This window comes from Choloepus didactylus, chromosome 2 (genome assembly GCF_015220235.1).
Source record: "Choloepus didactylus isolate mChoDid1 chromosome 2, mChoDid1.pri, whole genome shotgun sequence".
Lineage (NCBI taxonomy): Eukaryota > Metazoa > Chordata > Mammalia > Pilosa > Megalonychidae > Choloepus > Choloepus didactylus.
The window spans coordinates 55,208,968-55,353,146 of record NC_051308.1 but is presented as its reverse complement, the minus strand read 5'-3'; the positions used below and the strand labels follow the sequence as shown (position 1 = coordinate 55,353,146).

The following is a 144,179-nucleotide window of genomic DNA, read 5'->3' as shown; positions in this document are numbered from 1 at the left end:
AAATGTATGACAATACAATTAGAAGTCAATAATAGAGGGGCATATAGGGAAGAAGTATATACCTATTGCAAACTATATACTACAGTTAGTAGTATTTCAACATGCCTTCATAAATAGTAACAAATGTACTATACCAACATTACGAGTCAACAACTGAGGGGGGTTGGTTAGGGATATGGGAGGATTTGAGTTTTCTTTTTTTTTTTCTTTCTACATCTTTCACTTTATTTCTTGTTTGGAGTAATGAAAAGGTTCTAAAAATTGAACAAAAATTAAGTGCAGTGATGGATGCACAGCTGTATGAGGGTACCAGAGGCAACTGATTGTACACTTTGGATCTTTGGATGATTGTATAGTATCTGAACAATCCCAATAAAAATTAAAAAAAAAAAAAAGATCATGGAAGTAGTTTTAAATAAGCAATCTCTGGGATGTGGGTTCACAGGTCTGAACTCAACCAAGTGAACTTGCTGCAATGACAGTTGCTTCTGTTGGGGAGGGAGGGGTTAGGGGGTTAGAATTCTAAACTGACAGTTAACACTGATGTCAGCAGCAGTGAGTCAAGAGTAAGCAATAAGGAAGATTGGTCCTAAAGTGGTAGATGAGAGAAGGGCACCCCATGGGCTTGATGGATGGCACACCATCAGGGCTTAGTGTCCTTCAGAGAGGTTGATGAAGAGGGCTAGAACAAGGAAGTCAGTTAAGATTTGCTAGTGTGGAGGGAATTAGTTAAAAGGGATATGTGAATAGAAAATAAGAAAGCCTGGAGATAACTAGAAAGCTGGGAAGATATTGTAAGGAAGGAAATGGCTCTGTAGTCTGTGACGTTGGGGAAGAGAAATCTGAATTGGCAGCTAACATGTAAATACCTGCACTAATCAGCTGTGTTTCCCAGGCATGGGTTGGGGTTTCCAGATGAGGGGGAAAGGATCCAGGGTCATCTTAGGGTGGGAAGGAGACATTGTGACATAATTTTAAGGGCATGAGCTTTGAAAGTCAGGTAGACCTGGGTTCAAATTGTGTCTCTATTTCTTAATATCTGTGTGATCTTAAGCAAGTTCCCTAATCTACACCTGTAAAATGGAAATAATCCACATAGCAGAAGATTGTAGCAAGGATTAATTGAAATAATTACTGAGCACTGGGACTGATACATAGTGCAAAATAAATGGAAATCGTTGTCATTGTTATTACTGACTCTTATTTTGAGAAAAATCCCAGTGAAACGGGGCCTAAAGATATGTTATTTCTTGTGAGAAGGATGGTATGAGTAAATAGGAACTGTCAAAGCTGTCCCTAGCCAACAGCTTAATGTTCCTAGTTTCTTCCTTCCTTATAGTCTTTCATCTCTCCTGTTTTCAGGAATGGTACTTTCCAATGTGTTTCGTCTCCCCGGTATAACACTTTGTATAGGAAAATCTAGCTGAAACGCTTTCCAAAACCATAGTTCTAATTCTGTTAATCTTTCAGATGCACATCCCTACTTTCTTGACTTAATTAAACATAGTAAATGTAAAACTGTAGATGTGCTGATTTAGGATTTTGCAGAGGCATTAGGTTATTTGTCATTGGAAATATTGGTAATCACTGCACCATTCTACATTTTAAGTCAAAACTGCATCTCTGATAGCAACTTATTTTGCTGCCATAACTTTCATAAAATTGAGTGTAGCTTCAACTCCAGTTTGCTGAGGGTTCTGGCTAGTGAAGCTTTACTGTAAAGATTACCCCCATTTTAGCAAAGGTAACTTCTAAGGAAGAGCTTAAGTACAATCCCTTTATTTTATCCTTAAATCTCTCAGGAGAGGCCATGAGGCCATGAGGTATCATTGTACACGGACAGACTATTTAAAATGAAAACACTTCTTCTAGCAACCAATCTTAACTATGCACAGCAAAAGCAGAGGTTCTGAAATTCCTGTTTTTTTTAAAAAAAGTGAAGACTAGCCAATTCCTCTGTGACTAGAAGCTGACCAATGCCAGTGACTGGGGCAGGGGCAGCTTAGGACAGGGAAGGACACTGCTGATGATTTTCAGGCCCTCCTTGCCCAGATGCCAGACTAGCAGACCTTCCCCAGGGACTCTCTCTGCAGGGTCCTGGGCTCTTGTTCTGTGGGTGTTCCTCCCTGGGCCCATGTGTTTCTTCTGCCAAACAAATGAAGGGGTGATTTCTTTCCCTCCATACTCCCCTTCTGAGGAAAAAAAGAAAAGGAAAATAAAGGAAGAAAAATCACTAACTCAGAAGAAACCTCATCAGCTGACAGTGTAATTTGCCAGCCTCTCGGTGGCCAGAGCCCGTGCCTGTCCCTTATCCACGTGGCCTGCTGCTGTGGCTGCTGTGGCTGCAGCGACTTGAGTTGGAGCTGTAAGAGCAGCTGCAGCTCTGTGCACAGAGCCAGGAAATCAGGAGCCCACCCCATCTTTCTCTCCAAGCTCAGATCTTTTCATCTCCTCTTATTTGAGGCCGCCTCTTGTAATAATAGTAACATCTTTTGAGTGCTTCCTCTCTGCCACTGTTCTAAAAATTCTTTTGGGGATTCGTGAGTTCAACTCTTTCTCCACTATTCTATGAAGTAGCTATTACTACTCCCGTTTTAAAGATGAGGAAACTGCGGCACACAGGAGGTAAAATGACTTACCCAGGCCCCACAGGTGGAGCCATGTCACAATCCTAAAGGATCCCACCCTGGAGCCTGCACCCCTGACCCCACTGGGGGCTGGCTCTGTGGAACGCATGGCCTTGAAGGCATCTGGCCTTACACCTTGACAAGTGGTCAGTTGGCAGCCAGTGGTCAACAAATTCCACGGCTCCCATCTCTGGGGCACCACCCCAGGGCCCCTCTCCACAGTTGGGGGATCACTTCCTTTCCCCTACTCCTTGGCCACAGGCTGCACCCTTCAGTCAGGCTCAGGAGAGTCCTGGCCACTGGAGGAAGAGCAACATATGTGAGAGGCGGGGCATGTTCAACAACACCATGGGGAAACTGCAGCACCAGCTGCGCAAGGGGCAGTATATGTTCAAGTATGCCGCTATCTTCGAGAGCGACTTTATCCAGATCAGCAAAAAGGAGAAGAGGTGGTGGATGTGCACAAACGCTTGCAAATAGTGGCGGCTTCAAGCTGTACCAGTCCCATGCTCCCCCTCCCAGAAGTCATGTTCCTGACCAAACTGGGCACCAGCTGCAAGGAGCACACCGCCCGGGGCACCAAGGGGAGGCCACAAGGCTAGCAAGGTTTTAGAGCTCACCAGGCTCCTGGCCTTGAAGTTTATCAGAACTCGGTTCATGATTAAGAGAAACAGCAGCTGCGGCTGAAGTTTGCCACTGGCTGTTCATGCAACCTGCAGCTGTGTCCCCTCCAGATGCCCGGGAAGACCTCTTTACCGACTGGAAAAAGCCACTTTATCTCCTGCCACCCTGAGTGGACAGTAACAGCTGTACCCACTGAAAAAAGCAGCAGCCGTGCACTCACCACATGCTGGGGACATGCCCATGTTTGAAGAAAACGACATAAGGAGCACAGCAACTGTGGATTTCCTTGGAAAGGGGGATCAAGAATGACCAAGTCAGCACCAGGAGTGTCCACACAGGGTCTGAGGTGTCTGTGTCCTCCTTGGCTGCATTCGTTGAAGGGGAAGGGGATCAAATACGCCTCCCAGAAACCCATTAGCACACCTGACGTGTCCACCCCCAAACCTGCACAGCCTGCCAGAGGGGCAGTGTCTGGGGTAATAGCAGGGGCGGCAGCAAAAGGCACCTCAGCAGGTGCGGTGAGCGTGCCAGCATCTAAGTCCATGGATTCTTAATGCATGAACGCAGCAATCGAAGTAGCAGCCGCCAAGGGCCCAGGAGGAAACAGAAGCAATGTGACCATTGCGGGTGTCGTCTATGTTCCGTCAAAGAGTGTTAAGTTTGCCAAGGCAGGTGCTGCAAGCAAGACCTCAGAGTGTACTTGTAGTATGGTGGTTTCCTCCACTCTCTCGCCAGAGGGCAGCATGAGTGTGAAGATAGCAGGAGAAGCATCAGCCAGAAAGACTGTGGCAACAATAGCTCAAGACAGCAGCGGGACCTCCTGCCTCGACTTCGGTGAGTGAAGGCCACAGGGCTGGGCTGGACAGGAGGCCAGCCAGCAAGTCTCCCAGACCAATGTCCACGCCCTGAAGGAAAGAGGGGAAAGGAGGGAACAAAGGGAAAAGGACAGAGCTGTCAGTAGGAAGACTTCCCGCCACCCCAGGACAAGTGAAGTTTGTCGCAAGACGAAGGCACCCAAGATGGGCCAAAAATCATCGGGCAGGTATTTTGCCAACCGCAGAAGAAACTACAGATAGACATAAGATTATTTTTCATGTAGTTGTTTCTTACAGGAAATATTTCCCAAACAGCATTCTCATCTTGCGCTTCCGAAGACTGATTTGTTTGAGGGAGTCAGTCATGCTATGCATTGTATTTTTAAATCTTTTCTAATTGGCTTTTGACCAGAAATGGGGAAGAAAGCACAAATTTGTGAATTTTCTTTTTGAACGCAATGATCATCTGTCACAGTCAGGCTGTTATGGTGATCATAGGCTTTACAGCGTATTGGCCAAATCTGTGAAGCATGTGACAGGTGAAATCTGAGCACAATTTTGGAAAAAATGTAAACAGGATTGTGTATGAATTAATGGCATCAGTCAAGCTAGAGAATCTTCAACCAACAGTTGATGTCAACAATAGTCATGTAAATAAAACCCTTATTGTCTAAAATTGTTTTATTCAACTTTAGATACTAACAAATATTCATTATTTTGCCTACCAATTCATCTTTGGGCAAAGTTATCCAAATAATAATAGTTTGTCACTGAATAACTACAAAAATTAGTGAGTACAGTACTCAAGTAGAAAAAAAACTCCTACAGAAATATTTATGTTAAGAACTTATTTGTGAAAATTGATGTCTGAGTTCTTAGGGAAAATTTTTTTGGGGAAACAGGCTGTCTTTTAAAGAGACTGTGTATTGTCTCCAGATAGAATTTTTTATCAACTTAGAGGCAGCTTGATAAAAGCTGGCTGCCACACTATCTTGGAAGCCAATTCATGAAGAATATAGCCAAGAGAGGGACACGGGTGTTGTTTAGCCATAAGGAACTGAACAGCATATTTTAATACATGAATAGGAGCTACAGGAGCTCTACTTAGCAACAGTAATAACTGCCACCATTACTGAGAACTCGTTATGCACAGATACGGAATCCGTTAACCCGAGGTTCACTGTATAATCTATCATCCAAACTGGGCAATTTTGAAAATGAAACTTTTGGCGAACTATTAATAATTTGAATCATTTTCAGAAAATTCTGGAAAATTATTTTTCAAACTGTAGCAAGTGCTCTGCTAAGCACTTTTTATATTGTGGCAGAGATGCTAGCTGTCCCATGGCTTGTGGCCTCTCCTTTTCATTGTGGAAATAATTTTTTTCATTTGGGCGCACAGCTGCCTGGAATAAAGACTACATTTTCCAGATTCTTTCCAGGTAGGTTTGGCCATGAGATTAACAGCTGGTCAGTGAGATTTGTGAAGTATAAAGAGGTGATCAGGGCTGACATTTAGCCCACATGCACAGATATTTGATTTATCAGTTGATAGCTGGCTTCCGTTCTGATTAATCAATGCCCATGTCATACTGGCCAGTAAATATTTTGAGAATTACTCCTGGTGTGAAACTCTAGGAAGTCTTTAAGGAACGGGGTGTTTTCTCCTAATACTCACCCCATCCTGCTGGATGGAATGTGGACATGATGGAAAGAAACTGAGCATCCACTTTAGGCCATGAAGATGAGGGCCACACCTTGGGAGAGGATGAATCAAAAAGTTGGAAGGATCCTGGCTCTTCATGACTCTCTGGGATGGCCTACTTCTGGACTTTTTATGTGAAAGCATATTACCTTTTCAATTTAAGTCACTGTTCATTATATTTTCTGACACTCTCAATTGAACCAGTGATTTTAGGACTTGCTCTGATCATGCTGCTTAACAAACAGCCCTGAAATCTCAGATGGTGATCACAGTTATTTCTCACTCCAAGGTCTGCAGGTCGACTGGGGCAGCTCTGCTCCTGGCTGTGGGTCTTGTTCAGATCTGCTCTGTGCTTGTCTTCATTCTGGGACTAGCAGAGAGATGCTCTCCTCCTGGGGGGTGGCAGAAGCTCAGGAGACCAAGTCAAACCACACAAGCACATTTAATGCCTCTTCTGAGTGTAATCCTCACATTCTATTGGCCAAAGCAAATCACAGGACAGCCAGACACCAAGGGAAGGGAGAGTATAGTCATAATAAGTATAGGGAAAGTGGCGACCCGGAAAATTTATATGGGTACATCCTAAACCTAAGAGTTGCATGTGCACCAGGGGCTTCTGAGAATCCTGAGCTCATCCCACCATTTCCAGCTGGGGATGCTGCACCTCAACACTGCTTGAAACTCTAATGATGCTGTTCCTGGCCATGGGCATTAGCAAGTGGGTGGCAATGGGACCAGGTTATTTGTTTCATTTGTTTTACTTATTCCTGTGTTTGGTTATGGTTTGTTAATTTTCTTAGGGTATGGTAGGAACATGATGGAAATAATGTAGCTATTTTAGGTTGTTTTTATTGTTTGGAATTTTTTTTGTTTTCATTTTTTTATAAAGTTAAAAAAAAAAGGGAAAGGAATAAAGGAGTTTCCAGTTGTCTCAACATCAAAACAAAAGAAAACAAAACAAAAACATGACCAAGGCATTTATTAAAAAAACCCATAGCTAGCATCAAGCCCAATGACTTAAATCTTCCCCACTAAGATCAAGAATAAGACAAGGATAAATGCTTTCACAATTGCTATTTAATATTATATGAGAAGTTCTTGGTAGAGCAATTATATATATATGTGTGTGTGTGTATATACATGTATATATGTGTGTGTGTGTGTGTGTGTGTGTATATATATATATATATATGTATATGTATAACGTATCCAAGCTGGAAAATGTAATGGTTAAGTTCATTTGTCAACTTGGCTAGGTTATGATGTCCAGTTGTTTGGTCAAGCATGCACTGGCCTGACTGGTACTTTGAGGATATTTCATGGACTTAAATGGTCAGTAAGTTAATCACATCAGTCACTGATTACATCTACAATCAACTAAGGAAACTTCTCAACTTAGATTTCTACGCACCCCCTTCTTTACTACCCTGTTTTGTTCCACCAGCTAAACCAAAGCCAACCAAGTTAATTTAAATTAGGAGAGGTAATATAATTCCAAGGCCTGGAAATCCTGAAAAAATGTACCATACAATAAAAGAAGAACTCTCTCAGCCTTGATTAAAGCAATCATTGTGGCAGATGACACCAATCAAAACAGTAAATACCTGATTTTTTTTAATATGAAAAAGAAGTAAAGTGTATTTTATTTGTGGCTTCAATAAAAATATCCTTCAAGTGTTCTGCTTGGAAAATTAACTTTCGAAGAATAAAAAATACCTTAAATGAACTATCTGTAACAATTATCCTCCTCCCCACTGAAGCCCAACTTCCAATATTCATTAAAAATTTTTCATTTATAAAAACAAAACAGGCTCAACCAAATCTTTTGAATATCAATAAACTCTGAATTTACCATGTGCTTTCTGAAACATTCCTAAAGGTCTTTCTCTTTATGAAGATATGACAATGAAAAACAACAACAACAAAAAATCTGCAAGTGAAGGAAAAAAAACATTCAGAGCATCACTTTGTCAGGAATGACCATGTTCTGGACATTAACTTGCAATGACCAAATATTCTGTGAGGCTCTTCATGAAACAATGCTCAAGACTGGTATTAGTGCATCCTAGACAGTACAAGGCGTATCCTAGGATGTCACAGGACAGTAGCCATTACTCTTAAGAATGTTTATTCTTCCCAAAATTGTAATAAGTAAATGCATTTAATAATATGTATTAAAAGTAAACAGGAGAAACTAAGATGGCGGCTAGGTGAGACAGGGCAAAAAAACACCTCCGTGAAAAACACTAGATAAAAACCAGAGGGTGACCCAGAATACCGGTTACAGCGATGCGCCAGCTGGACGAGGTCTGCTAGTTCCAAAGGGGCCGTATACTCGGTGAAACTGGGAGTATGCATTCTGAAACGAGTGAGTGAGCTGGCTGGAAGACCCGCAGCCATGCAGTGGTCTGGGGAAGCTGGGGTTTGGCGTTTAGAGACAGACAGGCTCTTTTAAAAAAAAAGGGGGGGGGGACCCAGGAGCGGCTGCAGCAGCGATAGTGGGAACCACGCAGTAAAACACAGCAAGAGGGGGCTGGGCCGGCCTCTCGGTGTCTGGCCTGGAAGATAGCCCGCTGCAGATACCCTTGGGGCCGGGGGAATGGAGGGGAGAGCCGGAAGCCGAAAGAAACCCCGTGGCTAGCAGCTGGCTCCCCAGAGGGATGGATAAACTCCTGCCCGGGGCCATGCCCACAGCCCAGAGCCTGGCCAGTTGTCTCGGAGCTGGGAAGGAGGAACTGTGCAAGGAGTGGGGTGTGGAGATGCCCCGTTTGGCCATCTTTGCATCAGGCTGAAAGCAAGCCGGCACAGCCCAGCAGCCCGGGGCTTCCCTTGAGGGACAGCGCGCACTTGTGACGTAGCACGGCATTCCGTCAGCAGAGGTCCTGGAGGTTCTCGGAGAACCCAGGGACACTAAGCCAAGTCCGGTGGTTTGTGGGACAGTGAGAGAGAGGGTCTGGGGCTGAAATGAAATGAAGGCTTAGACTCTTGCAGCAGCCTTGAATCTCTGGGAACCTGGGGGATTTGAATATTAAAGCTGTCCTTCCTCCCTGGCCACCCATACACATGCCCACATTCAGGGTGGACGGCTCCAGCAACACACCCAAACTGAGTTCTCCAACTGAACCCCACAAGAATCATTTCCCCACACACCGCGGGACAAGATGCAGAACTGACTTGAGGGGTACAGGTAACTCACAGACGCCATCTGCTGGTTAGTTAAAGAAAGTGTACGCCACCAAACTGTGTTTCTGAAAAATTAGGTATTTTTCTTTTACAACTTGAAAGAACCCTATCAAGCAAAGCAAATGCCAAGGGGCCAAAAACAACAGAAAATCTCAATGCATATGATAAAACCAGACGATATGGAGAATCCAACTCCAAACACACAAATTAAGATATCAGAAGAAACACTGTACCTCACACAATTAATCAAAGAACTACAATCGAGGAACAAAAACATGGCAAAGGATTTAAAGGACATCAAGAAGACCATGGCCCAGGATATAAGTGACATAAAGAAGACCCTAGAAGAGCATAAAGAAGACATTGCAAGAGTAAATAAAAAAATAGAAGATCTTATGGAAATAAAAGAAACTGTAGGCCAAATTAAAAAGATTCTGGATATTCACAAGACTAGAGGAAGCCAAACAACATCTCAGTGTCCAAGAAGTCCACAGAACAGAAAATAAAAGAACAAAAGAAAGAATGGAGAAAAAAATTGAAAAAATCGAAATAGATATCAGGGATACGATAGAGAAAATAAAACGTCCAAACTTAAGACTCATTGGTGTCCCAGAAGGGGAAGAGAAGGGTAAAGGTCTAGAAAGAGTATTCAAAGAAATTGTTGGGGAAAACTTCCCAAACCTTCTACACAATATAAACACACAAAGCATAAATGCCCAGCGAACTCCAAATAGAATAAATCCAAATAAACCCACACTGAGACATATTCTGATCAGACTCTTAAATACTGAAGAGAAGGAGCAAGTTCTGAAAGCAGCAAGAGAAAAGCAATTCACCACATACAAAGGAAACAATGTAAGACTAAGTAGTGACTACTCAGCGGCCAACCTGGAGGCAAGAAGGCAGTGGCATGACATATTTAAAATTCTGAGAGAGAAAAATTTCCAATCAAGAATACTTTATCTCTCCAGATAAAGAATACTATACTCTCCAGATTTGAGGGAGAGCTTAAATTTTTCACAAACAAATGCTTAGAGATTTTGCCAGTAAAAGAGCTGCTCTACTTCAGATACTAAAGGGAGCCCTACCAACAGAGAAACAAAGAAAAGAGAGAGATATAGAGAATTTTAACAGACATATATAGAACCTTACATCCCAAATCACCAGGATACACATTTTTCTCTAGTGATCACGGATTTTCTCCAGAATAGACCATATGCTAGGACATAAAACAAGCCTCAATAAATTAAAAAAAAAACAAAAAAACAGTTGAATATATTCAAAGCACAGTCTCTGACCACAATGGAATACAAATAGAAGTCAATAATTTTTTATTTGTAACTCCACTATTTACTTCCTACGTGATATAAAATACACAAACTCTAATGAAAAATCAGTGCTTTTGGACTCAATGTAAAAAATGTAATTTTTGACAAGGACTATATAAAGGTGGGGGAATGGAGAAGTATAGGAACATAGTTTACATGTCCTATTGAAGTTAAGTTGGTATCAAAGAAAACCAAGATTGTTACTGATTTAAGAGGTTAATTTTAAGCCCCACAGTAAACACAAAGAAATTATCAGAGATTATGACCAGAGAGATGAAAAGTAGCGTATCGGTTATGAGAAGTGGTGGAAGGGGCAATGGGGAGTTAAGAAATGAGAGTAGGGTTGCTGTTTGAGGTGAAGGGAAATTTCTAGTAATGGATGGTGGGAAGGTGATAGCATTACAACATTCTAAATGTGATTAATCCCAGTAATGGAATGCTGGGGGGGGTGGTGGGAAGGTTTAGGCTGTATATATGTTTCCACAACTGAAAAAAAAAAAAAAGACAGTCTAAATAGATGACAATTGAATGCCAAGGATGATCCTGGATGGGATCTGAGGATGGAGGACAGGAGGCTCAAAGGGTCACAGTTGAGACATAAGGAGGAAAAAAAAAAAAAAAAAGGAAATATAGAATGTAAAGTTTATATCAATGTTGAATTTCTTGAACTTCTTAGCCACACTTAATGGGATTGCATAAAAGAATGTTCTTGTTCATGGGAATTGTATATGTGAATTATAGTGTTTGTTCAAGGATGTGTGCAGCTTGCTCTCATATGTTCAGAAGACAGAGCAATAGATGATGGATGATAGATAGGGAGGGAGGGAAAGAGAAATGGCAGTGTGACAGCATGTGTTTTATTTTTATTTTGTGGTTTGCAAATGCTTTTTTTTAATGTTCATTTTATTGAGATATATTCACATACCAGGCAGTCATACAAAACAAATCGTACATTCGATTGTTCACAGTACCATTACATAGTTGTACATTCATCACCAAAATCAATCCCTGACACCTTCATTATCACACACACAAAAATAACAAGAATAATAATTAAGTAAAAAAGAACAATTAAAGTAAAAAAGAACACTGGGTGTCTTTGTCTGTTTGTTTGTTTGTTTGTTTCCTTCCCCTATTTTTCTACTCATCCATCCATAACTAGACAAAGGGGAGTGTGGTCCTTATGGCTTTCCCAATCCCATGTGACAGCATGTTAAAGTTGGTGGATCGGGGTATCAGGGGAGGGGGGTCAGGGTATGCTGGAGTTCTATGTATGGGGTTTGTATTGTTTTTGCAACTGTTCCTATAACTTTGAATTTATTTCAAAATAAAATTAAAAAAAAAAAAAAAAGAGAGACTAAGTGTTGACAAGGATGCAAAGAATAGGAACTCTTATACATTGCTGGTGGCATTGTAAAATGGTGGAGCCAGTGTGGAAATCAGTTTGGTGGTTCTCAGAAAGTTCAAAATAGAATTACCATATGACGCAGCAATCCCATTTCTTGGTCTATACACAAAAGAATTGAAAGCAGGGACTCAAACAGTTATTTGTAAAAAAAAATGTTTATAGCAGTATTATTCACAAGAGCCAAAAGGTGGAAGCAACCAAAATGTCTATCAGCAGATGAATGGATAAACAAAATGTAGTATATACATATAATGGAATATTATTTGACTGTGAAAAGGAATGAAGTTCTGAAACCTGCCACAATATGGATGATCCTTGACACCGTTATGTTGAGTGAAATAAGCCAGACATAAAACGACAAATATTGTATGATTTCATGTATATGAAATATCTAGAAGAAGCAAATTTCATAGTTACCAGGGGCTAGGGATGGGGTACACGGGAATTAATGCTTAATTGGTACAGGGTTTCTGTTTGAGTTGATGAAAAATTTGGGGTAATTGATATTGGTGATGGTAGCACAATATTGTGAATGCAATGAATACTACTAAATGGTACACTTGAAAGTGGTTACAATGGGAAATTTTAGTTGTATATATGTTATAAAAATAAAAAGTTTTTTAAAAACTGTTAGGTTCAGAGCCATTCAAGAATTCATACAATGCAGCGAGTCAAAGTTTAAGTATAAAGTTTAAGATTTATTAGAGGAAGAAAGCAGGTGGGAGCCAGCAGAAAAGAAGAAAAAGATAATGGCTCCCGCTCTCTATTTGAGAGCAGCATTTTTTAACGAATTAAGGAACCCACGTTGGGTAGGGTGTCTGCTGTGATGTTCTGTGCCTTGACTGGGTGAGTGCCTGTCTAGTTTTGGGCTGATTGACAATATTCTTTTTAGGAAAGCAGCCGCGTTATCTAGCTGGGGAAAACAGGCCTTTTTGGTTGTTTATTTTATGGGCATATCTGTCCTTGCTTTACCCGCCTTTGAGGGGCCACTGGGATGGCCTTGAACAGCTTTGAACAGCCTTCATTCTTTAGTTTATGGGGCACCTGTTTTCTGTGGGATAAGCTGCAGGGCCCCTGAGTTAGAAACTCCTTTTACATGTTAGTTTCTTCTTCTGGGATCTAACAAAAACAAATTGATGAAGATAATGTAATTAAATAATTTCTTTAATTAAAAATTACAACAACTCCAGTATGTTAAAATCTGTTTCCTCTGATAAGAAATCCAAGGAGGAAGGGGCGAGGGCCCAGAGCAGTTCCCAGGCTGGGCCACCAGACATCCCATAGCTTCTGGGGCTTGATCTTGAGGGGAAGAGGATGAGCTGGAGAAGGCACAATTGTTCTGGGATCTGAATACCTAATGATGTGGGCAGTAACCTGTAAGAAGCCTCTCAGAATATTTTTAGTCCACCAGCTCAGTGCTTTGGGCCCCAAGAATGCAGCTTTGCAAGCTGGTGATTGTCAGATTCCAGAAAAAGAATCTAGTATATGGAAGGAATTTATGATCTAGGGACCCTGCAGCTTATCTCATAGAAACCAGGTGCGTCATAAACTAAGGGTTAAGGGCTGTTCCAGCCACGGTGGCGCCTCAACCCCCAAAAGGCAGATGAAGCAAGGTCAGATATGTCCATAAGATGAACAACCACAAGCATGCAAAAAGGCCTGCCCTCTCTAGATAGATAACACAGCTACATTTCAAAGAAGAATAGTGCGTCAGAACCCTAGCAACCACTCAGCTCAGAAATTGATAGGCACTCACCCAGTCAAGGCACAGGACACCACTCAGCAGACACCCTTCCCAACGTGGGTCTTCTTCCTTAAAAAATGTGTCCCCAGAATGGGAGCCAGAGCCGTTTTCTTTCTTTCTTTTCACTGGCTCCCACCTGTTTTCTTCATCTAATAAACCTTAAACTCTCTACTTAAACCATGACTCGCTGCGTTGTGTGGATTCCTGAACGACTCCAACCCAACAGTGATAAGCTTAGGCTGTGACATGGGTGCACTGTCAGGGCAGTCACTTTGGGCAACAGTGAGAGTCCCTAAGACCATCTTTGTGACTGGGGCAGGGGCAGAAAGGGTATCTGTGAGGACTGTGCTAAGGAATCAAAACAGTTATTTGTATTGTTATAGCCTGTCATCTCCTTCAGGGGAAAAGCCCTATCTTACTCGTTTCTGGGTCCCCAGGCCCAGCACAGATATGGGGCATAAGGACATGTATAAGGAGCTCCATCAATGTTTGTTACAAGGGCCTGCAGTGGTCACTAGTCATTCCCCTGTATTCAGGCACAATTTGGGCCAAGGCATTCCCGCCGACCGTGAGTCCCCTCCTCCTACACTCCTTCCGGCTGCCCAAATCCAACTGGTGGGAGGCTTAGGACAGGGAAAGACGCTGCTGATGATTTTCAGGCCTTCCTTGCCCAGATGTCAGACTAGCAGACCTCCCCCAGGGACTCTCCCTGGAGGGCCCTGGGCACTTGTTCTGCAGGTGTCCCTCCCTGGGGCCCACGTGTTTCTCCTGCCAAACAAAGACGCGATTTCTTTCCCTCCATACTGTCCTTCTGAGGAAAAAGGACGACAAGGCAACTACAGAAAGGAAGAAAAATCACTAACTCAGAAGAAACCTCATCAGCTGACAGTGTAATCTGCCAGCCTCTCGGTGGCCAGAGCCCGTGCCTGTCCCTTATCCACGTGGCCTGCTGCTGTGGCTGCTGTGGCTGCAGCGACTTGAGTTGGAGCTGTAAGAGCAGCTGCAGCTCTGTGCACAGAGCCAGGAAATCAGGAGCCCACCCCATCTTTCTCTCCAAGCTCTGAGATCTTTTCATGTCCTCTTATTTGAGGCTGCTTCTTGTAATAATAGTAACATCTGTTGAGTGCTTCCTCTCTGCCACTGTTCTAAAAATTCTTTTGGGGATTCGTGAGTTCAACTCTTTCTCCACTATTCTATGAAGTAGCTATTACTACTCCCGTTTTAAAGATGAGGAAACTGAGGCACACGGGGTAAAATGACTTACCCAAGGCCCCACAGGTGGAGCCAGGTCACAATCCTAAAGGGTCTCACCCTGGAGCCTGCACCCCTGGCCCCACTGGGGGCTGACTCCGTGGAACGCATGGCCTTCGAAGGCATCTGGCCTTATACCTTGACAAGTGGTCAGTCGGCAGCCAGTGGTCAACAAACTCCATGGCTCCCATCTCTGGGACACCACCCCAGGGCCCCTCTCCACAGTTGGGGATTCACTTCCTTTCCCCTACTCCTCGGCCACAGGCTGCACCCTTCAGTCAGGCTCAGGAGAGTCCTGGCCACTGGAGGAAGAGCTGCATGTGTGAGAGATGGGGCATGTTCCTTCTTCTGGGAAAACAGCCAGAGTCCCATCCTGCTGTCATCTGTCTCACCAAGAGCCACTTTAAGGTCTGTGAGCTGTACTTTTTTAAAAAATTCAGTTTTACTGAGATATATTCACATACCATAGAATCATCCACAGTATCCAATCAATTGTTCCCAGTACCAACATATAGCTGTGCATTCATCACCACAATTTTTGAACATCTTTACTCCAAAAAAATAAAAATAAGATTAAACATATAAGTAAAATGTGAGCTGCACTTTGAAGCTCTTTGTCATACCTCTGAGAGCCCCTGACCAGGCCAAAAGGATTACTTTCCAGGCCCCAGAAAGAAACTCCAGTCCAATCCCTGCCTGGCAAGAGAGGATAGGAAGGGGGCTCCTGGCCACACACTCTTGAAGAACTCTGATCATGAACTTCCTAGATAACCATAGCCACTCTCTGTTCTCAAAGCCTAGCAGCAGTGCTTACCCACGAACTTCCTTTCCCCATGGCTGCCTCATTCTCCATTCATACTCTCTGTCTCCTTCCATAGCTGCTCCTGCCCCCAGCATCATTCCCTTTCTCCCATATTCTCTCCCACACTCCTTCCTCTTTTCCCTGCCTCTTTTCTGATCTTCATTCTCAGATCTGAGGGCTCCTCCTCATTCCAGATCATGTCCCACCAAACACACCCATGATGTGACTCGATTCCCCTCCCCTGAGGCCCAACACAGACTTGAGGATGAAGTTTCCATGTCCAGGAAACAAACGAACCATGATAAGACTTCTCAGGCTGCCCTGGATGAGCAGGAACTGCAGAAAGATGGGATCTCTTTGCTACTAGTCAGGGTGACTATCTCCTCAGAGGCTGAAGTTGCCATCCATTCCCCACTTCCCATGTCACAAAAGCTTGAATCTGCATTAATTCCCTGGGTTGCTTTGACTCAGAGTCAAGGACTTGGTAGCATGCTAATTTATGTAAAATGAATATGGAAAAATATGTGACCCTGTATTTACTGGAAATCAGAGGCTTCCCTAAGGGGAAGACTTAGGGAAATTTTGAAATCTAATTCCCAAGAGAAATTTAAAAATATAGTAAGCTCCTGTTGGGGGATTGGGAAGGGACATAGCCCAAAGTCATTCAGAGGAAGCAATTCTGGTTCTGTGTCCCTGTCCCTGCAGAAATCAGAAAAAGAAAAAGCTTCTGGCCACCAAGACTTCCTTCTTTGCTCCTCTCTTGGCTCTGGGCTCTGGCTGAGCTCCGTGCATCAAAACCACCCTACAATGTTCACACTGGAGAACAGGGAATCCAGGGCGTTACTGCATCTTTACAGGCAGGGGCATTTTTTTTATATTCCACTTCCTTATCAGCACTCCATTATTCTCCTCTCCCTTGCATCTCCTATACTGACCATTCTCTACTTGTCCCTTGTTGGATGTGACCAGTCAAGAGAGCAGAATGTTCTGGAACCTGGCCAGGGGGGCTAGAATGCCTGGATGCTCCTATAAAGGCCTCAGAGGATAGCTCTAGGGCAAGTCAAATGTGGCACAGGGCCTCAGGACCTCACTCCCTATAGGAGGGAGAAAAGAACCACCCCAAGAAAGCACAGGAGAGAGAAAAGGGGCCCAGAAGCCCATTCTCCTGACCCTAAACATAGTTGTCCTGAGTGACCCGAAAGGTAGACATTGAGCTTTTCTTTGCTATTGAAGAGAAGGCAAGATTTTTCCAACATATTTCTATCAATACTTGATTCTTAAGAAAGTACTTAAGAAGTCATTTTCTTCTTATACTTTTCTCCAGGAAATTAGAGACTTGCTCCCTGCTATTAAGGTGATACTCCAGGAAACCCTTATCATGTTCTGTGAAAAGACCTGAAGACAAACTCCTCCAAGATCAGGGACCTTTTTGCTGCTTCACTGAGGGAATCACCCAAACTGAGACCCCCACCTTCCCAGGAGACAGGGAGCTGTGTGTTCTGAGTCCGTCTCCCCTTACTAGATGGAAAGTTAGCTGAGGGCCAACTTTCAATTAGTATTTGGGGCTGCCTAGAGGAAGGAAAAGATGCTCATCTGCATATTTAAAAGGAGAAGGGAACACTGTGGATGTTGGGTATGGTATCTCCTTTACATCTCACAACCGTCCCATTAGATACACATTATTCCCATTTTAGAGATGAGGAAACTAAGGCTAACAGAGCTAAAATCAGTTGCCCAATATTAACAGCTGATAAATGGTTGTTCCAGAAACTGCTAATGTTCACCAGTATCTATCTCTTCTTTTCTTTCTAGGCACATGCTAAAGAACATTTCTTAGCACTTTGCAGTTATTTGGGACTACGTGGCATTCTGGGCAGAGAAATGTTGGCAGAAGAGATTTTTGCCACTTCCAGGCCCAGGAAAACCTCCTGCAGGTGTCCTCCACTCTCTTTCCCCATTGCTTTCTGGCTGACCTAGGGCAGCATGGAGCCATGTCATGAAGATGCGAGAAGCTCGGGTTCCTGAATGATGATATGGAGCAGAGTGCCCGTCACCCTGCCCTTTGCCATCTGCACTAGACCATGACTTGGATGAAATAAACTTTCACTGTGTTAAGCCATTGAGAGTTGAGCCTATCCTGACTAACAGCATGGCAGAGGCAAGACTGGAAACCTAGTCGGTCAAACCCCAAAGACCATCTCTCATTAAGCCATATTGCCACTCAAAGCAGCATACATATAAAAGCTGAACTATGAAATAGTATGTAATCCAACATTTCAACTCTCCTCCTCCATGCCTCTCCCTCAACCAAGAACTAGATTTCTAAGGGTCCTAAAGAGAAATTAGGTAAACAAACATATAAAAAGCAGCAACAGATATTTGTTGACTGCATACTATTTACTGAGCACCATCGTAGACAAAACTTTTGTTGTTACTAAATGTCTGGAAAAACCTTGTTAGCATTCCTACCCAGAAGGGACCACCCTCTCCACCTTGACCCAAGAGCCACCTTTGTGGGAGGCCTTATCCCGTGGGTGCAGTGTTATGAATTTGGAAGATGTGGCACCCAGCCAGGGTCATTACACAGGCCTGCTGAAGCCAGTATCGATCTGTAGCTCATCACTGCATCAGATCATTCCTGCCCCAAGCCAACAAGAAGGGGTAAATATCATAAAAAAGCCCACACTGTGACCATGCTGTAAGGAAGCATACTTAACTACCACCCTCTGTCATTGTAATAAATATGAGCTAAGATTCATTATTAGTTTCAGAGTGATATAGCCAGCCCAAACAGATTTGTAAAAAGAAAGGGAGGCAAAGGGTCATTGGCAATAAAGGCAGAAGGATGAGGTAAAGTATTTTAAAAATTTCTGTTGAGATAGGAAGTCCTGCAAGTATAATTTGCAGGGGTTAGGAAGACCTCTCCTTTCCCTGCCCAAAACAATTCAACTGAGGTTCTAATTCTATGAGAATTAGTCCTTAGTTGATGCTGGCCCTTCCCCTTAAAATGATCTATCTGGAGGAGGTAATCCACAATGTCTTACCATCAATTATACCCTATTGTGGTGCAGGGCTTGATGGGAGCTAATATTTTGGAAGTCTCTATCATGTGCCAATTATGGCTCCAGGATCTTTTAAATAAATTATTTTATTCAACTTTCACATTTTCAAATGGGAAAACTGAGACCCAGTGAAGCTAAGTAAAGGTCCCTAGACACAGTGGCAGAAGTCAGGTTTCAGCTCAGTTTTGTCGGACTCCAAAGTCCCTGCTCATTCCACTGTGCCAGTGTTTGTCAAAGACGCTGCTCTTCAGAATCACCAAGGGCATAGTGAAAATGTAGACTTCTGGGCCCTCTTCAGGGGCAGGGGCCAGCAATTGGGGGTTTTCACACACACCCCAGGTGCCAGTGAAGATAAACCAAGTTTGGGACACACTACACCGTGCCATGCACTGGGAAGTAGGTAGAGGGCAAGTTGAGCAAGGCTGCTGAGGGACAAGGGGGAGAACAGAAAGGGGCTACCTACCTATGGGGTTGCCCAGGGCTGGCCCTGCTCAGAGAAACCCTGTCAACTCCTGGTGCCTGTCCCTCGGGAGTTGAGATCCTGATCATGGGTCAGTGGACTTGCCTTCTCCCACGGCACCACCTGCTGATTCCAGGCCCTGGAAGATAATGAATGAAATCAAGGCAAGGTCTTTCTAGTCAGCTGTTTTCCTTAAATCCCTGCTGTGGAGAGGGATATCACACATGTGGGATTCAGCTGCAAAGATTCATCTCCAGACCAATTTTTAAAGACACCAGAAATAAAGAAAAGCCCATTAAGGTTCAGAATGTGCTAGTCATTTTCCCGGTTCAGTAAAACTGCCTTGATTTAGCACTCATCAATTCCCAGCCTGTTATCACTTGGAGGCAGCCAGGCTGAAGCTGGCTGCCACAGTCTATTAGAAGCCAATTCATAAAGAATATAGCCAAAAGGGGGACCTGGGTGTTGTTTAGCCATAAGGAACTGAACAGCCTATTTTACTACATAAATAGGAGCTTCAGGAGCTCAAACTTGGGAACAGTAATAACTGCCACCATTACTGAGAACTCGTTACGCACAGATACACAATCCCTTAACCAGAGGTTAACTGTATACTTTATCATCCAAACTGGGGAATTCTGAAAATGAAAGGTTTGGGGAGCTAGTAATAATTTCAATCATTTTAAGAAAATTTTGGAAAATTCTTTTTGAAATTGTAGCAAGTGCTCTGCTAAGCACTTCTTATATTGTGGCAGAGATGCTAGCTGTCCCATGGCGTGTGGCCTCTCCTTTTCACTTGGTAATAAAACTTTTTCATTTGGGCCCACAGCTGCCTGGAATTAAAGACTACATTTTCCAGTATTCTTTGCAGATAGATTTGGCCATGTGATTAAGATCTGGTCAATGACATTTGTGAAGTATAAAGAGGTGATCAGGGCTGACATTTAACCCACATGGGCAGGTACTGATTTATCAGTTTTTGATAACTGACTTCCGTTCTGATTAATCAATGCCCGTGTCATAGTGGCCATTAAATATTTTGAGAATTACTCCTGGTGTGAAACTTCTAGGAAGTCTGTAAGGAATGGGGGTTTTTCTCCTAACACTCACCTCATCCTGCTGGATGGAATGTGGACATGATGGATGGACCCTGAACATCCACTTTGGGCCATGAAGATGAGGACCACACCCTAGAAAGGATGAATCAGAAAGTTGGAAGGATCCTGGCTCTTGATGACTCACTTGAATGGCTACTTCTGGACTTTTTATGTGAAAGCATATTACCTTTTCAATTTAAGTCACTGTTCATTGTATTTTCTGACACTCTCAATTGAACCAGTGTTTTTAGGACTTGCTCTGATCATGCTGCTTAACAAACAGCCCTGAAATCTCAGATGATGATCACAGTTATTTCTCATTCCAAGGTCTGCAGGTTGACTGGGGCAGCTCTGCTCCTGGCTGTGGGTCTTGTTCAGATCTGGGACTCTTCATTCTGGGACTAGCGGAGAGATGCTCTCCTCCTGGGGGGTGGCAGAAGCTCAGGAGACCAAGTCAGACCACACAAGCACATTTAATGCGTCTTCTTGAGTGTAATCCTCACATTGTATTGGCCAAAGTAAGTCACAGGACAGCCTGACATCAAAAAAAGGGGGAGTAGAGTCATAATAATTATAGAGAAAGTGGCGACCTGGAAAATTTATATGGGTACATCCTAAACCTAAGTGTTGCATGTGCACCAGGGGCTTCTGAGTATCCTGGGCTCATCCCACCATTTCCAGCTGGGGACCACTGCACCCCATCACTGTCTGAAACTCTAATGATGTTGCCCCTGGCCATACACACTAGAAAGTGGGTGGCAATGGAACCAGGTTTCCTTCCTTTTTACTGCCCTGTTTCTGTGGTCTTCCCAAGACCAGCCTGTACAGGTGTAATAGAAATTCTTTAATGTGGGGGAGAGGCAAAAGGTTAATGCTGTGGGGGTAAATAGGGCTCCCCAACCTTACATTAGGGTCTGTCTCCTAAGTGTCTCCTTCCAAACTTCCTTTGAGAGTTTCTACCAAAACACTGTGTGTAGCCCCTGCCCCCAGAAAACTAATTTGGGTCTACATTATTTCTAAAGCCTAAGGGGAAGCACAGATCCAGCCAAGAACCGGTGGGGTAAGATTAACATGGCACTTGGTAATTAACAGTAGACTTCCAATAGTCCAGAGCCAGCTACATTGCACCCTAGGCCCAGCCTGGCCACCACTCTGCCCTCTTTCCCCTCCCTCCTTTCATTCTTCCAGCTTCTGTGACATCCCCACATGCTGATGCCCAGGGGCCACCCCCTTCTTTGACATCCTGTTGCTAAGCATTCATGTGTTCCAAAATGAGCCCATTATGAAAACCTTGTGGATCGCACTCCCTTTATCCAGTGTATGGATGGTTAAGTAGAAAAATGGAGACAAAAACTAAATGAAAAATAGAGTGGTGTGCTGGTTTGAATGTATTATGTCCCCCAAAATGCCATTATCTTTGATGTAATCTTGTGTGGGCAGATGTATCAGTGTTGATTAGATTGTAATTCTTTTAAGTGTTTCTGTGGAGATGTGCCCCACCCAGCTGTGGGTGAAGACTCTGATTGGATAATTCCAATGGAGGTGTTACCCCACCCATTCAGGGTGGGTCTAAATTAAATCACTGGAGCCATATAAATGAGCTGACAAACAGAAGGAACTCAGTGCAGCTGAGACTGACATTTTGAAGAGGAGCTACAGCCAAGAGGGACACTTTGAAGAATGCCCAGGAGCTGAGAGAGGAGCTGCAGATGAGAGACAGTTTGAAGATGGCTGTTGAAAGCAGACTCTTGCTCCAGAGAAGCTAAGAGAGGACAAACATCCCAAGAGCAACTGAGAGGCATTTTTGAGGAACTGCAGCCCAGGGAGGAATGTCCTGGGAGAAAGCCATTTTGAAACCAGAACTCAGGAGCAGACACCAGCCACATACCTTCCCAGCTAACAGAGGTTTTCTGGACACCACTGGCCATCCTCAAGTGAAGGTACCCAATTGTTGATGTGTTACCTTAGAAACTTTATGGCCTTAAGACTGTAACTGTGTAATCAAATAAACCCCCTTTTATAAAAGCCAATCCACTGCTGGTGTTTTGCATTCCGGCAGCACTAGCAAACTGGAACAGAAGCCATCCAGCCCTGGTCCAATTCTAGAATGTGGCTGGAGGACAGGGGACTCCCTACCAGAAGCAAGCCCATTTCCTAGGAAGTGAGATTCTGGAGGACAAGCTGTGACACATGTGCCACTTGGTCTGGTCTTGGTGGAAAGGGTGTAGCACTCCCACTCAAGCTACTTGACCTCTCTATTTGACATGACTGAAGCTTTTCCTGCCCCGTCTGCCCACTCCTACCCATGCTGCATCAATTCTACGTCATCCATGCCCTTGTCCACCCATAGTGTTGGTGGCCTGGTTTTTTGGCTCACCAGGTACACAGCAGTTTCTCCTGAAACATGCCTAGAGAAGGGGGAGAGGTAATGACCACTCAAACTCACAATTTAATCACAGCAGCACCTCAGTCACTCATTACCTCCCACTACCTTGTCCTTGAACATGACAATCAGGGCTCCCCATCTCAAATGAAACAATGGTTATGTTCCACACTCAGGCTCTACAAGTCTGTATATAGTATAGGTCCAAAAGGGTGGAAGGAAAAGTAGTCTGGGACCCAGACCTACAGGTTCACATCTATCACCATCCATACCCCCTGGGTTCTGGCACCAAGGACAGCACCCACCCAGTTCATCTGTTGCCTCCATCCAAACTCTTAATCTACCAGATGGCTAACACCAAAACCTGCCCCTCTCCTGCAGTGACTTGGCCTATGGGACAGGTCCATGACTAATAGGCTCTGTCTCCTAGGGCCTGTCTAGAATCTAGGTCTCTTTTCTAACTGCTTTTTGATTACCTTTCAGGAATTACATCTCCACAGAATGCAGTTTTAGTGAGCAGGCAAATCTAGGTGACTGCATCCCACCATGGAATCTGAAGGGACAGATGGACCAATACAGCTAGGAGATGAGCCTGAGTCCTATGCTCAGCCAATCAAAAACTCTCCCTGGCTGCTGACTCACGAGAGAAAGATCAGTCATAGTGAGGCCTTTGTGGTAGCCTCCAGAGCTGCCCTGGTTCCAACACCTTGATTCTGTGAGCCTGCTCTTCCAGTTTCCTGCTAATTTTGTGAGCCCCTACTATCTTTCCAAGACAGACTTTCCTTCTCCTAAATTAACCAGAATTGGTTTTCTTAAATTAGAATAATAGATGTTCACAGCAGATGAACAAGAACAGAAATTCTGTACACTATAAGTTGGACGTTGTCTCCCTAGGAGAACCATGGCTATCCTTACAATGCTTTTCTTCTATGCATAGATACAGAGATGAAATAGATTTCTAGAGAGTTTGGGGTTATGGCAGATGGAAGGGATTTTCCCCCCAACAAGGGGTTATACTAGATATATTCTTATAATTAATTTTTCACTCAATGATATAGTATAGATATCTTTCCATGTCAGTATATATAGATCTACAAGATGCCTTTTAATGGCTGCAGAGTATTCCATAATAGGAACACCATAATTTAATTTTCCCCCATTGTCAGATATTAGCATTGCCTCCAACTTTTTGGTACTACAAATAACAACACAGTGAACATCTTTATATTCATATAGCTTTACACACCTGTAAAAATATTTCTGTCGATAGTGTAAATCGTTTCTGGTGTAAAGGTCACATGCATTTTAAGTTTTTATAAGGACTGCCAGATTGCCCTTTTTTGGCTATATCCACCCCCTCCAACAACATGGGAGAATGCTTATTCCTCCCCACACTTATGAATGGAGATTTTTTTTTTATTGTGATTGTTCACATACCATACAATTACCCAAAGATCCAAAGTGTATAATCAGTTGCCCATGGGATCATCATACAGCTGTGCATCCATCACCACAGTTAAATTTTTGTTCAATTTTAAAAACATTTTCATTACTCCAGAAAAGAAATAAAGACACACAAAAAAAGGAAACTCAAATCCTCCCATACCCCTAACCACCCCCCATCCATTGTTGATTCATAGCATTGGTACAGTACATTTGTTCCTGTTGATGAAAGAATGTTAAAATACTAACTGTAGTATGTAATTTGCAATAGGTATGTATTTTTTCCTATATGCTCCTCTATTATTAACTTCTAGTTATAGTGTCATACATTTGTTCTAGTTCATGAAAGAGATTTCTAATATTTGTACGATTAATCACGGACATTGTCCACCACAAGATTCACTGTTTTATACACTCCCATCTTTTAACCTCCAACTTTCCTTCTGGTAACATACGTGACTCTGGGCTTACCCTTTCCACCACCTTCACACAACATTCAGCACTGTTGGTTATTCTCACAACATGCTACCATCACCTCTGTCCATTTCCAAACGTTTAAGTTCACCCTAGTTGAACATTCTGCTCATAATAAGCAACTGCTCCCCATTCTTTAGCCTCGTTCTATATTCTGATAACTTACATTTCAGTTCTATGAGTTTACATGTTATATTAGTTCATATCAGTGAGACCCTGCAATATTTGCCCTTATGTGTCTGTCTTATTTCACTCAATATAGTGCCCTCAAGGTTTCTTCATCAACCCTTTTTAAGATGGTTTTGTTCACACACCATACATTTTGTCCTAAGTAAACAATCAATGGTTCCCTGTATAGTCATGTATATATGTATTCACCACCATTGCCACTATCTGTATAAGGACATCTCCATTTCTTCCACAATGGAGGAGGAAGAGTCAAAGAAGGTAGACAGACAAGAGAAAAAGAAAAAAAGAGAGAGAGAAAAAAAACATGACATCTAGGAAGCAGCAAAAAGAAAAATAGCATTAAACTAAAGTAGAATAAAGAGACAACATCACCAATGCCAAGAGTCCCATACCCTTCCCCTATGTCCCCCTACCCCCACATGCATTTAGCTTTGGTATATTGCCTATGTTATATTAAAGAAAGCATAATACAATGTTTCTGTTAACTATAGTCACTAGTTTGCATTCCCCAGTTTTAACACCTTGCAATGTTGACATTCATTTGTTCTACCTCATGTAAAAACATATTTGTACCTTTTATCACAATTGTTGAGCACCCTGGGTTTCACGGAGTTATAGTCCCACTCTTTATCTTTCCTCTTTCCTTCTGGTGTCCCACATGCTCCTAACCTTCCTCTTTCAACCATACTCACAGTCATCTTTGTTCAGTGTACTCACATTGCTGTGCTACTATCTCCCAAAATTATGTTCCAAACCTCTCACTCCTGTCTTCTCCTTTCTGTCTGCAGTGTTTCCTTTAGTGTTCCCTGTAGAGCAGGTATCTTGTTCACAAACTCTGTCATTGTTTGTCAGAGAACATTTTAAGCTCTCCCTCACCTTTGAAGGACAGTTTTGCCAGATATAGGATTCTTGGTCAGTGGTTTATCTCTTTAAGAATCTTAAATATATCACCCCACTTCCTTCTTGCCTCCAGTTTCTACTGAGAAATCCACACATAGTCTTATCAAGCTTCCTTTGTATGTGAAGGATCGCTTTCCTCTTGCTCTTTCAGGATTCTCTTTTTATCTTTGATGTTTGATAATCTGATTACTAAGTGTCTTGGCGTAGGCCTATTCAGATCTATTCTGTTTGGGGTATACTGCGCTTCTTGGATCTGTAATTTTATATCTTTATAAGAGATGGGAAATTTTCATTGATTATTTCCTCTATTATTGCTTCTGCCCCTTTTCCCTTCTCTTCTCCTTCTGGGACACCCATGACACATACATTCCTGCATTTCATCTTGTCTTTAAGTTCCCGGAGACGTTGCTCATGTTTTTCCATTCTTTTCTCCATCTGTTCTTTTGTGTGTAGGCTTTCAGGTGCCTTGTTCTCCATTTCCTGAGTGTTTTCCTCTGCCTCCTGAGATCTGCTGTTGTATGTCTCCATTGTGTCTGTCATCTTGTGTGTTGTGCCTTTCATTTCCTTAGATTCTGTCGTTTTTTCAAACTTTTGATTTCTACCTCATGTACGCCCAGTGTTTTCATTATACACTTCATCTCTTTTAACGTATCTTTCCTAAACTTTCTGAATTGATCCAGCTAGTTGTTTAAATTCTTGCATCTCAGTTGAAGTGTAAGTTTGTTTCTTTGACTGGGCCATAACCTCGCCTCTCCTAGTATAGATTGTAGTTTTCTGTTGTCTAGGCATCTGGCCTCCTTGGTTACCCCAATGAGGTTTTCCTAGACCAGAATGGGCTCAGGTCTTAGAAGGAGGCAATAGTTTCAGGGTGTGTCTTACACCCTGTGAGGCCTCAAGTCACTGTGCTTTTCTGCCCAGCAGGTGGCGCCTGTCAGCCTGTAGCTCCAGACTGGTGTAAGGAGGTGTGGCCCATGGCTGTATTCCCCCAGGCTCTAGGGTCTGGTTCTGAATGGAAAGCAGGTAGTAGAGCTTGGCACCACCTCTTTCCTTTTAGGGCAAATATACCCCTAGGAAGAGGTCATTTGCATTTGAATAGTCTCCGACTCTGCTGTCTCCACCCTCATCTGGGTCTCAGCACTGGGAATTGAAAATTAGTTGAGGCTTTCTCCACCGAGCCGAAAAAGGGACAGAAAGACCCCCTTGAGGGTCAGTCTACAGCCCCCCTCAGTTTCACCCATCAGCCAGAGACAGCACCCGGTCCTCTGGGTCCCCCTCCCACCCAGAGAGGTCCTCTGGCTCTCCAAGGTCAGTCACCAAAAGCCTCTGTCCACTTATTGGGGATTTGTAGCTTGTATTGAGCAGACTATGTTTACTAATTAAAACCCAGTTGGAGCTCAGCTGAGCTATATTCACTTGTCCAGAGAAGGCTGCTCTCTAGCGTTGTGAGGCTTTGCAGTTTGGGCTGTGGGGGGAGGGGGCTCTCGGCTCGGATCCACAGTTTTTACTTACAGATTTTATGCTGAGATTTCAGGCATTCCTCCCAATTCAGGTTGGTGTATGATGAGTGGACAGTCGTATTTGTCCCCCCGCAGTTATTACAGATTAATTACTATTTGTTCCTGGTTGTTTATTAGTTGTTCCAGGGGGAATGACTAGCTTTCACTCCTCTCTATACTGCCATCTTCTTCTGTGAACGGAGATTTTTAATATTTAGTTTTGGTAATTTGATAGATGGAAATCTTTTACAAGTATTTATTAGCTAACTTTTAGATTTTTTCTTATTGATTTCTTTGTATATTAGAAAGATGAACCTTTTATCTGTTATTTATTGCAATTATTCTCTCCAAATTAGTGATTTGTATTAACTTTGGTATTGGTGTCTTTTATCTGTCATTTTTTCTTTATGGCTTTTAGGGTCCAGATCATGGTCTAATTTTCCCTGCCCCCAACTCCAAACTATAAACAAACATATTTGCTTATATTTTTTCCTAAAGTTCGCATAGGATAGTTAGTTGCAGAAACAGAGGTTCTGGAACGGGACTTCTTCGATGCAAATTCAGCTTGACTACTTATTATAATATGACCTCTCTGTGCCTTAGTTTTCTCATCAGTAAAATGGGGTTGTGGTGAGGACTGAGTTAATTTATATAAAGCATTTAGAATAGTGCCTTGCAATAGTAAATAAGAAATGTGTGCTATCATCTAGTTTCATTATAATTTTATTTTTTTACATTTAGATCTTTAGTATACCTGGAATTCCTTTGTGAATGACAGTATAAGAGTCTACTTTATTCCAAGATGGATGGCCAATTTTATCAAATAACCTTATTTTGCCACTGATTTGAAATGCTACATTTAGAATATACTAAGGAACAGGGCCTCCTCCAGAAGGGCCCTGAGACACCTCAACCAGTCCAATTAACATTTTGTGGACTCCCTGGGATACTGTTAAAGGTACAAAGTTTTAAGTTGAGTTTAATAATGTTCAGAAAAGAAGTAGGGTACACCACTTGGTGGCCTCTTCCTCCCAGTTCCCCACTCAAGGGACAAGCCTGTTCTTGAAAAAACATGTCCAATATAAAAATGTGTATACTACAAGCAATTTTCTCCAAAGTACTAATGGTAAAGCAGAGGGTTAGAAGAGCTCAGACGTGTTGAATTATATATTAGGAGAATATACAGTATATGCGTTTAAGATCGGATATATTTATCTGTGAAGAGTGGGAGGTGACAAAGTGGAAGTTTCACAAGTATAAGAGGATTATATGCATTAAATTACCACTGTGTAGGGGTAGGCTGAGAACCAGAGAATCAACTTCAGCTTTTCCTTTAAGAAACTCGAACATAGCAACTGTTTAATATGTGCTGCCATCTCCTGGCCAACCTTGTATTGCCAGCAAATCTACAAGCAGAGCAAAGCCAACAGCAGCATTGAATACAAGCACTACATGTATGGTAACCAAAACCAAACCAAAACAAAGGCGCCCCATGGGAGGAGGCATTACGCTATGCAGCTGACATTCTCTGGTGACTACATAGCGCTGCTCTCCTGGAAGTGGCCTACGGATGCAGCCTGCCAGGAACTGCTGAGCTAGCACATCTCAATGGTGGGATGAGCCTAAAAGGAAAATTCTAAATTCTAAATACAGACAGGATGATATATAGATTAAATCCCCAAATTTCCTCATATTGTAATAAAGAGCAGCTAGGCACATGTATGAACTCAGAATGCTGTAACTTTGTGCTGAAATAAAGCTGAAGATAAGGGTGTGAACCCAGGAAAGGCTTTGAAAAATAAATTCCTCTCCGTCACCTCACCTTGCCCTTCCTCAGCTACCCTACCTCATCCCTTGCCTCACCCTCCTGTAGTGGTAATAAGTCCCCAGAAACCAAGAGTGATTATCATGGCTGGGGAAGTCCCCTGATGGGGGCATAATATGTTTCATCACTATCTTCGAAAGCAAACTGAAAAATATCTGACTGCAGAGGTCACCGTGGAAATGGAATGATTAACACAGGTAGTGAGGTAAGGAAAAATAAAAGCCAAACAGATACAAACTTAAACATTAATGTGATCTTTATTATACAGCACATCGGGCATTTGTGCATCCCAACAAGTATACAGAATACTCTATAAAACCAAACCCAGCCATTCAAAATTACATTAAATGAAGACTTAACCCATAGTTGTGTCTCTTAAAAATAACACAATTAATATGGTCTTGCTGTAACAGTATTATGGAAAGAGCCAGGTAGCATAAGATGGGAGAGAGTATAAGGACTGAAGTTGGTGCCAAAGGAATCTTCTTTTGTTATTGCACTTCTTCCATTTTACACACTTAGTATGTTATATTTTTATTAACACCGTAATAAACATTAATCCTTTAAAACAACAAAAACATTACAGAAAGACAAATGACAACAAGCTGTCTAGACCAATTTTCTTTTCAATCTTCTGAACAAGGTTACCTCCTTCCCCCCAATGCCAGGTGTTCAACACAGTCTCTTCCATCACCTCAGTTGGACTGAATGTTAACAAAGCAGATGAAATTAAAAATAAACCCTTTTAAGAACAGTAGTGCTACTTGAATCCCCAAAGTAGTTTTGCAATACAAAGGTTTCCCAAAGTCACTCCTTCCTTACCCACTTTTACAATACACTACCCCATATTTAGAAGAATAAACCCTCTTTTTTTTCTTTTAAAGAAAAGGTGAGTTCTTTGACCCAGCAGTCCAAAAATCAGGCCTTGAAAACTCAAAGAAAGCAACTCCTCTTTTGACAACGGACTCTTTCAGGGCTTTTAATCCTGCCCTGCTGCAATATGGACCCAGGCATTTCCGTGATCAGCCAAACAGATTACCAAGCATGCCCTCTCTCCAAGGCCAGAAGCTGCCCCTGTAACCCCAAAGTGCTACTGTAATCACCAATTCCCCTCTGCTTCTCAGTGCTTCATAATAACCCCCAAATAAAGTGTCATTCAGTGCAGTTATCACTTCCCAGCCCTGCCACCCCAAACTACCTCCCCCTTCAGGAAAAACAAACAAACGAAATATCCAATCTCTCTTTGGCAGCTCAAGCAAAGATACAAAAATAGGGCTGGCAGCAAGTCAGGAAGAGTCCTACCTTCACCCTATTTCTATGCCTAGTAGCAATGTATCTTTTCCTCCACTATGTCCTTGAAGTTTAGTGTTTAAAACAGGAGAAGCCGCCACCTAGGCTTTGTCCCCTTGAAGCTTAAGGAGTCAAAAGTAACTCTTTGGTCTGGGAACAATCAGCACAATCTTTCCCAGAAAAGTGAAAGGCTTGCTCAATGCGCCATTCTCTGCAAAGGATCAAGGGAACCAGGGCATGGCTGTGGAAACCTCGGCCAAATGAGCCAGAATGACCTTGTCACTAGCTCTCTAGGCACAGGGTCAGCCATTCAGACCCCCAGACCTCCCCAACATTTCTTCTGATTGCTCTGCAGGAAGGTCCCTCACTCAGTTCTGAAGCAAACTGAGTGACCAGACTTCAAGTGCATTAGAAAGGGCCAGGGATCATTTTCGGGTTGGAATAAATTGCCCTAATTAAGTGGATTAAAAGGCTAGAATGAAGTAAGGGTGATTCTTTTATGTCATCCTCCTTCCTGCCCCCACCATAATTTCATCTCACCAATTGCAAGCACATACTACCAAAGCTACGAGGTAAAATCTTCAGGATTTTGGCCATGCTGAGCCGTCTAAAGCCCAAATGCCACCAGACTTCTCTGAATTATACCTAGTGTCTTCCCAAGTAAAATACAATACAGTACATTTCATGGCATCCCATCACTTTAGTAATAATGGGAGCCAAGGAACAAAGAATCCAAAATTAGCTGACAATGTTACAAAATAGAAGCAAATATACATACATATATATGTATTTCTGCACTCAGCCTGCTGAGTATTTAAATAACACGCCCAAATATGCATATGTGGACTCTGGCTGGCCTGGAGACTTTCAGGAATATTTTGCACCTTTTCTTAGAATACTTTTTTTTTTTATTTTAAATGAGCTGTAACACAAATAGTCTCCTCCTTATTTAGCGTTAATCCCCTCCTATCCTCCTTACCAAGGTCAAAAAATGTGGGGAATCTGCTAGAAAACTAGTATCTGAAAGCACATTAAACATGGAGAATAAACTGACATGAGATTCTCCGTGCAGGAAAAAAACCTAACCTCCCATGTGTGGATGGAGGTATGGGTTAAGACGTCCAAAGAATATTAGGAATATGGTCTCCACGATGAAAGCACAGACTTCTGATTATAGCTAGAGTTAGAAGACAGCCTGGAAAAGGGAACTATATATGTTTCTTGGGATTTCATATAGAACAGACATTGATTTTTTCCCCCTTTATTCATTTTTTTTGGGCAAATAGAGACAACTCGCCTCTCCTTTCTTGACTTGAAACGTGCCTTCCTGGAAGCCCCGTCAGTGTCCCCAGAAGGGCAATAAGTTAATGCTGACAAGAATAGAGTGACGTGAAGTATAGCTAATGGGGGTTAAAATTCTAAGAGATGTACTGAACAATCCACTAAAACAAGGCTGGAGCCTACAGAGCCCAAAGACATTGCATCAGTCACTTTATCATTTGCAGTAAAAGGTTTTTAGCACTACATGGAGTTTCTGAAAGGCTGCAAATGCTTAGAGGGCTGCTACACTATCATAAGCAGAGCCCAGGAGAGCCAAAGAATTAAACTGAATCTTAAAGGTTATATAAAAATCTTCTTAAACATTCCATTTGAGGCAAGAGATGGTCATTCTATCACAAGCAACCTTGGAAAATCTCAGGAGCAAATGTGCCACTCATCTTGTACACATACTTGGGGACCTGTTTTACACACTTTGGAGCTGGTCACAAGGGCCAGACCACAGTTTGTGGGAATTGGGAAGATGGATGGAAGCTACTATCTCTACTATCTATTCCGTCATCTACCTGTTTTTCTAAATCTAATCAATCAGTCTGGCTGAGGAGGGACTGAAGTCAAGATCTGAGATGCAACAATGTTTAAATTGTGCCCCTTTTTGTGATAGGAATAAGAATTTCTCTGCTCATGTATACTTAATGAAACTCTTCAAAAGAAGACCATCTTATCTCTCAGCTGCAAAGGGAAGGGATCCTTCACAGACATTAATTAATACATGGGTAAAATGCACCCACGTAGTACTACAGAGTGCTCTCTTTGGTCTGGTTCTTGTTTTTTTTCCTAACATATCATATTTAAAATAAGGCAAGTAGAAGGGATAAATTACAAAAGAAACCTTGATTAAAAAGCTCACTGATCAAGTTTTTAAAATATCAGTCTGTTAAGTTTCAAAAACAGAAGAATTTCCAATTTTAAAGTTTTTAAAAACAAGCTGGTACCCTTCTAGTAGGTTTATATGGAGGCCTATGGCCTCTAATCATTTCCCACCTCTCAGGTCTCACCAAATTACTTCACATTAAGACAGTTTTGCTCAGACACTCACCCCCAAGTACCATGTCATCTGGAGTTCCTCTCCACCTTGAGACCAAAGAGAGAAAGAAAAAAAAAAAATTAAGACCCAAGGACACAGGAAAACATCCTGTTCTGTGGTTAGCAGTAACTCAAATAACTTATATACATACATACATAAAAACACTCGTGGTTTTTGTTTGTTTTTGGCCTCTCTGTGATGTAACAGTAAAATCTTCCCCCAGAAATCAGGGATATATGGTCCTACAAATGTAAACATACTGACACCATAAGGAACACATAGCTTTGTTTCAAGCCCCCTCAGTGGGGCTTCTGACTGTTACAACCTGAGAGCAGATGTCAGGTAACAGGCATCCACAGTTATTTCTGTTGTTCCTATGGTCTCATATCCCAGAACTAACCTCACATTTTCTAAAGGTCCTGACCATTGGATGGAATTAAATTACTCTTTGCTAGAGCAGAAGTCATGGAAATGATAGCTTTTAATACTAGTGCCACTGCAGTGTCCCACTTGGTGTTTTGGAAAGAAACATATACAGTGAACTGACAATGATAAGATTTGCCTCCTTTTCAGTTCTGAGGCCAGAACATCCCATTCTTCAGTTTTTACCCGTGACCTAAAGAATCTTTTGCTAAAGGGATAGCTTGGGGTTATCAGTGAACTGCCGCATATGCTCAAACAGGCATCCAACTCTTGACTAGCCAAGAGTCATCTCTCTTTGGGAAAGTCTCAAGTTGCCCAGCAAGCACCAATTCCCTTGAATTCCCAGTAATGAAAAAATGTCAAATTCTCCCCATGGTCCGAAGGTGGGGGGGTGGGGAGGGAAGACAAAGAGTGAGAGAGAAAGGTCTTTTCTTTGATTTCAAGTAGAATCATCTAGTCCTCTGTTTGGCTGCTCAGAATTTGACTTGCATAGCCGGTCCATAATGCCCTCGAGCATCGGCTGAACAATGCCCAAGAGAGGCCTCTGAGAGGAGTCGCCATCCCAACAGGCTTCCATCAACTGCCAGCACTCCTCATCAAACACAGGAAGGCGCTCTGGGCGGGCCCCTAGAGAAAGGAGCATGGAAATAAGAACAGACTCGGTGAGACAGGGACCAAGGCAACAAAGAAGCATGACCAGCTCATTTGATTATCCAGCTGAAGCTTAGGATGCTAATGAACACAATGAGCTTTGGCTTCAATGGCAAAAATCTAAGTTAGAACCTAACAGTAATAGCAATAGTGATGAAAACAGGAACATGACAGCACATGAAGTTAAAGAATAGGAAATTTTAAAGGAAAAAAGGCTCATATAACTGACTTTCTGAGATAGTTTAATACAATGCTGCCTTCAACAAAGCTTTGACTTGACTATCTTTTCTGGATTCCATGGATGGTTTAACTGTCTATGTTGTCCTGATGCTGAGTAGCCAGAAAGGGTGACAGGAAGCCTCTGCTGCAGTGCTTTCCCAGGGGAGTTAGGACAAAGTATATGCTTCTTACCTCTCCGCACATTGTTCCAGAGGTGGTCTTTGCTGGCACACCTCTCGAATGCCTCAGGGAGCTTGACAGAGCCTGAGCAGATATACCAGAAAAGAATTCCAAAAGCATAGACATCCACGGAATTATCATACTTCCCTACAGCAAAAAGGTATGAAAAGTCATGAGTCAGGGAGAGGAAGGGAGCAACAACACTGTCAACTTCTATCTGCAGAGGTTTCTAAATTGTTCTAAAGCTTTCAACAGCCATTATATTTCATAACAATCATGTTTTATAGGCAGGACACATTTATAATGCCCATTTTTTTCTCTATTAGAGAAGCTGTGGGTTTACAGAACAATCATGCATAAAATACAGGATTCCCATATACCACCCTATTGTTAACACCTTGCATTGATGAGGAACATTTGTTACAACTGATGAAAGAACATTTTTATAATTGTACTATTAACTACAGTCCACGGTTTAACTTAGGGTTCACTGTTTCTGTACATAGTTCCAAGGATTTTTAAAAAAATTTTATTCTATTAGTATATATTCAACCTAACAATTTTCCTTTTAACCACATTCAAATATATATTTCAGTGCTGTTAATTACGTTGACAGAGTCGTGCTACCATTAGGCATCATCCATTACCAAAACATTTCCATCATTCCAAATAGGAACCCTGTATATTTTAAGCCTTAACTTCCCATTCCCTATCCCCATCCAATCCCCTAGTAACCTATACTCTAGATTCTGACTCTAGGAGTATGTTTTTTCTAATTATATAATGCCCATTTTACAAAACAAAACAAAACAAGACTATGGCACATGAGCAACAAAAGAAAAGATAGATAAACTGAACTTCATCAAAATTTTAAACTTTTGTGCATCAAAGAACATTACCAAGAAAGTAAAAAGACAACCAACAGAATGGAAGAAAATTCCACATATCTGATAAGGATTTACTATCCAAAATATATAAAGAACTCCTATAACTCAACAACAAAAAGACAAACAGCCCAATTAAAAAATGAGCAGAATAGACATATCTCCAGAGAAGATATACAAATGGCCAATTAGCAAATAAAAAGATGCTCAATATCATTAGCCATTAGGGAAATGCAAATAAAACCAAAATGAGTGGTTTACCTATCATTTTACACCTACTAGAATGGTTATTATTAATAATAATCTAAAAAACAGAAAATAGTACTTGTGCTGGTTTGGATGTATTGTGTCCCCCAAAATGCCATATTCTTTGATGCAATCTTGTGGGGGCAGACATATCAGTGTTGATTAGGTTGGAATCCTTTGATTAAGTGTTTCCATGGAGATGTGACTCCATCAACTGTGGGCAAGACCTTTGATTGGATAATTTCCAAGGATGTGTTACCCCACCCATTCAGGGTGGGTCTTAATTGAATCACTGGAGTCCTACAAAAGAGTTCACAGACAGGAGCTGCTGCAGCCAAGAGAGACACTTTGAAGAATGCATAGGAGCTGAGAGAGGAGCTGGAACAAAACCCAGATCAGCAGATGGCAGTCACATGCCTTCCCAGCTAACAGAGGTTTTCTGGACGCCACTGGCCTTCCTTTGGTGAAGGTATACTTGTGTTGATGCCTTCATTTGGACATTTTCATGGTCTTCAGACTGTAACTTTGTAACCAAATAAACCCCCTTTATAAAAGCCAATCCATTTCTGGTATTTTATATAACAGCAGCATTAGCAAACCATAACAGTACTAGTGCTTATAAGGATGCAAAGAAATAGGAACCTTAGTACATGGTTGGTGGGGATATAAAATGGTGCGGTTGCTGTAGAAAAGTATGGCAGTTCCTCGAAAAGTTAAACAAAGAACTACCATATGGCATGGCAATCCTACTTCTAGGTATATACCCAAAATAACTGAAAACAGGGACTTGAACAGGTATTTGTATACTAATGTTCATAGCAGTATTAGTCTCAACAGCCAAAAGGTAGAATCAATTCCCAAATGTCCATCAGCAGATGAACTGATAAACAAAATATGGTATATACATGCAATGAAATATTATTCAGCCCTAAAAGGAATGAGGTTCTGATTCCACTTGTATGAAATGGTATATGCAAATTCACAGAGACAGAAAGTAGACTACAAGTTAAGAGGTTTAGGGAGGGAGAATGAGGAGTTAATGCATAATGGGTACATGATCTCTGTTAGGAGTTATGGAAAAGTTCTGGTAATTGATGGTGGTGACGGTGGCATAACATTGTGAATGTGATTGATCTCACTGAATTGTATGCTTGGGAATGATTAAGATTGGAAAGCTCATGTTGTGTACATGTTTCCACAATTAAAAATAAAGAGAGAAAGAGACTAAAGAGACAATAACAACCAAATGCAATATATGATCCTGGATTGGATCTAATAATGAAGGAGAAAATGCCTGAAAGGATATTACTATGGCATAAGAAAAAATTAGAATATAGACTGAAAGCATTATATCAATGTTAAATTTCTTGAATTTGACAGTTGTTCTTAAGGTTTGTAAGTAAATATCCCTGTTCCTAGGGAGAGTAAATGAAGTATTAAGTGTTCAAGGAGCATGATGTATACAATGTACTCTCAAATGTTTAGAAAACTGATGAACAGACAGTCAGATAGATAAGATGAATGGACAGATAGGTAGATAGGTAGGTAGGTAGGTAGGCAGGTAGGCAGGTAGATGGGTGGGTGGGTAGGTAGCTAGTGTAGATAGGTAGAAAGAATACGGCAAAGGTGGCATAATGTTAAAAGTTGATAGATCTGGTTTTCTGGGTGGGGGTTTTGTTGGACTTCCCTGTATAGGTTTTATATTATTTTTGCAACTGTCTTGTAGGTTTGAAATTATATCCAAAAAAAAGTTTATTTAAAAAAAACTATGGCATTGGGAGCTCAAAGTTAAATATTAAGAGAATCAAGACTAGAACTTGACAAAAGAGAAGGAAAATAAAGTCTTTTACGGAACAGTTAAAAAGATTAATTCTGAAAGGTCATATTAGGGAATAAGGTTGGAAAATGGTGTGTGTATGTAAGGTTGGAATAGAATATAAAGATTTTTAAATTCAGACAGAAAAGTCTGGATTCAGTAGGCAGTAGGAAGTCTTTTATGTTTTAAAGCAGGAGGTAATGTGGCAAAAATGATGTTTTAGAATGATTATTCTGACAGCCATGCGGGGAACTGCAGTAGAAACCATTAAAAAATTTAAATATGAAATAGCCAGATAGGAATAATATCAGTGGGAATAGTTAAAAAAAAAAAAAAAAAATTAGTATACAAATACCTTCTAAGGACAGAAGAATCTGATGACTGTCCACTTGCTTCAGATGTGGCTAGGACTATAGCTGTCCAGCTAAACTCCTAATCCTAAGTGTATCATTCAATGAACAGTTGGGGGAAGATTTCTATGTGAGGCCAACAAGATAAATTCAGATTTATTGCTAATTTAAACTCTTACCAATATTAATAACTGACCTGCAATTAATTTTCTTCCCTGGCAATGGTACAACCATTCCCCATCCACTCAGGCTTAAAACCTCAGAGTCATCTTTTAGCATTATTTTCTGTTCATCACCCATATCAATTTAAAAACAAAATCTTGCCCATTAATGTGCCGAATTGATCCTAAATCTGTTACATTTTTTCTGTTTTAGCACTACCAACCTAATCCTGGAGACAACCACCATCTAACTGGTCTCCCAACCTTGGTTCTTTTTTTTTTTTCAACTTTGTACTTTGAAATAATTTCAAACTTACAGGACAGTTGCAAAAATAATACAAAACCCATAGAGAGAACTTCAACATATCCTCTACCAGATATCCAGGTCCACCAATTTTAACATTTTGCCACATTTGACATAACATTCTATCTATTCATCTCTCTCAATCCATCTACCCAGCTATCAATCTATTTTCTGAACATTTGAGTGTAGGTTGTATAAGTCATGCTCCTTAGAAAGGATACTCACTTATGCGACCATTCTCAGTGCAATTATCAAGTTCAAGAAATTTAACTTTGATATAAAGTTTACAGTCCATATTCCAATTCTTTTGTATGTCCCAAAAGTGTCCTTTTGAACCTTTTGTCCTCCCATATTAGACCTTGTCCAGGATCACATACAAAATTTAATTTTCATTACCTCTTTAGTTGCCCTCTGTTCCTCCCTTCCTTCTCTCTCTCTCTCCCTTTCTTTCTAATTGTGGGAACACATACACAAGATAAACTTTCCCATCTCAACCACTCTCAGGCACACCATTCAATGGGATTAATCACATTCACAATGTTGTGGTACCTTCACCACCTTCCATTACTAAAACTTTCCCATTTCTCCAAACAGAATTACACCCATTCTCCCACCTCCCCAATCCTGGCAACCTGTACTCCACTTCCTGTCTGTAGGAGCTTGTATATTCTCCAATATTTCCTCTGTAGTTACCATGGGGCTTAAATTTAACATCTTAAATCTGTAACAATCTAGTTTATTTTGATACGAACTTAATTTCAGTGGTATATACAAACTATGTTCCTATCCCTCCTTTATGCAGTTCTTGTCACAAATTACACATTTATACATTATGAGTCCAAAACCAATGATGTATCATTACATTTTTTTTTAAGGATGTGGTTATTTTTTTTAATCTTCATTTTATTGAGATATATTCACATACCATACCACGCAGTCATACAAATCGTACATTCGATTGTTCACAGTACCATTACATAGTTGTACATTCATCACCTAAATCAGTCCCTGACACCTTCATTAGCACACACACAAAAATAACAAGAATAATAATTAAAGTGAAAAAGAGCAATTGAAGTAAAAAAGAACACTGGGTACCTTTGTCTGTTTGTTTGTTTGTTTCCTTTCCCTATTTTTCTATTCATCCATCCATAAACTAGACAAAGTGGAGTGTGGTCCTTATGTATCATTACATTTTATGCATTTGCCTTTCAGAACCTGTACCTACCTTGGTTCTTCTCTTACCTCTTCTACCTACTGCTCTTAATGTAATCTTCCATAAACATTTTCTTTGCATCACTCTCCTGCTCAAAAGCTGAATAGCTCCTTTTTCCTTCCACATCAAGCCTTAACTCTTTTGCCTGAGTTGCAAGCTCAATCTTTTTCCAACTTTGTTTTCTTCTATTCCCCAAATGACTTTCTTTCCTGTCACGCTTACCTCTATTTTATGATTTTCCTCATATTTCCCCTTCCCCAGCCTCCAGAATTTTTCTCCTTTATGATAAGTGCTTGGACTTTGGAAACAGACAGATCTACAATCAAATCCAAGCTCTACTACTTTTTAGCTCAATGTTTTGGGGTAGGTTTCCTCAGTCTGGCTTCAACTTCTATATCCATAAAATGGATACAGATGCATTATCAGCATAGAATTGCCATGAGGATTAACTGAGACAAAATAAATTAAAAAACATACTCATACTGGCTAGGTCAAAGTAAATACTTTAAAAATATGAGTTCCCTTCGTATCTACCAATTTTTCCATATCTGACTCTACTTTTACCCCAAATCTCAACTCTATAACAAAATCATCAAACATATCAGTCTTCATTTATCTCTTCTTTGAGTACCAGTAGTATATTATATAGCACTTAATATTAGCACTTAAACATATGCTGTCTTATACTGCCTCCTAATTATTTACCTCTCTTAATATGATCTCTCTTTATCAGCTGAAAGTTCTTTAACAACAGAAGACAACTCCCTACTATCTAACCAAGTAGGAGTTCTTCAGTCAATACTTTATTATGAACTAGTTGGTTGACTATGACAATTTATGACACTAAAATCCCAGTGAGACATTCAAAAGAATAGTTGGTGACTCTGAGGGTACTTTTTTTTTTTTTTCTTACCCCTTTATCCCTTCACTTTCTTCCCTACTTGTCTTAGTTTCCCTTGTTCTGGTTTCTCCCTTGCCTATGCCAGACCTCCGAGTATTACTCCCAGATACTACCTAGTTTGATGGTTAACACTCAGGGATAAGGTACTGAGCCTTGCCCAAACCCATTCCCTGCCCTTCAACCTTACCTGTGAAAAGTTCAGGGGCCATATGGATTGGGGTCCCCACAATGCTGCCTGACATCATGGCCTCTGGCTTGCAGAATCCTAAGTCAGTGATCTTGGCACGGTTGTGTTTGTCTAGCTGTTAACAAAACAAGGTGAGAGTCACCCTGTTTCTGATCAGCACTCAGTTGCATACCCAATTTCAAAAAGACTAGATGCCTAGCTCAAAGAAAGTATTTATATATATCTTGCCTTCAAGCTCCCTATCTCCGGATTCATTCCCATTACCTTCTTCCTCCCCATACTATGAGCAAGCTGATGGCAGGGAATATCTTTTTCACCTTTGTATCCCCAGCAGTGATAAGACTTCAACACATCTTGGAAGAATGAATAAGTGAAGGTCTATGAAAGAACACCAAGGAAAGCATTTCAGGTCCTAGAAGGTTGAGGTCCACTGGTTAGCTGAGGAGACTTTCTAGAAATCCCTCTAGCTTCCTTTCCTAAAGATCCAAGAGAATAAATCTATGTCCCACTTGGCTACTGATAAGCCTCTTAGGTTTCAATCTACAATTTTAGGAAGATTTTTTCCTTCTCCCAAAGAAAGACAGAGAAAATATGAATCTGAGTGAAGGCAATATTGGTCTTCATAGTACGAGTCTTTTAACTTTTCTGTAAGTTTAAAAATCTTCAAAGCAGTATTGAGAAAAAAAACCTTAAGTAATATACGCTAGGTCTATGATGAAGCCCATAGGAACAAAATCTTCATTGCACTCCCTCCAAGATACCACCCCTGATGTTGTTAACTCTACTGCTGTCTCTCTGGGCTTTTCCTATGATCAAACTTGCATTTGCGTGTATCCTCCAACAGGTCACTTGACCCAGAGAGGCAGGGTATTATCTTGGGGAAATAGCCCTACTTACCAGCACATTTTTCAGTTTGATATCACGGTGGACAAGTCCCTGGCTGTGCAGGAAGCGGATTCCTTCCACCACATCTAGTGCTATCTGTAAACGTGTCTCCAGGGTCAGCCCAGCCTTGGAAAAACAAAAGAGCTTTCTTGTCACTAACAAGGCAACTCCTCGATCCCTACTTGCTTGAACCAACTGAGAATTCCTGCTGTGTGGTTCTAAAGGACTGACTGTATTAGGGCACACAAGGTCAGAGAAGTGAATAAAAGAAAAATGAAAGAGAAAGGCAGATAGGAGAGGGAGGTAGAGGAAAATAACAAAGAACAGCTAATTAAGGAGACAGAGCCAGATAAAATCTCCTGGAGGTTGTACTTAGGCCAGTTAGACAATCCCCAAGGGTGATCAGGAGAGGGAGTGAGGAAACCATTGAAGGCATGACCTCATTTCTAACGTGAACAAACTGGAACTGCCCACAAGGCTCAAACTAAGTATCTCTAGGTGTTAAATCCCTCAGACTGATTTATTTCCATTGCTTTGTAGGCCTGGTTAGCTATGTTTGGTTTTGTGGATTTAAATACCAAACTCATATTACTTCCACCAAGCCTCCAATTAAGGGTCTCAAACTCTGGAGAACATAACATTAGTCACCCAAAAGCTTAAATATGGTTCTCTAGCCAACTTATGGAAAAGCACCAGACATTGCTGAGCTCAACTCCTCTGAAATACAGAGGGAAAATAAAGCCACTTGAAAATCATTTTCTTCATCATACTGATTCCTCATGGCTTCAGGAAACATTTCTAAGGTTTCCTCTGCGCTACTTTTAGAAGCCTCCATATAATCTGGTATAAGAGGTATTTATGAGAAGAGACCTAACTTCTCTGGTTAGTTTTTTTCCCTTTCCTCAACCCAAATGTAGATAACAGATGAAGGAAACCTCTCTATTTCCCTTCTAGTGGTTGTTTTAGATGAGGGAAACTCAACATCCACTTGAAGATTTCACCATAACTCTTAGCCTTCACACAAACAAAATCCTTTGATAGCTTCTCACTATCTATAACAGAATTTGAATTCTATGGAAATTCTTAACATTTTTGGTCCTCTATAATTTGATCCCAATAGCTCTTTGATATTATCTTCCCTTTATTTTCAAAATGAATCAGCTGCTCCAGGCTGACTGGTATCCTTGCTGGCCTTCAAATGCGCTCTGGGCATTATGCTAGCAATTATACTTTTTGGTTTCCTCTTATGGTGCTTAATACAGGGTCCTGTACAAAGTAGACACTAATAAATATTTGTTAACTAAACCACAAAAATTGACTTTAACCACAGAGGGCAAAAAGAGAAAGAAGAGTAGAGTTATAGGAAACTTTTCTGCTCTTCTAAGAAGTCTAGATTTTTACCACCACCCTAAGAGGTGAAGTGGTGAACGACAGTATTCTGGATATGTATCGAGGAAGAAAATAGATTCAGAGGCAGAAATTTTGATGGTTTTTTGAAAACAAGGGCCATAAAGCTTGATTGCTCCAGTAATCTCTCATAAAACTAGAAGTTTTGAATAAACAGTAAAGGATCAAGGACCAGAAAGGAACCTGGGAATCTGGTTGCCAGCTGATCTTGCTCTCTCCTTCCCTCACCTCACCTTCAGCCCTGTGTAGAGGTCCCGATGTAGCCTCTCCATAATGAGCAGCACGGCAATGCTGGAGCCACCACCATAGTTGTAGTCAATGACTGAACCATGGAGATCCACCAGGCGCTCATGCTTTGGCAGAGACCTAGAAGGAAGGAGAGGGGTCTTAGGCTCTAATCCTGCATAGCATGACATAGTGTGGAAAAGAATAAACCAAGATCACAGTCCAGGTCTAGAGGTAACAGCCATCAGTGCAAAGAGAGGGCAAAGACAATGACCTGTCCAAGATGGACAAAGAACTGTAGAATCTAAAAATTGATAAGCCTAAGGACTAACGAAGAAAGCCAAACAGACGGATTAGTTTGAAAAAATTAGGATGGTGGGGAAAGGGTAAGCAAAGACAGAAAAGGCCTTGAAGAGAACACATTTCTGGTCTAGACACCAAAATAACAGTTTATAACATGTTATGGAGATACAGGGCCAAGCTTCAGCTCTTGGTACAAAACATACCAGGCTTCTGGCTTCTTCTCTGTATCATTTCCCATAGAGATGAATAAGACTAAAACCCACCTCATGTAGTGAAACTCCAAAGCCAGGTCATTCCAGTGCTTTTCATCTGGAGGGACAACTGATTTGAGGGCACAAGGGAAGTGTCCCCCCCAGTTATCACACAGGTACACCACACCATACTGGCCCCGGCCTAGTTCCTGTCCCAGTTTAGGTTTACCTATAAGGCACAGAGATAGAAATGAGGCAGGAGGGATGGGAACCTGCTAGGTAAATTCCATATGATTCTTAGATGTGGACCTCCCTAAAAGCCAGGAAGTCATAATTATGCCAGGGGAAGAAATTCTGGTGTCATTCTGAACCAGTGGAAAATAACCTAACTGGCTGAATTGAAATAAACTTTGATGATGTTACTGGAACTACATAAATAGCAGGACCAAAAAGACTTTAGGAGTTCAAATACACATCAGTAAGTGCATACGTGGCTTTACAAAGAAGTGACTTTAGACAATGGGATCCTACCAAGGCTGGACATGAGATTATCAGGTATCCAGAACCCTCCTCCAATTTACTCGGGCAGAAAAACAATTAAGGACTCACGATGCAGCAAGACATCCTGTAAAGAACGGCTCTCCAGAGAAAGGCGAGCCAGGCGGGGAGCATGATCTTTCCGAACCTTCAGCCACAAGTCTTCAGTTTTCTCCAGCCGGCCTGAGTGGCCAGCCTCCAGCTGGTAAAGAAACACAAAAAAGACATGTGACCTACCAAGTCCCTAGCCTTGGCTTCCTCATCTGTAATATAGGGAAAATAATATCCACTTCATTAGGGTGATTGTGAGAATTAAAATGTATGTAATGCATTTATCACAAAGACTGCACATAGCAGGCACTGAACAAATAATACTTCCTCTTGATGCATAACCACATCTCTGTTTCCTCCAACACCACAGACCCATACCAAATGAATAAAATGAAGTCACATAATCGTGGAATAGTATGGAAGTTGGAAAATCATCCTTTTCTATCACTCATTCTTAAAATATATAAACACATAAAATTCCTGGACCTCTAGATTTTCATTCCTCACTCAGTGAAATGGGGTGAGATTAACTGAGCTCCCTCTATTCTTTCTAGAATTAGAAGAACAGCTACATGAAAAACTGATTGGTGCAACTTCCTGTAAATATCTTTTGACAAAACAGAAAATATACTCTTGATTAAAAAAAATTATATGAAGAGCAGAGAGCAAAATATTCTTCTGTAGCTTGGATTCTTCTCAGTTTGGTCTAGTTGTATCTCCTTTCTCACATACCCACCTGCCGCAAGGAGGCTGCAAAAGCTTCATGAGAACTGTTGAGCCGAGTCCGGAATTGGCTGCAAATGCTCTTGGCCAACTTGGAGGCACTGAGGCTCTCAATGGCTTCCTGGGCCACCTTCCTCTTCCACTCTTGAGTTATGGCAGGGGGACTCACCCATGTGATGCGCTGGATGATCTACCAGGATGAGGGCAGTAAGATCATTGAGGGATGGGAGACAGGGGTCACTGGAAAGATTCAATGCCCCTCATTCTCTGGCTTGCCCGCTCATTAGGAGTGGATTCTTAATTTAGGAAAGAGTCTGTTCTTAATATATGAAATCCAAGGCTCTCTCCAATTCTTTCTAACTCACAATCAGGGCTCAGGCCAGATGAAAGCATCAAAGAACACTGGGTTGACTTTACATGCTCAAAAACTCTCAATACATTATATTCAATGTCAGGGACTGCCTGATAAGGATCTTTTTGAAGTCAATAAATAACTCTACATAAGTGCCAGACCAAATTCCACAACAGAAACTATATTTATAGCCTCTGGTAACAATAAAGCATAGTTCTGAGAAAACATTTATATTGGGGAAAAGACATATGAAGAAGCTCATGAAGTAGAGTCTTATAACTACATAAAATATCATCTACCCACTATTCTTAAGAGTTAAAGGGAACACTATTAATAATTATCTCAAAATAGGCATAAGCCAGAATTCTTCCAGGTATGCAAACCAGGACAAGTGGCCACCCTGCACTAACAGATCTAGACATCAGTTCTCTATTGGAGTGACTAGGATTCATTAGAAACAACAAAAAAATATTTTCTTTTTGCTTCGGCATTAACAAGTTTATGTATGCACATCTTTAAATATCTATTATATCAAGTTAACTACAAGAGATTTGTTTTGCCAAATGACACTAGCTGCAACATAAATTCCACCTCTTTTTCCTCCCTCTTCCTGTTTTGACTGTTAAAAGAACTACCCACAAGTCACCGCTTTCCCCTTCCCCAAATCACAAAAGGCTTTGTTTTCAGAAACTGGGTCAGTTTTTCTTTAGCCGAGGAGGAAACAGGATGTAGGTGGGCTTGGCTTCAGACAAAATGCCTTTTTGAACCAGATGCCTGTGCTAGCCGGTGTGTGGATTCCTCTAAACGACCCCTACCTGCTTGATTTGCTCCCACAGCATCCTTGTAACCGAGGATCCTGAGTGAAATGTGACTTCAACATGATAGGCAGCATTTAAGATCTGAAAGAGATCATACAAAAGAAAATCAATATGTCCTGTGTAGAGTAGCTATTTCAAAACTGCAATAAATGATATTTATGTCAAGAACATAGTCTGGTCTCAGGACTCCCAAATTTATTGCCCCAAACATAGACAGAGTCACCTCCTGGGAACTCAAGTTGATTATCTATTTTGTGATTATTTAGGCCCCTTTATTTATCTTCATCTTCTTGCTCATCAACTTAGCTGCATTTTTACTATCTATGAGCACCTTCCACAGATAACAGTGATGTGATAGGAAACAAAATGAAATTCAAACTGGATTGACAAAAAGCTGAGTGGAAATTCTTGATTAGGTTGAAATTGAGCTCATGTGTGGATTCTGTTTCATGTGTTATCTGTGACTTAGTGTCTTAACCATTCTTTGAGTTACTGTTTGAGATAATTACTGGGTTGAGTACCTGTTTGAGATAATTACTGGTGATATGAATTGAAACATCCTGGGACTTCTCCAGGCTCTGCAAACACCGTTCCAGAGTTCCCACAAAGCTCTCACGTAGATAATCCACTGAGCTGATCAGCTTGTTAGCCACTGCCTGATTAAGCCGGGAGATGATGAGTTCCTGGATCTGTCGGATGCAGCATTTGATCTCTCTGGTGCCCACTGGTTCCCCATTCTCAGAGATAATAACATCTATAGAGGCAGAGAAATGAGCCAGTAGGTTGTGAGAGAAAGAGGCAAGCACACTGAATAAAGGAGTCTCCGATGTCAGTGCCAAGGAACTATCATGATGATGGCTACAAAAAAACACATGGTTGGTTGATGAACAATGTCAGACTCTCATCATGAACAAGGGCTATGTAACTTTCAACTACTTAAGGCAGCTAAGAATCCTGAAGAAGATAATTGTATCTATAACAAATATGCCGATTTTGTTAGCTTTTATGTCACATTTATAGGAACAGAAGAACAATATTTATTGAGTGCAGACTATTTGAAAGAAATTATAGTGAATATTTTACATGTGTAATCCAATTTAATCCTCACTACTTTGTGAGTTGGGTATTATTGCTTATATTTTACAAGTCAGGAAACAGCCTCAAAAAGACGGAAAAGCAGGCTTTAGGGAGGATGTGGTAGTTAGAAAATAATGCAGCCAACATTCGAACCCAAAGCTAATCAATTTCGAAGCCTATGATCTTTGTGATATTTCATACTGCCTAACATATTAATGAGATTTCAGGAATTAAATTCTGATTGATTACTAGATAAATCAAAAGTAAAACCCAATTGTCATCCTCACCATTCAACTAGTATTCAAGATTCAGAAATCTGTTTTCTAAGCAAAAGGATAGAAAAACTTAAGACAAATTATCTGCAAAAAGCTCTTCTCCTAACAAAGCACTCTCAAATCTATCGGTGAAAATTTAAATTGCTGCCACCTCTTTGATAGATTAAGCAATATCTATCAAAAATTAAAAGCAACAGGAGGATTGTGGGAAGACAGCAGAGTAGAAAGCTCCAGGGATCAGTCCCTCCACCAAAACAACTACTGAACTAGCAGGAACTATCTGAATCAACTACTGTGAAACTCTGGAGTCTAGTGGAACCTCGTGCAGCATCCAAGGAAGAGCTGGAGGAAAAGGCTAGTAAGTTGTAGCACATATCAGTAAATTTCACCCTCTGTGCAGTGGCTACCATTCCTCATCCCCCAACTGCATGGTAGCCAGCAGGATGGGCTACAGCCCAGGCTCCTGGTACAGCTTCCTGGTGCCAGGGTGGGCTATAAAAACCTAGTACCCCCAAATCTGGGGATGTATGGTCTGATCACTGATCATTGCCTTTGATCAGCTACTTCAGATCACTGGGACCTGGCTCTGAGGGTGGCCACTGCTCCACTCCACTCAGGCAAAATGGCAGAGGAGTCTTAAAAAGGCAACAACTATTTTTTTCTCTCTGTTTTCTTTCCATTCCCTGTTTAGGAGCAAAAATAGTTTGAAAAAAATCACAAATTGATGGCTCCAGCCCTCAACAACAACAAGAAAAAGCCTAGCAATCCCAGAAAAGTGGGAACTAGATTTCCAGAGTTTTAACAACATAATACTCAAAATGTCCAGTTCTCAACAAAATATTACAAAACGCACAAAGAATCAGGGAAGTATTATCCATTCACAGGAAAAGAAAGAATTTCCCAGAAACCTTCCCTGAGGAAACTCATACATTGGAACTACTGGTCAAAGATGTTAAATCAACTGTCTGAAATATGTTCAATAAACTAAAGGAATCGAAATACAAAGAACTAAAGGAAATTAGGAAAATGTTGTCTGAACAAAAATAAAGAGAGAGAAATTATAAGAAGTAACCAAACAGAAGTTTTGGAACTGCAAACTACAGTAATTGAAATTAAAAACTCATAAGACAGATTCAACAGCAGATTAGAACAGGCAGAAGAAAAGGTCAGCAAACTTGAAGACAACACCATTGAAATTATCCAGTGTGAGGAGCTGAAAGAAAAAATAATGAAGAAAAATGACCCGTGAGACCTGTGGTATGGTATAAGCATACTAACATATGAATCACTGGAGTCCCAGAAAGACAAGAGAAAGGGGCAGAAAAGGTATTCAAACAAATAATAGCAAAAACTTCCCGAATTTGATGAAAGACATGAATGTACACAGCCAGGAAGCTAAACAAGCTCCTGGCAGGAGAGACTTCCAGAGATCTACAACTAAATACAATATAATACAATTGTCAAAATCCAAAGACAAGATAGGATTTTTTTTTGCCTCTTTTAAAAAAATTTATTTTATTGAGATATATTCACATACCATGCAGTCATACAAAACAAATTGTACATTCGATTGTTCACAGTATCATTACATAGTTGCCCATTTATCCCCAAAATCAATCCCTGACACCTTCATTATCACACACACAAAAATAACAATAATAATAGTTAAAGTGAAAAAGGGCAATTAAAGTAAAAAAGAACACTGGGTGCCTTTGTTTGTTTGTTTGTTTCCTTCCCCCATTTTTCTACTCATCCATCCATAAACTAGACAAAGAGGAGTGTGGTCCATATGGCTTTCCCAATCACATTGTCACCCCTCATAAGCTACATTTTTATACAATCGTCTTCAAGATTCATGGGTTCTGGGTTGTAGTTTGATAGTTTCAGGTATCTACCAGTCAGCTACCTCAATTCATTAGAACATAAAAAGGGATGTCTATATTGTGTGTAAGAGTGCCCACCAGAGTGACCTCTTGGCTCCTTTTGGAATCTCTCTGCCACTGAAGCTTATTTCATTTCCTTTCACTTCCCCCTTTTGGTCAAGTAGATGTTCTCCATCCCATGATGCCGAGTCTACATTCCTCCCCAGGAGTCATATTCCATGTTGCCAGGGAGATTCACTCCCCTGGGTGTCTGATCCCACGTAGGGGGGAGGGCAGTGATTTCACCTGCCAAGTTGGCTTAGCTAGAGAGAGAGGGCCATATCTGAGCAACAAAGAGGCATTCGGGAGGAGGCTCTTAGGCACAATTATAGGGAGGCCTAGCCTCTCCTTTGCAGCAACAGTCTTCCCAAGGGCAAGTCCTATGGTAGAGGGCTCAACCCATCAAACCACCAGTCCCCTATGTCTGTGAGCACATTAGCACCATTGAGGTGGGGCAGCCCAATACCCCTGCATTCTCCACCAGCTCCTCAAGGGGGCTCTGCATATTATTATTTTTTTAATTAACTCTTTTTTTAAAAATTAACTGTATAAAAAATAAAAAAATTAAAATTAAAATTAAAAATAACATACAATAAAAGAACATTTCAAATAGACCATAACAAGGGAGTAAGAAAAAGAAAACTAACCTAAGATAACTACTTTACTTCCAAACATGTTCCTACTCTACCCCAAGAAAGTAACCTAATATAGCAACATTTCTCTGAACTTGTTCCTACTATACCCATCAGAAATTAACAGACCATAGTCATTCCTGGGCATTCCCAGAACATTAAATTTACCCACTATGGCTTATCTGTTCTTATTGGATTATTGTTCCCCCTTCCTTAATTGCTCTCTATCACTAGTTCCGCTACATTCTACATTATAAACCATTTGTTTTACATTTTCCAATGTTCACATTAGTGGTAGCATATAATATTTCTCTTTTTGTGCCTGGCTTATTTCACTCAGCATCACGTCTTCAAGGTTCATCTATGTTGTCATATGTTTCACGACATCGTTCCTTCTTATTGCCTCGTAGTATTCCATCCTGTGTATATACCACATTTTATTTATCCACTCATCTGTTGAAGGACATTTGGGTTGTTTCCATCTCTTGGCAATTGTGAATAATGCTGCTATGAACATTGGCATGCAGATATCTGTTCGTGTCACTGCTTTCTGATCTTCCGGGTATACACCGAGAAGTGCAATCGCTGGATCGAAGGGTAACTCTATATCTAATTTTCTAAGGAACTGCCACACTGACTTCCAAAGTGGCTGAACCATTATACAGTCCCACCAACAATGAATAAGAGTTCCAATTTCTCCACATCCCCTCCAGCATTTGTAGTTTCCTGTTTGTTTAATGACAGCCATTCTAACTGGTGTGAGATGGTTATCTCATTGTGGTCTTAATTTGCATCTCTCTAACAGCTAGTGAAGCTGAACAATTTTTCATGTGTTTCTTGGCCATTTGTATTTCCTCTTCAGAGAACTATCTTTTCATATCTTTTGCCCATTTTATAATTGGGCTGTCTGTACTGTCGTCATTGAGTTGTAGGATTTCTTATATATATGCAAGATATCAGTCTTTTGTCAGATACATGGTTTCCAAAAATTTTTTCCCATTGACAAATTCCTTTGACGTACAGAAACTTCTAAGCTTGAGGAGTTCCCTTCTAAGATAGGATTTTGAAAGCAGAAAGGGAGAAGCAAACTGTCACATACAAGGATTCCTAATAAGATTAACAGCAGACTTCTCATCCGAAATCATGCAGGTGAGAAGATAGTGGGATAGCATGTTTAAAGTCCTTAAAGAAACAAATTCTCAGCTAAGAATTCAGTATTTGGCAAAATTATCTTTCAAAAATGAAGGAGAAATTAAGACACTGACAAATAAACAAAAGCTGCAAGAGTTCATTATCAGAAGACCTGCCCTATAAGAAGTGCTAAGGGAGTTCTTCAGGCTGAAATAAAAGAACATTAGACAGTAACTCAAAGTCATAAGAAGAAATAAAGAACACTGGTAAAGGCAACTAGATTGATGAATATAAAACCCTGTATTATTGTACTTTTGGTTTGTAACTGTCTTTTTCTCTCCTATAGGACTGAACAGGCAATGTATAAATAATATTTTAAATCTATGTCAACAGGCATAAAATGAAAAAGATGTAATCTGAGACAATAACAATATAAAGGAAGAGGGACAGAGAGACAGGAGTAGTTAGTATACTAGTAAAACTATGTTGGTACTAGTTGAACTAGGTTGTTATCAGTTTAAGATGTTCACTGTAATTATGAAGGTAACCATTAAGAAAATAACTTAAAAATACAGAGAAAGGAAGAGATGAAGGGAATCAAACCGATACTCTACAAAAAAAGCAACTAAATACAAAAAAAAAAAGAGGCAGTAATAGAGTAATTGAGGAACAGAAAATATACAAGACATCCAGAAAACAAACAGCTAAATAGCAGAAGTAAATTCTTTCTTCTCAGTTATTACTTTAAATTTCAATGACTTAAACTCCCCTATTAAAAGGCAGAGACTGGCAGATTAGATAAAAAAGCATGATCCATCGATCCACTATCCACAAGAGATTCACTTTAGATACAAAGACACAAAAAAGTTGAAAATAAAAGGGTGGAAAAAGATATTACATGCAAAGAGTATTCAAAAGAGAGCTGGAGTTGCTATATTATTTTCAGATAAAGTTGACTTCAAGTATAAAAAGATTATGAGAAACAAAGGAGGATACTATATATTGATAAAAGTTTCAATCCAGCAAGAAGATATAATGATTATAAACATATACACACCTCACAACAGATCCCCAAAACGTATGAAACAAAAATTGAAAGAACCAAAGGAAGAAATAGATACTTTTACAATAATAATACACCACTTTCAATAACTGATATATCAGTAAGGAAATAGAGGACTTGAACAACACTACTGACTTAATGAATATATATACAAACACTCCACCCAACAACAACAGAATACAAACTATTCGCAAGTGCATGTGAAACATTTTCCAGGACAGACCACATGTTAGGCCACAAATCAAATTTTAATAAATTTAAAATTTTTGAGATCATATAAAATATCTTCTTGAACTACAATAGAAAAAAACTAGAAATCAATAACAGAAAGAAAACTGGAGAATTTAGAAGTATGTGGAAATTAAACAACACACTACTAAACAACCAATGGGCCAAGGAAGAAATCACAAAGGAAATTAGGAAATATCTTTAGATGAAGGAAAATGAAAACACAGCATACCAAGCCTTATGAGATGCAGTAAAAGCAGTACTCAAGGAAATTTATAGATCTGCATGTCTAAATTAAGAAACATTACAAATGAGTAACCTAACTTTACACCTAACAAAACAAGAACAAGAAGAATAAACTAAATCCAAAGTTCGCAGAAGGAAGAAAATAGTAAAGATTAGAGCAGAGATCAGTGAAACAGAGAACAGAAAAACAATAGAGATTCAACAAAATCAAATGTTAGTTTTTTGAAACGATCAATAAAATTAACAAACCTTTAAACAGTCTGACAAAGAGAAAGAGAGAGGACACAAATACTAAAATAAGGAATTAGAGTGAGGATATTACTACCCACCCTACAGAAATGAAAAGGATTATAAGAGGGTACTACGAAGAATTATACGCCAACAAATAGAAAACCTGGATGAACGAGCAAATTCCTTGAAACAAACAAATTTCATAATGTGGTGCAAGAAAAAATAGAAAATCTCATCAGACCTAAACAAATAAAAAGATTGAATCATTCATCAAAAACCTCCCAACAGAGAAAAGCCCAGGACCAGATGGCTTCACAGGGGAATTTTACCAAACAATCCAAGAAGAATTAATATTAATCCTGCTCAAACTCTTCCAAAAATGTTAAGAGGAAGGATTTCTTCCTAACTCATTCTATGAGGCTAGCATTACCCTAATTTAAAAACAAGAAAAGAAAATTATGAACCAATATTCCTTATAAATATAGATGCAAAAATCTTCAACAAAATACTGGCAAACTGAATCCAACATATATTAAAAGGATTATACACCATAATCATGTGGGATTCATCTCAGGAATGCAAATAAATCAAATGTAACAAACGACATTAATAGAAGGAAGGAAAAAATGCACATGATTATCTCAATTGATAAAGAAAGGAGTTGACAAAATCCAACATCCTTTCATGATAAAAACACTCAGAAAACTAGGAATAAAAGGGAACTTTCTCAACATGATAAAAGGCATTTATGAAAAACCCACAGCAAATATATTAAATGGTGAAACAATGAAAGCTTTAACCCTAAGATTAGGAACAAGACAAGGATGTATGCTGTCACCACTGTTATTCAACACTGTACTAGAAGTTCTAACCAGAGCAATCCAGCTTTGGGATAAAATATTTGGAAACCACATATCTGATAAGGGTTTATTATCCATAATATGTAAATAACTCCTCCAACTCAACAACAAAAAGACAAACAACACAATTTAAAAACAGGCCCAGAATTTGAATAGACATTTCTCCAAAGAAGATTTTCAAACGGCCAATAGGATATGAAAAGATGCATACATCATTATCCACTAGAGAAATGCAAATTAAAACTATAGTGAGATACCTCTTCATACCCACCAGGATGGCTACTATTAAAAAAACAGAAAATCACAAGTGCGATGAGGATGTGGAGAAATAGGAACCCTTGTGCATTACTGGTGGGAATGTAAAATGGTGCAGCCAATGTGAAAAACAGTTTGGCAGTTCCTCAGAAAGTTAAACCTAGAATTACTATATGGACTGGCAATTCCACTCTTATATATACTCAAAAGAATTGAAAGCAGGGACTCAGACAGATACACTGTACATTGTTCACCAATGTGCATCATGGCATTATTCGTAATAGCCAAAAGCAACCCAAATGTCCATCAATAAACAAAATGGAATATTATTCAGCCATAAGAAGAAATGAAGTGCTAGTACATACTACAACATGGATGAAACTTTAAGACATGTTGAGTGAAATAAAACAGACACAAAAGGACAAATATTGTATGATTTCTCTTACATGAAATACTTAGAATAAGAAAATTCATAGAGACAGAAAGCAAAATAGTGATGACTACGGTGGAGAGAGAGGGCAAATGGGGAGTTATTGTTAAATGAGTATGAGTTTTGTTTTGGGATGACAAAAATAGTCTGGAAATAGATAGTGGTGAAAGTTACACAGTATTGTCAATGTACTCAATGTCAAAGACTTGTCCACTTAAAATGGTTAAAATGATTTTTATGTTATGTGTATTTTACCACAGATAAAAACAAATTAATTAATTTTTAATGATTTAAAGCAACAAATGAACAAAATCATCTACATACCCTTTGACCTACCTATTTTACTTCTAGGAATCTTTTTTACTAGAAATACACAATTACAAGTCTCAAAGTAGTGTGTGTGCAATGCTGATAAATGAAATACAGTTTTTGATAGCATAAAAAATAGAAAAAGAAAAAGAAACCACCTAAATACCCATCAATGGGGAACAAGTTAAATAAATCAAGGCGTATCAATCAGAAGAAGGCAGCTTTGCATGTGCATTTATAGAAGGCTAAGATACACTGCCAAGTAGAAAAGCAAGGTGTTAAAGAATATATGAAAGGGAACTGAGTAACTGGGGGACAGTATCTTTATACCTCTGAATTAAGTACTATGTATATGGGCATTATCTTCTCAAAAACACAAATAAAAAATTTATAAAGTATATCATGATCCCCAGTATGTATACATTACCTTTATTTAAAAACAAAAACCAACCAAAACAAACAAAAAACAGTAAAAGAAAGCTGGCTCAATAGGACATGTGACAGCTCTCTTCTAAATCAACTTATCATTGGCTTCCTCAAAGTAAATCTACCTTAAGGACACTTAGAAAGGACTCAGAGCAAGGTAAGAACCAGACATATAAGTCGCATCTAATATGCAGCCAACTAAGAAATAGATCCAAATAGTCACAATGTAGTAAACAGAGCCAGACATTTGCTCTATTTGTGCCCAGTTACCCCCAAGTATGTTTTCCTAGCCACTGTACCCCAAGCACATAATATGGTATGCCTGGCACAAAAGAGGCAATCAAATACTTAGATGTCTGCCCAACCCACCTACCCTGATAACCCTTAATCATGTACACTATGATATATGCATTGATGCTCCAGATTTTTAAATTAAATATTGAGAAGAATTCCTAGGACTTCTGTCGCAAGTGAGCATTTCTCAGCTTTTCCTCCCTGCAGTGGGAATTCACAAAAGAGAAATTTTTGTCCATCTTTAGAAAGCTCTATAAGAAATCAGGCATCTCTGCCTGCTAAAGTCATCTATATTCCCTTTGTAGTAATAAGCGTGACATAGCTATATACCATCATAGACTCATTCATTCTCCAAAACTATGTTTATAAAACTCTGTTATTTCCTGAAAGGCACATGGTGATGAATAAGACTCAGATCCTGTTCTCCTTCAACTCAAGGAGTTTAGAAAATAGTCAGGAGAAAAGAACATAAATAATTATAATAAAAGCTATAATAAAAAAATAGAAAGTGAAAAATGCCAGAGATAAGTTACAGATGAAATACTATGGACTCCCACATGAGATTATTAGCTAAGAAAATTAAAGACTTTTTGAAAAATGGCATTTGGGGGAAGCCTTAAGGGACAGGTAGGATTTGGAAATTCATAGACACATAAAGTATATTTCAGGTTTAGGCAGGGCATGAGCAAAGAAAAACTGAAGGGAGCTTATGGAGGACAACAAGCAGTTAAGATCAACCAAAATAGAAATTACAGTAAAGGGCATAATAGGAAATAAGATTGGGAAAGTTTTTAAGGGGTGAGCCTTGGAAGGTCTTTAATTCTAGGCCAAGAGTATAAACTTAGTCTGTAGGAAGAGGTAACCAGTAGAAATGAACTGAAGAAAGAAGAGAAAGAAGTCAGGGAAATCGACTAAGAAACATCAGGACTCATTAGGACTTGGCAACTGATTGGATGAAGACAAGAAAAAGAAAACAGTTAAAGACCATGCTGAGGTTTTGAAACCAGGTACCAGGAAGAAGGTAGCATTAGTAACTGGGAACAGATTAAGAGGCATTGAAGCACAGAGGCTGAATGTATGGGCTCAGGAATCAGACTGTAGATTCAAATCCTGCTTCTACTATTTACTAGCTGTGTGACCTTGAGCAAACTGCTTAACCTTTCTAAGCCTTAGTTCCCCATCTAGAAAACTGGCACTAAGCAGAATTCACCTAGGGAAGTTGTTTTTTTGAAAAAACACTGATGCCAGGACCCATGTCAGAAATTCTGATGTGTAAGTCTAGAATGTTCTTTAGAGGTCTTGAGTATCTCTACTTTCAAAAAGCCTCCCAAGCAATTTGGATGTATAGCCACAGATGAGAAGCTGAACTTGTAAACCATCTCATTTTTATTAATAGGTATAGAGCTAATTTTCATGCATCAAGGTTCATATAACAGTCAGTGACAAAGACAGCAGCATCTAAACCTCAGATAGAAAAGGCCTAACTAATCATCGTGGTCCAAATTTATTAATAGCCGTTCATGAAGAATGGGAACATCAGAAAAGCTAAAAACACTACTTTGGGAAATTCTCCTGAGTTGGTTTCCGAAGCAGTCTGAAAAGAAAATAATACCATAGGACAAAAAGCAAAACTGACATAGAAGCCCAGGCCAGGCAGGAATGACTTAGTAACATTCTTTAGGCACCTCTTCTCTAGCTCAATTAGGGCCAAAGGGATACACACATAAACTGTAAATTAAAGAGAGCTATTAGAATGAATTTACCAAAAGTTGGACAAACAATTCTGGAAAAGAATGACAGTGGAATCTCCAGGAAGGTCTTTGAAAACAACATTCAGCCACTTTCGCTAAATGATACAAGGTGGGCTCCTGCTGGAACAGTGGGAGTAGATGAGATTACCCTGAGGTTCCTTTAGCTTTAAGAGCTAATATACTAAAATTTTCAGATATTAAAGAGTTAGAGGCTTCTTTAGGCCCAGCTCCCCATCAAGCTCACTGGGACCTACCTTTAAACTCCATGTTGGCAGCATCATCCAGAAGTTCCTCCTTCATGGTGTTAAGTGTCTCAATAATCATGTCCTTCATTTCCTCTTGCTTTCGGTTGGCAATATTCATCAGTGATTCATACAACTCATTCTCCTTTTTTCGAGTATATTCCAAACGTTTTGGAGTAATCTGCAGGTCCCGCTGCATGTCAAAGGCCTGGTTAATAAAGATATCAAGGCAACGGCAGTGCACCAGATTCAGGGCCTTAGCTACATCCACCAGGCGAGTCTGTAGCACCTGGTGTGAAAATGTGCTCAAGTGTCTCAGCTTCTCACTTTGTTCCACCAACATGCCCTGAGCTTTAATATCTTGGCTAGGGACCCCACAGTTACAGTGACTACTGCTCAGATAACCCAAGTCAATTAGCTGTCGATAAAGTGGTGATCTTTCACTCTCCATTCTTCTGGTGGAGTCATCAATTATCTCTGAGCCCAACTTCGGTACTTTGAAAAAGAATATGGGAAATGCGAAGTACTTTCGGATTTCCTGAAGCTCTTGCTCATCCCTCTCTGAGAGTTCATCTCTGTGGAGTGCATAGGTTACCACAGGCAAGAAATCATTCACCAAGTCACCCAGAACATCTGCTGTGGTCCGAAGGCCTTGGCACGGTGCTACCACAATGTCCACTTCCTGGAAGGGGAAAGGGGTCAGATCAACACCTCTGGGTGAGAACCAATCCTTGCCTCCCTAAAGTCCCACTCAGAGATTAAAATCCAGATCTATGATAGGGAAATTGGACTTCAGTATGCCTCAATCATTTGTCCATCTCCTTTCTCTCTCTGGTACTAACACTCCCTGGTGCAGCCTATGCAGGCAGGCACTCATCTGGAGAGAGTGAAAGATCCAAATAATAAGTAGAAAGGATGGCAGTCCTTTTAGCCATTTCAGATAAAAAGAATACTTGGTCCCCACCTTCCTCTGTTGCTTGAAAACTCCCACTGATTTCCACTGATGGAGAAATAAGCCAAGTAATGAAAGACCAAGGAAATATTATGGAAATTATCAATCTAGAAGTGAGTCTGCATGGAACATTCCTCCCCCACACCCCCTTCCCTCACCTCCTGTTATCCCTACCTTCCTAACTTGGCTAACTCCCAAGCATCCTTTAAATCTCAACATGTATATCACGTCATAGCCTTACAGAGTATTTCCTGTTATACAATCCCAAGCACTCTCTATTTCCTCTTTCTTAGTGCTCAATACATTTATAATTTATTTATTTTAAACCCATCTTTTTCTATTAGCCTGCAAACTCTTTGAGGGCAGGAACCATGTCTATCTTGTTCACTATTGTAAGCCTAGTGCCTAGCAAATAATAAGTCTTCAATATTGCTGAATTAATTAAGCAGCAAACTAAAACCAGCCTCACTAAACATTATTACTGTCCTATTATAGGAGTTTGCAGGTATCCCAAAGTTTTAGCCATTTAAGTCTTGGTAATAACTATATTCTTATGATCCCTTGGTATGGCAGACTATAGTATGCCTATCTAAAATTTATCCTCTACATTACTGGGAATGGCCATGTCCCTTAGAGATGGGGAGCGCCAATGAGAAGTATGTGGGGCCTCCAGGAAAGCTCTTTAAGGGGGGGGCTGATTTTACCAGGTGGAGTGCGCACCCTTTGGCCTTCCACTTCCTCCCTTCTTCCTGTCTGGAACACAGATGTGATAGAGCAGCAGTAGCTACCCAGAAACCTGAAGGCAAGCCTGAAGGTAGAAGCCAGTGCTAAGAATGATGAAGCATGGGAAGTACATCCATGAATTATAGTGGATGTTCAAGGATGTGTGCAGCTAACTCTCATATATTCAGAAGACAGAGAAATATATGATGGATGATAGATAGGGAGGGAGGGAGGGAGGGAGGGAAAGAAATAGTGATGTGACAGCATGTTAAAGTTGGTGGATTGAGCTATCAGGGGAGGGGGGTGAGGGTATAATGGAATTCTGTGTATGGGGCTAGTATTGTTTTTGCAACTATTCATGTAACTTTGAATTTATTTCAAAATAAAATTAAAATTAAAATTAAAATTAAAAAAAAAAAAAAAGAATGACGAAGCAAAAGAAAAAGGAAGCCTAGGTTCCCAAGGATCACAGAGCTGCCACACCAGCCATGACCTATCTATCTTCAGATTTATTTTATGTGAGGAAAAAAAAGTAAACTACTCTGTCTTGTTTAAGCCTGTTTTTCTCATTATCTGTTAAATGTGATCAAACCCAATCCCAACCAATAACACCCACGTTTCTAAGGTCAGTTTCAAGGATGACCTTTGGTTTAGAAACAAACCTTCCACGGGTTCTTTTCCCAACAAGTAATTCCTGCTTTGTGTTCTATTTCTTTCCTAGGGACCTTAAAGCACTTTAATACAGCACATATTTCTGTTGACTGTACAGGTCGTCCCTCTATATCTCGGAAGTTGTCTACTTTGCCTGGCATTCCAGAACTAAGAGTTGACCTGGGGACTCTCCATCAGAGGAATATAAATTCCTGATATCTTCAAAGGTCTGCAAACTCACCATCAATCCTCCATAGACTTGCAGTATATTTTAGAGAGTTATAAAAGAACTCCAAATAAATCTGCTTAAGTTTGTATTCTTAGTAGTTATCAGGTTGAAAATTTACTTTATTTGAAATCCAAAAGATACGTAGTTCCTTTATTTTCTTTTAGACTAATATTTTATTTTCATTCCTTAGCTTGTTTGAGCACCAGGTACTTCTGATGATTTTAAAAATCAAAAGCCGGGAACTCTTCCTTTTTGATTTCCTTCTCTAGATCACTAAGAAAGGACTAGGAAATGTCAGCCTATTGCTTCTCATATCCCTTTTCCATTGACATTGACACTTTGTGTTTGTTTTTTATGATTCCTATTCCCAGCAAAGCACAAAGGTCTCACCTTCTTCCCCAACCAAAAAGAACTAAGCTTTCTCCTCAAGTAGGTCATATAACTTTCATTTGGCTGGTCACTTTGAAACATCTAAAGCTAAAAACGCTTAAGCATCTCACAATTTGTAATAATGAGCACACACTGCATAAAAATACCTAATTTCCACCTACTGGGCCAAGAAGAAATCTGCAGTTTCATCTGTGCCTCAAATTGCACTGCATGTTTTCTGGTTGAAAGACTAGTCTGACACTTATCAAAACAAACCCATTTTCACTGCCCTGAGTCACACATGCTAGACTACGAATCACTACAGTCAGGCATATTTAAAAAGTTGGTAAATAAGAAACTCTACAGTGGAACTCAGAATTGCATAAATGACAGCAATACAATCACATAATAATTGAATAAAGACAGAAGGGAATCCCAAAAAATGAAAGTTATAGTAAGGTATACAATTATAGGTGAAAATGTTTTAAAAATATATATTTACATATTGCAAAGCTGTCCTAATATACACATTTTAAAAGATATCAATCAAACTTACTATAAGAATATTAGAGGAAGGAAGCTTAAATATTCAAAACCAAAATAAGTGTTATTTAGAAAATTTTCAGGAAAAATTTTATTTGCTTGTTTATTTGATGGATTTTCTTAAAATTCTAAACTAAATTTCCCAGTTTTCCTTGAAGGATCTTTCTGTATGTGCAATAGAAGAACCATCAGCCAAAGCTGCCAAGTTCATTTGTAAGACCAATATCCTTTTTAAGGCACAGGTTGACTTCATTTCTTCACAGATGCAAATTCATTAAAAAAAAAAAAAAGGAAGTCAGTGCTTTATAATGGCAGGATATAATCTGATATATTGGCACAGAGAAAGAAGCTGTCCACTCATGACAGATACATGCTCTCTCTTCTCCATTCCTCACTTAAGTAATTTACTGCAGTTGGTCTTACTGCTTTATCACAAAGATCTGAAGACACGCAAGGATTTGCAACCTGAGACCCTGGAAACAGTACAAATTACACTGGAATGTGACATGCGATTCTGCAACTCACAGTGAAGGGATGATTCATGCCTGGTGGCTATGAACAAAAGGGGAAGTGAGCACTGTCTCCAGGAGGCAGGGCCCTATAAAGACCTATATATTCCCTAAGAGGAAAGTCTGGTCTCAGACTGGCTGTTTCATGGAAGGTTATATCCCTAGCACCTAGAACAGTGCCTGGCATTTAGTAGACATTCAATAATTAAAAGTAGAATGGATGAATAAATAAATAATGCCTTTACTACTTACTCAAAACCACCTTCAAACATCGTATGTAAAATTTTCTTTCAACCCACATTCCATACATTTTAAAGATCCCTCCTTATCTAGAATTGCTTGTTTGCTTCCTCCTCTAATAATGAAGCAGTAAGCATTTTGCTCCAAACTCAATCAAGGAAAAAGAACTTCAGGGAATCATAAAAATATGCCATAATTTCCATTTTGAGTCCCAAAGAATTCCTAGAGATTTCTCTTGTACAATGAATGCTTTCTGTACACACCCATGGAGTTTACAGAAGTTGATGTATTACCATCAATTCTTCTAGCAGGATTAAGATAATGCAACATAAGGGAGACTGCTACTCTGCAAACACAAGAATTCATCTCTTTGTCATTTATGTTGTTTTCTTTAAATGTAAAATGGCACTAATCTAAATGTCAAAAGCAATCAAATCACTCAATCACTAAAGAAGTCTGAGCACTTCCTTAAGAATATTAGCACTCCTTGGTCAGGACTCCTTTCTCTATGGCTCATGGCACACTACTGAAAACTCAATTATAGCTAAGGATGATTATACTAACAAATGACTCAAATAGAAAACAGTCGTGTATTCAAGGCTACAGTTGGTAGGCAGCAGATGTCTTTACTTTCTCTACAGTTCTGAAGCTTCAGGTTTACATTCCACAGAAAAGAAGTACACAACTACATTAACAGTCCTGCCCTTCATCTACATATACACAGCCTCAACCTCAATCTCTGTCCCCATACTCTAGCTATCTTTACTTCTAATTCTCCTTCCATTCTATTCTCATAAGGCAATTGAAAGGTTTTTCCTATTTTTTTTAATAAAAAGGTTTTTTTTTTTCATTTTTTAAATATTTCCCTGAACTCACTATCACTCTTAAATATTAATTGCATATTAAGAAATACACCTCTCCATTCTTGTTACATTGGACAAAATATCTTGACTCTTGTTAACCCTCAACTGTCAGTAGTATAAACAATTTCCAAGGGGGAGCTGCAATGAAGGGTTTCTAGGCTGTAACTGGGACTAATGTGAAGCCAACCTAGAACTTTAGCTCAGCAGTTAACATAGAACAGATAACAAGCTTACCTCTCTATCTAGTAAAAGCATCAGTATGTACCTTAGAGGCCAGAAACAAGACTTGTAAAAATTAACAACATAATCCCAATCAAAACAGTAAATCAGCCACAAAAAGCAAGAGACCATCATTCTAAAATTTGAAATATACTTTACAATTCCCAATACACCAAAATAAAAGCTTTTGCCCAGTGTCTCAACTCACAAGCATGAGGCCCTTAAGGACCATAAGTATCTCTTCTACATTTCATACTGCAATGAATTAACTAACAGGTAAGTTGACAAGAATGTACTGAATACTCTCTATGCATTTTACTTTGTGGATATTCAAGCATCAGATACCCATAGATGGAGATAAAAGTGGGAATCTGAGACTTTATTCCCTTACCATTTACTAGATTCATCAAGAATTAGAAAGTCAAAATAGTAAAATGAAGAAGAGGAAAAGAAGAAGGGAAGGCTTTAACTTTCAACTTTATACATTTCTTTATGATTTACATTTTATAACATCTTTCTTTTCTTTCACTTATTACAAAAGTAAGTCATAATGAATTTTAAAGAACTTTGCCTCTAATAAGATTAGAGCAAGAACAGTAAGTAAGCTGGAACAAGGATTTAAAGTTTGACAAAAGGGAGGAGTTCCAACATTGATGGCTGTCTCAGAAGGGAAGAGTGACTGAGAGATTTGGAAATCCTCTTTCCAAAAAGACATTGATTTATTCACTGAAAGGGAGGAGGGAAGTGGCCTACTATGTGCATGAGTGTAGTAGGTGCTTTACATATACTATCTCATTTAAGCCTCACACCAGTTCAGAGAGATAGGTATCGCCATCCTCATCTTACAAATGAGGAAACCAAGCACCAACGACGCACACAGTTAGCTAAGTGACAAAGCCAGGATGTAATCCAGGTCCACTTAACTGCAAAGCCCGTGTTCAAACTGTAACTCAAGGCCCACTGTGTATCAGGCACTGTCTGATCTGGTATTTGGGAAATTCTGAATAAAGAATAAAGGATGGACAAGACGATTTCAGGGATAAGCCCTGCTATGGAAGGAGATAATATCTTTAAAGACTTGATTGAGATATCACAAAAATGAAATTATGTTTAATAGCTCCATCTACAGAATTTCTGCCTGTTGTCAGTACTTTCAACCTATGAGTCCTGAATAAGGGCAGATACCCTCTCCTTACTGTCCTCTACTCCAAGGGAAATATAAACAAATCTTTGAGACAGCAGAAACAAGGAAATTAAATGGTGCAGGAAAGAGGTAAATAGGACACCAGCAAGGGAAGACAAACAAGGAAGATTAAGAACATAATCTCTGTCATATTTTCTCCCCAAGAGCTAACCTGATGAAAATAGAAACCTATAGAAAATATAGTCTCAGCTTCAAGCTGTTCTTTTAAGAGATATTAAGGCTACTACAGTGAGCATAGGGACCAAAAAAAACAAAAAAACAAAAAAAACAAACATACCTCTAAAATCCACATATCCTTAATAGGTATATTAACCTTTAGCAGGCATTCCCAAATTTCCTGGCAAAGAGAATGTACATGGGATAGTTATATTTCACTATGTATGTTAATGCTGGGAAAGGGAGAGAGAGATGTTCAACTCAAGGAACATAAGATCACAGCATACGAAGAATTTATAATTTAGCATTTCCCTGAACTTCCCAATATGCCTTTTTAACACATCACTTTAGTTCTTTCTTCTTGACCCACGGAATCATGGTTTCTTTATTTTAATTACATCTCTATATGTCATTCTTTATTTCTCTGTACCCCAACCTTGTTTCTTTTCCCTTAGAATAGTCATTTTTGGCCTAATTCCATATACTTCCTCCTCCCAACAGTCTCTTCTTCCCGAGTCCCCTCACCCAGCCTTCTTTTCTACTTTTCACCTGTCAGCCCTTATCTTCCAATTTAGAAACATGATATGGTCTCTAACTAGAAGTAAGCAACACATAACTAATTTGTTGGATAAGGGACTGTGATGGTTTAGTTCTTGTGTCAACTTGGCCAAGTAATGGTACTCAGTTGTCTGGACAAGCAAGCACTGGCCTGTTACTGTAAGGACATTTTGTGGGCTTAAATCTTCAATAAATTGGCTGCCTTTATGGCTGATTATATCTACAATCAACTAAGGAGACTGTTGTCAGCAATGAGAGATGTTTCATCCAATCAGTGGAAGGCTTTAAAAGAAGAAGTGATGATTTCAGCAGTCAGAAGAGAGAATTTTCATCTCTGCTTCAGCTGACCAGCTTCTCCTGGGGAATTCATCAAAAACCTTCATCGGAGTTCCCAATCTGCAGCCTGTCCTATGGATTTTGGACTTGTGCATCTCTACAGTTACATGAGACACTTTTATAAAATCTCGTAACATTTACAGACATCTCCTGTAGGTTCTGTTTCCCTAGAGAACCCTAACCCTAATAAATGCCAATAACTAGACAAAACTTGAGTGAAACTAGTTCTCTGGCAACAAACCAGGTTTAGTAAATTTAGGGGTTATATTTTGCATAAACTTCTGTCATCTTAGTAATATCCTTTATACTGATTATGGGTTGTGAAAGTATTAATTATTGAGAAATTTAAAAAATCAATATCCATATGATATTAAAAACAATATTTTCCTTAATAGATATTAATGGAGGGTTATGAAGTGAAAACTTTACTACTCCAACTGTTTAGAGTTAAAAACTGAAAAAATAAGTTTATTTGCAAGTCACTAGAACTTGCCTGGAAACATCAGACTATCTCATTCCCTGAAATAAATCCCACTGGACATCACCATGCGCTAGTAAATAGTGTGTGGCAATCTGGCTGCCAGGTGTCATGAACATTTGTTTAAAGGGCCAGAAAACACCTGGCAGGGATAAACAGGATACTGATTAGAGCAGAACATCTGAAAGCTATGAATTGCCACAGCAAACAAAACACCACTGCTAACCTGCAGGAATTTCATCTAAGCTTAGGAAGCTTAATTATCTTTGCTTGTTTTTATTCTTTTCTTACAGGTTTTCAGAGGAAAAAAATACACACACACACGCACACACACACCAATCAGACTGAGCAACTCTGAGGCAGAGTTCTGTGTTCCATTAGACTTGTGGGAGAAAAGAGAATAGAAAAAGAGGTGGTAGATGTGTGTGCTAGAAAGCAGGGGCAAGGGTAGAGAAGGGCAAGTAGATTTGTATATAAAGACAGAACTAGTAAATATGGTGAATGGTGAAATGTGTTAGCCAATTGGAAAATAACTATGTTTTAATACTAAATGAGATTTCAGATACTAATAGCTTGACAGTGTTCCTCTATTGCTGAATTATGAACTGAGACTCTCAGGGGACCCAGAGCTAAAAAACTGAGAATACCAAGCAGTATGGGCCCATGTGAGTTGGCCTATTATGGAACAAACTGAAAATGGCTAATTTATGAGGACTTTAAAACAACACATTAGAAGAATGTCTATTGTACAGGAGGGCAGGAGGAAATTCTGCTCTGATAATTTGACAGTTCAAAATTTCCCCTCATTCAATCTTGGTTTCCTTTAAGCTAAATGTCTCCTTTGGTTAACACCCCCTTTACAAACCAAATGGAAGAAATGTTTAGGGCTAACTCACGGGTCCTGAATATAACTGGAGCTATACAAAAAGACCTTTCTCACTGGCTTGAAAAATCTTCAAGGTAGCTGTGAAATGCTCCTGGCAGTAGCTGAGCTTTACTGATATATTTAATCAGTCTGGAGTTTGACTACAGTGACAGAGCACTGCCTGAACTCTACAAAGGCTGCAAAGGCCCCTGTGAGGCTCAGAATCCAGGTGTTCTAAACTTAGAACCATTAGGGTCTGTTACTATTTCTACATTAATTAGTCTATAAAAGTATGTTGAAAAGCAAGTATCATGTTCCTTCTATTTTAGAAAGGGGGATAAAGAGGCAAGGAGACAAGTAAACTGCTCAGGACCTACAGGATGGCAGCAGAGGCAAAGATAGGCATTGCTATGGTCTTGTCTATTTCTCAACCCCCTATATTATGTTCCTTTGATTCCACCAGCTGCTGCTCAGGGCCAATTTTACTTCACCAAATTACTTTTTGAGAATGCTCAAATAAAAGAAAAACTGATATATATGTGTGCATGTAGGAATAAGTTGAGATTAATACCTTTAAGAGAACATGATGCATCGTCACCTCCAGTTCGGCTAAAACATGGGCAGCATCCTTACTGTCCTCTTGGACCTCCAGGTCCTCCTTGGGGATGGTTTCCCAGTTGCCCTGGTGAGCAATCAGAGTGTGCACTAGTTCATACTGGCCAGGGAGCGCCAGGCTGACCCGAGTCTGAGTCCCATAGGTGAAGCGAAGGCGCCGAAGCTTACAGCTCTCCTCACTGCCCAGCCTGGTGGTGGGAAGCACCTGCACCCCCAACAGCAGGTTCAACAGCTGGCACTTGACATTACAATCCTGGCCGAGGATCAAGATGCAGGGGAGGCAGTCCACAATCTGCTGGAGGTACTTCTCTTCCTTGGGTGGGAAGGAAATGCAGCTCAGTTGGCCTGGTTGGAGAAAGGGAGGGAGGGGAAGGAGGAGTACAGAGAAAGAGTGAGAAGGGGCAGAGAGAGATACATACACAGAGACCCATTAGGCTGTCAGGGTCCTAGAGGAGAAATTTCGAGGAAGCGCTCAGTTGAAAGAAATACAGGACAACATCCCGGTCAGAAACGGCTTTTCAACATCAGGCAATACTCTCCTTCCTGGCTCATCCCCAAGGAACAAGCTGTTATTTCTACCCAGAAAAGGTGGCAGTGACCTGATTCATCCCCCTTTGTTTTCATCCCTTGGAGGGACAGGAGTTTACAAGGACTCAATCACAAACATAAGATCACTGAAATGACAAAGTCAGAAAAGATTAACTGGAACATGAGTCAAAGGAGAAACCCTACCTGAATATGTCAAAACTAAAACCTTCCCTCTGAAAGAAAACCCATTACTTGAACACATACGGCCCTTTAAATTTTCTCCACCATATGTAGTTTTAACTTATTTTCCTCACTAGTGACATATTCTGTAACTAAATACATGTACAAGCTATAGCTTTAAAGACACATGTGTTGACACAAAATGTTATCCAAGTTTGCACACTCTTAAAATCGTTTCCAGTTCATTTCCCTGATAGCTGGTGACAGCATCCCAGCTGCCAAGTCATCTGTTTTCTGAAAACATAAGGTGCTCAAGTAAGATCAATACCTCCTAATCAAATCACATTCTTTCAGTTTATGGATGACAACACCCTGAGTAAGACAAATGGAAAGAGCCGCTTGTTAGGATAAAAATCCAGGCAAATCTAGAAAAGAGATGCGCTCTACCTCAAACATATTTTTTTTTTCAGGACAACCACCTCTAATCTAAACAGCTAGCTCCCCAAAAGAGATTCAAGTAGTATTCAAGAGAAGATGAAAGCTTCCTAAAATATTAGAACCTCTGTTTGGGAAAAAGAATCAGAAATTAATTCACTGAAACACTCAGATTCTGAACTAGATCTTTCTCTACTTCTTCAGTACCAGTGCCTGCCTATACCGATGATTCAGGCAACTGTGGCATTTGCTCAGAAAAACAGACACACAGTTCTTAGGCTATAAGAAGGCCAATCTATGCACCAAATATACATGTCTTAATTGCAATTTTGGGTGGCACCAATTGAAGCAGTACTCACTTTAGGCACTTAACCATGAGCTGCATTAAGCTGTTTATTTTGCTCATGTAATTGAAATGAGAGGCCTGACTTATTTAAGAAGCTGTCCTACTTCAGACTGTACCTACTCTGCTACAAACCTGCTATTTCAAATTCTCAAGCCTCCATCTCTTCCACAAATGACACCAGGAAACAGAGATAAGGTTTAAAGAGATCTGCTTTCACCCAGACTCTCCCCCATCCCCCATGCATTTCATTATGACTCTTCCTTTCTTAACTGACTATAAGTACATCACCCCGGGCTACACATGTACCTCAGCAACATACACACTGAAACAAGAAAATCTACTCTCCCGGGAAAGAGATGGATTCCTTTGAAAAAGGAAAGAGCATTAACTAAGGGCCTAATCTGTGCAAGGTATTTTATAATCACAAGAGTAAAGCACTAGTGTATTAGTGTAGTCTTTGACCTACAATCTAAAAGCAAGGTAGACACAGCCAATTGCTTGTGTGATCACTTAGCAAGTAGCAATGGGCCAGTCCTAAGCCCCCTGGCATGTTATTTACACAACATAACACACAATTATTCTACTTATCTGATAATATCTGTTAAAAACAGGAAGAACCATCATATTTCTCTCTGTATCTCCAACCCCCAATACGATGACTGACAATAAAGTGCTAATGTTGCACATTTGTTTGTTTTGTGTAAGAATCCATCTATCGTGCAGAGCTGTGTATAGAAGAATAAGCAGTTACACTAAGTGCTTGGAAAAGTAAAGTACAGCATTGTGCTAAACAGCTTAAGAGCAACCGTCATTCCTAAAAACCTCCTTCATTTCAACATGGAGAATGGATGTGGACAAAAGAATAGGACCTCCCTCATTCATCTTGCAGAATTTAACTATCATAGCCTCAGCCCCAGCAGTGAGAAGTCTAACTAGACTGCCTTCACTCTCACCATACTTCCTATCTTTCCTCTTTTCCAAGTCTTTCTCAGATTCTCAGGTAGGTGTCTGAGTATAAGTCCACACTGACAACTTATTTTTAATGCAATTTTATTGACATATACTCACACACGATATAATCCATCCAACGTATACAATCATTGGCTCACAGTATCCTCATACAGTTGTGCATTCATTGCCAAAACGAATTTTAAACATTTTCATTACTCCAAAATAAAGGAAAAAAAAAACAAAATGAAAAAAGAAATAGAACACTCAAACCATCCCATACCCCTTATCCCCCTATTTTTTTTTTTTCATTATTTTATTACTCATCTGCCCATACACTGGTTAAAGGGAGTGTCAGTCACCAGGTTTTCACCATCACAGAGTCCCACGATACAAGCTATATAGTTATACAATTATCATCAAGAATCAAGTCTACTGGCTTATCATTCAACAGATTCAGGTATTTCCTTCTAGCTATTCTAATACACTAGAAACTAAAAAGGATTATCTATATAACGCATAAGAATAACCTCCAGATTGACCTCTTTACTCTATTTGTGATATCTCTCAGCCACTGAGGCTTTATTTTGTTTCATTTCTTTTCCTCCTTTTGGTCAAGACGGCATTTTCAATTCTATGATGCCAGGGCCAGGCTCACCCTGGGAGAATACTGACAACTTTTAAGACTCCTGTAACATAAACTGTTACATAATAAAGGCAACAAACCTAAAGGAGCTTTGTGACTGCTGCTTCTATGAGAATGGGTTATAGGAAACTAAAGCCAACTAAACCACTTTTCAGTACCAGAGGGAGAGATATCAACATTTCTGAGACTATAAGAAAGGCAGTATAATATGCTGCAAACCCAAACCATAGCAGACACACCCCATTATTCATCCAACCCCAATTATCACCCCTGCCACATCTCTCCTACAAAAACAGTCTACAAATAAACCTGCTGGGTCAAACAACCAAAGACCAGTGCAATGAGAAAAAGGGCTTAAGCTGAGCCCAGTTTTGGGCTCTCTGCTAGAGTTCTACATTCAAGTACTGGACTGAAGAAAGGTCTTCAATATGAACAATGCCATCTCCGTTTTTCAATACCTGATTATCCAAGCCCTTTGCTTCTCGTATTAATCTTTAATTTTTTCATTAGTCTCTAATATGTCTACTAGATATGAACAAAGGCATGGAGGGAAATGACGTTGAAACAAGATCATTTTACTCCTTACTTCTCTGAGCAAACTCAGTGAGGGAGAAGTGCAGCATTAGAGTGAGAAGAGCACTAGAGTGGAGGGCAGATTTCTGGATCCCAGGCTTCACCACAGACTAGCTTTGGGTCCCTGACAATTCATCTGATCTTTCTGAGGTTCAGATTTGTCATCTGTAAACTGAGCGAGTTGGTCATCTTTAACATCCTTTCCAGTTCTAAAAGTCCAGAACTCCATTAGGTTTCAACTGTTGGAAGAATTATGATTGAGGGGGATGGGAGGTAGGTTCGGTTGTTTTTATTTTATTTTAAATTACATGTGAATTTAATTATGCAAGCTCCCCCTGGAATACTATAACTGCAGATCAAAAAGTTGACTGAACTAGCCAGGGGGCTCTGAGGACCTACAGTGATGTTTTAGCAGTTCTCTAAAGAAGAGATTAAAAATTGCAGACTGACAGTAGGAGGGAGGAAGAAAACCTGTTTCAGAGCTGGAGCAGCTGCCTCACTGACCGTTAAAGCCCTTCCAAGTTAATTGAGTTTCTTTTGTAATTAATATAACAGCATCTGTGTATGGGGCTGCCAGAAGGTAACAGCGCGGCTTCTCAGCTGCCACACATTAACCTGCCAACTCTGGCTGGAGGAAAATTCATATCAAGTTGTCTTAAGTGCCAAACTAAGGCCGTGTGTGTGTGTGAGTACAGTTGTTCTTAAATACAGATTATCTCACTGCCCTCCCCCCTACGTGGGATCAGACACCCAGGGGAGTGAATCTCCCTGGCAACGTGGAATATGACTCCTGGGGAGGAATGTAGACCTGGCATCGTGGGACGGAGAACATCTTCTTGACCAAAAGGGGGATGTGAAAGGAAATGAAATAAGCTTCAGTGGCAGAGAGATTCCAAAAGGAGCCGAGAGGTCACTCTGGTGGGCACTCTTACGCACAATATAGACAACCCTTTTTAGGTTCTCAAGAATTGGGGTAGCTGGTGGTGGATACCTGAAACTATCAAACTACAACCCAGAACCCATGAATCTCGAAGACAGTTGTATAAAAATGTAGCTTATGAGGGGTGACAATGGGATTGGGAAAGCCATAAGGACCCCACTCCACTTTGTCTAGTTTATGGATGGATGAGTAGAAAAATAGGGGAAGGAAACAAACAGACAAAGGTACCCAGTGTTCTTTTTTACTTCAATTGCTCTTTTTCACTCTAATTATTATTCTTGTTATTTTTGTGTGTGTGCTAATGAAGGTGTCAGGGATTGATTTAGGTGATGAATGTACAACTATGTAATGGTACTGTGAACAATCGAAAGTACGATTTGTTTTGTATGACTACGTGGTATGTGAATATATTTCAAAAAAATGAAGATAAAAAAAATACAGATTATCTTGATTTAGGTTACTTATGCTCTGAGGAGGAGGGAAGCAACTGAAGTGGCAGCCCACTTTGTTTATTTGTTTCAGTTAACATTTATTGAGCCCTTTCTGAGCAATGATCACTTAATATGCATCATGTCATTTAATGCTTTCAACAACTCTATCAGACAAGGAATATTACTACCCCCATTTATAGATAAGAAAACTAAGGTTAAAAAAAAAAAACCAAAAACACAAAAAACAAAAACAAAGAGCTCAGATTTCTCGATTTGTTTAAGCAGGCTAGAAGGTGAAACACAGGGCTGCCCAGAATCTGTGCCTATGTCTCAGGGGGTCAGATTAATACTTAGGAGTAGCCAATGTTGCCTACATTTTTCCCAGGCTAGGGACAAACACAACTTAGTAACTGTAGGACTCCAATTTAAAGCAGGCCTACATAGTCCCTCTGAAAAGACATATAAAGTTGCTCAAAACCACAGAAACAAAGCCTGGGGGAAAACACAGACGTATCACTAGCTGGTGCACTTTAAAAAAATGTTATCATTATTCTATATAAGTTCTCTAGAGTTCCTTTCCTAAAAGAAATCATGGATGCTTTTGAGACATTCTTAATGCTCTCTTAGCAGTCAATGTGTATTACTCTTCAGGTTTGAGGTTAAGACTGTTCTAGAAAAGAAGGACACAGGGGAGAGAGGGAGGAAATGCTGAAGCCTTTTTTATGTCACTAGCGAACCATCAGGATAAGTATTTTATTTGAATTGTTTTTGGAGTTAATGGCAATGATTTGTATCATTTCACTCCCCTTCTGGCCTGTTTTCCATACCAATCAAAAACATATACTCATGAGAAGCAAGTGAAGGCCAGGGTAAGATGCAGTCTATGGCCTAGGTAGGGAAAGCATTATGTGGAGTAACTGAAATGGAACTTAGTATCTTTACCTTAATATACTATAACAACTTGTGAAGCTGACAAGGGCTTTAGAGTTAATTCAAGTCTCAACACAATAACTGTTGGAATCCTTGTTCCTGGTACCTAACGACTGCCCTCTTTCTGTAAATAAAGTTCTTATGATTATAAGTCTTCTTCTAGAAATGGATAAAATACAAAGGATTTTATAGCTAACTGAAGCAACCTGAAACACAACTATGCATTTCCACAATTAAGTAGTGATCCTTTATTTCCTATTAACTATATGTGTCAAAAGTAGAGAAGGAGCAAATTAAATTCAAAGTCGAGAAAGGAATTTTATACAGTCTTTCTACGATAATCAATTCAAAGTATTAAGCTTCAAAAATCCCAGGAGCTGAAAGAGAGAGAAATGATTCTAGCCAAGAAACATTTATTTATCATTCCCAACAAGCTCACTGACCTTCAGCTAAATTTATAAGATTGTGAATTAAAGAGGAGGCAACCCCATTTGAAGAAGACATATGCTTAGGCAGTCTGGGTTTCAGAATTCTTTTCAGGACCTAGTACAAGCTTTTTGGTTGAAGGGAATGGTTTTCGGAGATTACAGATTGAAATGCACTCAAGTAGTCAAAGCTCTTACTGGTAGCTGAAATGTCAAGCTGGCAGAAATATCTCTCAAGTTATCCCATCTGGTAGCCATGTTAAGATCTCTAATAGTTTTCAAGAAGCAGATTGGACTGGCACCTAGGAAGAGGGAGACAGACTCCCCAGAGGCTTCTAGCCCCTGGGAGCCATCAGAAATTAAGAGAATGTACTCAGCAGCCTGCTGACAAGTTCCTTTCTGTGCAAAACACTCCTGAGGCTGGCCATGCTGCAAAGGGAACAGAAACGAAGTTGGCCGCTGAGGCTTTAATTTATGGGATCCAGAGATAGAAACCGTTCTTCGAAGGAAGCCAACCCTATGCTTCATAGAGGACTTAGTTCCTGTCATTTGGAAGCAGCATCTTACAGCTTATAGTCATTAAGAATGATCCAAAGGTGGGGATGTATCAAAAGGACACAGGAACTAGTTTGAAGGGGGGCCCACAGACCAAATTGGAGACAATTTGGGCATAAAAATAAAAAGTGATAGTAAGAGATTACAACCATTGAAAAAATGTACAAGTCCACACTGATATAAACAAATGAATAAACAAGAAAGCAAGCAAAGGGAAAAGGAAAGCTCTTCCTTGCAGTAGAATGCTAACAAATGCAAAAGGAATGATGGATATAAAAAAAATCACCACTGAGTCAGGTCAATGGATGCTAGAGTGAGTGGGAAGAGGTTTACTGAGGAACAGGATATCAGTGAAATCTTAGAATACCTTGCCACAAAAGACTAATCAATTGCATGAGGGAAAACGGTGACTTGAAGATGAAGAAACTACAAGACACCAACATGACCAGTGATCAAGGTTAACATCTCCAAGGCTGGGATGGGTCGACATCACGTGCCTCCTGATATGTTGTGCACCACATCATTTCTGGGCTCTTTCTGCTAAGAATTCATGACCTTTGTCTAGTCGCAAGGAAACAGCAGATGGATCTAGGTTGAGAGTCATCCTATAGAATGTAAGGCCTACTCTTTAAACCTGTCAAGACATTAATGCCAGGGAAAGGCTGAGGAAATGATCCAGATTAAAGGAGCCTGAAGAGACATGACAAATAAATGCAATATGTGTTCCTGGATAGGATCCTGAACCAAAAAGAGAAGGAGACATTGTTGGGACAGCTGGCAAAACTTAATGGAGTTTGTGGATTGGATGGTAGTATTGAAATCAGTGTTAATTTCCTGATTTGAGAGTTGTATGCCGATACTTAGAAGCAAGCCCTCCTTTGGGAGGAGTGCACACTGGTGTGTTTAGAGGTGATAGGAGAACCTATTTGCCACTGTGCTCTCAGAAGTTCAGAAAAAGACTAGCAATCCATACATGTAGATAAGGAGAGAGAGCAAGAGAGTGGGTAATGGAGCAAATACATTAAAACATTAATAATTGGAGAATCTGAATTCTGGGGGAAAGAGTTCTTTGTACTGTTCTGGCAACTTTTACGTAAGTGTGAAATTATTTCAAAATAAAATTTTCTTGTTAATGATCCAAAGGGATACCCAGCAAAGTTTAACTAGCTCTGGGGATTTCAAAGGGAAGACATCAAGAGATTAAGTTTTACTTGATGTGAAAAAACAACAGGAAAAATACATCAAATACAGTATAACAGGATTTGAACAGTAAGTTTTTTCACTTCTCCCACATTTTGTCTGCACATTATCTTCTATTTCGTCAATTTTCTTGTGATGGTTTACTGTTGCCAGTTCAGAGTCTAGGAGTTCAAGGCATTAATCTAAGTAATTAGTTCAGGATCAGATTTAGAATCCAAATCCACACGGCTAAGGAATATAGAACAACATCTGTGCTCTAGCACAGGACACTCCGATGAAAATTACATATAACCATCAAGTTCATTAAACAAGAAGCCACCAGAAAAAGGATGACCTTGCACTGCCTGCAGTGGCCCCTTCTGTTTACTCAGCAATAGAGAACATATCTCTACCTCTTCAGGAGTGCTGGCCGCCTCCTTATTACATACTAATGAACTACTTGTATCACATACTAACAAACCACTTTTCCAAACTGAGGCAGCAGAATGTCTCCATTTCTCTCCATGAAGCAAGAACCAGCAGAGCAGGCCAGTTGGTAAATTAGGAGAAACTGACATAGTTTTCCCCAGTGGGGTTCTTGTATGTAAAAAAAAAAAAAAGAATAACTTTCCTCCTACTATTTTCCCACATTCCTCCTTGTACTTCCATATCTCCATAATATTAAAAATTAAGGCTAGACTACTCATAGTTGTGCCTAAGAGTCACTCCCAGAGGGCCTCTTTTGTTACTCAGATGTGGCCTCTCTCTCTGGGCCAGTTCAGCAACAGACTCACTGCCCTCTTCCTTGCATGGGACGGGACTCCCAGGGGTGTGGATCTCCCTGGCAATGTGGGGCGTGGCTCCTGGGGAATGGCCTGGACCCTGCATCGTGTGATTGGGGGCCCTTCAGGACCAAAGGGGGTAAGAAAATTGAGGCAGGGTGGGATTTTAGTGGCTGAGAGATCTCAGGTGGGGCCGAGGGGTCATTCTGAAGGTGACTCTTGTGTGTTGTGTGGATATCCCTTTCTGGATTTTAGTTTATTGGAGTGGTTGGAGGGGGGTGTCTGGAACTGTTGAGCTGTGGTCCGGTGTCCTTGCTTCTTGGGGGTGATCGTGTAGCTGTATCGCTTGTAAGGTGTGGTCATGTGTTTATGGAAGGCTTGTGGCTCGCACTCCCTTTACCAGGTGTGTGGATGGATGGGTGGAGGAGTGGGGACAGAGAGTAGGTGGATAATACAGAAGAGGGGGGTGTGGGACGTTTTGCGTGTTCTTTTTACTTTTATTTTTGTTCTTGTTTTTGTTTTTTGGAGTGGTGAAGGTGTTTGGAAGTTGATTGTGGTGATGAATGCACAACTATGTGATGATACTATAAGCAATTGTTTTGCACTTTGGATGATTGTATGATATGTGAATATATTTCAATTAAAAAATTAAAAAGAAAAAGTAAATGGGGGAAGGTGGGGTATGGGATGTTTTGAGAGTTCTCTTTTATTTTTATTCTTATTCTCATTTTTATTTTTTAGAGTAATGAAAACATTCAAAAATTGATTGTGGTATTGAATGCACAACTATATGATAAAAATGAACAATTACTGTACACTTTGGATAACTGTATGGTATGTGAATATATTTCAATAAAATTACATTTAAAAAAAAAAAATTAAGGCTGGAGTCAAAGTTGTATGGAATACTCCTAGAAAGTAAAATCCAAATTGGTTCAGTCCCTCTAAGGAAGAGCTTTTATTCAAATTTGCCTAGTAATCTAGATGCATTTATGACAAGGCCTTAGTCTTTGCTCTGGTAAATTTGGCTTGATTTTTTAAAAATCCTGTAATTCTCTCCCCATTACTTAGATTTCACTAAGCTGAAATCTGCCCAGATTAAAACTTTCCACATCTGATAAAAAGGAAAGGAATAAAAGCACTTAAAAAAAATTGAAACAACCAAAGGCTTTTATAAATACATAACCTAGACATCATTCTTTGGGACAGCTCTGATGTATCATTAGTTAGACAAGTGAAAAGCAAAACAATCCTCAAGTCCTACTTCCCACCCCAGGGAACGGAAGCACATTATAAAGCCCAACTCCAAAGAGGGTGGTGGTCAAATGGTTCCCACAGACACAAGGCACAAAGCTGGGGAATACATCCAAACCATTTGCACTGCCTGCCAAAGAAGAAAGAAAAAAACACTGCATGTGACGGGCACTATAACCGCAGCCCACCAGGGATATTGATGGGTCCCCATGCTCTGATCAAGTTTCTTTCAGAGTTTTGGTCTGGACTTTGGAGAGGCATTGTGTACAAAGAAACTTTCTCAGAGAGCCTGATTTATAGCTCAAGGCAAGGGCAGCACACATCTCAACCACTACTATATCTGTTCTCCTTTGTTCAAGTGTCAAGTTCTGGGATCCCCAAGATTACCAAACTCCCCTTGGCAAAGAATTGGATAAATCTACAAATCTGGGGATGGCCTATAACTAGAGTGGATATCCTAAAGGGTCCCCAGCCGGACTTCTGGTAGGAAAAAATGAAAAACTGTATCTTCTGCATGGATTTACCTTTTATACTCGTAGTGAATGTTTTGAACAAGATTCCAATTCCCTGGACCATGCGAAGCAGAACCCATCATCCCTAAACACGGGCTATTTTCCTACAAGAAGTAAAGAGCAAATTTACCCTAGGTCTTATAGCTCTTAGGGGAAAAAACCACACCCACCCATATACCTCAAGTCTTTCATATGGCTTCTCTGTGAGTAAGCTCTCAGGAAGACATGGAGATGAAAGATGTTCTAATATGCCTGAATGCATGCTGCATTTGAACCATATAAACAAGATGATTTAATTATTCCATCAAAGAGAGAAGAGGCCTAGTTTTCCTACACTGTCAGAAAGCGAGTAGAGCATCTGAATTTCTGTTCTTATAAATGCCATTTAATCTCACAACTCCCATATGCCCTACTCCCATTCCCTCAAAAACAGTTAATGGTTAAGTAGGTAGACAATTTGTAGAAAATGCTCTAGAAGGAATATGATAAAACTAATCCTTTCTTTCACACCATCAACTTGGAATTAATAATCTCAGTTGAATAGAGTGGTTCACCATTGCATGTCTTGTGTCCAGTACAATATTAGGAACTGAATAAATATGTTTTGGGTGAATATTAAGGATTAAGGACTTACTTCCTATTCTGTGGTGAAGTTCTAGTATTCTGTTATAGCATGCAACTCCAGTTTGACCGACCAGTCATCTGCAAACGCAAAACATTCATCCTTTTTTTATGGTTCCAGATAGTAAAATGCGGGTGAATGTACAAAACTCCGTATCTTGTATGAAAAAACAAAACAAAAAAATAAATCCTTCTGAAATGCAAAAAAAAAACACATTTGCATTTAATTTCAAACGATCATTCCAATATCTAACAGCCATGGAAATAATTTAACAGATATTTATTTGCCTATTGTGTATAAAGCACCATGGTAGGTATTGCAGGGGATACAAAGATGAGTAAAATACAATTTTCACCCTTAAGCGGTCACAATCTAGTAAGCAGGGTAAGACAATTACATGCATAGCTATCATACCAAAAAAAAGTAAATAAGTAAAAGCATAATCTACATGTCCAGAGCCTGAAGGAACTGAACAATGTGAGGCAGATTAGACAGCAAAGGAAGGAGGGGGAATTGACCCTAAAACCCATAGCAAGAAGTTCCTTATGGCACGTACACCTAGCTCTCACACACCTAGCCCTCACTCAGGTGGGCACCTGAAAACAACCAATGACTGTGCAGCTCATCAATCCCTTATTAGCATAGCCAGAAGGGGAAGGGCCCCTCTAAGTCCTTATAACACCGGAATCTCCACCTCAGAGCGCTTCTCCTCCTTTGAAGAACGCCCACACTCACCCTCTTCGAGGGTGTACTCTCACATTAAACTTTTTGACTGTATACACTAAATAGTCCTTGTTTGGCTGTACAAACTGACCAGTCCTTGAATTCTTTCCTGTGGCTGAGTCAAGAACCTTCATGGCGTTAGCCCCTGGTCGAGGTCTCGACTTCTCCAAGGACTCTCTGGGCTCTCCAGCATCAAAAACTCCCAGGGGCTCTCCAGCATACAGCCGGGAACTCCAGCATCCAGTCAAGAACTCTCGGGGCTCCAGCATCCAGCTGAGAACTCCTGGTGCTCTCTGGCATCATCAAGGTTATTAAACTTTTTGGCTGTACACACCGACTAGTCCTTGAATTCTTTCCTGTGACTGAGTCAAGAACCTTGGTTAAAGTCTTGATCTCTCCGAGAATTCCCGGGGCTGTCCGGCATCAAATGGGTAAAAGGTGAAATCTGTATTCCCTTTTACTTCAATAACATATTTTTGAGGTTTTATTTTCAAAGGATTATGTTTTTGAAAAGCGCAATTAACTGCAGGACCATTCTGTTTCCTAAATCTAGTGAGACAGCAGAAGCATGAAGAAAAAGAGAAGATGCTGGAAAATGGACAGAGCAAAGCAAAATTTAAAAACCAGATTGGATTTTTATTTAAATCCATGTTTTCTTTTAAAAGTACTTGCGAGGCTGAAGAACTAACCATAATGAAACTGGTAATGAATTTTAAACTAAACACATTGCAATGATAATAAGCTTAAAGATAATAATGTCTTTTTCTTTTAAGAGCAAATGAAATTATCCAACCCTTTTCAACAGTGGCCTGCCCTAAGCCATAGAAAACAAATTACTCCAGTGAAGGATGATTAGGAAGGGGAAAGACTATAATATAAAGGGAAAGGGTGCAAAGAGCCATTGTGCCTGGGGAGGACATTTCCTCCCAGGGTTACTTCCAGGGAGCAGGAGGTAGCGAGATCAGCAAAGAGGAGCCTGATCCCCTAAAATGTTAGGGAGTGTGGACTAGAATAAGAGGCCTGAGTAGATAATGTCACCTTATACACATTCAACAGATAAAGGCTCCCACTGAAATAAATTAGGGTTCCACGGCAAACTGCAGAGCCAGGTTATGACTCATTTGTAACAAAATCTCTCTACTGCCAGGGTGCATTTTATATTCCCATGGCCAGATGAGGAAAGAACAAGGGAGTAGCCACAGAGGCAAAATTGGACTGGAAGCCTGGAGACCTGGACCTACATCTGGCTCCAGCTCAAAATTATTCTGTCCCACATTCCATCTTCCTGCTCCTCTTATTCTTTCCCCCAACCCCATTTCCAACTTCCTAATCCAACTTTCACCAATTACACAACACACACACACACACACACATACACACACACTCTATTAGTCACAAATATTTAGTACTAACTATATGCCTGTGCTAGTGCTTTAATGTACATTAGCTCTAAATGTCATGACAACCTTGGGAGGTAGGTATCATCACTCCCATTTTATTGATTGCTTGATTGATTGAGCTATAACTCACATACCATATAATTCCCCCATTTAAAGTTTACATTTCAGTGGATTTTAGTATATTCACAAAAACGTGCAACCATCATCATTATCTAATTCCAGAACATTTTCATTACTCCAAAAGGAAATCCTGAACCCATTAGTGATCACTCCTCATTTTCCCCTCCCCTGGCAACCACTAATCTACTTTCTGCCACTATGGATTTGCCTATTCATCTTAATGGAATCATACAATTTGTTACCTTTTGTATCACTCCCATTTTATATATAAAGAAACCAAGACTGAAAGAGGTTAAGTAACTTGCCCCAAGTCACACAGATAATAAAAGACCGAAAAGAACAAAAACCCAGATCTGACTCAAATGCTTGTGCTTTTGACCACTATATGCTGCTTCCATATCGAAAGAGAATTGAGAGGAAAAAAGTGAACTTTAGATTTGCTTGGAAAAAATGGGGCTTTGTTAATCTAAGGTAATAAAAGTAATAAATAAGATAACAATTACAACAACATCTCTACTGACCTTATGTTATAATGCACAGGCAGCTCTTCAAAACAGCTCTTGGCAAACTATTAGAATGCAAACTCCCATTCCAGTCTCAGTATTATTGTTGCCGTGTTTCGCCCCACAACTCCAACCTCTCTCCACCTCTCATCCCATAAAAATGGCAGCTGTATGAAACCAGGCTGTAAAGAATCTCCTCTCTCCCAACTTTTAGTCCCTTTCCCCAAATGTCTCTCTGCCACTTAAACTTTATTATCCATACAAATTTCTGTCTAAGAAGTCCTAGAAAAACATCTATTTTAAATAAATACACTGATGCTTTTCCCCTTCTTTTTAATTCCAGCAACCAGTTTATACTAGGTTTGGCAAAAAGGGGGTGAAGCACACTAAGAGAAATATAGCCATCAGCTAACTAAAGGCAAAGAGCTATAAAAGTCTAAGAACTATAACTGATATAAAATGCTTATAATCTAGCCATACCTTAGATCTCTGTTTTCTGTTTCATGCCTTGCATACATATATGTTTAGATTAGATTATACCTTTCTAGAGGACCAAATTCAGGTTTTGCTAGTCCTTTTCATCTATCATTCAATACAAATAGGTGCACTGTAATGATGGTTCTTTTCCTAGGAAAAAAGTATAGAAAGGAAAAACTGATCTCCACTAAAACAGAGGCCAAGAGTCTTTGACTCTTTATTCTTCATTCATATCATAGTGACCAGCCCATAAGAGGTACTCAGATGTTTACTAAATAATAAATAATGCTGACATAGCACCTTACCAAGCACTATTCAAAACACTTACATATATTAAACTACCAACAACCCTAGAGGTAAATACTAGCATAATCCCCATTTCCAGATGAGGAAACACAGAGCGGCTGTGATTTGCCCAAGGTCATTCAGGATGGAAGGAATGCAGCAAAAAAAAAAAAAAAAAAATAGAGCATTCCAACTAGATACATTTGAGTAATTCCAAATTCTTAAGATTGATAGGGTTATGATAAATTGCAACAGCTAGGAACTCCACTGGATCATGAAACAAGAAAAATACTTTCTCTGAAGGGCAATTATTTGGGCAGCAGGGGAGGGAATGAATCAAGGAAACTTGACTTACAATTAAGTTTTCTTTGTATAGGCCAAACTACTCTCAAAAAAAGAGAGGCCATTTTAGAATTCCATTCCACCTACTTTTTAAGTTCTAAAATATCATGTACATTATATATGCTTCTACTCTGGCCCCAGTGAATACCTTATACAACTATCAAAATTAAGAGAAAAGCATTATTTTAGGGTCCTTCCCACCTCCTTTGTGATTTAAAGTGAAACAAAAATTTTTGGTATTATATGGCCTTGTAAATGGTATATAGATATGAAAATTGTTTTACTATTGTTGCCATACCTACAGGGCAATAATTTCAAATTTAGAGTTAATCTGTCTTCAGTTGCTCAAACACCATACCACAACCACCCCAGAAGCACACTTCCATTCTAAAATGACGATTAAAACCTTCTAGATGTTGTTAGGTTAAGAACTGAATGTTCTTTCCCTAACATTCCAAGTTCCTATTAACCAGAAACCAACATTCATAAAAGAGAGATGAGATAGTTTCTGAACTAACTTGATCTTACAAAAATAGCCTGTAAAAGGAGAGAACAAGAACTGGTTGTCTTTTAAGGAGCAGTTTCTACTTCCTAACATCATTACCTATATAGCTAGAGAAATGGTATCTTCAACATCTACATAGTCAGTGCCACCTCACTAATTTTCTGTGGTGCTCATTTTTCTCCCCTACAAATAAAACTCCCTACATTGAAAGGAATGGATGCACTTTATGGGACAACATCAAATTGCTCCCAACTGTGTCATCAGCACCTTCCCCAGGTTTTTTATTTTGGAAGGACAGACTCCAGAGGGTAGAAGAGGGTTAAGTATGCAAAGATTAGTTCATGATGCAGTCAACTAGAAAAGCCAATGAGACAAAATACAAAGATACATTTGTATTTCTTAAGTAGGTGTTTAAAGAATAAAAACAAGGGTGAATCAAGGTCCTTCAGTATCACCATCTCTCTGAGGTAAATCTGCTCTGTTTTTTTTTTCAGTAGTAATGCTAAAATAGATAGTTATTTTAAAATAGGAATGGCAGTACAGGGCTTTTAGATCAACTTTGAGAAGAACTACTGAGCAGGGAAAGCCACTGGAAAGAAATAACTAAGGGAGAGGGTAAAAGTACATGTTCCGGACATCATCTCCAAAAACATTAGCCCTCCCCACCAGTTGCTGATAGCCTCACAGAAATCAGTTCACTCTATAAATCCATTTTCAGAACAAAAAATTTCTGGACATAAGATTCAAAATGGCAACTTCAGTAAAGCTAGTCCTCTCCCTCCTCCCATTTCTCCCATGAGATATAATAATTTTATAGATATTTTTGTTTACATTCAGACCAATGAAATAATCACCGGACAATATCAGAATCTTACTATTGTACTTCTACCCCCATTTCTGGAACCTCAGGAATATAGGGCCTAACACACAAACTCAGAAAAGTTTAATAATTCATTCGGTTATCGGCCGCATGTTCAAATTTACTATCAGCATCTAAATTAGTGTTTCTGAAAGTGCATCTTAAGCAACCTGCACCAGAATCCTCAGGACTTTTTATGTTTAACTTTGATCCTTAGAGATTTCCATCACCACCAGACCTACTAAACCAGAATCTGTGGGGCAGAACCCGAGACATGGCATTTTTAACACGCTTCCAAGGGTGACTTTTATACACATTCAAGTCTGAGAACCACTAAATTAAACTCACTGACTTCTTTGTTATGTTGTCCCCAAGATAGTTATCTTCATTGGATGCCAGTCCCTTCTCCTTTCCAACTTAAGTTATTTCCTAATAAGACACAGGAATTAACAAACACTCCAGTTCCCCACCAATATTACAGTTTAAGAGGAAGCAAGAAGTTAGGAAAGATCAAAGAACATGCACGATTTTAAGTGCTTTAGAGCCTCTAGCACATCCCAAAAACAATCACGTTAAGAAGGGCAAAAGTCCGTAGTTATCCAAAGGCTCAGGACCAAAATGATCCCTTCCCTTTCTCTACCTTCTTCACCATAAGCAAAGGCATCATCTTTGGCAAGTCCCTGACAGCCATAAGGTATTATTTCCTTCGGCGACCGCCAATCCCATTTAGAATGCATTCCTTACTTCTTCACAGAGCTGCTTTATGATTGGTGTAAAAGCATTTCACATACAAAATCAAACGCACACCCACGCACGCCATTACAGTCTCCTGGCCTCCTCGGGTTCCAGGGGCAACCTGCTACTGTCCTTCTCCACCCTTCGACCCCTCCGTCCCTTAAAAGGCTCTTTGACTCACAACCGCCCACCCCCACAACTCGGAGCAACCTTCCCCGCTCCTCGGCTAAACCCCGCCCTCTCCAAACACCGGCCTTTCCCACTCCCACGCGCGGCAGCAGCCCCATCCCCGGGTCTTGCTCCTGAACTCCAGCCCTCGGGAGACCTTTGCCCCCGGTTCTCCCCGGTCGAGCCCTCGGCGCCCCTCCTCCCACCCGGAGGCATGCCCTCCCCCGACATTCCGGGTCTTGGCGGCCCAGGCCCGGGGGCCCGGCCAAGCAGCCAGCCTCCCATTTTCCACCTCCTCCCTGCGTTGTTTTGCAGGGGCACGAGTGCAGTCCACCCTCCAATTTGCCTCCTCAGCTCTCTCTCCTTCGGGGCTGCCTTCCTTACCCGCATGCTGCAGGGTTTCGGCGACATCGCTGGCAGGGCCAGATTCGGCCCGGCTGCCGCCGTCCGTGGGAGAGGAGGGACAGCCCCGGTTATGGGAGCACTTCATGTCGCGGAAGAACTTCTGGGTTTCGCACAGGTTCTTTCTCAGCCGTCCCAGGTAGCGGCGGTAGCGACCGAAGCCCCGGCATAGTTCGCGAATCATTCCGCCGCCTCCAGGGCCGGGACCCGAAACGCACTCGCTCGCCCAGGGTACCTCGCCGCCCTCCATCTCCTCAGCCCGCTGGGTCTTCGCGGCTCGGTCCCCGGCCGCTGGCCCGGCCTCCTTCCTCCCCGCCCCCCAGTGTTTAAGGGAGGAGGAATCCGCCTCCTGACGCCCCCGTCTGCAGGCGGCCGGGCTTCCAACCTCCATCACCGCCCTTAAAAACAAACTAACCCGCAGTGCGCCGCGAGCGGAACCTTTATCTTCACTGTCCAGAATTGGGAGGGAAAGATCAGTGGGAGGACACCATCGCGGCGAGGTCCCCTGGGATTTGTAGTCTGTACTTAATCCGCGTTCCAAAACCCGGAGGCCGAAGAACTGGAGACTGGGGGTGTGACTGCTCCCCCTTTGGTAAAAATCTCACCCGTTCTCGTGTTTACACGGTGTCCTAATTTAAAAGCATTTTGCTACTCCCTACATGAATATCCATGAACAGAGGGTTGAGCTGCAGAATCCGTACCCCAGCAGAAGTGGGGCACCCTTACTGAAATCAAAGAGCGATAGATTTTAATAGCGAAGAAAAGGAAGGAAACATGACAGAGGCTAGTAATATTTCCATGGTTACCCTAAATGGCTCTCCCATTTTCCGATTATAGTAGATACTGGGGAATAGGCTGAAAATGCCCTGGAAGTAGGGAAATCCCTCATATTTGTATCGTGTACTGCATTTCCAACTTTCCTTCTCCAGGTGGGGAACTGTTAGGATGTGAAGTGGTCGAATAAAGAGCTGTAAACTGAAGTAGTTCAATTGGTTTCTTGCAGTAGGGAGACTGGGCTGAGTAAGGGGAAGTTGAGGTTTGTAGACTTCCAACCTAGTTCTGAGTTTGTTAACTCGGCTTCTGCTAATATAGACAGCGTTCACTGACACAGAGACTGTCACGGAATCCTAGATACAATCACAAGGGAGGCAAAATTTGACAATCATATCTTTTTCAATTACTGCTTTCTCTCTTCTCTAGACTCAAAGCCCTCCTGTCTGTCTCTTTCTCTTTTTTTAATTAGAGCAGTTGTAGGGTTACAGAAACACCATGCAGGAAGTACAGAGTTCCCATATGCCCCCCTCTCACACAGTTTATTAATATTTTGCATTGCTGTGATACCTTTTTTACAATTCATGAAACTATTTTAATTATGCTATTGACTTTAGTGCACTGATAACATTAAGGTTCACTCATGTTGTACAGTTCTATAGCTTTCTGTGTGTGTGCACTAACTTATGTTCAACTCTAACTTTCCCTTTTCTCTTTTCCAATATAGAATTCTCTGGTGTTAATTATATACTCAAAGTTGTGCCTCCATCCCCATCATCCATTGCCAAAACTTTGCATCACCCCAAACAGAAACTCTCCTAAGTCTTCCTTGCTGTGGAAAGACTCCATCTCCCCGCCCCCACCCCCACTCCAGACCTCTTCTCTCACTGGCTAGATGGGGTTGTGTGAAGAGCACTGCGATTGAGTCGTGGATTTCAGTCTTAACTCCTCCACTGACTTGCCTTGGGAACGCTGACAAGACTGCATATTTCATCATCTGTGAAGTAGATGGACTGGTTGATCTATAAGCCCGCTCAGCTGTAAAAATCGGAATACTGCTTCAAAGTTTTTACTACTGTCTCCCAACCACTCTCTTGAGTACAGGGTGCTAAGGGCTAAGTGATATCATGTTTATCAGGTTAATGTAACTGATATGAAGGCTTTACCTTTTCAGGAGCTTTTAGCATTTTATAAAAAGCGACCATTAATTCAAATTGATTTCTAACTGGTAAATATGTATGAAGGCTGCTTGTAAGGAGAAAACATTATGTACCTCCTCATGTACTCTCTACTTCTCCTCTTTCTTGGTCATTTATTTTCCACTGCCCATTCCTCATCTTTGCAAGACCCTCATGCAACACCAAAAGGCTTAGTAAATCTGAAATGAAAATACAAAATGTAAAGTTTCATACAAGATGGTTGACACTATTTTTAAAAATAAATGAACTGTAACACAGCAATGTGTGATGATTTGCCACACACAAATTTCTAGCAAATCAGATGAGAGAGCATTCAGGCTTGAGTTCTCCAGAAAAGGAAATGGGAATTAAGATCAATCTTGAAGAAAAGGTAAAATTAGGGTAGGAAGAAGTAATTAAGAAAAGCATTTGAGCACTAGGTCATGGAGCCCATTTTTTTTTTCCTTTAATAGTTTGAACAAAAATTGTCTTCTGTGGGATTAAAAAATTACTGTACTGTATGTACACAAATTTTCCCATTTAACCACTTTCATAAGTACAATTCAGTGATATTATTTTCACAATAATGTGTTACCATCACCACCATTCATTACCAACGTTTTTCATCACCCCAAACAGAAACTCTGTACCCATTAAGCAATATCTTCCCACCTAACCCTTTCTTAGCAAGCTGTATACTTTGTCTCTATAAATTTGCATATTCTAGATATTTCAAACGAGTGAAATCATACAATATTTGTCCTTTTATGCCTGGCTTATTTCACTCAACATAATGTCTTTAAGGTTCATCCATGTTGTAGCATGTTATCAGAATTCCATTCCTTTTTTATGGCTGAATAATATTCCATTGCATGGATATACCACATTTGGTTTATTCATTCATCCATTGATGGGTTGCTTCTATCATTTGGCTATTGAGAATAATATTTTTATGAACACTGGTGTACAAATATCTGTTCAGATTCCTGTTTTCAAATCTTTGGAATATATAACTACAAGTGAGATTGCCGGGTGATACTATAATTCTGGTTAACTTTCTAAAGAACTGCCAAACTGTTTCCCATAGTGGTTGCACCATTTTCTTTTCCCACCAATGATGTATTAAGATTCCTACTTCTCTGCATCCTCACCAACAGATATTTTCTGTTTGGTTGTTAAATAAGAACCATCCTAACGCCTGTGAAGTGTTAGCTCATAGTTTCGATTTACATTTTCCTTATGGCCCAATGATGTTGAGCATCTTTCATGTGCTTATTTACCATTTGTATATCTTCTTTGGAGAAATGTCTATTTAAGTCATTTGCTCATTTTTAAATTGGGTTGTCTTTTTGTTGTTGAGTTGTAGGAGTTCTTGATATATTCTTTATATTAAACTTTTATCAGATATATGGTTACCAAATATTTTCTCCCATTCTGTAAGTTGTCTTTTCACCTTGTTGATAATATCCTTTGATGCACAAAAGTTTTAAAATTTAAGTCAAATTATCTATTTTTTCTTTTCCCTGTGCTTTGGGCATCGTTTTTAAAAATCCATTGCCTAAGACACACTGGTTTGCTAATGCTGCCAGAATGCAAAACACCAGGAATGGATTGGCTTTTATAAAAGGGGGGTTATTTGGTTACACAGTTACAGTCTTAAGTCTATAAAGTGTCCAAGGTAAAGCATTGACAATCAGGTACCTTCACTGGAGGATGGCCAATGGTGTCCGGAAAACCTGTTAGCTGGGAACGCACGTGGCTGGCGTCTGCTTGCTCCCAGGTTGCATTTCAAAATGGCATTCTCCAAAATGTATACATCAGCTTCCAACGACCATCTTCAAAATGTCTGTCTCAGCTACCGCTCCTTTCTCAACTCCTGTGTGTTCTTCAGAGTGTCCCTCTTGGCTGTAGCAAGCTTGCTCCTTCTGTCTGAGCTTATATAGTGCTCCAGTAAACTAATCAAGGCCCATGCTGAATGGGCAGGGCCACACATCCATGGAAATTATCTAATTGGAGTTATCACCTACAGTTGGGTGGGTCACATCTCCATAGAAACACTCAATCAAAGAATTACAGTCTAATCAACACCAATACATCTGCCCACACAAGATTGCATTAAAAAACATGGCTTTTTCTGGGCGACACAATATATATACAAACTGGCACGGACTCTTCTGAAGATTTTCCCCTATGTTTTCTTCTAGGAGTTTTATGGTTTTAGCTCTTATATTTAAGTCATTACTCCATTGTGAGGTAATTTTTGTATGTGGTATGAGGTAGATGTGCAATTTCTTTCTTGTTCATCTGGATGTCCCATTTTACCAGCATCATTTGTTGAAGAGACAATTCTTTCTCCATTGGGTGGACTTGGCACACTTGCCAAACATCGATTGGCTATACTACATGGGTTTATTTCTAAACTCTCAACTCTATTCCATTGGTCTATTTGTCTGTGCTTATGCCAGTACCACACTATTTTGATTACTGTAGCTTTATAGTAAGTTTTGGAATTCAGAAGTGTGAGTCCTCCAACTTGATATTTGTTTTTAAGATGATTTTGGCTATTTGGATCCCCTTGCTATTCCATAATAATTTGATGAGTGACTTGTCCATTTCTGTCAAGAAGGCTGCTGAAATTTTGATTGGGATTGTGTTGAATCTGTAAATCATTTTGGATAGTATTGCCATTTTAACCATATTGTCTTCTTAATTCATGATCGTGGGATGTCTTTCCATTTCTTAGGTCTTCTTTAATTTCCTTCAGCAATATTTTGTAGTTCTCAGTATACAGTCTTTTACATCATTGGTTAAATTTATTCCCAGATAATCTGTTCTTTTAGATGCTATTATAAATGGAATTATTTATTTAATTTCCTTTTTGGATTGTTTATTGCTGGTGTGTAGAAACATAAATGATTTTTGTGTGCTGCTAATGTACTCCGCAACTTTGCTGAATTCATTTATTAGCTCTAATAGCTTTGTTGTGGATTCTTGGGAATTTTCTCTCTATAGAATCCTGTCATCTGCATATAGAGATAGTTTTATTTCTTCCTTTCCAATTTAGATGACTTCTTTTCCTTGCCTAATTTCTCTAGTTAGAACTTCAGTACAATGTTGAACAACAGTGGTAAAAGTGGATATCCTTGTCTGTTCCTGATCTTAGGGGGAAAGCTTTCAGTCTCACTAAGTATGATATTAACTGTGGGTTTTTTTGTATATGCCCTTATCATATTGAGGAAGTTCCCTTCTATTCCTCGTTTTCTGAGTGTTTTTATTGAGAAAGAGTGCTGGATTTTGTCAAATGTCTTTTCTGCATCAATTCAGATGATCATGTGTTTTTTTTTCCCCTTTGTTCTGTTAATGTACTGGAGTCAACCCTTTAAAAAAACATTAATTAGTACTTTAAATTATATCTGTTTTTAAAATAAGTAGTACAGGAATGTGTTATAAAATTAAAATGGTACAAAGGGCATACAAGGAAATAGTAAGTCACCCTTTTATCCTTGTCTCCCAGACACCTAGCTCCCCCCACCCCAGAAGGCAACCACTGTTGTATAGATGATATACCATATACACATATATATAGTTTTGAGACAAATGATAGTATACTACACATATTCTCTTTTGTCCTTATAGACTTCTACCACACATGAAAATCTGCCAAATTCTTTTTATCAGCTGTATAAAATACTACCTTATGGATTGGCATGTTTTATTTAACAAATCCTCTATTGATGGACATTTAGATTTTGCAGTCTTTCATATTACAGTGCTTCAATAACTAACCTTCTACATACATCATTTTGCACGTGTGAGTATATCATACCGCCAGTTTTGATCTACTGAAGGAAAGCAATCATTTGTTTCCTACTATTTAAAATCATAAAGGATATGACAGTGAACTCTTCCTAAATCACAGTCAACTACAAGTAAAAATACTTATTTGAATATCTAATTCTAAGGTCAATGGAGGAGAGTTACAGGAGAAGATTTAAGTTACTATAGGAAAAAGTTTTCTTCAATTGTGTTAGCTTTATTACAGACCTGAGTTCTCGTCCCATCTTGCTACTGTATAAACCTTGGGCAACTCTCTCTCTGGCTATGCCAACTTGAAAGGTGAAATCACTGCCCTCCCCCCTACGTGGGATCAGACACCCAGGGAAGTGAATCTCCCTGGCAACGTGGAATATGACTCCCGGGGAGGAATGTAGACCTGGCATCGTGGGACGGAGAACATCTTCTTGACCAAAAGGGGGATGTGAAAGGAAATGAAATAAGCTTCAGTGGCAGAGAGATTCCTAAACGAGCCGAGAGATCACTCTGGTGGGCACTCTTACGCACACTTTAGACAACCCTTTTTAGGTTCTAAAGAATTGGGGTAGCTGGTGGTGGATACCTGAAACTATCAAACTACAACCCAGAACCCATGAATCTCGAAGACAGTTGTATAAAAATGTAGCTTATGAGGGGTGACAATGGGATTGGGAAAGCCATAAGGACCAAACTCCACTTTGTCTAGTTTATGGATGGATGTGTAGAAAAGTAGGGGAAGGAAACAAACAGACAAAGGTACCTAGTGTTCTTTTTTACTTCAATTGCTCTTTTTCACTCTAATTATTATTCTTGTTATTTTTGTGTGTGTGCTAATGAAGGTGTCAGGGATTGATTTAGGTGATGAATGTACAACTATGTAATGGTACTGTAAACAATCGAAAGTACAATTTGTTTTGTATGACTGCGTGGTATGTGAATATATCTCAATAAAATGATGATTAAAAAAAAAAGAATAACTGAAGCGAGATGCAAAAAAGCTGAAAAAAAAAAAAAAAAAAAAAAACCTTGGGCAAGCCACTGGCCTCTCTGAGTGTTGGTTTTGTCATCCATAAAATAGGGATAATAATAGTCCTCACCTCTTAAGATTATTATGAAGACAAAAATGAAATATGTATGTATAGTGCTTACTACAGGTCCTAGTATATAGAAAGCATTCAGTAAAAGGTAACCAAGATGATGATGGTGATGATTACAAATCTAGGTTCTAATCTTGGCTCTGTGACTTCTGTTAAAAGAGAGAATCTTGTGTTTGTGCTCAAATGAGGATCAAATGAGCCACAGTAAGATAAATTGCTTTAAAAATGAAATCTTGTAAAAATTAGGGGAAGGGCATGGGAGCCAGAAAGACTCTGACCTGAGTTCCAGTCCCAAGTGTGTTACTCACTCACTTTTGATCTGAAGCAAATTAACCTCATGTACGTAGTTACTTCATCTATATAGTGGAAGTAAAAATATCTCTCAGGATTTTGAAGATTAAATGACATAATGTGAAACAGTTAGCACCTTGCCTGGCACAAACAAGTGCTAAATAAAAGGCTTTTTTTTTCCTCCATATCTATAGTAATTACATTCAGAATTATAAATTTTCCCAATGAGGCTAGTATTTCCAAGAATATTTTATTTATTTTTGTCTATGAGACTCTCTACATGACAGTTGATTAACTTGAAGATTTAAGACCTATTTATGAACTGCTAACTGCATTCTATTTAATTATACATCAAATATCATTTCAGTGATGAATATTTCATCAGTGGTATTCCTGGCTGTTAGGATGCAGAGTATGGGAAGGAAGAACAATCAGTTAAAAGGAATTTGATGTAACCCTAACCAGAGATAACCTTTGCTTTACTGCCAAGTAGAAAAACAAGATTTTCCAGAAATTTTCTAGTGAAACTGACCCAAAGTTTCCTAGAAGAATCCTGAACATAGTTCTGCCACAGTTCATTTTCCATCAGTAAAATTAGAAGATTGATAATGCTTTTCCAAGTCTAATCGGCTTTGATTGTTTTTCCATTGAGCATGTTGCCAGAAGGTTCAGTGGAATCCATTTCTGGTTTATTTCTGTAACTGTCCAAAATAAAACCTTGCAACAGTTTTTACTGGACTGGTCCTGGATGGAGGAAGAGGGATAGATGCAAACCTACTCTATTTGTTTCCTAAGGCTGCTGTAACAAATTACCACAAACTGGGTGATGTAAAACAATAGAAATTTATTCTCTCACAATTCTAGAGGCCACGAGTCTGAAATCAAGGTGTTAGCAGGGACTTTCTCCCTCCGAAGGCTCTAGGGGAGGCTCTGTTCCTTACCTTTTCCAGCTCCTGGCAGCTCCTGGTATTCCTTGCCTTGGGGCCACATCACTCCAGTCTCTGCTTCAAAGTCAAATTACCTCGTCTTCTGCCTGTCAACTCTCCCTCTGCCTCACTTTTTCCAATATTCTTGCCATTGGATTTAGGGTCCATCCAGATAACCCAGGACAATCTCACCTCAAGATCCTTAATTATATCTGCAGAACACCCAGGGAAGTGAATCTCCCTGGCAACATGGAATATGACTCCCAGGGAGGAATGTAGACCTAGCATCCTGGAATGGAGAACGTCTTCTTGACCAAAAGGGGGATGTGAAAGGAAATGAAATAAACTTCAGTGGCAGAGAGATTCCAAAAGGACCCGAGAGGTCACTCTGGTGGGCACACTTACACACAATATAGACAACCCTTTTTATGTTCTAATGAATTGGGGTAGCTGGTGGTAGATACCTGAAACTATCAAACTACAACCCAGAACCCATGAATCTTGAAGACGATTGTATAAAAATGTAGCTTATGAGGGGTGGCAATGGGATTGGAAAAGCCATAAGGACCACACTCCCCTTTGTCTAGTTTATGGATGGATGAGTAGAAAAATAGGGGAAGGAAACAAACAAACAAACAGACAAAGGCACCCAGTGTTCTTTTTTACTTTAATTGCTCTTTTTCACTTTAATTATTATTATTTTGTGTGTGTGTGTGTGGTAATGAAGGTGTCAGGGATTGATTTTGGTGATGAATGTACAACTATGTAATGGTACTGTGAACAATCGAATGTGTGATTTGTTTTGTATGACTGCATGGTATGTGAATATATCTCAATAAAATGAATATTAAAAAAAAAATTATATCTGCAGAAACCCTTTTCCAAATAAGGCAACATTCACAGGTTCTGGGGATTAGGACATGGACATACCATTTTGGGGCCACTATTCAGCCCACTTTATCTACCAATATTCTTTTCTATGTCAACATTATCTTGGTAGAGGCTTCTGAGAAGAGCCTGCGACCTTAGTTCTCAAACTTATCCAACAGACTTCATTCTGTATCTATCCACAGGTGCCAAACACAATGCCTAACATGAGTGTGCCCACTATATATTGGCTGAAAGCAAATATTTCTTTCATTTCATCTTCTCTCCTGCCCTACCCCTATCATGAATCTAGTTCTGCAGGGAGGTGGTTTGATGGAGGTGAAGGTTAGGATTCCAAAGCAAAGGTGGAATGAAGCCATCTTAGTCATGGAAACATTCCCCATTCCCAAATTGCAGAAGTGAGGGGAACATCTATGTAAAACGCTTCACCTAAATCTCTAAGTGCTTGGAAAACAAGTCCTGGAACCTGGCTGAGCCACCTTTGTGGGTGTCTGTTTTGGGGGGCTCCTAAAATTTTCCTACAGCTGATTTAAGAAGCACTGATCTAGGACCCTTCTGAAAAATGGGACTTAGTGATCCATCCAGACAAGTTTCCTGAGAACATACACACATTTCCTGCATAGGACTATGAAATTTTTTAAGAGTGTGGAGGAATAAAGGGGAAAAATAGTATTTAATATATAACTACAAAAATAAATTTTAAAAAAGTTTCAACAACCCCATATCCTAGCTTAAAACTTACGATTATTTCTCAGCACTCCTTTCACAATGTTATCCATGACTTAACCAAATTTTATCCATGTAGTTTACATCGTCTTTAATTCAAAAAGCATCCCTGGAAAGATAGATATTCTTTTCCCTATTTCACATATTAGGAAATTGAGGCTTGGGTGAAGTTGTCTATATAGCTAATAACACAGGTTTGCCTGACTCTAATGCCCTTGTTCTTCTAACTACACAATTTTGCATTCTAAAGCTTTCATTTTATATTATTTCAAAAAGATTTTTCATGCTTCTATATACTCATGATATTTTTCTCTTTATAGCAGTATAACACTCCATTATATTATTATGCCGTTGTTATTCACCCACTTCTATTCTTCTTTCAGGTTTTTCATTATTATAAACAATGCTGCTATAAACATTTTTTGTTGTTGTTGTTGTTCATGTAGCTCGTTTTCCTCTTTTGAATGATTTCTTGGAGATAAATTCCCAGGAAGTTATTACTGGGTGAAAGGATACAAACATTTATATGGCTCTAGCTACATATTACTAAATTTTTCTCTGGAAGAATTGTGCTATGTCATTGCATCTTGAAAGAGAGTACTATTTTCTTTCACCAGCAGTCTGTGAGCAGTATGAGGCAAGCCTGAATGGCTTCACCATTGAAAACAGCCCTTTGTCCATATATCTGCTTGGGGATGCCCAGGGTCATATGAGACTCCCTGAATATGATTTATGAATATATATGCATTCTCCAGAATAAGCTCTCACATGAGATGGTGTGATTCCCTCTTCCCAGGAGACTCTTCTTCAATTAAGTTTTCTTTTTCCCTTTGAAGTCACAGGATGAACAGAAGGTTTTTGAAGCAACTGACACTTCCTTTTTGATTCAGATAGTAGTTCTCCCGTTCCCTTGTTGGGAAAAGTTGTGGGAGGTAGCTGTTAGTGTACATTAACTAGCCTATGGTTTGCCACTCCAAACTAGGTGCAAAGAGTTGGGATAAATAACATCAAGGAAAGGAAGTCCCAAAAGTCAGAGCTGAAAACAATTTCAGAAACTGTTAGGAGGGAGAAGAAATGAGGAAAAGTCTTATTAGAATAAAAAAGTTCTGTTCCAACTGGTGGAAAGTGGTTTTGAGATATTTAATCTCTCTCCATCGTAATTATCTTACAGATAAGGAAGAGTACCATCTGCAAAGTAACTTTTGAGGTATTGAAAGGTTTGGATTGAAATTATATGGCACATAAAGGGCCTTCAGGTCATGACTGTTATTATATTATTAATAAACACGGTTGCCACCATAGTATAACCTAGGCAAAAGTGCAGTAGGCATTGTGGAAAAAGTATGAATATTGAAGACAAGCAGAACTGATTTGGAATCCTAGCTTTATCTCATTCTAGCCAGGTGGCCTTGGACAAGTTACTAATCCTCTTTGCACCTCAGTTTCCTCATCTGTAAAATGGAGTTTTTGATACTCAGCTTCAGAGTTTGTTTTACAGACTAAATGGAGTGAGAGGTGTGTGCCAGCCAATATGGTTAAGTGCTCAATAAATGGGAGTTATTACTAAATTCACAATTCTATCAGTACATTTAACCAACCAAGTCTTCCCCTACATCAGTGGTTCTCAAACTATGTACATAAGAATCACCTAGGAGACTTGTTTGAAACGATATTTTCAGGCCCCATCCCCACAGAAATTCCACTTTCATCTGTTTGGGATGAGACCCAGGAATCTGCATGTATAACTAAATTCCAAGGTTATTATGTTTCTGGTAATCCATGAACCATACTGTGAGACACATTGCCCTATGGTCTCAGAGACTAAAATGAAAAAAAAAAATTCCATCACTAATATGCCTTAAAAATTCTATGGCATGCGAATATAAAATTAAAGAGATCCAAATATTGAATTGTTCTATTTTAAGGATGATTTTGTTTTTATCTACCTAAAGGTGCCAGAATCATCCTAAAGCAAAATTGTATCCTTTAACACACATGCTATGAATGAATGTGTGTAAACTTTTCTTCCTTGGAGTTGTCCTGATCCCTCACTAACAGAGGTATCTTTCCTCCTTTGGACCTGTAATATCTAATGGTCTCTCTTTGGAGTGTTGGCAGGCATTACCAAGTAAATGGTGTGCTTTAATTTTACATTTCATTTGTGTCTCCTTACCCCATCTGGATTTTAAGTCCAAAGGCAGTGACCAATGTCTTTTATTTTTCTGCATCCTCCACAAGTGTCCTGTAAATCCTTTGTACATGATATGTACTTCACAAATATATTTGAATGTATGTTGTAGACTAACACTCAATGATAAATTATTTACCCAGGAGTGGCTCAGAATTTCAGTCGTGAAGGGGTGAGCTCTTACTCTTCTCAACTTTGGAGTCAGACAGAACTGAATCCAGATCTCAGGCCTATGTAAGATCTGTAACCACCCTGAGTCTGTTTTCTCAAATGCAGAGCAAGAATGATACCTTGCCGAGTTGTGGGGATTAAGTAAGAGTGTTCACACGGTTCCTGGCAAAATGCCTCACATCTTGTTATAATCTTTAAATGTTATATGCTTGCTTTTATTACTCTAAGAGTACCACATGGAATAATAGATGGAACTGCCATAGAGATTTACCTTCAGAGGTTAAATAGTAAACAGCTGATTATTCTTTTGGAGCAAAGCTGGGATTCTTTCTTTCTTTCTTCCTTTCTTTTGTATGTTTTTAAGATCTAGCATTTTCAGCTTTAAGTAACAGATTGTCCAGAGGTTTGTATGGATTCCCTATAGAGCTGGAAAAGGACACAAAGCAGTCATTTTACAAGTCCCAGGCTTTCGCACAGAATAGTACAATCAGGGTTTAAGTATATCCTTTACAAACCCCCACTGTTCACAGCCATGATTACTTTTCTCCCATTTCTGAGGGTCGACAAGCATCCAGAATGAAGAATGTGTATCTACCTGAATGCACAGCTTTTCATACCACAGATAAAAGATTCAATAGTACAGGAGTGAGACAGACATTAGCATCTCCTGTGCAAGTCTTAAAGACGCTGTGAGGGAAATTATCCCAAGAATGGGAATCTGGGTTTTCTTATTCCTTTAAAACATTGTCAGTTATAGATCAAAGATGCTATGCTATGGAGGAAAAATATATAAAAAATATAAAATTTATGCATAAATACAGTAATTGAACTTTATTTCTAAAGGCAAAAAAATTGAAACTACGAGTCTAAGAATAAGGTGTATAGTAGTTAAATAAGCCATGATATATTCACTTGATATAATATTAAAGTCATTAAAAATGTTTACTTATACATATGGAAATATGTCTAACCTATAGAATAATGTATGGAAAAAGTAATAACATATGGAAAATACATTAATTTTAAATAAGACAGGATAAAATATACAATTCTATTTTTAGATTACAGTTCTATTTTTAAAAACTCCACTTGTTTAAAGAAAAGTATGGAAAGACTTCTCAAAAATGTGAACATTGTTTATGTTTGGACAGTGCTTATTTTCATCTTTTAACTTTCCTGAGTTTTTCAAATTTTATTTGAAGAATATATATTACTTTTATGAGGTTTCTGGATACTTAGCAGTGACAAGGATGGATGGTAACAAAAATTCAGATCTGTGTTTGCTCAGGGAAGAAAAGCCAATTTACACCAGCCATGAAATTGGTCTCACTATTGCTGTATTTTTGAAAATCCGTTCTGAAATTTTGCTGAGATATTTGTGAGCGAGTAGTGTCATCCACACATGTCCTTATCCCGAATTTGCCTTTTTTTACATAATTTAAAAAGGGACAAACTGGAAAAAAAAAATCCCTACAGATGGTTTAGAAAAACTCCCACATTCCCTACCTGATATTGCCACCTGCATTCTCTCCTGATAAAATAGCAAATATATTTTTAGCTGGGAAAATAAAATCTTAGGCTTCAACATAATATATGAAGTCATTTTGGGGGCCAAAAGGTTACACGTTAGATACTGACTGTGGACCCACTGAAAATGATGGGCCACAACCCAGAAAATCGATAGGTCTTTAGGAGCCCGGTGGTTTCTCCAACTCGGGCGTGATGTAGAGCCTTGCCAGTCCCTGTTGCCTCTTACAAAAGCCAATAATAAGCTTGAGTTTAGGTGGTGGGATTGTGATGTCATCACCAGTCCAGCCAATCTCCCTAGCGGACATTTGCATAGTTTACTCCTTCTGATCAAGGGAAACCGATTTCTTTTAAGGAGATCTTTGAGTGGAAGTGGAAATCTCCAACAAAACGAGAATAAAATGACATTAACAAAGGAATGTTTGTAATGATGTTAGTATCAAAATACAGTGATCAAAATTATTTTATCTAGTCCCTCTAGAGAGTACTTGTACCTTCCAAGCACTGTACTCAGTATGCTAAATCTTAAAATACCTCTCTGACAACTACCTACTCATTTGATATTTAAAATACTTCTTTGTCTTTAAGAATTCCTGCAGAGGACAAAACAGAATATTTTGAGATAATCTATAAGCCTCTTGCAAAAAGTGACTCCTGTTTCTGAGACTTAATTGCTTTTACAAAATGAAAAAAAATTTACCTTACACTGTTGATCTTGGCACCTTATCCTCTAAAATTAAGGCTTCATCAGTTTATCAAACTATGTGAACTGGCTTTTGACAGGGATCAGGATTCCATAACCTTGTTCTCTGTCTTCCTTGTTTACAGAAGTACTGGTTTGGGAGAGGGGAACTTTCATTAGCCTAACTTGGATCTCCATTCACAAAAAGCATTAAACTTTGTGGGATAATCCTCCCTTACTTATGTGGCCACAGGAGGTCTGGGCAAGTTTGTTAATGATTTCTTTCATTCAGGTTTACTGGGCATGTATTATGTGAGCACATTCTATCAAGTGAATATATTATGGGCTATGTGTTAAGCGTTTTCATATGCATTATCTAGTTTAATCCTCAGAAAAACTTGGGGGGGATAGGTATTATTAGCTCCCATTGATAGATAAGAAAGCCAAGGTTGAGAGAGGTTAAAACCATGTGGTTGTCTAACACAAGAAACAGAACCAGAATTCTTGCATGGATTTTTCTGACACCAAGACCAGTGTTCTTACCACTTCACCATGTTATTTGTGATTAAGTAGTTGTGCCAAAAACAGAATGGAAAATGCTGTTCTCACATGCTGAATATCATCTCTTGCATTGTAAATCTGCAAATTGTAGGTCACACAGGTCTCTACACAGACTTCCCACCCAAACATCTTTGACAGCAGCATATTTGTTCAATAGTATGACACTCAGTGAAAGTCAGCAATATGTGGGACACATTTGAACTCTCAAGGATAGAGCCATTAGAGTGGAATGTGGAACCCTTTTGAAGCTGGATGACATCTATGGTAATAGCTAGGTCCTCATTCTATGCCAGGCAATGTTCTAAGTGCTTTATATATATTACCCAACACCCTCTGAGGTAGGTACTGTTTTTTACCCCCCACTTCCCAAAGGAGGAAACTGGGGTCTAAAGAGATTAGATAACTTGTCCCCAGTCACATGGTTAGAGACAGAAGAGCCAGGATTTGTCCCCAAGAGCTGTGACCACAGAACCTGAACTCTAATCACTATGTTACACTGCCTGTCAAAAATGAAACATAAAGTATTAGCTGATTTCATGAAACATACCACAGACATTTTTGTTGGCGTGCAGCACACCTTGCTAGATATGACCACAAATTAGAAATTTGGTCATCATGCCATATGTGTATAAAATATGAAAATCAAACTTAAAGCCAAATTCAATGTAGTATAGAAATGAGGAATGGTTCAAAACGATAACTGTCTCTGTTTCCCTAAAAATTCACACCTAATCCCACCCATTTTCTTCAACTTACGGTCAGGGCATGAACATGTGTCAATTATGTGCTCACCAGTTGCTTGCTTGCTGCCCAAGACTAGCCCAGAGTCTGTGGGGCCCCTACACTTCTCTGGTGCAAGTCAGGCAGGAGGCATTAGACATCTCGCCTGACACGTGGCACCATGGGACTCTGCCTCCACTGATTCGAAGTCCTGCCACTGACTACAAGTCCTTGCCTTTTCCTCACCATAGAAAATGCTAAAGGCTCGTAGCTTTGTTTCCACATTGAGCGTGGTACTGGGGTGGGAGTGGTGGTTCTACATTCCTAACCCATCCTAAATTTCTATGTTCTAAAAATCGAGCTGCCAGGTTTAGAAGGTAGCTGCTTTACTGAAGTAAATTCTTAACAACTTAATTTCTCATAGGATACATATTAAGATGAGTGGTTGGAATGTGAAGAAGACAGAACTGAGAGCCAGGAAACAGACTAGCAGGACTGAAGTGAGGCTAGAATGGCATGGTGGAAGTGAAAGAGATAGTAAACTGTAAAAGTCCTTTATAGGATCACTGTGACTCAGAGACTGAGTGGTCCCTTCACCACAGTCCAGGCCAATGATTCTCAAATTTTAGTGTGCACCAGCGTCATATGGAGGCCTTGTTAAAGCAAATTTCTGAGCCCACTACTTCTGATTCAGTAGGTCTGAATGATCCCGGATAGTTTTCCTTTCCATCAAGTTTCCAGGTGATGCCGGTGCTGCGTCATTCAGGGGATCACTCCTAGAACCACTGGTCTAGACTGCTGGGTGGGCAAAGCCCACCTTACCACAATAGGCATGCAGTAGGCACTTAGATGGGGTCATTATTACTGGGTTCCATGTCGTGATAAGCTCAGCATTTGCTTTCTTCTGCCTCCAGGTTGCTAAGCACAGTTTGAGGTTTACGGTGGGGGGGAGCGGGGGTGGGTGGTGGGGGTGGAGAGATTCCTTTCCTACTCTTCCGAATATACCAACCTCCTACCATGAATAACCCTGTCTTATTTAAATGATGCTTCACGGTTTGCAAGGAACTCTCACGTACATTATTGTGTTTAAATATGAAGTGCTTTCCAATAGCTGAGCATAAAGATAAGCAATGAGTCATATGAGGTAAGTACTAAAGTGGGGGGAGGGGAAAAGGGGAAGAAGAACACTCTCTTCCCTTTGATTTGCAGCTCAAAATGTAAACATTACGTTTGTGACTCAGCCCAAGTACACTGGAGAGGATCAGTGACTCCCTCTTTGAAGGGACGTATATAATCCAACGTGCAAAGTTGCAGCAAAAAAAAGGCAGTGATGATATACATCCCTCTTGTGCCTCCTTCCCGCCAAATAAAACGAGTGGGTGGGGAAAATCCCGGGAGTGCCCTCACCAAGAGTGTCCCTCAAGCATCTGCTAAAATCGCCTCGCCTATCGCCCGCCGCCCCCGCCGCGACTCCGCAGCCGGCTTTCCGCAATGCTAAAACGCAGCAGCATCGCCCTCCAGACTTCTCCTGGGGGATCGCGCAGTGCAACCAATCCTAAGAAACGTCGCCGAGTAACGCCCCCTCAGCCCTTCGGGTTTCCCATTGGCTCGTTTCCGTTGTCACTCCCTCCTTGTCTCGCCTCCCCCCCCCCCCCCGTGGAGGCTGACGGAGGGGCGGGGTAGGTTGCGCGCGCTCGGCCGCGGGGCTCGGGCGCGGGCCCCAGCTTCGCAGCAGGCTTCCTAGGCGGGAGGGCGGGGGAGGGTCGGGGCGCGTTGCGGGCTCCGCGGCCCGCCCGGGCGGGGTGGGGGCGCGGGCGCGCGGCGGGGCCGGGGGCTTGCAGCCGGCTCGGAGAGCTGCGGACGAGGACCTGCCCGGCTCGCTGTTCCATGCCCTGCCTCGCCCAGCAGCCCGGCCCGCCAGGAGGGATGCGCTGTGCCGCGCAGCACCCCTCCGCCCTGCCCATGCCTGAAGCAGAAAGTTTGGGGGTCGGGGGCTATCTTGCCCCTCCCCCTCCAATGACTGCCCAAGGACTCCTGCTGCCCAGCCTCGACTGTGACCTGCCTGCTACTCCTCGGGTCGTAGTGAACTATTCCAAGCTGTAACCAAGGCTCCCCTTCCTCGCCCCTCCCACATCTTTTTTGATATATATTTTTTTAATTTAAGAAATTACACTCCCATCCACTCCCTTGCTAAATAATTAAACCCCCGGCCTCATTTCTGAGTGTAAGGGGGGTACGGTCCTTCCCCAAGCCGGCGCGCTGGAAGGACAGATTCCCCTTGCCGACCCACATACACCATGAAGAGGTGCAAATCCGACGAGCTTCAGCAACAACAGTGCGAGGAGGATGGAGCTGGGCTGGAAGATGCTGCTTGCCACCTGCCGGGCGCGGACCTCCGGCCTGGGGAGGGCACAGGTGCTAACTCTGCTGGCGGGCCAACTTCGGATGTGGGTGCTGCGGTGGCGCCCAACCCGGGTCCCCGAAGCAAGCCTCCTGATTTAAAGGTGAGCCCAGACCCTCCCCTGGCAAGCCCAAGTCAGCGACTGAGCTTTCCCCACCCTTCACAGAAGTGCTTTCACAGGCTAAAAGTGATGGGAGAGCAAGACGAAGGTCAGGGAGGATGAGCGGATGTTGGGTTAGAACCCTAGGCAGGACGTCAGGTACCATTTGTGCCTTTGTCTTTCAGCTACATTTCAGGCCTCTGTGTTCCCCATTATTCAGCAGACGTTTCTAGTGACTCATGCATCAGAGAAGATTGCTTGAATAATGTGTGTGAAGTGCTATTCGCAGACAAAGGGCTGGAGAAATCCAAGATGCTAACTAAAAAGTTGACATCACTTTCCCTCCTGTAGGATAGCAGTAGAAGAAAACTGCAGTGTGGAAGGCAAAGCAGGTGACCATCAGTTTCCAGTTGCTGCATTAGCTTCCTCCCTCTGGGATCTTTGAGGACCTTCCTGAAGCTCAGTTTTTCCATCTGTGAAAGGGGGCTGTGGATTTCTTGCCGTTAGGTGGAGCCAGAGGTTAAGCTAGTGCTTAGAGATCCCTGACTGCCGGTTGTACCAACCCCCAGGGTGGAGAACTGACAGGTGGCGCGAGTGGAGCTTGGGTTGGTTTGGGGCCTTGGTTCAAGTTGCACACATGCTGAGCTGGCAGCTAGAACCAGAACCCAAAGGAGCTTTCCTTTGCAGCTGGGAGTCGTTTATTTTCTGGACTGAGGTTGCTGAGACAATTGCAGAGCTATGAATATGTATATATTATTTAAAACAGCAACCAAAATAAATAATGCACCTTTGCTGGAGCAGCCACAGGGACTGCAGGCTTAGGCTTTTCAAGCCGGTTCAGGAAGGGGCTGAGAGAGATGTCAGCCCAAGGAAGGAACTTAGATGTCTTGGAGACTGATGCCTCAGAGAGATTTTCTCTGGAGGGGGTGCAGGGTCTGGGCTAGGGGAGGGAAAGGACTAGGTTACCTTAAATAAAGCCTGTATCCTATGGCAGCAGCCACTAAGGAGCTCTCCAGAATAAGCCAATGACATTCCTCGTTTGGCCTGAGCAGCTCAGAGTAAAGAAGCCACTGGGGCACAGGTGAGTCTGCTCTTACCTGTATATGTTACCTGTCTGTATTCCTTGGGGAGGGGCAAGGAGGGAGATAGCTAGCTTCTTGTTGTGTGTACTTTTTAAAAATTGTGCTAGTTATTCAAATCTGACCCCTGATTCTGCTGCTGCCTTTTTCAGAGGTTCGGGGCTAACCTTATGTCTAAAAGATGAGCTCTGTGGATACTGTCTGCACAGGACGCTTATGCTTTAGTCAGTCCCAAGGAGTCCTTGGTGTCTATCCCAGCTGTCACCCCTGAGTCCGCTCTGTCGGCAGGAGGTGCAGTTCCTGTGAGATGGTGAAGGGAACGGGGTACCTTGATGCGGCTGTGTGGAGGAGTCGAGCCTCCTGCTGCAGACTTCGCCCTCATTCTGGGCTGGTCTGAATGAGTCTGGTCAGCAAACACTGATTCCTTGACCAGATGGGAGTTTATGAGGTGCAACCTTGGGAACTTCCCTACTCTCCAGCTCATGTGTTGCAGGCCAAAGTGGACACTGCTGGCTCCGTTCCTTCTCCCACCCCTCACCCATCCCACCACTCCGTGTCACCTTCATAGGGGCAGTCGGGCTGTTCTTGGTATGGGACTGCAGTGTCTGTCTCTGTGGATAAGCTGCCTTTAGCAGCTTGTTCATCTCCACCCTCCTGTATCATCTCTTTCTTTTTCTATAGTGATACCCTCATTCTGGTCAGGGGCACATATAGCAGCAACTCTGCACTTGATATTACCTTCTCAATATTCCTGAACCAAAATTGGTATCATGTGTGAGAAAAAGAGCCACCTAGAGATAAAATAACTCTTGAGGTCGATTACAGCCTTTTGGACCCAGGCTGACAGCAAGGAGGAGAAAACAGCTCAGTGGGAGCATGGGAAACAAGCAGGGCCTTTTCCTGTTTATCTCTGTCAGCGTCATCACAACATGTTTACAGGCAGGGACGTCAGAACCAGGTGTGAACTTGGGGACCAGTGCAATCTGATTTGGAAAATCACTCAACTTTTCTGAACCTCTTTCTGGAGAAAGAGACTAGGAATATTGGAGTGTGTTCCAACTTGTTTCCCAGGCACAGTTTACCAACGATGGAAAAATTCCATCATTGGCTCTGGAACCAGGTAGAAGCTGACCAGTTGTAGATTTGATGGTGGTACCAGAAAGGGGCAAGTTTAATTTTTAACACCTCCCACTCCATATCTGTGTTTGGCCAAGGCAGAGCAGCGGTTCTGACTTGCTTCTGTTTTCATTCTAAACTCTGGAGATAAGTAACTTTCGGGCCCTTAGTCTCTGCTTCTGTTTTCTTGTGACAACTTCAGGCATTTTGATGGATTTAGTGTGTTGGAGGGGATCTTCTTTGGGAAAGGGGCAAAATATAAAAGGCTCTGTCTGAAGCATCTCCGTGGAGGTTATAGCGGTGAGGGAAGGAGAGAATTTCTTTTCTTTGCTTATGAGCTCTAGATAGTGCCTTAACTAGTGGCAGCCAGAGAGTTCAGGGGCTCCTGTGATCTTCCCTCCCGTGGTCCCTCATATGTGTGGAGCATCTTGCTCTGCACTGTAAATTTCTGCTGTGGTTGCCTGGAATCTGTGGCTATGGGGTAGGGAGGGACAGTGCAAAGTAAGAAAAATTGCTAAGGAGTAACTATTAAACTAGTTAAAGGAGCAGTTATAAAATGATAACTGAAAGATAATCTGAAAATGGACCTTGTCCCCCAGGAAGCTCAGGCAGATAATTTGGGGGCCTCCTAGGCTGCTCCACACATCTAATGTGACCTTCAGGGCAGATCTCAGCAGATAATCCTGTAATAGGAACCCAACAATTCCGAGTAACGTCCCCAGCCACTTGTGGCTTGGATTTCTATTTAACCATTCGTGTTCATTTCTCGATTCATTTGTGGTCATTATCTATTCCTCTGCTTACTACCAGATTCCATGCCTGGAGAAGATGCTAGAATTGCTGGCCACTGAGTGCTGGCTGACCAAAAGTACACCAGAATTCTCCGGCAGGAAAACTCAGCTCCATTGAGAGTGGGAAGGGGAAAGAGCTTAGGAAAAAAATGCATAAAGAGACATAGAGCACACATTCCTGTTGAAATACAGCATATGATAGATATTTTTGAGATCTGGGGTGAGTGGCTGAGTATAAGAGTAAGCTGGTTCTGTCCTGGTGGGTTTCAGAAGACAGCAAGCAGGGAAGGAAACTGCCAACCTTCCCATCTCTACCACCCCTCATGCAGCCTAATGAATTCAGCCTTTCCTAAAAGGAAGCGTCTGGGTGTACTGATCAGAGGCCTTCCCCTGGACTTCCCGCTGAGGTTCTCTATCCTCTCACAAAAGCACCTGATGAATGTTTTCCCCAGGGACTTCTGAACGGTAGTAATATTTTTCCCAAATTCCATTATTTCAGCCCTCGTTGTATTTTTGACTCAAGGCTCATTTGGTTCCAGCTCATGTTCTTCTATTCACACCATACACTGGTGTTCTTGCCTTCTTAGAGCAAAGAACAGGACAAGCCATTAGAAGCCAGGTAGCTGCGGGAAATTCACAACTGAATCCTGTGTGATTCTCCCTGCTGGCTCACAGCCTTTACCAATGAGTATAGGTGCCTCAGCTCCCATAAATGGCCTGTGCTTCTCCAGAGCCCACTGGAGAAGGGTTCTTGAAGTCAACAGATACTGAATGCCTTCAGCGGGAAAGGTACTATTTTAAATTGTGAATTGTGACATGCTTATTAAAGTTTCTGAAAAGATATATGCACAGTTTAAGTAATGGTAGCAAAACAGACACCCATCTACCACTCTCCAAGTTAAGAAACAGAACATTGACCTTTCCCAATGCTTGTTAGTTTTTCTCTGCTTTCTGTTTGTTTGTTTTATTTTATTTTAAGGCACAGGGTTTGGATAAAACTTCTGGTCTCAGTTCCTATACTTCTTAAGTGGGGAAGAAGACCAGCTGCTTCACAGGGGTGGAGGGTGGAACAAAGGCGTGTGTGTGGGCTCTGGGTCTTAAGGGCAGAGTTCTGCGAGTGTGGCTCTCTGTGGCCTTGTTGCCTCAAGAGGCTCCTAGTTCTGCTTCAGAAGTGGTATGTGCCTGTAATCTGGACGCCAGGATAGATTTCTTGGAGAAGTGGGGAGGAGACAGGGATAGAACTGAGGTAGACCTAAGAGCCTTAGGTATTCCTCAGAAATAGAAAATTAGTTCTTTGACAGTAGGCCCTGCCTTCGCCTCCAAGGAAACTCCCAGTCCAGCAAGCTGATATACTTGCAAGAAAATTGTCAAAGGAATACAAGTTTAACGATGCTTTGAGCATGTGATAGTGCCAGAAACATATGGGGTAATCAGGAAAGGTGCTCTGGAGGAGGTGGATTTAGAGCAAGGTATTAAAGAAAGGGTGGAGCATTAATTAGCAAACAAGAGGAGAAGGGCTTCCTAAATGGGGGAGCAAGATGGCAAGTTCATGTCTTTTGTAGGGACTCTGCCAAGCTGGTTTGACTGGAGTGGCAGCTGTTCTTGCAGCCCTGTAAAGTCAGGAAGGCCGAGGGTGGTAAAGAAGGCTGAGGATGCCTTTTTATCCCATCTTACCCTTATGAGAGGAGGACAGAGGGTCCGGAGGCCCAGGGTTGTTCCCCGGCTCCCAGTACCCATGGCAGCCATGTGTGTGGGCTCAGGAGGATCGTGACTGATGGGAAAAGCAGGTGGCAAACAAAACTCCCTGTTCTACTGTCACACATTGGGTTCTAGATGAATTCCCAGCTACCCTAGCTGTTCTTCTAGTGTGAACTGTCTTGCAGACTCAGGATCTGTGTATCTAATTGTGTCTTAACTGCCAAAGCCATTAACAAGAATTTCTCCCTTAACAAGGAATTGAAACATCTGACAGAACTTGAATTTGGAGTTGAAGTTTAAAAAAAGTATGGGTATCATAGAGTGGGGAAAAAGGCTCGGGGGAGGTTTCTCAGTAGTGGTTTTAGAGGCCAGTTCAAAACTTATCTCTATTTTTATCTCTCTTCTAAGAAATGGCATTCCCCTTGGAAATCCCCATAGACTAGGATGGTGCATTTTTGGAATGAGGTCATGGCTGGACAAGGTCCACCTTTATCAGCCAAACACTTAAGTCTCTCTTTGTGTTAATAAGTTAGAAGCAAAGTTGTTGAGGGATAGCAGATACGTTTTGTGATTATTGTAGAAAAACTATATCTGTCTTTCAAACCAAATGACTAAAGGCTTCCTTCTTCCAGCCAAGCTAACTTGGAGAAAAAAGCTGGGTGTGAGGACATGAGCCACCCCCACCCCCACCCCCACCGCCCTCCCTAAGCCATTTGTGAAAACAGTAAACAAGTTCAGGCTCTTTGGTCTGTGTCCATCTCATTCCAAGCCAGCTCAATCTTGGCAGTTACTAAGATGGTAGATGGAACCGAGGGTTTAAGCCACAGCAAGAGAGATCTGGGTTAGACACAAGAAAAAGCTGCCTGCATGCCTGAGCCTTTTGAATCTTTGAAAATGATGAAATCTTTGGAAAAGATGAAATCTTTGGAAAAGCTAGTTGTCTGAGGATTAAATCATTTTTTTAAATGGTCGTGTAGGCTTGGATGGCTTCCACTCAGAAAGTAAATGAACAAATGATGAAATAAAAATCACCATGTGTGTGTTAAGGTCTCTGCTGGGTCATGTTAGGGACATGGAGGTTTCGAGACCTGGCTTCTTCCTTCTGATCACTCATGTTCTCACTGAGGAATCAGTCTATAAGCAGGTGAAAAGTTGGATAAGTTTGAGAGAGCTCTAGAAGCAATGTGACAAGGCAGTACACGACTAATTGCAGAATGAGTGGTGCAGATAATGAGCTCTCTCAGAGTTGAGAGCTGGGGGAGATCACTGCAGACTGGTGTGATCAGAGAGAGGGCTTTATGGAGGAGGGAGGCGATGAAGGATGGGTAGGACGGGAAGAGGCAGAGAGAGGGCACACCATGCAGGTAGCTTTAATAAAAACCTTCTTTGCCAGTGTTGGGTTGAGTCTGCCTAAAGACCCGGTGGACAAGGTGACCTTTCATCTTTCACCTGTCTTAACATTGGCCGCAGGCTGAGTTCTGTTAAACAATAATGGGCCAAGAAGTTAAAATAAAATTTGGGAAGGGAAATCATTTGCCCCTGAGTTGAAATCTGTTTTTTAATGTCAACTGTGATGCTTTGGAAGAAAAAATGATTCCAAAAATCTTTCATCACCGTGTTTCCAATGGAAACCCCAAATGGGCCTGAACAGTTGCAGCTGTTGTCTCTTCTCTATCATTGTGGTTGTTGGCACCAAACCTGGGGTGAGGGTTCCTCTCCTGCTCCCCCCCGGCCCTCCACTCAGAGCTTCTTATGGCCGAGGGAAGACTTCCTCAATCCACTTTGTATCCTGAGAGCAAGACTTGGGGTTTTTACAGCGGTTAGCTCTCTACTGCCAGCCCTGTTTCCATAGAGACCCTATAAATAGAGGAACGTTGGTGACCAGTCACCCCGTTGAACCTTCACAGCCGAACCTTTGGTGAGGCCAAGGGAGTTTCAAACTCAGGCAGGAGAAAGGCATACATAGTCAGCTGCGGGTGGGCCAATGGCTATAGGTTAGTGTGACTTTACAGTCCTTTCAGTCTTTCTGGGAGTTGCTGAGAACACAGGGACCTGTGGGTATTAGAAGCCACTTTCAGCCGTTTTCTAACCAGATGGCATCAAAGGCACGGTACCCCAAGGCGTTTTAGTTTTGGCCTCATGCAGCTGTGTTTGCAGAATTTGGAGCAAACTTCCCCTTTGGGGGACCCACACCCAGGGAGGAAAACAGATGAAGCCCAACTGTTCAGAGACCACAGCCTTCTCAGGAAAGATATTTCAGAAGGCATCTAGTCCATACTTTGTTCCTGAATGGATGATGGTGCCCAAAGGCAATGGAGCTCTTCCAGCCCTTAGAGATAGTTCCAGAGGAGGAGACAGCAAACCTCCGTCCCTCACTTCTGCAGGCCTGGGCACCTACCCCCGGGAAGCTCCCCTTTCCTGGCCTCTGGGGAGTTCCAGGGATGGCTGTCCTTGCTCTGTTCTCGGGGGCCATGAGAGCTCTGTTTGGGCCCTGACTCTAACTTGAAAACACCGCTGCTCTCTCTTCCTAGTACATGGCTTAGCTTGGCCACCAAAATGGTTTCTGCCAGCTGGGGAAAAGAGAAAGTCAATGTGGAAAAGCAAGTGACATTTAGTAGTTGGAACCTGTTAATCAGAGCAGGTGGTGCTTTCTGCAGCGTGGGCGGCTAAGTTCCCTCAAGCTAGTCACCATGGTTTTCCTCACTTCCAAAACTTGTAGCTGGTTTTGTGTATGTGCTGTTTTTTTTTTTTTTTTTTTTTTTTAAACCCTCACCATGTTGCATCAAAACTTCTTAGCCATCTCCTTCTTAGCTATGCTCCGGACATGCAGAAGCAGCCCGGCCCCAGTGTGTCAGTCTCTTCTGTCCCTGGTTCATCTTCTAAGCAAGGAAAAACCCCTTCGTTTGGAGTGTGCCAACCCCTTTATTCTTTGACTTCTTTTTTTGTTTTGTTTTTTTGTTTGTTTGTTTTATCTTGTGCATCCTGTGAACTTTAGCAGACTCCTGGGTGCTCCTGGGGAGGAGCTCCTGTGGTCACACAGCCACTGTCCCTGACTTTCCTTCAACATAGAACAGACAGGGAGGTGGGAAATGAAGACCCACAGCAGGTAAGGGTCTTGCCCAAGTCCCACGCACATGGGCAGATCCACGACTGCAGTTCAGGGAACCTGACTCTCCCAGACCCAGTTTGGCCACCAACAATTTTTTTTTATATATGTATATATGTATTTTTTTCTATTAAAGAAGTTTAGATTTACAGAAAAATCATGCAGAAAAGAGAGTCCCCATGTTACTGCTCCCCATTATTAATATTTGCATTAGTTTGGTACCTTTGTTAGAACTGATTAAAGAATATTATTACAATTGTACTACTAACTATAGTCCATGGTTTACATTAGGTTCATGGTGCTGTACAGTCCGTGCCTGTTTGTTTTTTTTTTTATTCTAGTTTTCTTATTTTTATTTTCCTTTTAACTACATTCTTTTTTGTTTTGATACTATTCTGGGACAAATGTAAATACTATATCTAGTATAGTCTTGGAGTCAGTATGTGGACCAGAGAAATTCAATTAGACTAGAAGTTAGGGATCCATCTGTGTAGCTTGGATGGTCCACTTAACTGCTGTGCTTCAGTTTCTGCATCTGTAAAATGGACTATGGATGCTATGATCTGTCACATCCTTCCTAAGATTAGGCAAGAGTCAGGCTGGAGTGACAGCATACATTGAAAAATGCTGTTGTATAATTTTTTAATCATTTTTTTAGTGTGGAATATAACATATACATATAGAAGTGACAGCTTTCCAAGTGCAATCCAACAAAAAGTTAGAGGGCAAATTTCAAAGAATGTTATGGGTTACAGTGCCACAGTTTCAGTTATTTCCTTATTGTGAAATATAACATATGCAAAAAGGTAATATCTTTAAAAGTATGATTTAACAAGTGGTTATATGGAAAATTTCCAAAAATATTATGAGTTACAATACCATAGTTTCGGTTATTTCCTTATTGCTGAAGATGGGGAAAGTGGTTGAACTAGAGGAAGATGGAATTTAGCAAAGGATTGTGAATGCTGAATCTATTAGGTATTCCTTCTTCTTCTTAGTCCTTAGGGTATTAGAATAGCTAGAAGGAAGGAATTGAAATGGTAGAACTGTAATCCTTAGCATCCTTTGAAATTTGCTCTATAGCTACTTGTTAATTTTTAAAATAAATTAATTGACCAAGGATTTTAGGATCCCTGGCAATATGGCAGACAGTAGTGGTGGCTGTACCTCTCCCCAGCACGTCCCCTGATTTCTAGGGGTGAGGGAGAGGAAATGCCTCAGGGCTCCAGGACCTCCGGTGCAGGCTTTCTGAGGGCTAACTCTTTTTACCTGAGTGGATGTAGAAGAGCCTCTGCGCTGGACAGAAGCCAGTTTAGGATTGAGGGGGTGGGCAGGTAGGGACCTGGAATAGGATGCTAGAAAGACAGTTTGTAACAGATAATGTGACCATTTGGCAGAAGCAGCTGGGCAAATGCCAGAGCCGGCAGGCCCCATCCCTGGTGCCTGGAGGGAGGTCCTGTGTTAGCAGGAGGGAGGTCTCCTGGCTTGTCCCTGGTCTGGAGGCCACAGGAGCTGGCCAGCTCCAGGTCCGAAGAGGAGCCTGCGCCCAAGTCTGGCCTGCCTTGGACGCCTTGGTGCCACCCAGAGCAGATTCAGGGGGGGCCTGGTGGCCCTGCCTCAGGCTGGCCCCGAGGGGACGAGAACTCCCGTGGGAGGACCCAGGCCTGTGGAATCCAACATCTCCTGGGCAGCCACAGAATTAAATTCTTTGGGGAGGAATGGTGGTACCCTTCATTTCCTCATCTCAAAGTGGAATTGTTGCTGTTGTTCTATTGTTAGTGTCTGGGAAAACCAAGTGAGATAATGCAGGAGAAAAAGCACCTTGAAGATTACAAACCATGAGTTCACCGTTAGTTTACATGGTTTGTAAAATGGTGGTGCAAGGGCCCTGCCTCCTTTTGAGGATGGCGAGAAGATGCAAATGAAGTGAGGAAAGGAAATCCTAAATTTTTCTACAAACACACGGTGCAGTAGTTACATCCAGATGTAAGTACAGCTGCCTCCACAAACTGTCAATGCTTAGGTGTAAAGTACCAGTGAGAGCCGGGTAAGGCAATTTAGAAGATGTAAGGATTGCTTTTCCTTGGTTTTTGCATGGTCTGCATTTTCTGCTCTGAAACAGCATTTTTAGAAAAGAAGAACATCCCATATTTGTCATTTTGGGGAATGTCTTTAAAAATGACTGAGGTTGCCTCATGAGATTATGGGTGAGGACCTGCAAAGGCTCATTGAGCCCCAAATTGCTGGGTTCTGTGTCCTGCTGTCTCCTCCCAACCACTCCGATTCTCTGTGGAGGACTTGGCCTGGCCCGATAAGCCTTCCTCCTGACAGAGCAGCTGCCTGGAATTATACCACACACTGCCCTGTGTTGGCCAGGCCATCCAGCCGCCTCTATCTGAGCAGCCCTACCTGAGGAGCACATGGAGACTCTCAGTGACAGAGCTAAGAGGGAAGCCTGGGGCCAGGGCAGTGCTAGGTTCCAGGGCCTCTTTTGTTTATTCCAATCTGAGAAGAAGGACCCTCATTGGGGTAGTTGGTTTTGATATGTATGATATTCACATCACCAACTGTACCACAAGCTATGCCCCTAGAAGTCAAGTTTTTTTTATTGCCAACTGTATCACTAATGAGATTGGCTATAAATAATAGAAAATCATACTAGAGTTGTATAGAGAAAGATAGGTCCATTTATTTCCTGCAACAAGAATCACAGGTAGATAGTCCTCAACTGTTGGGTTGGCTTCATAGGGACATTAACTTTCTAGACCTTTCTCATGGGGCTCCACCATCTGTGAGAAGGTCTTTGTTATTGGGCCAGTCACCTCATGGTTGCAAAATGGCACTTGCATCTCCAGACATTACTGCCACGTTTCAGATGGGAAGGACCAGTACCATTATCAAGAAAGCAAAAGTATTCCCAGAAACCCTCACCTTGCTTTTCATTGGCCAAAATTATATCCCATGGCTTCTCCTAGCCTCAGGGGAGTCTGATGAAGCAGGAGTTTTCAGCAAGGTGCGTTAGGCTTTGCTTGCAGTTTGGTTAGTAAGAAAAAAAGGGGAATAGATACTGCATATGCAATTAGCAGTGTCTACTACAAAAACATAAATTGCATGACCTGATTTTCCCAGGGAGTGTCGCAGTGAAGCATCTTTGGAAGTGGATGCCTGGTGGTCTGAAAGGGCCAGTGCAGCTTGAAGGGGGGCTTAACTCAGAAGGAGGAGGGGCTATGGGGGGAATCAGTCCAGGAGGATACGACCCAGTGAGCCAGGTGCTCCTATGTGGCCACTGAGCCTCAGGCTGTAGGCATAAGAGCATCATTCTTAGTTACCCCAAACCCATGTGTTGATTTGTAATGTCCCATGGGGAACCATCAGGGTACATTCCTATGGGAATGAAAAGGGTAGGTCTACAAGGTGACCTTTTAGGTGTGATTTCCAGATTCAGGTGGCTGTAGTAGCTATGCTGGTCTCCCAAGAACAGATGTGCCCCACCCCACCTCCATTCCCCAACCAACCAGGCATTCAAGAGCTTTCCACTCACCAATATTCTTCATGTATTCCCCTTAAGAAAATCCAGCAGCTCTCAGAGGGCTCCATGTTTGGCCACGGCCTGAAGCACCTGTTCCACAGCCGCCGCAGGTCCCGGGAGAGGGAGCACCAGGCGTCTCAGGATTCCCAGCAGCAGCAGCAGCAGGGCATGTCCGACCATGACTCTCCGGACGAGAAAGAGCGCTCCCCGGAGATGCACCGTGTGTCCTACGCCATGTCCCTGCACGACCTGCCCGCACGGCCCACAGCCTTCAACCGCGTGCTGCAGCAGATCCGCTCCCGGCCCTCCATCAAGAGGGGCGCCAGCCTGCACAGCAGCGGCGGGGGAGGCAGCAGCGGGGGCAGCAGCAGGCGCACCAAGAGCGGCTCCCTGGAGCCCCAGCGCGGCAGCCCCCACCTGCTGCGCAAGGCCCCCCAGGACAGCAGCCTGGCCGCCATCCTGCACCAGCACCAGTGCCGCCCCCGCTCCTCCTCCACCACGGACACGGCCCTGCTGCTGGCCGACGGCAGCAGTGTGTACCTCTTGGCCGAGGAGGCCGAGGGCCTCGGGGACAAGGTGAGGCGAGGCGGGCTAGGGCAGGGCGAGGGCAGGGCCTTCAGGGCCGTGGGTTGGGGGTGGAGTGGGGTGGGGAGGGGGCAGGATGAGGGAGGGGAGCGGGGAGGCTACTCAGAGGCTTGAGCCATCTGCCGAGGGGCCTGCAGGCCTGGGGGCCTGAGCTGGGCCCTCCCGGTGGGGGAGATGCTATGCTGCTTGCAGGGTTATCTGCCCTGGTTGAAGGAGTCCAAGGTATGACTAAGCCAAAAGCAAGAGATAATTCCAAAAATGGCTGTTTAGTTTCTTGGCAGGTACAGGTTTGTTTTTCAAAATTTACTTTGCTCAGGCTGATACTAATTTTGGTTTGTTATCTTTGAACATGCTATCAAGAGGCAGTGACTCTAGGGGGTAAGAGTGCAGACTAGAACCAATCCTGGTTCTGCTATTTCCTAGATAGCTAAACTGTAGTCACTTAACCTCTTTTTACCTCAGTTTCCGCAGCTGAAAATTGGGATAATAAAAGTAGGATTGTTGTAGGATTAAATGAGTTAATATATGTAAAATACTCAAAACAGAGCCTGGCACAGTATTGTTTTTAGTATTTTTGCCAACCAAAGAATCTAGGGGAGACATCTATGAAGGGTTGTTGGTGAGGAGAAAAGCTAGTTTGGCACTTCATGAATTTATATATTCATTCTTTTCTTCCAAAGCAAATAGTGTGTACTTATTCTATGCAACAAGAATGAATAAGCTGAAAAAGCCGAGTTGCTCTCCGCAGAGAGCTCACAGTCTACAAGGGGAGGCAGACAGGTGAACGGGGAGCACGGCTATGATAGACGCTGTGGGAACTTGGAGAGACTGTGTAGCCCAGAATAAGGTCCCAGCATGTTCAGAATGAGGAAAAAGGAAACTTGGTGAAGACCTTTGGGAGGAAACCATTCAGCTGAATTTTGAAGGTGTATAGTTTAGCCGGGGAGGAACCGAGTCCATGTACAACATGTACGAAAGCAAGCGAGCTGGCACTGGGGGCCTCTGGAGGTTCATTGTGGTCAGAGCATACAGCCCTCTGGGGACTGACAGGTAGGCAGGGGCTCTGTTGTGTTGTATCTGGGGCACGAAAGGCTCTGTCAATGTTTTATCTGGGGCAGTGCAAAACTATTGAAGGGTCTTAGGTGGGAAACTGGCAGGAGAAGGTCCCCCTTGGTCTCAGTGTAGAGATCTCAGTGTAGACAGTGGAAGCAGGGATAGGACTGGAGTCAAGGAAACCATTTTAAGGGCTATTGCAGCAGTGAGGATGAGAAGAAGGGGACAAATTCAGAAGACATTTGGAAATTATAATCGATGGTACTAGGTGAATGTAATTAATGCCAGTGAATCATACACTTAAAAATGGTTAAATGGTAAATTTTCTTATATATATGTTATCACAATTAAATTAAAAACAGCACTAGGTGAGAAATTAGATAGGAATACAGAGGAAGGGAAGGGAGTAAAGAATAAATTTTAGGGTTTCTGGCTTTACAACTTTAGGGATAGGGACATAACTTTGATTAAGGAAACATGGAAGAAGGAACAAGTTTTGGGGCAAAACTGATGAGTTCAGTTTTGGACATGTTGAGTTCCAGGGCCTTTGGGAGGTGTCCAGCTGGAAAGAACCAGTTGGCATTTGGCTTTATGGGGCAGAAGTCTGGGCTGGGGCTGGAGCTTTGGGAGTCAGCTTTGAGGTTGGAATCATGGGTGTGAATGAGACCTTCTGTCGGGTGAGAAGAAGGTCAAGGACAGATCCAACATCTGAGGGACACTCCAAGCACAAGGGGCCTGAGAGGGAGCAGCCAGGGAAATAGGAGTAAGCTTGTAGAAAGATGACCCTGAATAAAAAGGAGAAAGGAGTTTCAAGAAGGGAAAAGTAGTAAACAGCATGAAACACATTAGAAATGACAGGTAAGATCTGGATTTGGAAATGAACATAGACAATGTCAAGCAGTGGGGGTCAGTCAGCTCTTAATGAGCAAGCCCTCCATGTGGTACAGCAGTCAGGCCTACCTCTCCAAGGTGAGTCACTGAATACATTCTAAAAATTAAATTTAAACAGAACCATCAAGCAAGAGTCTCTGGTCCTGCAGCTATTATATGAGGAGAGAAAATGTGAGCCCTGTGGCCACCAGTTGCCCAGAGGCTCCCGTGAAGATCCCCAGCTGTCTGAGCAGATGGAGGGAGTGGGCTGTGCATGCCCCGGGGAAGGGGGCAGTGGGGTGTTGATGTTCGCCCACTGGGAATGTAGAAGGCCAGGGGGCTGTGGGGGCAGGTGCATGGCTGGTGAGCGCCTCCCGGGGCTTTTCCAGGTGCTCCTCTTTGATTTCCCTGTGTCCCGGAGATAGCCAGAGGGCAGGCAGGGGTCTCTGCGCTGCATGTAGAAGACCAGGCCTTGAGACTCTCAGGGGAACTGACTGGGGGGTGATTCCCTGGGTTCAGAGTGGTGATGGGGAAAACAGTTGCTACTGTGTCTGTTTTATAGCCTTATTTAGAACTTTGAGCTTTCCAAAATCTTGTCACATGCAATCCCGGTTAATCTTAACATCCCTATGAAGTAGGTAGAGCAGGTATTGCTTCCATCTTACAGACGAATAGATTAAGGCCTAGTGGATTTAAGGCTGCTTGCATGAGCCAGCTAATTAATGGCAGAGAGGAGGCTAGATCCTGAATTTTTAGGCTCTCCACGAGATCAAACTGAGATCTGAAGTTACTAAAATCCCTGGGGACCATTTGATACAACATCCATAGGGAGAAGGTTTGCCTCAGCCCAAGGAGAGGGTGAATTTATCTCTTGGTTGGCATTTCCCCTTTGATTATGTGACTTTTCTGATCTGGAAAAGGATGGGCATGGGCTTGGGGTTGTGAGAAGAGGGAGGGGCTTCTCCAAAACCATAGGAAAGGGTGTTACGGCCATCGACAGCCCTGCTCCACCAGCCGACTCTCCCAGACCCGAGGCCATTGGTTGATGTGGGAACCCGTGGTGGTTCTGCCCCTGGTCTCTGGGCATGAATGGGAGGTATTCTTCTCTCTAGTAAACACAACCCCACATGCTTTCTGCAAGCTTCCTGGCTATTACTAGCATCTATTTTTAATTCATAAGCCTCCCCCACTCCCCACACCCTTCTCTATTGTTTGGAGCTCACCAGCTGACATTTGGACCGGAGCAAACCCAGTCAGGGGTTGAGTTATTGGAACACCCTGGAGGCAGCTAAAGTTCCTCAGCTGTCCTGGAGAGGCTCATCCAGCCCCCACCCTAAGAAAGGAGGGGACCCTGAACCCTAGGAAGAACAGGGGTATGACTGGGGACAGTCTAAGGATGCAGGCTCAGCCTTGGCAATGATGGTTTGGTCACCACTTACTCCCTACAGATCCAGTTAACTGTCTTCAAGGTTGTACCTTAAATTATTTCCCTACATAAACAAATTATCATCTCAGCCCTGCCGTTCTGCTTTCTACTATTTGTGTGACACTGAACAAGGTAACCACCCTCTCTGACTTACATCTGTAAAATAGGAAAAAAAAAAAAATGTCATCATTTGTTGGGGCCTTGGGCATTGGCAGGTGCATAAAGAATGCAGGTGACATCTGGGTTCCGCCTCTCTCTGTTGCCTCAGCCTCTGGGAAACACAGGCCCTGGAGGCTGTAACAAGAATGGTTGTATGTGCAGTGGAAATGGAGTTGGGTCATCACCACCACTCCTTTTTTTTCTTTGCTGAACAGCAGTTCCTGATAAAAACGTGTATCCTCTCAGGAATATCTAGCATTTCTTCCCTCCTTCCTTATCACTTGCTCCCAAACTTTCAGGGAGTGGATTAGCCCCTGCAGGTGTCAGGAATTTGTACTCCCTTACCCTCATCTCTTCCATGTTTGCCTTGGTCATTACTTCCCTCTCTGCCTTGTTCAAACCTCTTCCTAGTTGCAACGTTTTCTACCCAGCCTTACCCGCCCTGGGCTTGTGCAAGTGCATCCAATGGGAGGGGGATAGTGCTGGAGCGCAGGGTTTACAGCCCCTGACTTGCGCTGGCTGCCACTGCCTCTTCTGAGCAGGGTGGCTGATCCCCTCTGAGGCCGAGGAGGACCAGGGGGCAGGAGGAAGAGCTCACAGAAGGTGCCTGGGCGGCCTTAGGAGAGCAGCCTGGAGGCACTCAGTGGCAGGAGGGCTTCTACTGGCAGGCCAGTCCGCTGCCCCTTGGCTTTGGGAGCGGAGTGGGTGCGAGGTGCACAGTCTCCCCAGTGGCGCTGCGGAGTAGGCGGAGAGATGATGTCATGACTGCACACTTTCCGGTGGCCTCATAGAGGTGTTATCTCCAAGCCCCAGACAGGGAAACCAGTGAAGATCAGCTCATCACCCAAACCAGAGCAGGCTCTGGACATCCTGTCCTCTTGGTACACTCCCCCTCCAGATTTATCCAACAACAAGATTTTTTTCTCTACACCGGCATAAATAAGTACCCCTGTTTACACTGAGGGATGGTAAATGAAGGGCCACCCTTAGCCCAGGGCCCTTGCCAAGACTGAGATCTTGGCAGGGCTGAGGGGCCCTGATTTATTCACGTCTGGGAGCCTGCTGCTGCAGAGGTGGGTGGGCCCGGCTCTGCCGAGAGAACTTGCTAGAAAGAGGTCTCTAAGCTTGTCCCCTTGGCGTGTGGTCAGCCAAGGGAATCTGGGAGTTACATGGGAGTCTGGGGTCCAGCTGGGTGCCCCAGCCTGCTCACACACATGCATCCACCTTCCGAGTTTCGTGGCTCTGCCATTCACACTTCTGTGCTTGGGGCTGTGCCAGTCTGTCCCCCAGCCATCCTTTCCCTGTCAGATGCTGGGGAGGACAGCTGCCTCCTCTCTCCCACACCCCCAGCCTGCCCTGCCTCATCCTCTCTTCCCTTCTCATTTCCTTTCTGCTATGGCAAGATCCCTTGGGCAGAGGGAGAGCCGGCGTCAGTCAGCCCAGCTGAAGAGCCTCCCATGCTGCTTGCCCGTCACTAGGCCAAGGCAGACGGCTCTGTGATTGCCGTGGGCCCTTGCTCCCCATCTCGTGTCTAAAGCCCCTGCTTTCCATGACCCTGCAGGCCCCACCACCACAGTACATCTTGCCATGCCTGGCGAGTCAAGGCATTCTGATTTGAGTTCCTCATAGGCAGGTGAAGCCCCTTGGCTTTTAGGGGTCCCGTCCAAGCAGGAGAGGGGGCCGAAAAATGACTCTGCCTCTCACCTAAAGCTCTGACATTGGAGGTCATAGGCAGCAGCATCCTCTTGACTTTTAAAATTAAATGGTGGATTCAATTAATTGTCCTAGCAGGCAGCTGGGCTCTGGAATAACCCTTTATTCACCTTTTTCCCACTGCCACCCATGACTTTCTTCTTGTTAGAAAAGCATCCAGTGCTCTCCAAATTAGCTCTGGCTTATGGTAGTACAGAATTCCCCAGGTGCAGAGGGTTAAGTCACATAACTTCCAAGTTACGTAACCGAGATCAGAGGCAACGCCTGGTGGGAGATAGACGTCCCCATGGGCTGCGATGATGTCGGCCCAAGCACAGGCAGGAGATGTCTGGTCAGGTCTCCAGCCTTCTCCTTTGGGATTGTGAACCTCAACCTCACTCCAGCACTGCCCAAGAGGACAGGGTACGTGAGGTTCGGGTGTCAGACCCCCCATGCCAGAGCCGATAACGGCGACAAGAGCGTTCGGCCATCGGTTCCAGACGGCGAGGAGCCGGAGCTGGTGCTGTGGGCACAGCTCATGGGAGTTGGCGCAGGTCTTCCCAGCCACCAAGCAAATTCCTCCCTGGATCCGCCACATCCCTGAGATGTGAAACTTGACCCTGTCCCCTCTGGTGCCAGGTGAGGCAATGGAAATACAGTATCATTAATCTGATCCCTGCTTCTGCCTCTTCTTTCTTTTCGTAGGCACAGTTTGGGCTTTCTCTGTTTATATCCCAAGGGGCAGAGGGCTCATTGACTCCTAGGGAGTTCTCTTCCAAATGACAGGTACTGGGGATGCAGCAAGCAGGTTTTCTGGCTGCTCTTGGCTCCCCAGCCCCTGTTTCCCACTTACTCTGGAGATTGAATGCCCCCCACTGCTTTTGTCGTCTGTGACCCTGCCCCAAGTCTGGATACGAGGAGTTCTCACTGCATCCCTTTTCTCTTCCTTTTGCAGCTCTCCAGATATCCCCCTACTGGGACCCCAGAGCTAGGCCAGTATCCATAGCTAGTGAATAATTCAGCATGTTCAGCAAAAGCTAAATCAGATCTAAGGTGATACTGTAGCCAGGAGGCCTCCTCTTGGCGGCTAGAAAGGCGAACCCTGCCCTGGAAAGACAAGGCTCTGTAATATTAACTTCATTATATAAGGTTTCTGCCCTGCCTGAGAAGGCAGCTTCAGACCCAAATATTATCTGGGCTCTTGACTTTCTACTCTGTCCTCTTCAGTGGCATCATGGTCATGTCCCTTTGAAAGCCTTGCTGGCATATGACAGCCAGGGAACAGCATGCTGCACTTTGCAGAGCGCTGTCATATGCATTTCTCATTTGATCATGTCAACTCACGGTAATCTCCGAGCCCTCGAGGAAGCAGGACCCCTACAAAGGTTCTATGCCTCATGCTCTGCTTTTAGAAAGGAATCATTCTAAATTATTCTAGGCAATGGGTAGGGTGGAAGGCACTTTGCTTCCCCAAAATACTCAAAAAAGAGATAGCTCCTTCCTCTCTGGGTCACTCTCCGGGGGCAGTTCCTGGTTTGCCTTCCCCCTGGTGATCAGGGTGATGAGGAAAGGCATCAGATCCCCCGTCGAAAATCTGGTACAGATCTTGATTTGCCTAGAAGTGTCGTAGGTGAGTGGTCCTCTCCCCTGCCCAGCATCTGGGCTCATGTCGGTGCCCAAGAAGGGCTCCCTGATCAGGAGTGTCTGGGGCACTATAGTGGCACAGGACCAGCTGGAGAGATGCCTCCCCCTTCCTGGTCAGCTGTGAGCAGCACGGTGCATGTGGCTGGGTATTGCCCACAGCTTTCCCACCGCCCTCCACCCTGGCCCTTCCTGTCCCCTTTGCCAGAGCCTATGGCTGTGCCTCTCCACGTGCTCCTGAGACATGTGCCCACTGTCTAGTTACACTGAACAATATTAACCGTCCTCCCGCACTTCCCCAGGGGAAGTAGGGCTCTTTGGTAAAGTGAGTGCTGAGAAGATGCACCTTCTACCTGGGTGGGAAAGGGAGGGTCCTGAAGGGATTTCTGAATACTGACCGCCTCCCTTCCCTGACCCCCATTCCCAAGAGGGCTTGAGGGGCATCAGAGAAGCTGCCAGCCTTTCAAGGAGGAATCCTGACTGGGAGATTTTCACAGCACATTTGGGGCCTGAGGCTCTTTAAGGCCTCACCTTGTATTCTCAGCTACTAAATTTAGTTGCTTTTCAGCTTTGTTCTTTGCTTCTCGAGCCTCTGACTTCTCAGGTTTCCCACCCTTCAGAATGTGTGCTTTGTACTTTTTTTTTTTAAGAGAAAGAAAAGTAAGTAGGAAGATACAAAAAAAAGGGGGGTGGGGGTGGGGGGAAGCTGAAGAATAATAAAGAGGCAGAGGAAGAGAAAAGAAAAAAAATAATGCTAGAGTATTAAAGAAGGAAAGGGCATGGCATAAAAAATAAGGGAAGAAGAGGCAACAAAGAATATGGAAGAAAAGAACTAAGAAAAGAAGAGAGGGCTGCAACCTGCAGGACATGCTTCCAGGCCCCTTCCAGGATGAGGGAGCCTGGTTCTCATGCTCAAGTGGGGGAGAGGAAAGAAGGAAGCCAGGGACGCTCTTCCACGGTTCAGCTGCATGGTCCTGCAAAGCAGCCCTGATGCCCTGCCTGGGCTGAGAGTGAGCAAGGCAGCAGAGAGACGGGGATGGACAACCCGTACTAGGGAAACCTGTGACTGACATTTACCCAGCAGCACCTTTTCTTTACAAAGGATAGTTCTTTGCGGCTCCCATCCTTTCAGAGCCCATTGCTTTTAGCTCTCACTTCAGCTCTTTGCACATCTGCCTGCCATTCTTTCAACTTTGCTCCAGATGGCAGCTCCTTTTTTGGCTCTCTGTGTCCCGGGCAAAGTACAGTCTGGAATGACTATGACTTGTGCGCACGTGTGTGCGTGCACATGTGTGTGTGTGGACGTATGTGGTGACAGAGACTCAAGACTAGTCATCTTTTTAAATGAAATCTATTGTGTGTCAGGTGTTTTGCTCACACTCTCATTTGATCTTCACCACAACCCAGGGAGTTAATTATTTGTACCATTTTTGCAGCAAGGAAAACTGAGTCTCAGCTGCGGAGAGAGTCAGCTCATTCACCCCCTTCTCCATCTGTGGGTGTCACTGGTCCCATTCACTAAGGCCTCTTCCTCAGGGCTGCTGCATAGGAGGTGCTGCCACCTCCTCTTGTGAGTGTGAAGGATTTACACCAGGTTTTCACAAGCACTCTGCTGTGCCACTGAAAAGCTTAACCAGAGCCAGGGAGTCCAGCCTTGGCATTTCTTCCTGTCAGATATGTTCAGCTTAACCCAAGGCATCCTGAGCTCCCCCACACTTCATAGACTCCTCTCATTGACCCTGCAAGGTAGGGTACTTGCCCCTTTTTGCATTTATGGAAACTGAGCCTCAGTGCTGTGGTGACTTTACCAAGGTCCCCGAGCAAGGAAGTGGTAGAACTAGGACTCCAACCCAAGCCTCTGTATGGCCTTTCCCACCATGTCAGGGTGGCTCAGGCCCCCTGCTCCCCATCCCCAGAGCAGGAAGCTCTGTATCCTTGGCAGATTTGGGAACATTTCTTGCATCTCAAGACGAGAACAGAATCATAGATGAAAAATGATCTCTCCTGCTGGCTTGCTTGGCAGGCACACCCCTAGTTCCCGTTTGTTCCCTTTCTCTTAGCAGACTTTTGGTTCACCCCTGAGCCTCCCCCACCACTTTTCCTGCTGCTCAGTTATTGTGCTGATGGTTAAGTTGTCCCCTGGAGTTGAGCTGAAACCTCTCACTAGGGAGAAGCCAGATGTCTTGTCGACGACAACTCTCACCAGTATCGTCTTGGTGGTGCAGTGTGGTCTTGCAAGAACTTCTTTCTGGTACTTCTGACCTTCATGACTCCTGACGTGTGGAGAGCCCCAGGGCTCAGTTTACTCAAGCTGCAGCAGCTGCCTCCTTTTCTTCTCTTGCCTCTTATACTTGTAATAAAAGTTTAAAATCTTAGCTTGACAGGGCCTAGAAAGGTCGGGGCAGGGAAGGGGCGTCTTGAGCATGGGAAGACTAAGCTGTCTCTCTGGCTACCAAGGACAGAACTGCATTAGCTGGACTATCTTCCATGGCAGCTAAATGGGATGGATCATTCAGTCATTCTGCAAACATAAATGTTGAGGGTCATTTTTATGCTAGGCACAATAAAGAGCCCAAATATGTTTAAGATCTGGTCTCTGCCCTCCTTGTGGTTTAGTAGGGTCAATAAGATCTGTTTACAAATAACCATTATGCAAGAGGAATAGTGCTAAGCATAAAAATTGAGTACCATAGGAGAGAGGCCCTTTACAGGTAGGGGGAGGTATCAGAAGTGGTCCTTGGCTCCACAGGTCAGAGCTGGGACCCATGTAATGTGCTTTGCTAGCTCCTGTCCTCACAAACCCCAAGTCATCAGCCACCACAAATATTTGTGAGGTTTCCATGAGCCCATGCTCTTGGTGTTTTGGGGTGCATGTTCTGGCACCAGGACCTTAGAGATAATGCTGGGCCCCTCTTATCTCTTCATACCTTCTTGAGTTTAGAACTGCCCCGTTAGCATGATCCATGTTGGCTCTTGGTATTTAAGCCCCGAGTCCCTTGCCAGGCTTAAGCTGGTGCAGAATCCAAGTCCCTTCTGACCCGGTGATTCTGCTGTGGGAACTGCCGGTAGAGAGACCCAGCAGCCCCTGGGACCCCATCACTGGCTTCGCTGTTTGCTGTCCTCAACCGTGGACTCTGGCCCCCTCTGCTGGCCACTCACAGGATTTCCTGCTGGGACTGAAGATGATGTCCAAAGGGGAAGAGACTGCCGTGAGTTTGCCATCCGCGTTTTTCCTTGGGTGTTTTTGCCTGGACCATGCTGGGGGAGAGGGAGAGCGGGGAAGCGGGAAGCAGAAGCTAGTGGAGACATCAAGAGCAGAGAGTGGGTTTCTGGAAGAGGATCGATGGGTGGAAGAAATCCCCAGAAGGAGCCTCCTGAGGCTGGCTGCTGAGTTCTCCAGGCTTTTTCGGGTGGTGGCGCCTTGAGCAGTCAGTGGGCAGGGCGGCAGGGAGTGAGGGAGAGGACCCCAGGTTGAACTGGCTGTGTTAGCTCTGTCCAGGAGCCCCCCTCCAGTCTCCAGTCTTTGGAACACTGGAGACCTCCTCCTAATCCCTGGGCCTGTGCCTCTGTGTGCGCCTGGAGGTGTGGGCCCCTGTTTGTGGGAGGGGCTTCTGATGGAGTGAGGCATTTCTGGACGGGTGCATGCAGTGGGAGAGGTGGGGCAGAGCGCTGGTGCTGCCAGGTGCTAGGGTGCTTCCCTTCCATGGGCAGGGGTTCCTGCTGTCACATCTGGTCATCCTCATGCACACCAAATGCACAGTGGCAGCAACTGCACCGTACGGTGGGGGGGGGGGGTCTCATTAGGGAGCTTGGTCCACCTACTCGGTGACACTCACGCTCTCCTACCAGATGGGAGGGATCCTCCTGTGAGCCCCAGGGGAGGGGGAGGAAATCTCCCAGAGCAATCCACCCCTAATCCCTGGGCTGGGCCTCAGATCGGAGATGGCGGCTGTGGAGCTCGGGAGCTCAGGCACCCCTGCTCGCAGACCCCGGCTTCCCGCAGCAAGCCCAGCGCTGCCCAGGGACTGTGACCCTGGCATCCTGGCACAGCTTGTGGAGGGCTGGGGCCTCAGAGCCCCCAGGACCCCATCGCCAACCCGGCTTTGGGAAACGGGGCCCAAACAGGTGAGGACCTTGGTGGGTAGGAGAGAAGTTACTGGGTTGGGGGTGGGGAGAGACCATTTCTGCTGAATTTGTCAGGTGACCCTGCTCACCCTCCGGTCTCTCGAGGGTACAGCCCCCCTCCTCTCCCATGACAGAGCTCTATATCGGTGGGAGAAGGCAGGAGGGGACTTAACAGGCCCCAGCCTTAAGCTGTTGAGACAGTTGCAGAGAGGCCTTCAGACACCTGGGGCCAGGTGTCTGAAGGCCTAGGACAGGAGGACAAGTGAACCTTGGCAAAGGCACCTCAGGAACCAGAAGTCAGTGTCTGTATGGCATGCCCTCCGGGGCCAGAGGAGCCACCATGAAATTCAGTGGCAAGGCTGTTCCTGGCTGTGGTCACTTCTGTCCCCTGGGAGAGGGCAGTGTGGAGGTCCAAGTCCCTGCGTGCAGAGGGCAGTAAGCAGTGCCCCCAGGCGGACAGTGGGAGGGTCCAGAAGGAGTAAAGTATGTGAGCACTTGGAGCGGCTGGAGAATGCAGAGGATGGAGAACTGAGGTGACCCCACGGTAGGAAGGCAAGTCAGGGGCCCAACCAGGGGTCTGTGGGTGCGAGGAGAGGAAAGGAGAGGAGAGTGCGGAACATTTTTGTGGACAAAAGAGCATTGTTCTCAGTTGGGCAGGGCATGAGGCAGCTGAGGGGGAGGGTGTTTGGAACAGAACTGGAGGGATGGACCTAACAGAAAGGACCAGAACTGAGGGCTGGATGAGAGGCGTGTCTTGCCTCCACCCTGAGAAAGTGTAGCCCTCAGGGCGAGGGTGGGAGGAAGGGCTTGCTGGTGGCTGGAGGCCGACTGAGGCTCCCACCCAGTGCTGGCAGCCAGACCAGTGGGTGGCTTGGCTGCATGTTGCCTTGAAGGTGCTGTGTGAAGGGATGGGTGAGTGATCTGCACTTTGAAATCCCCTTGTAGCAGAGTGAAATTCTGTAAAGCCGCTGGGGGCCTGCTACACCGTGGGGGAAGGGGCACTGTAGGAAGAGCTGGCGCCTTGGGTGCCCGCCCCTTGAATCCCGTGTGGTGGCTGGGGCCTCCCTGCGGGGTCCCTTTCACCCCTCCCTGCCCAAGCAGACACGTGTCTGTACTGCCCCACATGCACCCCATTAAGTGTCTAAGCATTGACTCCTGGAGGAAAGCTGCTTAGGCTCCCAGGCACCAGTTGAACCGCTGCAGGGGCTGGGGCCTTTCCCTTTCTCCCTCTACCCACACACCCCTTAACCCCCCTGGGGGGCTTGGGTCATCCAGAGCCGGGATTGAGCAACTTCATGTTACCCTCGTATCCCCACCAGGAAGAGAAAGAGCCAACAGCCCCACAAGGCTATGCCAGCTCATTTGGGGGTATACAGGCAGGCCCCTGACTCCAGGCCAGGAGTGGGAATAGTTTTTCCAGCCTGCTCTGGCTGGAATGTCAGGCTCCCTTCCTCCCACCTTCTTACTATAAGGTCCAGGGCTGTCAAGTGACCTTTTTGGGCTGAGGATTTTAACTGGCCATGGATTTTCCTTTCCATCCTGGATCTGTTTTACCTCCCTTCCCCCCCCGAAGAACTAGCAGAAAAAAGGTAATCTGAGTGTTCTCCATCCCAAGAGGGGTGCTTGAATGGGAAGCCAGCAGATGGAAGCATCTCTGCTGAGTCTCCCAGGCCTGGCAGCCCTAGACCACATTCACCTGCTGGGCTGTCACTCACTGGAAGCCCAGACTCGGCACCCACTCTTGACCTGCTTGGCCAGACCCACAGACAAGTCGGGTCGACGCCTGATTCCATTGTTTCGTGCCCTGGGAGGTGGACCCGGGGCCAGGAGGACAGGGCTGCACTTTTCTGCTGGAAGGAAACATAGAAGCCCTTCTTTCTCTTCCTTTCCCTCCCCTCCCCTCCCCTTCCCATCATCCTTCTTTTTTACCCTAAAAGTCATCTGAAATGTCAGCTTTCCAACCCTCTCAGCAGGTGGTTAGGACAGGAAGCCCCCTTTTCGATGTCAGTCTGCTCCAGTGACCCTAACAGGATCCCACTTTGTAAATCCAGGAAGGAGCTGCTTAACCCAGGCTGGGGGGAATCAGGCCCGGAGCCCTCTGCGTCTCTCATGAATCTGGAAGCACAGAGGTGGAGCACGCGCCTTGCATGTAGTATTTGTTTGATGGTCCATCTTGAAGAATGTTTGGTGCAAACGGTTGCTGGATAAATAGAACCATGATTCACATTTCACATGCTAGCTACTTTCAAGCACATTTAATGGTTTCATTACCTAGGGGTGGGAAGGGTAGTATGTATCTCCCCACTTCAAACTTCACTTAAGCCTGGACTGTGTCTATTGTGTTCCCCCTCCCCACCCCGGAGCTCAGGGATACAGGCTGCTGTGAGAGACAGGGCAGGGTCCGCATCCAGGGCCGGGTTAACGTGAGGACACTGAGCTCGGGCCCAGCAGAGACAGGAACCCTGGGAGGGCCACGGAAGCCAGGGCTGGGAGCCCTGATCCGATCTGGCAGCTCCTCTAGTCTGGCAGAGTGCCTGATCCGGCTTTGCTGAGTGTTGCTGGAAGGGGGCCGGGAGGGGAGCGTGTGGTGCTGCGAGGCCCTGTGGGTCTCACCCGCGCCAGGAGTTCAGTGAACTGTATTGCTCCTCTTTTATCACTTAGCCCCGAGACAGAGGAACTGGGAGTGAGTTAGGACAAGCTTCTCTCTTTGAAAGGAGACAAGGAGATGAAGGACTCAGTACCCTCCTCCAGAAGGTGGTTGGAGCTGTAGCCCAGGCCAGGGGTTGGCAGAGCCTGGCCTCCACTCCCAGGTCTTCTCCTGTCACATTCTTGCCCCTTTGCTCCCTTAATTTGTTTGTATTTGGTTTTGAGCACCTACTGTATACCCTATGATTACACTGTGATAGTTGCTTTCCTTCACTGTGTCTCAGTGTCTTTTACAGATGAGAAAATTGAGTCTCAGAAAGGTTAATGATATCCACGGTCACACAGCCGGCAAGTGACAGACGCCAGGAGTCTAAATCGGTGGGTGACCCTGAATTTAGTGCCCTTTCCATTGCCCCACACGGGCCCTACACCATGGGTCGTTGCCATTTCTTTTTTTGGCAAATGTCTTTCTCCTCTTCTGAACTCTCTGTCTTGCTCCATCACTCTTACCAGCTTTCTCACCTTTTCTTTCTTCTAACTGTCCTTTCTCTGTTAACATACAACTCCCTCTCCAGCTCCTCCTGTCTGCCCAGCCTCATCTCTTCCCTCCGGTCCTGAAAGGGAGTGTGTGGCAGGAGCAGGGACTTCCTGTCAGCCTGCGGGATGTTCCTTGTTCTCCAAAACCCTGAAACTGCCTTTCCTGGCTGAGCTCGGTGAGGGCAGCTCTGAGGGAGATACATGCGGGTTCTGTGCCGGCGTAGGAGTGCCTGGTCCAGCCTGGCGCTCGAGGCGAGCTCTACCTCCGTCCCCAGTGCCTTCCCAGTGCCTCACGCCCATCAGTTGAGGACGCCTGATGGGCAGGTGGGGACTGTGGGCTCTGAGGGGGGAGGGGGAGCCCTAAAATACTGTCCTGAGGCCAGGCTGGCTCTGGAAGCAGCGGAGGGTGGTGGTGGTGGGAGTCCCTTAGGTTAAGCAGTCCCTTAATCTAAATTAAGATCTCTCTTGGTCCCTCAGTCATTCTGTCCATCTGTCTGTCTCAGCTGTGGATCAGCAGGGGAAGTTATTCAGAGGAGGAATTCTGACGTCAGCAGTGTTTCATCCTGACGTGTTTTTGCCTGGAGGGCAGAAACAACAAACAGGACCTTGGTGTCTCCCACAGTGTTTGCCCAAGGCCAGCCCTCCCCCTCCCCCCACCCCGCCTCTCTTTCCCTCTCTCTTTGTCTCTCTCTCTCTCTCTCTCTTACACACACACACAGCACAAGTGCAGCTGCAGTCTCCCACCCCAGAGGTGGCTGCCGGAGAGGGGTGGGTGCCGGGGCTGTGTGAGTGAAGGCTTCACGGGATCACTTGGTCAGCTCCAGCGAGGAAAGCTGGAGAGGCCACAGTGACAAGTCTTTAGAGGGTTTTCTTTTTAAGTGCTGCGGCCACTATGTGGACATCCTCAAGGATTTGCCCTTGGGTGTGGCAAGGGCAGGACAGGGCTGGGGAGAGCTCCTTTCTTTTCCCTTGCTCACCTCAGGTATAAAAGCCCACAGTCCCAGCTCTGTGAAATTCCAGTGTAATTGCTCTGGAGTGAGGCCCAGGCATTAGTTGAAAACCACTGCTCTAGACTGTGTACCCTGAAAAGGTAGCTGAGAGGGGAGCCGATGGCAGGACCAGGCTCCGGGGTGGGATGCCTGAGGCAGAGCTGCCTTGATCGAGCCTTGGACTCGCAGGAGCTCCCCAGCCCCCAAGTGGGGCCCAGGCTTGGATTTTGGAACCAGGTCGGGTTCAAATTCTAGATCCCTCCCTTACTAGTTGTGTAATCCTGGGCAAATTACCTAACTTCCGTGGGCCTTGGTTTCCTCTTCTGTAAAACAGGAATAATAAAGTGAATTAAATGAACTAGATGGATTAAATGAATTAATATATGTACGATACTTAGAGCCATTCTGGCACACACCAATAATGTGAGTAATTGTTATTGTCTTTATCCTTCATCCAAGGCGTTTCAAATAGCAATACAAGGGGGAAGAGAAGAACCAGGTGTGTGCGTGTGTGAGTGTGTGTGTGTGTGAGTGTGTGTGTGTGGAGGGGTGAGGTGGGGGGGTTGGGAAAAGACACTCCTCCTGGGGGAGTGGAGCGGGGGTGGGGGGGTGGGGTTGGCACTGTAGACCGTCCCTTCACTAAGGGGTCTCCAGACCCACGTGGAGGGCAGTGCCGCAAGGTTTTCCAGGGAGTGTCTGTTTTCTCATTCCTAGGGATTTCACAGCCAGCTTCAATTCTGCTTTTCCATTCGTCAGCTAGACAGACGCCAAATTGAGGGAGGAAAGATGCCAAACTGCCAGCGAGGAGCCATGGCAGGCGGGGATTTTGCTATTTTACACTTCTGTGTGGTCCTAAAGCACTTTTGCTGTCACAACATTTTCACCTCCATTTCTCATTTGCTCCTCCCGCACTCCTGAGTAGATGCTCTCTACATCTTAGAGAGTGGACAGCCTAGCACCGCGCATCAGGCAGCTACACAGTCAGACTGAGAACTCATTTTCTGGGCACTCTTTCCCCTGGAAGAGAGTGGAAGAGAGAGAACAAGGGCTGGGCTCCTGTGGAAAGGACAGAGGCCTTATAAGAAGGCCAGGCCCTTTAATATTGAAAGCCGTGTGTTGCATATAGAATTTAATTTTATAGTGTTCTGTCCATATTGAGTAAATTTGTTGGTATAATCTCTTAAATAAATTTCGTTTCCCTGGGTGGGGGTGGGGGGAATTATGTTGCCTACACTCAGAGTCTGCATTTAATGAGTGCCTGCTATATGCCCCACACTAAGTACTTTGCAGATACATCTTCTGAAACTCTTTACAACAGACCTGAGAGTAGATATGATTATCCCCATTTTACAGATGAGGACACTGAGGGTCAGGAAGGTTGACAGGTACACCATTTGCCATCATTGCAGGGAACAGCACAGGAAGAGGCAGAGGTTTCACTGCAAGGCAGAGTTTTGACAATTATCACAATTAGACTTTGGTACCGATGACTTAAGAGGGGCTGTGGAATTGGCTCCTTTGGTATAAAAGGAAGAAGGTCATGAAGGTATGAACAATTGCCTGGGAGGGCAAGGGGACATGAAGAGACCCAAAGCAAATGTAAGAGAAAAATCCTAACTTCAGCAGGTATTAGGGAAGGGACCATTGTCTCCAGTGTCCCCAGCAGAACCCTGACTTGAAAAAACCCCGGAGGAAGCCCACAGAGGTGTGCCTCCTCCTCTGGCTCCTGAATTTGTCAGGGCTGCTGTTTCCCTCTGTTTTCCAGTAACTTTGCACCTCTGCAGACATGGAGCTCAGTGACTTCTGCCTTTAATTGGCACAGGCTGTTTCCAGTTCCGGTGCATGTGACTAGGCCACTTTCTTTGTGTTTAACTCCTTCCCCCACATACACCTCACCCTGCTCCTGCCCCCCCCCCCCCATGCATATGAAGAGCGAATGAGCTGACCCAGCCTTACTTGGGGTTTGCTGTGTGTAAGAATACATGGGGTTGAGCCATTTCCTGCTGCTTCTGTTGTTGCATGGCGATAAGACACTGGGGACCTGGCTGTGGACAGACATCCTCCCGACAGGCCAAGGGGGGCCCGGCTCCCCTGCCCCAGGCGAGTGGGGCTCCAGGGCTACCCTCTTCCACCCGAACTTGCATTTTCAACCTTCCCTATCTTCCATGACCTTTCCTTCCTTTCTCTCCCTCCCCCTTCTTCCTCAGTCTCTCTCCTCCCTTCTTAGTCCCTCTGAGTTTTGCTTTGCTCGTGCCATCCTGATGCTCTCTGGAAGCCTGCCTGCTGGCAAGAAGGGAAGACCGTCATTTCTTGCTGCATGTTCACCCCCTTCAAAGCCGGGTGGCAGGCACCCCCAGGCTCCCAGAACTGTTCCCTGTGACCTAATTCTCAAGCCTCAGGCCTCAGGAACCTGACTGGCAGTGGGGCAGGGTGTATGCTCTTCTCGGGGTGCTGGGCTGGGCACTCCCACCGTGATGAAGCGGAAGAGGTTGCTGACAACTCCAGAGAGCTGGAAGGTAACCCAGGGCCTGGGAGAGGTGTCGGCAGAGTCACGATGACCTGCTGGACTGCATTGGTCCAGCCCGGGTGAGGAGGGCGGGGTGCCCGCTGGGCCTGCATCGGGCCAGAGTGTAGGCTTTGGTCAGCTTTGAGGGAGGGGCCTGCTCAAGATAGGAGCCTTAAGGGGAGGTTGAGGCAGTAGGGTCCCTTATGACTCCTCTCTGGGAACTCACCCCTGTGACTCTCCGGCAAGGCCTTGGACATGCTTGCTCCGTGGGACAGAGCAGTAAGAGTTCTGGACTGGGAGTTAAGACGGCTGTGTTCCCATCCTGGTTGTGTGTTTTTATGCATCCCAGAGCAATTTGCTTGACCTCTCTGGGCTGGTTTCTTCACCTGTGCAACAAGGAAGAAGAATCTGCCCAGTCTACATTTTAGGAATATTGTGGGGATTAGGTAATTAGCAGATGTGAGATGTGAGGACCTTTCGTGAATGGTGCACCCTGCTGCGCTGTCGTCATTATCATTCTTTGGACTCTGCCCGGTGTTCCGTGTTCATCCTACATCTCTTTTGCAGGTAGAGAAACCATGTCCAGTAAAAGCAAGTCCAGAGGCATCCAGGGACGTGTGAGGGAGTTCCCTGGTTTCATGACTTATCCCCATTTCCTCTTCTCACCTTTTTCCCCAGGTCGACAAGGGAGACCTCGTGGCCCTCAGCCTCCCCGGTGGCCCAGGCCACGGGGACACTGATGGCCCCATCAGCCTGGACGTGCCAGACGGGGCTCCGGACCCACAGCGGACCAAGGCAGCCATCGACCACCTGCGCCAGAAGGTCCTGAAGGTCACAGAGCAGATCAAGATCGAGCAGGAGGCGCGGGATGACAACGTGGCCGAGTACCTGAAGCTAGCCAACAATGCTGACAAGCAGCAAGTGTCACGCATCAAGCAGGTGTTCGAGAAGAAAAACCAGAAATCGGCCCAGACCATCGCCCAGTTGCACAAGAAGCTGGAGCACTACCGCCGGCGCCTGAAGGAAATCGAACAGAACGGGCCCTCCCGGCAGCCCAAGGACGTGCTGCGGGACATGCAGCAGGGGCTCAAGGACGTGGGTGCCAACATGCGGGCTGGCATCAGTGGCTTTGGGGGCGGCGTGGTGGAGGGTGTGAAGGGCAGCCTCTCAGGCCTCTCGCAGGCCACTCACACCGCCGTGGTTTCCAAGCCCCGGGAGTTTGCCAGCCTCATCCGCAACAAGTTCGGCAGCGCTGACAACATTGCCCACCTGAAGGACCCTCTGGAGGACGGGCCCCCCGAGGAGGCGGCCCGGGCGCTGAGTGGCAGCGCCACGCTGGTGTCCAGCCCCAAGTATGGCAGCGATGATGAGTGCTCCAGTGCCAGCGCCAGCTCGGCCGGGGCGGGCAGCAACTCCGGGGCTGGGCCCGGTGGGGCGTTGGGGAGCCCCAAGTCCAACATGCTGTACGGCGCCCCTGGAAACCTGGACGCTCTGCTGGAGGAGCTGCGGGAGATCAAGGACGGACAGTCACACCTGGAGGACTCCATGGAGGACCTGAAGGCTCAGTTGCAGCGGGACTACACCTGCATGACCCAGTGCCTGCAGGAGGAGCGCTACAGGTGGGTACCTGCCCAGCCCCGCTGCAGCTGGGCCTGACCCCTGGTGAGGCCAGGGGCACCAAGGTGCTGCTGGCTCAGGGTTATGGAAGCAGACAAAGGCACATTTAGAAGGGTGCTGGGCAGCTGGTAGGGCTAGGAGCGGGTGTGAAAAGGCTTTTTCCACATTTGACAGGGCAGCTGGAAGACAGAAGACCTGGCTTAGGGAACCCTATGGAAGGAGTGTCCTTCCTGCCTCGGGATGCCTGGAGCATCCCTGCCTGGATCATTGTTTGGTCAGTGCACAGAAGGGGAAATCGAGGCAGGGACCAGCTACTATGGTCTCATCTGGAGAGACTGGTGAAGGGCAGAGACTGGAGAGACTGGTGTTGGGAATGACATGAGATGACAGGAATAACATGCTCTATACGGTGCTGGCATGTAATAAGTGCTGTGGATAGAGCCACTTTTATTGTGGTTTCTGTTAAAATTACAACAGGGCTGAGCACCTGAGGTGCATTGAATGAATGGAATCAATCCTGGGGATATAGGAGGGGCTTGGAGAGCAGAAATGGGGTCACACATTCTCCTTCTGCCAGGTACGAGCGGCTGGAGGAGCAGCTCAACGACCTGACAGAACTTCACCAGAATGAGATGACCAACCTGAAGCAGGAGCTGGCCAGCATGGAGGAGAAGGTGGCCTACCAGTCCTACGAGAGAGCTCGAGACATCCAGGTATGGCCGGGCCCGAGCAGGGGCCCCAGACACTCCAGCAGAACCTGCAGTAGCAGAGGGTGACAGTCTGTACCATGTGGGGGAGGATGGGCACAGGCAGTGCCGTTGGCCGGGGCAGATAGGCACGTGGATGACGAGGGCTTTGTGGGATGGGCCGCAGATAAGAGCAAGTGAGTGAGGCCCAAGGCAGGGACAGTACAATGGACCTGGTGGGCAGATGGGTGGGGGCCTCCTGGGCCCCCATGTCTTTGATGGCAGCCTTGCAAAAGAATATTTGGAATTTCCTAATATTTGGAAGATCCTAGCCTGCCTTGAGAAGGAGCTGGGATTGGACCAGGTCTTCCCACCTTACTGAAGATTCCCATTTCCTAGCAGCCTCCCCAAATGGTTATAATTAAAGCATTCTGTCCCCCAGCTGCATCTGGTCTACCCACAGCCCCGTGAACCTTTGGAGGGGAGACCTTGTGCATTGTCACCTACTCAATGGGGCAATTGGAGCTCAGCCAGTGGAGGGCTCTCACATGCCGTCCCTTCCCACCCCTGCAGGAGGCCGTGGAGTCCTGCTTGACCCGGGTCACCAAGCTGGAGCTGCAGCAGCAACAGCAGCAGGTGGTGCAGCTGGAGGGCGTGGAGAATGCCAACGCGCGGGCGCTGCTGGGCAAGTTCATCAATGTGATCCTGGCACTCATGGCCGTGCTGCTGGTGTTTGTGTCCACCATCGCCAACTTCATCACGCCCCTCATGAAGACGCGCCTGCGCATCACCAGCACCGCCCTCCTGGTCCTCGTCCTCTTCCTCCTCTGGAAGCACTGGGACTCCCTCACCTACCTCCTGGAGCACGTGCTGCTGCCCAGCTGAGGGGCCGCCCATCCACCCCCTGTCATCTTGGCCCCTGCTGGCTGTGCCTCTCCGGGAGGGACCCCGAGACTCCTGTGTCCTTGGACTTGTTTGTGTGTCCAATTCGGCCTTGTACCCAAACTCTCCATTCCAGCAGCTCCTGCACCTCCTCTGTTCTTGCTTCTGTCTGACACCTCTTCCCTGTTGGGAGCCTCGCATGCAGCCCTGGCCCGAGATGGTGGTACCGTGTGTGGCCAAAGGGAGCAGAGGGGGACACAGGGACTGGATTGTGTTGATTACTTACAGCTACACGTGGACTTCTCCCAGCTGACCTCTGGAGGCCCCAGGTCAGGAAGGCCACGGAGAAGAGGGGACGGAGAAGGCTCTGCCTCAACTGTCCTGGAGATGAGCCCACCCTGGAGATAGCTATGGTTCCCTCCAGGGGAGATGGTCAAGAGGCAAACAAGAGAGGGAGGGAGGAGGCCCTGCTGGTCCCAGGAAGTGCATGGAGGGAAGGGGTCCCCAGCCTTTGGGCACCTCCAAGGCCAGAGAGGAGGCTTAGAGCAGCTACTTGGGAGACCCAACCCAGCCCATCTTCCTCTAGAGCCAGTTTGAGGCTGGGTTCCATGATATGAAGGATGTGGGCTCTGGGGGCCGGGTGGGATGTGGCTTTGGACTTGTGTTTTCCCTGCTATCCTGTCTGCCTGTCACTGGATCTACCATTTTCAGGGAAAGAGGCCGCAGGGGCTTCCCAAGCCTCAGCCTAGAGCCTTAGGGCTCTGGGAGCATGTTGGGTTCTATTTATTATTTATTTATTTGTTTGTTCCGTGGTACCTTACCTCCACATCTTCCCACGCTGAGCTCCAGGGAGAGGTCCCGCCCTGTCCTTTCTCCAAAGCCAGGGCTTATTCCTGGCTCACCATGACACTTCCCTACCATTTGGCCTCTGGATAATCCTGACCAGAAGAAGTGGGGCCAAGCCACCCAGCCCTGCTCTCTGGAAGCAGCTCCTCAGCCCAGATGGGAGGAGCCTGGCCCCTCTTTTATACGTCTGTTTATTTTGTACATGTGCATTGGGTGCAGGAGGTTGTTTGATGCTTTATTTTTTTAAGGCTCTGGAGTGTTGTGTCTGATTTCTCTTCACATCCCAGCCTTCCCATGGGCACTTCCAAGAGGAGAGGGGGTTTCTTGAAAAAGGAGAGAGAAATCCCCCAGAACAGGGAAGGCAGTGCCTGCCAGCTGTTGTGGACCTTCCCGAGAAATAAATATCCTCTAAGTTTCCAAACCATCCTGTCTCTGTTGATGGATTAGTTTGTTTCCTTGGAAACCACCGAGTCTCTCCTCACACCCAAGCATCCTGAATAACAGACTCGGCCACACCCCTTGGCCTGCAGCCTTCTTCCTCTCTGATGCAGCATTGAACAGGGCATCATCTTCCACCCTTTCCCCCTTTCTTTGTGCAGCCAAAGCTGATAAGGAGGTGGGATGACACCCGCTCCCCCACCTAGTCCCATCCAGCCCTCCTGGAGTGCTTTCTAGGAGAGGGAACTTGGAGGGGAGTTTTCCATGGCATGGGGAAGATAAGCAGCAGGACGCCTGGGGGACAGCTGTCACGCCCCGGTGTGACCACGAGAGGGCAACAGAGTCCTTACTCCAATCCCTCTTCTTGGGGTTCAGCCCCAAAGAGGGGCATTCGTTGGAATCAGCTTGGCCTTGTCAGTGCTGTCCAGCCACAGCACAGACAACCTGCTTGCCAGGGGCCAGGCCCTCACGGTCTGCTCCATGGCAGTAGCTCCCACCCAGGCAGTCCTCTGTGAGCACCCACAGACGGCACTGAATTCCCAGAGGAACCCTATAGGAACTTGGGAGAGGGGGTCTGAGTCTCCCAACTGGGGACTCTGGAGGGGTTGTGGGAAAAGCACCTATCCAGAGTCTAGGGACCTGGGCCCTTGCCCATGATTATGCACCTGTGGCCAAGTCGCATCCCCCTCTCTGGGTCTCCGTTTCCATATCTGTAACATGGGACAGATAGATACAGTAGCTGCTAATTTGAAAGATTCTGTGACTCTGAGAAGTCAGAGTTGCAGCTGAGTCCATGACCTCTGGCTCAAGAAGATTCCAGGAGGTGGATGGGCACCCTGCCCAAATCAGAGGCACGGTGCTGGCCCCACGAGGAGGGCAGCATTGACCGTTCATCTGTGGCCTCTGCACAATGTAGGAGTTTCTCCAGGTAACCTCTGCGGTGCCTTCCACAGTGTCATTCCAGCCACATTCACATACTCGCCTCCCTTGGGGGCCGGGCGGCAGGGAGCCCACATTCCTGGGCGCCAGGTGGGGGGTGGCTGCTCCAGGCAGCAGACATTTCCCACATTCCTCCCCAAGGTCAGGTTCCTTCCCCCTGCCTGCCTGCTGTACCCACCCCCCAGCACTGATTCTTAAATGTCAAAGCCCCCACAGTCCACAGTGGGAGGGAGGAGAGAGAGAGAGAGGTCACTCCCCAGCCAATCCTGAGGTTGCAAAGCAAACAGAGGAGGGGGCGATTAGCCCCAGCTACAGAGGGTCACTCTCTGCAAGGGACAGAATCACCCTGGGTCTGGTGTTTGCCTCATCATGGCAGGCACGTTCTGGGAGTTGGGTTTAGTTCCCTCCAATGGTCAGTGATGCTTCCTGGTTTGTGTCTGAGCCTCTGTTCCCCCACTCCAGACCTGCTTCCATCTCCTGCCCGAGTCATAGGGTGAGACATTGAATCAGGGTTGCCTCCTGTGCCCAGGACCATGCTCCCGCAGACTGGAGGACCCACCTCCACGGGCAGGCTCCTTCCCGGAGCTCCTGCCTTGGGAGCTGGGGGTCTCAGCCAGGCCGGTGCACTCTCCCCCGACCCCCACCCCCTCAGCCTCTACCTGCCCAGGGTGGGGGGAGCTGAGAATTCATCTCCGCCTGGGGTTGGCACTTGACTGCTCCGTCAGCACTTTGCAGGCAGGTGGCTGGCTGGCAGTGAGCCTGTTTACTGGGCCCGTGCTGAGCTGGTCCTCCCACCAGCCTGGTTGGAACACGGGAGCTGCAGCAGGTGCAGCCTGGGCAAACACCAAAGCCCTCAGAAGGCACGGGCGGGCAGAGTTGCTCCAGGGTGACTCTGGGCTGGGGAAGCAGATGGGAGAGGAAGAGAGAATTGGGGCCAAGGTAGCCAGGGTCCCTGGAGGGATTTTCCTGGCAACCTCTATTTCTCCTTAAAAGAAACCCAGATCCTAAGATTAGGGGTATGGGCTCTGGACCTGGGCTCAAATCCCTGTGCAGCTGCTCGCCTCGGGCAAGGTTCCAGCTGCACTCAGGCGAGTCTCCTCATCCGTCAGTAGTAATAGAAAAGGCATCTGGCGTCCAGGTTTGGCACGCTAGAGATATGACACATTGCAGGTTAAGACTTCACACGGTGCCAAGCACATCATAAGGGATCACCCAAGGCAGCAATTATTATTCCTCATACCTAAACCCATGGATGTTAAAGTGCAGAAAAAAAACTGCTCTGAGAAGTCTGAAGCCCACTCTACAGAAACAAACAAGGTTGAGGTGCAATGGAGTAAGTCTTGTTCTCCAATCCCTGATGGGTTGGAGATGTTGTTAGCCCAGAAGGGGCCTTCATGGTTCTTCTTCCCCATGAGCCAAGAGCCTCCTTTATTCCCAGAAGCCTCGCCCCTACAGCTCAGAAGCAAAGCCGGCCACGTCTCAAGCTGTCAAGCCCCAGCTTGAGGGAGGAGTGGACAAAGGCCTGCCTGGCCCACAAGTGTACCCATGGGGGGCATCCCTCTAAAGCATGGCCTGGGCATGGGATCTGGGGAAGAGAGCTGGAATTAGCACCTAAAGGCATGGGTTTCAGTGGTGGGCCTTGGTTTCCTCATCTGAAATGTGGGGATAATTAAGCCTGTGCTAGCCGACAGGCAGGGCAAACCTGAGGCTTGGAGGAGATGCCCGATGTGGGTGCCTATCCCGCATCCCCCAGATCTCCCCATAGGGGAGCTACCTGGCAGGGTGCTTCCGGGCCATCTGGGGTCCCAGGGAGGGCTCTGACCTACAGAGGGGTTGGGGATGGAGGGCAGGGGCAGGGCTCTGGTAAGTGCCTAGCCGTGATCCCTGGGCCAGAAGAGAGCAGCCAACCTGCGGATGGTGACGGAAGGAAGAAACGCAGAGCCTCCCCACCCCAGCCCAGGCCTGTTGGGGTGGCATGTGGGCAGGGGAGGCCCGGACTTGCCCCAGCACATCCAAACCTGCCGGCAGCTCCTGAGTCACCGAGCCGGCCAGAAGAATGGTCCAGGGTGGTGATGGTGGCATTTCCTCCCACACACGGGGCCTCCCAGGAGAGCTCTCCCTCCCCAGGCAGCCTTTGGTCACCTCATCCCCAAGAAGGCCCACTGTCCTGACAAGGCAGCCAAGGCCCAGGAGTGCTAGACAGGCTACCTCAGCAACACCCCTGCCTCCAGGCAGCTGCTCACCCTGGCTGACTCTGCTTCCAAAAGCACCCGGAGAAGGAGATTCCGTAATCTCCTGGAGGCTGTGCTCTGCTACCCTGCCAACCTCCTAGCAGAAAACTTCTTTGTTGCCGTACATTGGTTGTTCTTGCTATAAATTCAGTTCACTGGAGATAAGTCTAAAGTAAAAGCTTTGGAAAGACCTGGTGTCTGTGGCTGAGGGGCGCTGTTCTCTGGCTGTTTTAGGGCTATCACTGGAATTGGATCCCCTCGTCCCTTTTCTGGCTGAGGTCAGTCGTAAGTACACTGAGTTGGGGCTGGGGGTAGGGGTAGGAGTTCCCATTCATTTGAGCATTCAGTGAACTTATGCAAGTGACAAGTCACCAACCCAGACCTGTTATGTGACTCTGACCAGTCCCCTCTTGCCTTCTCAGCCCAGGGCAGCCAGGCCAGGTCAAGGCTGGGAGGATTGAGAGGTGGCAGCCTGACTGCTGAGGAGGGGAGCCTGGTCCCATTCCTTCTCCACTTCCTCCTCTGCAGGTCTCGGAGATCCCATTATTGGTTGGCAGCCCGAAGTTCGGGTGTGGGACCCCCAAACCACCCACCCTAGGTCCAATTAAATTCAAAAATCAGGTTTTTGAGCTCCTGCTCTGTGCCAGGCATGGGGTTAGGCACTGGGGACCCAGAGAAGAGCAAGACATGGTCCCTGCACTCTTGGAGCTTGTGAACTAGTAGACACACACACACACACGCACACACACAGATGCAAACACACACACACCTGCACATGCACTTCTGGTACACGAGCAGGCAGAGATAAATGCTGTGGTAGGGGCTGGGGTGGAGGCCCAAGGAGGGAGAACATCACTCTGATGGAGAGCTATGGGAGGCCTCTCAGGGCATTGGGGGAGAGGTGGTAGAGAGAGTGTCGGGGTTATTTGGGCTTGCAAGCAAAAGGGAAGGTGAGCAGAACTTTGGGTGAGAAGGGAGAGGCCAAACATTCCTCTCAGGAAGAGTGGCCACAGGGCTGCAGGACACTGGGCCCGTCCTGAGACCTCTCTGGGCCACAGTGTCCTGTCTCCCCACAAATGGAAAAATCAGGTGGAGACGGGCATGGCTAATGAGTACCCAGGCCCTGGGGTCTCTGGGAAGATCCAAGAAGCTCTCTCTGCATGAAGCTAACTCCAGGGGAGACAAGGGGAGAGGCTTGGGGTGAGGTCTGCAGGCAGGACCCTGTGCAGGGGAGCAGCGAAGGCCTGGGACTGTGTTCTAAGCCCCAGAGGGGACCCCAATCCTGGATGCCCAGACCTGGGGGACCCGAGTGTCAGCCAGACTGTCTGGAGGTGAGTGAGAGGAGCAGGATTTGGGGCTCCACCAGGCTCTCCTGGCCTCCCTCTCACCCTCCCCTGGGAGGTGGGGCTAAAAGATGAAAGAGATACCAGGGTTCCCTTCTCTGCGTGGCAGCTATAAGATTAAAAAGGAGTTGGCTTCCATGCATGGCGGCTGGTAGACTCAGGTATGATTTAAAGGTGTGGGAAGGCCCCACCCTAGCCCAAAGTCTTGGCACCCTGAATTCCTTTTTCTGCCCAGGGCCTTGCAGCTTACAAATGCTTTCTGTGTGCACTGACTCACTTTATCCTCACAATAACATAGAGGGTGGCTAGAGAGGTGTTATTAGGCCCCATTTTATAGAAGAGCAAGCGAGTCTCAGAAAGAAGGGCACTTACTCATGGACGCACAGCAGGAACAGGCAGATTCAGGACATCTGCCAACAACACCACTGCCCGTAACAGAGTCTGACCACCCATGGGTAGGTGAAGTGTTGCTTCTTCTGGTACAAAGGCAGGTGCCCCTGGGTGGGGGTAAAATCTTGAGCCATTCACTTCCTAGGACAAATGAGTTTATGGCATTAAACACTTTCCCCACCCTGCTGGAGAAAGGGAGGGTTGGGGTATGGGGAGTTGAGGCAAAAATACTTTCAAAGAGGCAGAAAGAGAAGACAAAACAAGTTTCATCAATTTTCTATGCTTTCCCATGGCGGGGCCCTTTAGCCACGGAGCTTAACTCTAACCCCAGAGGGGCAAGGCTGGAGGTGGGGGAAGGAGTGCCAAAAGCCCCATTCATTCATTTATTCACCAAACGTGTATGAACATCTCCTTTATGATTGAGATGGAGGATATGGAAGTGAACCACACGGACTCTTTTTCTTTGAATGTCTTCAAAACTAGCCCAAAAGACAGAGATAAAAATAGATGAACGCCAATGTAGCTTGGTGACTGCTAAAATGGAGTTATGATCTAAGGACGAGTGAGCACAGAGCAACTACCTGTGCCTCAGGGGAGCTGAATTGCCAAAGCTCTCTTTGCTCAGTGACACATCCTTCATCATACATTTTCACCCATCCCAGCATCTCATCAGCTTTCCAGCCAGAAAGTTCTGTTTGCTACCTCATGTAGGTCCCTCTTGTACAGTAGTGCCCAGTGGCTTAGGTGAAGGGCTTGTGGAGCATTTATGGAATCTCTGGCCAATTGCCCCATTATACAGATGAGGAAACTGAGGCCGAGAAAGGGAGGGGACTTGCCCACGATCACATGGCAAGGTAGTGCCGAGCCAGGACTGGTGCTCAGGACACCTGGCTCCATGGCTCTCGCTGCAGGAGGTGCCCCACCGTGAGGCACACACCTGGAGGGGTTGGACTGAGGAACCCCTCTACTCTGGGCAGGGTTGGAGAAGGTGGATAAGATGGTGAGCAGGGAGGGAGGAGGTCCTGGCTCCACCCTGTACAGAGCAAGTGCTGATGCCAGGGAGAGAGAGAGGGTTAAAGGGAGAAAGCTCCCATCAGGAGTGGCTCCGATTGTGACAAAGGAGGAAGCTCACTCCTAAGATCCAGCATCTTCATTCAAAGCCTGTCTTCTTAGACCCTTGCAAGGCAGAGCTATTCAAATTTAAATTAATTAAAATGAAACAAAATTTAAAACCCACTTCCTCCGTCAGGAGCCACATTTTAAGTGCTCAATGGCCACAAGTGGCCAGTAGCCACTGCATTGGTCAGGGCCGATGGAGAGTATTCCATCACCCAGAATGTTCTATTGGCCAGTGCTGCTCTAGACATTTTATATGTCATCTCATTTTAAACATATTTTTCTGAATAACATTAATATGTGTTTATGGCAGGAAATTCAATGAGGAAACTCAAATCACAGGTAGTCCCACCACCCACTGTTAGCATTTGATATGTGTCCTTTCAGTCTTTATTCTTACTTTAAAAAAATATTCAAATAATTTAGTCATGGGGAAATATAGTGGGATATAGAGTAAAAGTGTCGCCCTGCAACACACACACACACACACATCGCCCCTAGAGGAAAATAGGGCCAGCAGCTGGGTGCTAGTTTCCCTCAGCCCCATCCCATGGGCAGAAAAGGGGCTCTAAAGCCACTTAACCTCCATTGCACTGACTCTTACAAGAGTCACCCACATTTCAGGACTTCCAGTCCCTCCTTTTTTACTGACCCAAATCCCCCAAGCTCAGCTGAGAGTCCCTTGGGGATTCAGGGGGTGGGGAGGAGCTGGACTCAAGAGTAGCTCTCTTACCCCCACTCTCTTTCACCTCCTCCTTGGCATCCTCTGCCCAAGAAGCCCCTGGTGTCTGCAGCCATGGCCCTTTTGTCTCCCTCTCTTCCTTCCTTTCTCCCAGCGATCCTGGGAGGCAGCAGCAGGATGGCAGGGCTGTGGAGAGCACGGCCTGGGAATTGTCACGGTTACCTCCCAGGTCTGCAGCTTGCTAGTGACGGGATCCTGCACAATGAGTTTAACCTCTCTAGGTCTCTGGTTTCTCATCTGAAGAAGAGACGTAACACCTACCTCACAGTGGTGCTGTGAGTGTTAAATGGGATAATACATGCAAAACATTTTGCATGGTGAGATGGTTAATATAGCCGTTTCACAGATGAGAAAACCGAGGCTCAGCGAGATCTAGGCACCGCTCAAGGTCACTGGCAGAAGGTGGAGGAACCAGGGCCATCACCTTCTTGTCCTCACCCCCAAGCCCCCAAACTCCTTCGTTCGGGCCAAAGAGAAAGGCAGACGCAAGGGAGACAGAGGCAGGGAAGTCATAAGCCAGGAGGACATAGCCCTGAACCTGAGTCTGCTCCCAAGTTGGAGGATGGCCAGAGCCTGGGAGGACAACAATCCCCTCTCACGAGGCCTCCTGTGCCCGCCTGCCCACTGCAGACTGGGCACCCTACTATACATTCCTGACCTCTCTGGGCCTCGGTTTCTCCAAATGTATAATAACCCTGCCGTCGACCAGTCTATACTTCTGTGGGCCCCACCCCAGGAGAGGTCAAGGACCCAGACTCAAGCTTAACCTTGACCTGAGCAGGAGGCAAGCTCTGCTGCCCAGACCTGGCCAGGCCTGGTGAGGGGCAAGGATGGTACCTGCAGACACCGACCCAGAGTTACCTCGGCCCCCCCCAGGCTTCCCTGGGGCCCCAAGGTGGGGTGGGGTGCTCAACGGGCCTGCTAGGTAGGTGACAGCAGGTTTGGAAGGAGATTTAGGAAGGGTGTGGTGGGGAGGGTGAGCCTCTGCAGGCTCACGATGTGATCACCAGGGAGGGAACACACCTGCCAGCTTCCCCTGCCAGGCCAGACAGGGCAGGGCAGTGTTCCAGAGCCTGGGCCCCTGGGTATTCTGTTGGGGCCACCCCGAGCCCCTTAGCAAGATGTGCACGGAGTTGCTCACCCTCTCCCACCGTATCCATCAGTGCCAACCAG

At 43.6% G+C, this 144,179-nt stretch overlaps 2 protein-coding genes across 11 annotated transcripts; one reads left to right on the top strand and one right to left on the bottom strand.

Annotated features, from left to right (window-relative positions):
* Positions 1-29,054: 29,054 nt before the first annotated feature.
* Positions 29,055-84,575, bottom strand: DSTYK (dual serine/threonine and tyrosine protein kinase). Of its 2 annotated transcripts, none has more exons than XM_037824923.1 (13): positions 84,171-84,574; positions 66,340-66,728; positions 56,886-57,555; positions 46,023-46,255; positions 45,499-45,582; positions 44,345-44,521; positions 43,630-43,759; positions 43,093-43,249; positions 42,535-42,667; positions 40,907-41,020; positions 40,010-40,124; positions 33,957-34,091; positions 29,055-33,521 (listed from the first exon to the last, which is right to left on the bottom strand). In XM_037824923.1, the coding sequence occupies exons 1-13, from the start codon at positions 84,436-84,438 to the stop codon at positions 33,334-33,336; spliced, it is 2,793 nt and encodes a 930-aa protein (XP_037680851.1). In that variant the 5' UTR covers positions 84,439-84,574; the 3' UTR covers positions 29,055-33,333. The 2 variants fall into 2 exon arrangements, 1 of the variants encoding a protein (XP_037680851.1); XR_005215108.1 differs by lacking the exon at positions 29,055-33,521 and adding an exon at positions 40,327-40,387 and having other exon boundaries at positions 33,958-34,091; positions 84,171-84,575.
* A 16,958-nt stretch (positions 84,576-101,533) lies between these two features.
* Positions 101,534-135,257, top strand: TMCC2 (transmembrane and coiled-coil domain family 2). 9 transcript variants are annotated; one of them, XM_037824918.1, is made up of 6 exons: positions 123,802-124,182; positions 127,150-127,227; positions 128,041-128,122; positions 132,455-133,395; positions 133,971-134,106; positions 134,653-135,257. In XM_037824918.1, the coding sequence occupies exons 3-6, from the start codon at positions 128,069-128,071 to the stop codon at positions 134,962-134,964; spliced, it is 1,443 nt and encodes a 480-aa protein (XP_037680846.1). In that variant the 5' UTR covers positions 123,802-124,182; positions 127,150-127,227; positions 128,041-128,068; the 3' UTR covers positions 134,965-135,257. The 9 variants fall into 9 exon arrangements, with proteins under 9 accessions (XP_037680842.1, XP_037680843.1, XP_037680846.1 ...); XM_037824914.1 differs by lacking the exons at positions 123,802-124,182; positions 127,150-127,227; positions 128,041-128,122 and adding exons at positions 101,534-102,231; positions 113,587-114,123; XM_037824915.1 differs by lacking the exons at positions 123,802-124,182; positions 127,150-127,227; positions 128,041-128,122 and adding exons at positions 103,175-103,309; positions 113,587-114,123.
* The last annotated feature ends 8,922 nt before the right edge of the window (positions 135,258-144,179 follow it).

Coding starts and splice junctions, on each gene's coding strand:
- DSTYK (XM_037824923.1), bottom strand. CDS start 84,438: ATGGAGGGCGGCGAGGTACCCTGGGCGAGCGAGTGCGTTTCGGGTCCC. Junction 43,250..43,629: donor ACAGGATGTCTTGCTGCATC/GTGAGTCCTTAA, acceptor TGTGCCTTATAG/GTAAACCTAAACTGGGACAG. Junction 40,125..40,906: donor TCAAACTGAAAAATGTGCTG/GTAAGTAGGGCT, acceptor TTTTGTTAACAG/CTAGACAAACACAACCGTGC.
- TMCC2 (XM_037824914.1), top strand. CDS start 102,025: ATGAAGAGGTGCAAATCCGACGAGCTTCAGCAACAACAGTGCGAGGAG. Junction 114,124..132,454: donor CCGAGGGCCTCGGGGACAAG/GTGAGGCGAGGC, acceptor CTTTTTCCCCAG/GTCGACAAGGGAGACCTCGT. Junction 133,396..133,970: donor CTGCAGGAGGAGCGCTACAG/GTGGGTACCTGC, acceptor TCCTTCTGCCAG/GTACGAGCGGCTGGAGGAGC.